The sequence below is a fragment of the Podarcis pityusensis genome (genome assembly GCF_964106645.2).
Source record: "Podarcis pityusensis genome assembly, chromosome: Z".
In the NCBI taxonomy this organism is placed as follows: Eukaryota; Metazoa; Chordata; class Lepidosauria; order Squamata; family Lacertidae; genus Podarcis; species Podarcis pityusensis.
In genome coordinates, this window is record NC_138044.1 from 35,365,079 (window position 1) to 35,509,257 (window position 144,179).

At 42.2% G+C, this 144,179-nt stretch overlaps 1 long non-coding RNA gene across 4 annotated transcripts; it reads left to right on the forward strand.

Annotated features, from left to right (window-relative positions):
- Nucleotides 1–9,343: 9,343 nt before the first annotated feature.
- On the forward strand, nucleotides 9,344–95,123 carry LOC308468371. 4 transcript variants are annotated; one of them, XR_013981606.1, is made up of 6 exons: nucleotides 9,344–9,557; nucleotides 10,545–10,893; nucleotides 58,536–58,652; nucleotides 61,491–61,631; nucleotides 73,847–74,007; nucleotides 94,625–95,123. It is a non-coding gene; the product is annotated as an uncharacterized lncRNA (long non-coding RNA). The 4 variants fall into 4 exon arrangements; XR_013981604.1 differs by having other exon boundaries at nucleotides 9,344–10,893; XR_013981605.1 differs by lacking the exon at nucleotides 73,847–74,007 and having other exon boundaries at nucleotides 9,344–10,893.
- Nucleotides 95,124–144,179: the final 49,056 nt, after the last annotated feature.

The window sequence follows — 144,179 nt, forward strand, 5'->3', positions numbered from 1 at the left end:
CACATCCGTTCGGCGCCGTTCCACCCTGCCACCAATGGCCAAGCAGAACGCATGGTGCGGACCACCAAGGACACCCTTCGCCGCATGACGCAAGGGGACTGGGAGTACCGCCTTGCCACATTCCTTCTAGCACAGCACAGCACCCCCAGCTCAACGACTGGCCGGAGCCCCGCTGAACTACTAATGGGTCGGCGCCTTGCAATCAGATTGGACCGCCTTCACCCCGATAGAGCTCAGGATGAGGTAGTGGTGGGGGAAGGCAGGAACCCCCGGACCTTCGAGGCCCAGGACCCAGTGTACGCAAAGAATTTTGGGGCAGGCCCAGCATGGGTACCCGCCACAATCACCAGGGTCACTGGCCCCGTGTCGTACGAGGTGCTAACGGATGGGGGGCAATGCTGGCGCCGCCACTGCGACCAGATACGGCGACGATTCCCGGGAGAAAACCAGGAGGAGGACAGGTCAGAGGAGTCCCAAGGGAACAGCGGGGCAGTGAGGCCCATAGAGCAGGAGGGGCCAGCAGGAGAGGCAGAATCAGTAAATACAGAGAGGACCCGTGAGGCCGAAAGGACACCGGAACCAGAACCACGACTGAGCGAGCCGGTTGCACCAGACCAAACAGCCGCATCACAGCCAGCATCCTTGGAACACGAGCCAGAACCCGGAGCCCGGACCAGGGAACACCCCAGGCCACAACGCACACGTAGGCCGCCGGCATACCTTGAGGACTATGAATGCGACCTCCCGGGCAGGACTGGAACTTAGAGGGGAGGGGTGTTATGTACTGAGTTGAATAGGATCCAAACTGTAGCAGTCTGATTGGTCCTAGAACAATAGGATCCAAAAGGCAGCAGTCTGATTGGTCCTAGAACAATAGGATTCAGAATGCAGCAGTCTGATTGGTCCTAGAACAATGCAGCAGTATGATTGGTTGGCAGGAACCACCCAATCCTGCTCCAGATAGAAGTGAATCCACAACCTGATTGGCTTACAGTAGAATTCCAGAATTAGCCAATCATGTGCAGCCCATTGTGTAAATAATGTATATAAAGCAGATACTGTGAGGGGACATTCATTCATTCCTCCTCACCACTATGAGCTGAATAAAGAGCATGAAATCACTTTGCGACTCTGAGTATATTTCACCTCGGTTTATCTTGGGAGGTGACTTCAATGCCCGGATTGGCCTTGTTTCCCCACAAAATACAATATTATCTGGTCTAAACTTGGAGGACGAACCTGAAATCTGTCAGAGGGCAGCAATGGACACCATCCCTAATCGCGCTGGGAAACAACTTTGTGAACTTATAATAAAGCATAACCTTTTGTTATGCAATGGGCACGGTCAAGGGGATCAAGAGGGTTATTTTACTTTTATCTCCCCCAGAGGATTTACTAGCACCATAGATTATATCCTAACATCTAATAATGTGCCAGTTAACTGAGATACCTTCAGGATAATTCCCAGAGCTGAAAGTGACCACTTTCCATTTGAGTTATCTCTGACATTATTCTTTTCTCCTGCCTTTCCTAAATTATTGGATAAAACAGAATATCTGATACTTGGAAATAGAAGGTTAAAATGGAATGCACAGGTCCAAGAAAAAATGATTCAGATCCTGGATTCCCATGAATTTGCTCTATTAAAGGGGGAAATGTTAGAAACAGGAAACGTAATTGGACTTTATGAGAACATAATCAACCGAATGCGCCCACTGATGACCACAGCTAGTGTGATAAAAAACAAAAAGTTTAAGAGACAGACTTGGTTTGATAAGGAATGTCAGAATAGCAAAAAATGCCTGGCTAGGGTACTTAGAAAATTGAAGTTAAAACAGGATAAGCACAATCTTGCCCTACAAGCTGAGGTAGCCCAGTTACGAAACAACTATAAATTATTACTTAAAAGCAAGAAACAAATATATTATGAACAACAGTGGAAAGAATTGGGAGATGCAGCACTTCAGAAGGACTCACGGAAATTTTGGCATCTGGTTGCCCAAGGCACCAATGGGCTGGGCTACTCATTAGAAGCATCTGTCCAAGGAAAGGATTGGGTGACATATTTTACAGAAATATATCGCCCCTGTCCTGACCTACCTCCACAAGTTTACTATACTCAGTTATCAGAACTGCCAGAATGGCCAGACGTCACACCCAATCAGATTAAGAGGCTAATCGCAAGCCAACTAGCTAATAAAGCTCCAGGAGAAGACATGATCCCAATGGAGATCTATAAGATAAGACCTGATTTCTGGTCACCCATTTTTGCAGAATTGTTTTCATACATTAACAGCTCAGGTCATATACCTGAAGGGTGGAAGTTGAGTGTAATTGCCCCAATATATAAAAAGGGCAATAAGAAAAACCCTGCCAATTATAGACCCATTAGTTTGTTAGATGTAGCCTCCAAACTATATGCCAGGCTCCTTCTTGGGAGACTAGAAGAATGGGCAGATACAAATAAGGTGATATCTGAAGTCCAGGCAGGTTTCCAAAGAGGGAAATCCACATTGGACCAGTGCTTTGTGCTGAACTTTCTGCTATGTAAATACATCCATAATTTGAAGCAAAAATTATATGTTGCTTTTATCGATCTAAAGTCAGCTTTTGATACGGTCCCAAGACACGCATTGTGGCAAAAATTGGAAAAGACAAATATAGACCTCCGTCTATTATTTCTCATCAAAACATTATATACTGACACATCAATACAAGTAAAGGTGGATCTGGCTGGCCATCTCACCACTAGAATTAAGACCACTACTGGAGTCAAACGGGGATGCATTTTGGCACCTTTCCTGTTCAATTTTTATATTAAAGACATGGTTAAAGAACTGGAGGGCCTACAGTTTGCCCCTGTCACAATTCTCGACCAAAAACTCTCAGTTTTAATGTATGCTGATGACCTAGTACTTGTATCTAGAACCCAGGTGGGCCTGAGACGGCTGCTTGCAAAATTAAGTTCATATTGCATGAGGAATGCTTTATCTATAAACTATGATAAGACGCAGGTCATTGTATTTGGGAAGCATTCTAAAAAGCATGTTTGGCACCTGGATGAACACATCATAAACCAAGTAAATATGTTCAAATATCTGGGATTGATTTATTCAGAAACGGCATCTTGGAATACACAGCTATCCAATATTAAATTGCAAGCCTTTAAATCAGCAAAAGCCATTCTGAAATTCGCTGCATGTAAAGGTGGAAATCTGGTCAACCCAGCTCTATCTGTGTATAAAGCAAAAACAATGGCCCAGATTTTATATGGTGCAGAGGTTTGGGGTACCTCAAAGGTCTCCGGTCTGGAACCCCCACAGAATTATTTTTTAAGAGTTCTTTTAGGTTTACCCAAAGACGTGCAATCTGCCATGGTCAGGTTGGAAACTCGCATGTTGAGCATAGAGAGCCAAATAGATAAAAGAATTCTCTGTTACTGGTTTAGAGTTCAACAGATGGACAACACTAGGCTACCAAAAAAATGCCTGATTGAGCTCTCAAATGGATTACCCTTTAAAAACTGGGTACATCATGCTGCCCAACTGATGGGCAAATATGACCTCTCAGTGACTGAGATTAAAGAACTCCCCTTATATTCACAGAAAAATATTTTTAAACGAACCATAAGGGCAGTGGCAACTAAAAACGATCTAAACTCTATGTGCACATCTACATGCGCCCCATTGTATTTTAAACTTAGAGAGGTCAATGAACACATATCTTATTTTAATGAATTGACTTTTGCACAGCTTCGAAAAGCTTTTACAGAGTTACGACTAAATACAATAAGCTGTGCTTATAGAGATGGGAGACATAGAGGCATACCAAAAAACGAACGTGTTTGAATTAGGGGATGTTCTGAAGTAGAGGACCTTATGCATTATATCTTGCACTGTCCGTTATATAATGATGCAAGAAAAAGATTTTTGGTACCTATAATGACAGGGTCCCCTGGCCAGAACCCCCTTGATATGATGTTATATCTCCTTGCAGACACAGATAAGTATGTGACCTGGCGGGTAGCACTTTTTGCAACTGCTGCTAGGAAAATTAGAGCAAATTATATAGCCAAGGTAGCCATTAACTGTAAAGGAGATGAATTTATTTGATCCTATCTATCTACCTCAGGCTATGCTCTATCTTTGTCACCAAACTCTGAGTATAAATTGCACACTGTATTAATTGATATTGTTTTTAACATTAGTGACCATGTGATGATTTTAGCTTATGAATTTTATCGTTTAATGTTTTTATTTGTACATTGGGGTACTTTTATAGCTTTGTTTAGAGTATGTAATGTTTTAATAATATAAATGTTTTAAGTCTTTTTTTACCAATTCAGTATATTTTCTTTTAATTGTCAAATAATTCTGTGTACATTGCGGCAGCCTTTGGCTATGTGCAATAAAACTGACTGAGACTGAGACTAGTAGTATGTCATGTTTTATGTCATGTTCTGGTTCAATGCCAGATCCTATGGGGAGTCAGGCTGGTCAGAAGTTGCAGGACCACATAAAGCTTCATGTGAGCAACTTGCTTTGACAAACGTTGAGGGCAGATGGGGGCATTTTAAACTTCTGTCTCCTGTTTTAGATTTTACCCCACTGCAGAGAACTTCAGAGCTTTAAAGGGCCAACCCTCGGATCTGAAGATGGTCACTTCTTCTCTGTTCTACAGCTTTCCTCCCTTTACTACTGGACCAGTGTGTTTGGAAGCATCTGGTTCCTCAGGGGAAGGTGCCCATGGCAGAATGGGCTCTGGATGTGGTGGTCCAAGATGTTCTTCAGTCTTGAGTGCAGTGATCTTTTGATATCCAGCAGGTCTCTCAGAGCGTTGAATTTGATCCAGCTTCTTAGCTGGTGCCGCTTCATCCTCTGACTTTGTCCTGATTGCTGCTGGATACAGGGATCATGACAGGGAAAGCTTTTCTCATGTTCTCTTTTTTGTTTTATTGCTAGGTTTCAAATTCCTGAAAACCCATATCATGGTCCTTCTCCAAGGCACCATGAACTTGTTGACACATAGACACACCTTTCATCACCTTTCTGCCTAGAACCCTGGTCTATTGATGTCTCCCTTGCTTGGCCTATTACCTACCATTGGTGGTGGGCCTCCCCCCTGGCGCAGGACAGTGCCCTCCAGATGTTTTTGACTTCAACTCCCATCAGCCCTAGCTAGCACAACCATGGTGATGGGGGCCAGTGGATGCTGTAGTCCAAAGCATCTGGAAGATACCAGCTTTGGGAAGGCTGCTTTGGAGGCAGAATCCATGTAGAGATCTGAATCACATTTCCAAGCTCTTTGGGCAGATCTTTTGATGCACATTCGAGAGCCAGAAAATGGTACATATTCCATGGTACACCCAACTCGCTCAATGTACATGCCATATATTTAACCTCCCTAAGCAATGGTGCTCCTTTGGAACACAGGTTTAATTTCTCAGTATGTATTAATAATGTGCTGCTTGTGCAAGGTATAGATTCAAAATAACTCTTTTAAAATGATTTTTTTTGGCAATGTGGCATTTCTGAGTCCTTTGCAATGTATGCCACTTGATCTTTTTAGTTACGTTGCAATTATGTAAAAGACAAAGGCAGGAGGCTTGCTGACAAATTTGTTTTAACCTTTTTTTGTGTTGGCACTTTGAACAATCTCTCTATGCCTGAATTTGCAGCAAAAGAAACGGAATAATTAATTGGTTCATGAAACCTATGCTGACGGACCTGAAGAAAAGTCTCTGAAAATGTATGAATCTAAGTCCATGTGACTTCAAAACTTCTGTTGTTGTTGTTAGGAATTTTGAAGGTCATGTTTGATAGCAAAGACACTTAAATAATACAGATGGAGTTCAGCTAGAATAGAAATCCTGCTAACCTTGGCTGAGGAAACTTAACGAAAACACTATCATTTAAGGAGCAATAAACATAGATTTTGTCTTTCTTACTTCGGGCCTTGTACATAGAAGCGAAAAATTCAGTCAAACATACAGAGAAAAACTTTCTCAGAACTACACATCCAATCAGACCACATGCTACATCAGTAAATATCATGCCATCTAGCCTGACTGCTAGGCAATACCTCTACACCCACCCCCGCTTGGTTACTGAGAACAGAAAGATTGGGTTTGCCAATCAGAAGGTAAGCAGTTCGAATCAGCATGATCGTGGTGAGCTCCCGTTGCTCTGTCCCAGCTTGTGCCAACTTAGCAGTTTGAAACACACCAGTGCAAATAGATAAATAGCTACCATGGCGACGGGAAAGTAAATGGCATTTCCATGCGCTCTGACACTCGTCACAGTGTCCCGTCACAGTGTGCCAGAAACAATTTAGTCATGCTGGCCACATGATCCGGAAAGCTGTCTGGGGACAAACACTAGCTCCTTCAAACTGAAAATCAAGATAAACACTGCACCCCATAGCCACTTTTGATTGGACTTAACTGTCCAGCCTGCATGCGTGTAGCCAAAGGCAGGCGGGGGGGGGGAGGGGCAACTGATCCTCCCAGATCAAGTAGAACAATAGAAATACTTAACTAACTGACCAATCATGTCGGTTCTGCCACCCCCCACAAAAGTTCTGACCCCATACAAAATCCTGACACCCTAAGAAAAATCCTGGCTCCACACATGGGTCCAGGGGTCCTTTACCTTTACTTATTACTGAGAACAGAAGTAACTTTTAAGTTATACACTGACTGATTTCTGCTACCACATCCAACAATATCCAGTTTTTGCTTAAAAACAACAATTTTTATTGGGTTTTGTAAACAAGAATCATAATGGTAATGAATGATACAATTAAATACACAGAGTATTCACATATCATTTGTATATTACAAAAATAGCACAATAAATTTGCAATAGTATCTAAGACATAGTGTCAGTGTATAAGTTCTTGCCTCATAAATTGGTTTAAACCAAAACATCAGGGGAGAAACAGAATAGAGCAGAAATAACTTCCGACATTGCATAGCCAAATACCCAAAATAGAGCCCTTGTCATTGTGCTTAGATTAAGTATGAATAATAGTAATTTTTCCTCTTATGTTACCAATGAAATAATATAAATTGTTGCTCTGTTGATGAACGTAGGGTGGGTGTTCCAAAGTGATTATAATACAGTGGTACCTTGGTTTGCAACCACTTTGGATTGGATTACAACCGTTTTGGATTACAACCACGTCAAACCCAGAAGTGCATGTCCCTTTTTTGGACTACAACCAATTTTTGGGGGGAGGCCCCATTGGCAAACCTGTTTTGGTTTACAACTGGACCACCAGAACAGATTATGGTTGTAAACCAAGGTGCCACTGTAATGTATGTTTAAATTTAAATTTAGATAAACCAAACTGAGCCTAATGCTGGTGGAGGAGATTATTCATTTTCCCGAGTACTAGCAAATATTATGAAATTAACCACACCAGGGTAAAGACCTCTTTCTTGACCTGTCCATGTGTCAACCATACTTTATTTGTTATTCTCAAAGAGGGCTGTTTCCTAGGCTGCTTTGTACTAATTGCCTATCGTGGTACCTTACTTTTCGAACGTAATCCATTCCAGAAGACAGACTGAGCTCTGAAACATTCGAAAACCAAAAACTCAATAGCCAACAGCTATTGAACTGAAATGTTTGTCAACGAAGATGTTCTAAAACTGAGGTACCACAGAGAATGCCCTCTCCTGGGCCGCCAAATCCTGTCTCTGTCTTCTGTCATTTTGGCACATATGGCAGCATGTTAGTTTCATGTTTCTTCCCCAGTTTACTCAAGAGCAACTTTATAACTGGTTCCTGCCTGGACATGTATAAAAGAAAGGGACTCATATACACTGGTAAAAAAAACACCAACACTTTATAACGTTGTGGCACCAGATGGTGCTGTGGAGTCCCATCTTTTGCCATTGGGATTTCCTTTATGAAATTTACAACACGTTTAACTGAATGACTTTTTTGATGTGTCTAGAGTCGTCCTTGGATCTTTTCCTATACTCTAGTAACTGAAGGGAAGTGATCCTCCTTCACATTCATCGGAACAACACATGCACACCCATCATTAAAAGACAGCAATGTCAAGTGATCACCATGCGATGACGAGGGATGGCTGTCATGTATGAATGCAACAGCACAGGTAGAACACCATGGAGAGAATGTTCATGTTGCATCACATAATTTCAGAAGTCATGCTTTTCAAAAGAGTCATGTTCCCACATCCAGCCACTGGTCACCATGTGCACAATCATCAGGCAAGAGAACAAGCAACAAATGTGTGAAGGAGCCCATGGTTTTCTTGATGTCAAGTTCAAATAGGGTATTCTATTTTAAGTCTTTCCTCACTCTCTCTGGTTTATACCTGTGAAGAACTATGGCCCTTTTTTTTGCTATAAATTTCAAATTTAATTGCCTTTTGCAGTAGTTATTTACGCCTCATATTTTATTCATTTTTCAAATGTCAGGTAGGACACCAGGGATGCCTGGAATCTTTCTCCAAAGTCCCAGGTGAGCCTAATTAACATTCCTGGCACAAATGCAATCCTAACTAATTTGTTATTGAGCTTAATCAAGCTATCACATCTAATTTCATCTTCCTGTAAAAACTCATTTCAGGTGAAATTATTCCTCTGTGCTTCAGAAAGGGCAACATTGGCATGAGCAGCATCAGTCTTGGCCCCCTTCTAATTTCTTGCTTCTGGACAAGACCCCAACTTTGCCCTCTTACTCCACCCTGTTTTTCTAATTGTTGCCTACTGAGCAATTACTCAGAACTGTGGAGGCACACACACATGCAATCCATATTAAGAACCAGTCACCTTTCTTCCCTTTTGGTATGTAATCATTTTTTTGATTATTGCATTTTTAAAGGTTGTGAGCTGTTTAGTGCCTCTGGAGAAAGGCAGTTCACCAACTGGTATGTTCAAACCGCCGTTTCACTAATATCCTGCTTGTTCTTACAATCAAAGGGAGTATGATTCTCATTTTAATCCTTGGGAAGGGAGGTTGGGCATTCTGTGTAGAGTTGCCAGCTCCCTTTTACTGGCCCTGCTCCCATGCTTTTAACAGTAGCACGATGCTACGTTTCTTTCTCCATTTCTTTTTGCCAGGAAAAGCTTCCCTTGATGAATTTCCTCACTTTGGCACAGGATGAAGGCAACTTGAATAGAAGTTGGCCACTCTTCACTACTTCTAATGCCTGTCATATCCATTGGATCTGATGGTTTGCATAACTTCTGAAACTTCTGACTCTGCTCCATTTTCTATGTATTAATTTAGAGTAGCTTTCCCCAACCAGGAGCCCTCCAGATGTCTTGGACTGCAGTTCCCATCAGCCCCAGCCTGTGGTGGCAAGGGTTGAGGAAAGATACAGTTCCAAAACGCCTTGGTACCTGGACATTTTGGCTCCTGAACTCTGAAAACCCAGAAGTGAGTGTTCTGGTTTGCGAATGTTCTTTGGAACCCAAACATCCGACGGGGCTTCTGCAGCCAATCAGAAACTATGCTTTGGTTTCCGGACATCTTGGAAGTCGAACGGACTTCCGGAATGGATTCTGTTCAACTTCCAAGGTACAACTGTATGTTTGTATGTTTGCCACCAATTGCCAAAAGGCACAATTGTTTTTTGAGAAAAAGTTGGACCTGAGTGTGCTCGAGGCCTATGTTCTTGGGAGTGGATCCAAGATGGACGCCAGACTAAAAGCTGCATAACCGAAATCAAAACCAGCTATGGCTCTTGTTACTGGTGTAGCCTAGATCATATCTGTCAACTTTTCCCTTGTCTTGCAAGGAATCCTATTCAGAATAAGGGAATTTCCCTTAAAAAAAGGGAAACCTTGACAGCTATGGCCTAGATACGTTATAGGAGTTGTAGCCCAAAACATCTAGAGGGCACCAGGTTGGGGAAAGCTACTCTAAATATTAGTAGTGGTAGAATTTATTAATTTTCTATACTGCCCTTCACCAAGAGACCATAGGGCAGTTTACAACATAAAACACAAAATATATAATATAATAATAGTACATGGGAAAAAGACAAATACTCCCCAAACACTTTAAAAGGCCTTAGAATGAATAGCAGCCAAAAATGAATATTTTCACCTGGCAACTAAAGATATTCAACGAAGGCACCTGGTGAGCCTCCCTGGAGAAAACATTCCTCAAATGGGGAGCAACCTCAGAAAAGGCCCATTCTTGTGTTGCCACCCTCTGGATCTCAAATCATTTCCAAAGCAAAAAAAGGGATTTCTTGCTAGTCATTGAAGGATCATGTAGCTATCATGTTGAGATCACAGCATTATGTAATCAGTCATATTTGGCTTGGTGCTAGCAGCATGAAGCCAAATTAAATAGAGGGCAAGCTTCTTGTTTGCACTCTGAACGGGAGAAACATTTCACTTCATTTCCCAGGTCCTCACAATTATTGCCAGAATGTGGAGTGCATTTTGCAGGAAGTGTTTTTGTTTTGTGAAATGTGACCTCTACTATATTTTGGGCTCATCTCTACAATAGGAGTGCCAGCAATACTGCATCAATGAACTATTATGTCTATTGTAGAGTCAGGGAGCTGTCCACTGAGATTTTCTGATGTGCAAGCCCTATGAAGTAAATGGGAACTGTGTACAAGAACAGGGAACAGCTTCCGTTAGTTTCAAATAGGTTTGTATTGGATAGCCTCCCAGTGGATTATGTCCTTGGTGTATTTCATTTTCATTATTCAGTAAAGTTTCTTGAATCTATTCCCGGTGTCAGGCAGCGGCTGTTTCCTGAGATGCCTCTTTCCTGAACTTAAAACATGCACCCTGTAAAGAAGTGAAAAGTTTCTAAATAATCGGACAGATGTGTGCAAAACAGCAGAGTATTCCTGAACAGGAAATTGGAATTTGCACTACAAATCCCAGGAAAGGTCAGTCTCCTGATGGAATTGTGATATGTGTTAATACGGGTTGGGGCGAGGGGGAAAAATGCTTGAGCATATCAAGGGACTGTAGAAGTGCAAAAATGTGCTGTCCATTTGCGTTCTGCTGGGGGGGGGACATATTTATTGTATTTATATATCACCTTTTCCTCAAGTGAGCTCAAGCTCATGTTACTCCTCACAAGGTTACCCAGTGAGCTTCATGCATAAGTTGAGATTCTAATCCTGACCTCCTAGGTCATATCTCAACACCAGGACTGGTCCAAGAAGTTTTGCCACAGTAGGCAAAATGCCCCAGTGCTACCCTCACCCCCTTGCAAATCTGGGTACCTCTGCCCCCCTCGCGACCCCACCATCATGTCATGACAAAGGTTCTTGAGAGCAGAAACAGGCAAGGCCTAGGCAGTGCGGCCTATGAGGCCTACACAAATCTTTCAAGCCAAACTGTTAGCAGTAAAATGCTGTGTCACTGTGACTCGTGACTCATCTTGGGTTCCCTATACAGTGGTACCTCGGGTTAAGTAGTTAATTCGTTCCGGAGGTAACCTGAAACTGTTCTGAACCTGTAGCACCACTTTAGCTAATGGGGCCTCCTGCTGCTGCCGCGCTGCTGGAGCACGATTTCTGTTCTCATCCTGAAGCAAAGTTCTTAAACTGAAGCACTGTTTCGGGGTTAGCAGAGTCTGTAACATGAAGCGTATGTAACCTGAAGTGTATGTAACCCGAGGTACCACTGTAAATGTAACCAGCCATCTCTGTGGGCCTCAGTGCAGTGTGTGTGTGTGTGTGTGTGTGTGTGTGTGTGCCTTAGCCAGTATGTTGTGTTGCTGCTGACAGAGCGGCTGCAGGACTCCAGTTAATCAGTAACTCAGATCTCTGCCTCTGTGAAGAGTCAGCTAGCTATTATGAGCACTCTGTATATGCTCTTTGACTATGGTGTTTCTGAGCAAGTTTATTGTCTTCAGTAAAGTTTCATTCTGTTTATGAAGAAGACTCTGCGTTGATTAATTTACTGCTGCGCGCCACATCATGTCCCACCATCACAATTGTACTCTCACCTGCAGCTGCGCCCATGCAGTGGCAGAGAGCAGGCGGGAGTGGGGCTGGTGCGTGTCCCGGGGTCGTGGTGCGCAACCCGCAGGGGCGTGGCGCACGTCCTGGGGGTGTGGACGGCTGCCTGTGGGGGCATGGCACCTAGCGCAGGCAGGGGGGGCAGCCACGATGGCACCCCACCGGGATCATGTTGCCGGGGGCGGTGCGCTCCCCCCCACTCCTCTTCCTCTGCCACTGCGCCCATGCTGCCACCATGCTGCATTAGCAGCAGCAAGGGCAATGTGGCTGTGTTGTTGGCATGGGTGATGCTCCAGTGTGGCTGGCAGCACAATGGCAGGGGTGGGATCTGCCACTTGAAGCAATGGGCTTCACTTTGCCTAATGGATGGGCTGCGCTTGCTCAACACTCAGTTATACCACACTGACTCTTAATGGCAGAATCTGTCAGCAATTGATGCTTCTAATTGTTTGGCATTTCATGATGTATGGAGAGAAAAGCACAGGCCATTCTGTTGGCATCTAAAGCATTTCTTTCCGTCCCCCTTGTACTAAAAGTATTGACAATGGAGCCTGAAGTAGTTATCTCTAGTGAACAGAGAGGCATTTCTTTTCATGTGGGTGCCCTTAATGGTTCATAAATGTCTGCATAATAATGCATCTGTTGACTTAACATTCATATTTATTTATTTTTACCATTCCTGTCTGTTACTTAAGTTGCTGTATGGTGCAAATTATTTGCTGCTCTGAAGAGAGAGGAGGAAAAATATTAGCTTATCTCTCGACTTTCCACCACAATATCTTTGCATATTTTTCACTATGAAGCCTTTGCTTTTGTGCCTTTCAGAAACGATAGATTGTTCCAGCATTAACTGAAAATAATATGCAAACTGTACATTTTCATTTTAAGAGTGGTACAATGTAAAATATGGTCATTCTAGGCAAGTTAAAATAACTGTTGATCATTCCCAAGTTTAACTGCTGATCAACAATGGCTGGTAGGGCTGGCACCTAGAGTTTTCCAGTTAAGTTTGTTGCTTTTCAGAATGATTTCTATTATAGAACTGAATAGAGCAAAAGTATTTTGCATTCCAAACCTTCCCATGCAGTCAATGAAACATGGAATCGATGGAAGAAGAGTGGTCAATATCCACTATTGGCAGTTCATTTGCACTGAAGGTGAGAGATTGCTAATCTTTTTAGAGGCTGGGGGCACATTTGGAATTTTGTGAGTGTCATGGGTGCTTGCCAAAAATGTGTGCTGTGGAGGGTGTGTGTGGCAAAACACAAAATGGCTGCCACATCGAAAAGAACAGAAAAAGAGACAGGGAAACAAAATGGTGTAGGCATGTCCCTGGGGGAAAGAGAAAGACGCCTACATCAGCCACTACTGCACAGAGACAAGCTATTTGCACCTCAAAATGGAAAGGTGGGTGGGTGTCTAATCCTTGAATACAAAGAAATGTGGGCATATTTAAGGGGCATGTTAAGTGTAGGGGTAGCCAAACTAGAGCAAACAGAAACTGAACAGGAAGCACAAACAGTTTCTTGTACATTGTGGATTTTGCGGAGATATTTATTAAGACCTTTCTCAGGTGCAACAGAAGGTACTGTTGGCCTGTTTGACTTTGGGATAGATCGCCTTGGAAGATGGTGGACTCTCCTTCTTTGGAGGTTGTTAAACATATGTTGGATAGCCATCTGTTAGGGATTCTTTAGCTGGGATTCCTTCATTGTAGAGGGTTGAACTAGATGACTTTTGGCATCCCTTCCAACTCTACAATTCTATGATTCTATGAAAAGCTCCAGGTTTGTTTGGTTTTTGTCTTTGGTGTTAGGGAAGGGGTAGTACCTCTGGTGGGGGACATGTTTCCTACCTTTGGTCTCCACTCTGCTCTTAGCTCACAGCTGGGGCTCCTAGAAGCTGTCACCATGTGACACTGGCAACACCCCAGGAAAGGGTTTTGATTGGCAGGCTAAACCAGGTGAGGGTAGCCAATGGGTCTCAAACCTTTGGTGAGTTAGGGACTTCCCCTACAAGTGAGCAGACAAGACCAATAGGGGGTCCAATGATTCAGAAGGCAGTTTGGAGCAAGTAAGGGGCAGATGAGGCTCATCAACCTAGGCAGGTAGCCAATCTAGGAAAAAGACAACTCTGATCCTAAACCTCCTCTTCCTTGAGGGACATCTTCAGGAGAAGAAAAGGCTAAACCCTGCACAGTCCAGAGGGGAGTCCCTAAGATGATTGGATGGCACCTTCTATGCCTCCTTCTGGCAACTCCTGCAGCCAAATGGTTTGCTCTGCTTTCCTTTGGACCACATCAGCGAGGCTGAGAGTGGGATCTTGGTCATCTGGGCAGCTCAGGACCTCCCTACACACTGCCCAGGCTTGCACTCCAGGGAAGTCATTTCAGTGCTGCTAATGCAGCGGTTTGTCTTCACCCCCAGAGGCACACTCCATTGTCTCCCGAGACAGACAGATTCCAACAACAACAGTATTCCTCCAGATGGCAATGATGCAGTGACATTGGGGAAGCATTGCAGAACAACTACTAAAGTGAAATGATGTATTGAGGGTCCGGCAAAAATCCTGTCATTGACATGTTGGCGAATCTGGAGGAGTCCATGTTTTTGCTGGCTTGCACTATCTGCTGCTATGGTTTTCAGTTGCTATGACTATTTCAAATTTGGTTAGACCTTCCCATAGCATTGACCTGGCTGTGATGATCAGATCACCTTCACTACAGAAGGTTAACACAGTGGTGCTCTTTTGACTGTACAGTAGTAGCAACAGAACGAAGCAGGAACCATTAAGAGTTGTATAGAAGGAAACTATCCTAGAGTGTTCTGAAAGCAAAAATAGAAGCCCAGGTTTGTCGTTTTGTTATGAGTTGCACAGTGTGCCTTGCTTTTCGATTGAGGTCAGCCGTGTGCATAGTTCTATAATCCTCTGGGGCAAAATGCTCCTTTGGGCTTTGAAAGAAGAGTTGCTATCTGGCCCAGCCGTATAAGGATTCCATCAGTTTTATTTTTGTGCCACACATTGCTGATGCTGTATTATATAACTTAGTTTTAATGATGCAGTAAAACTCTGGAACAGGAAATGAATGGGCAGGAAAGTGATAGCTATTTAATACAGTTCTAAAGGTTGTAGGCTGGGTGATAATGCTGAATTTAATTACATTCACTCTGTCATAAACTGTGATTGTTAGTCATAATATTATTGTACTCTGGTGTGTTTTAATCAGAACATTATTATTTTTTAAGTGCAGTGGACTGGATTTGCACTAAAGGCATAAGATTGTAAGAAGAGCCTTACTGGATCAGGCCAAAGACCTTATTACTCCAGCATCCAGTTTTTTCAGTGGCCAATCAGATGGCTACAGGAAGCCCACAAGCTGTATCATATCTTTTCTTTTCTTTTAAAATTTTGTTATGATTTTCAGTTATATACATTTCAATAGTTTTACAATCATTTAAAAATTTCGAAACTTGACTTCCTTCCCCCTCTTTCTGCGGTTCCTTTAATTTTTTTTATGTTTCCTGCATATTCCAGATTAACTTAATTTATTCATTTATTCATCTTGTTTTAATATATACTCTTATAAAACTGCAGGTTATGACAACAATCCTGCCAATGTTCTTATCTGTTTATTGTTTGTTTGTAAATATTCAGTAAACTATTTCCATTCTTTTATAAAAATTTGTTATCTTGATTTCTTATTTTTCTAGTAAGTTTTGCCATTTCTGCATATTCCATAATTTTTTGTATCCATTCTTCTTTTGTCAGGACTTCTTCTTTCCATTTTGGGGCAAATAAAATGCTTGCCATTGCAGTCGCATATATGAATAAATTTATATACAGTTTGGGTAGTTCTCTGCCCCAATAATTACCAAAAGGAAAGCTTCTGGCTTGTTTGTTTTTGTACAAATATTATTTTAAACATCTTTTTCAATTCATTATATATCATTTCCCAGTAAGCTTTAACCTTGCTACAAAACCACCACATATCATTAAAAGTACCTTCTTTCTCTTTGCATTTCCAACACTTGTTTGATTTTGATTTACACATTTTTGCCAATTTACTTTGTGTTAGATACCATCGATATAACATTTTCATATAGTTTTCTCTTAAACCATAGCATGCTGTGAATTTTATATCCATATTCTACAATCATCCCCATGCTTCCATATCTATATTTTAGATAATATCTATTGACCAATGTATCGTTGAGGATTTTACTTGCTTATCCTTTGTCTCCCATTCCAATAATACCCCAAGTTGTATCATTTTTAATGGATAGGTGTGTGAAATACAGTGGGAACAGGAAGGGATTACTTAGATGTAATGGAGTCAGAAGCAGGGATGGTTGAGAAACTCACGTCACTTTGCATTTAAAGGCAAACCTACCTAATTTATGTTTTCTAAAACATCTATAAAAATGCATGTATGAATGACAATAACATACAAAAATGCATTTTGTTTAGGGGAAAGTGCATCAGATTTTTATATTTTTATTTTTTGTGCATATTAGGAAGAATTGTATGCAAATAGGTATATGAGGAGAAATTCACACTAAAATGCTGATAAATTTCCAGAAGGATTTTAAAGAAAGAAATTAGTAAACTGATATGGAAATGTGAAGAACAGAAGTCTGTAAAAATGAGAAAATGGAGAGAAATCATAGCTGACAGATTTGCCCATCCCTAGTCACAACGAAGATGAGAGGCTTTAATAATTTGGGGTGTGGATGAATTGTTGCATGCTGTATTTACACACACAAAACACACACACGCCACAAAGTGAGCCTTGAATTAAGGTTGTAGCAATATCTGGTGCTTTATTTATTTTTAATTCCAAATGGCAAACAAGCAAATGTTTCCAAAGTTATTGCAGATCTGTGAAAATGAAAGAAACAGCTGTGATATCAGCCTTGGGAGCGTAAAACCTGAGATGTCTCTGTGTCAGTTGAGGATTGACTTATTGAAAATGTATATTGGTTTAGTAGCTTTCCAACTTCGAGGACAATCAAAAAGTCAGGTGAGGTGGGGGGGGGGAGTTAGGTTTCCTTTCTGGAACTAAAGTATGTGCGTGTATCTGTGATGGAAAGATACCTAGAACTTATTGTTGAAGTTGGAAAGATACACGAGTGCTCTTGATTTTCTTTTAAGCTCGCTAGAACTGCTTATGGCTGTGATTTATTTATTCACTGTGTTTTTTATCCTCCTATTCAGCAGCTATGTGGTGCAGAAAATTTTCCAGTGATTTATTTTTCCACAGGAAAAATGTTTCATAAATTCATTAGTAACAATGAATGGATGGCAAATTTGGCAGTTTCAAAGTTTTTAGCTGTGCTTAATAAACACAAGTAAAGTAAGCTTGATGAGTTTGATCACTCTCTGGGGTATCAGGAAATTTTCTGATGCAAACTGATTTCTTTTTTTTTTCCTGCTGCAAATTGCCCTATACAAATTGTCCTAATTTGCATCGGAGTCCCACCTGCCCTGAAACCCACATCACTGCTTTTCAGGCGATTTGAGAATTGTAATGAATGATTTATTCACATGGAACAGTGAGAATTTTATGGGTGAGTTGAGCTGCATCTACTAAAGCTGGCCATGAGCATCCTTAAGAGGTTGAATTTACGGAAGTGATTTTTCCATGTTGTTAGTAGCCCATTTTCATGCATTTACTCATCCTTGAAGAGGAAGTCTGGGGGTGGGTGGCAACATTCATATACAGCATTCCAAATTGGAACTGGAGAAGCTAGTGACTGTTTCAAGATAAGTGTAGCTGCTGTTTTGTTTGGCTTTGGAGCAGAAGCTATCAGGTGCTACACTACAAGGTCATCACAGGTCATCAAAGAATTATAAAGTTGGAAGGAAACACAAAGATCATCTAATCCAACCCCCTGCAATGCAGGAACATTTTGCAGACCTTCCAAGTGTCCCTATTTTCCAGGGACAGTCCTGGATTTGCAGAAGCCACCCCAGTTTCTGATTTGATTTCAGAATGTCACGATTCCCTATTTTTATCAGAGAAATGTTGGAGGGTATGCTTTTGTCCAAGGGACGTGGGTGGCGCTGTGGTTAAACCACAGAGCCTAGGACTTGCCGATCAGAAGCTTGGTGGTTCGAATCCCTGCAACGGGGTGAGCTCCTGTTGCTCAGTCCCTGCTCCTGCCAACCTAGCAGTTCGAAAGCACGTCAAAGTGCAAGTAGATAAATAGGTACCACTCCAGTGGGAAGGTAAACGGCATTTCCGTGCACTGCTGTGGTTCGCCAGAAGCGGCTTAGTCATGCTGGCCACATGACCCAGAAGCTGTACGCCGGCTCCATCGGCCAATAAAGTGAAATGAGCGCCGCAACCCCAGAGTCGGTGACGACTGGACCTAATGGTCAGGGGTCCCTTTACCTTTACTTTATGCTTTTGTCCAATGTGTGGTTTGAACCCACAGCCTTGATATTAAGAGTCTCAGGCTCTACCAACTGAATTATATGCATGAGATGTTGAGGTTACAACTGAAAAACTAGCATGATCCTAGAAACAACCCCCCTCCCCGTGCTCAGAGGCCACTGAGACTGTAGGAAGCCTGTGGAGGCAGAGCAAATGGCAGGTAGAGCCAACTATTTTTAGCTTTGTCCCCATCCTCTGCTGGGAAGTTGACTTCAACAGTTGGCAACACTGAGACTAAGGAGGAAGGAACTGACTAGCTGTGCCACCCACTGGCAGACTATAAAAAAAGATGGCAGGTAACTGGGGGCTGACTGAGGACAGACTGAAAATGGTGAGTCAGGGTCCCCTTTGCCCTAATGGACCACTCTTCTGCAAGGACCAAGCTGACTAAGGTGTTCCACCTTGCTCGAATTCATAGGATCAAATAATGCAATAACATTTCTCTGCATGTCACTCTAGTGATATGCCACCTTACTTCTGGTTTGTTTCTTTGGCCAATTTCAAGTGCTGGCTTTGAACTTTAAATGCTCCAAATTGTCTGTGGCCAGGATACCTTAAGGACCAGTATACCTTAACTATATACCAGGGATAGGAAACCTCCGGGCCCTGAGCCTAATTAGGTGAGCCAGGCCTCCCCATTCAGTCTGGCAGGCCATTTTGGCCAGGCCATGCCCACCTGTCAATCACCTGTTGATATGATATCACATGTGGGCTGTACGAAAAGAAACTTCAAAGGACAGCACAGGGTTCTTTAAAGCCCCTTTCAAAGAGCCCTGAATTGCACAATGAAGCCCAGGCAATCAGAGGTGCATTCGGACTTCCTAGTGCTGTGTCAACAGGTGGCTGACAGGTCAGTAGCCCTACTCACCTGATGAACTTGGCCCACAGTGGGTAGGAAAGATAAGAATATGGCTCACTGGTCAGACCCAGTAGCCCACCCTTGTTATATATGAACTTGCTTGGTCATAATGTGATGTGTCTTGACTGGCTGTGTAGATAGGGCCTTTTAAGTGCTGCCACATAGAATGGAACTGTTTCAGGGTGAATTTGGGGTAATAGATAATTTTGTGACCCTAATGCCCAACCCGGTGATGTTCAGCTTCTTGACTGTCACTTGTTTTGTTTTTATGAAGTTGCTGTTTCAACATGTTTATCATGTTGCTTTGCTTTATGATTGCTGAGCTGCCTTAGGAACCTAATGGGTGGCTTGCCATTACTAATATTTTAGATGCAGATTTCTATTAAATGTAAGCTGGCTCTCATTGACCTGACACATGAAACAGTGGGAATTTGTTTGGTCTTTTAACTTGATCTACTTTCCCCTATATTTTGCTTTCATTAAAATCTACTGTGATCCAGATAAAAGGATTGTGTTTTTTTTCCTGGTTTCTCTCTGTGTTTGTCTGCTGGGTCTATGCAAAGCCTAATTATCAGTTGCCATAATTTCCAGATTCGCTCAGAAGGAAAGCCTCTGCTTTGCGTCCCTCTATTTGTGTAGCTGGCTGCTGCTGTACCCAGAAATAAGGCAATAAATGCTTTTAGCTTCCATTGCTGCCAAGCAATATTCCGTTTGGAAATAATCCATTACTTAGCAAATACACTGCAAATATGAGGATGGCAAAGGTACAGCCATGAGATGAGACTACAATATTGGGGCTTTTGGATGTGGAGCTCTCTGGCCTTTGGATTCTATCTTTCATTTTTTAGGTACAAATGTGAATTTGATATAACTCTTTGTTGAAAGGATTCAGTTCCTTCCCCTGACAGTAATCCACCGCTTCACTCTTTGTTCAAGGCTATAATTTATCTGCTTAACAGCAGCAACCATCTGTTAGAAAAAAAGGACTAAAACCAAAGCTTAGGTAGGGACAGAAAAAGAAAACAAAATCTGCAGCAAAGCAGGATTTGTAAAAAGAATGGTAGCAGAAGATTGTACGAAAGGTCCGTTTGAGAGCAAATGATTTTATTTTGGGGAGGCAACTCACAAGCTCAGTATGAATGCTATAAGTTAGGGGTGAGGAACCTCAGAACCTCAGTACCAGTTTGGTACATATATTGCAGTGGCATGCAAAAATAAATAGCATGATAAAACTACTGGTTGAAAGAATAAAGAACACTGATGGTATAATACTCCTGACAGACAAAGCCTGACAGACAAAGTAACTGAACTTGGAGAAGCCAGAAGGAAGTAAAGCCTGATAAAACAATCTACCAACAGGTGTTTAATGAAGAATCAGCAAAAGAAGAATAGGCTGCTTCTCCCCACCACTCCCCAGTTCAGGTAACGTATTGCAAGGGCTGTTGCTTTATTCCCAATGCTAAGCATGTTTACCTGGGTAGAAGAACGTGTCCCTGAATTGTGATATTGCCTCTTGCTTCTTTGGATGAAGAGGCTGTGTGTGCATTCACAGAACCTTCTGACTTTTGTGTGGCTGAATTGAAACCTACTGTACAAAGGTCAGGGTTGCATCCATTGCTCCACCCCTTTGGCCACTGTCCCTGCCCACCACTAGAATTCAGCCTCCAGAATCTTGCTCATGAAGGAATGTGTCAATTGTGGGATTAAGGATCCCTATCCCTGTTATAGGTAAACTGAGCATCTCGGGAATACCTGGAGCAGATCCACACCATATGTTTAAAAGCACATCCAATGTGCCTTTAAAGCACATTAGTTCCCCCAAAGAATACCAAGCCCTGTTGTTTCTCCCTCACATAGATACAGTTCTCAGACTACATTTCTAAGGTTCTTTGGTGGACGTCATGTGCTTTGAATGTGCATTGGATGTGCTTTTAAATGTATGATGCAGCTCAGCCCAAGGAAGAAAGTAGAAGGACAACACATATTGGAGGCCTCTGAATGACAGTTGCTAGAAATCACAAGTGGGGAGAGTGCTGTAATGCTCAGGTTTTGCTCTTGAGCTTCCTGTAGGCTTCCCCTGTTGACCATAACCTTGTGCGGAAATCTGTTGACAGTTATTTTTGTCTGGAGTTAAGTGCACAGTGTAGAATTTGCAAAACATTTGGCATTCGTAAAGGCATAGCACGGCACAGTGCCATAGATGCCATTTATGACTCCACAGACCTGCTAGGGACCTGTGGGTGCAATCCAACCACTACTTGGCATGACATTTAGCCTGCATAATAGACTTCATTCAAAAGACACATTATACTAAACCAAAATTTAATATGTACTGCTGTATGCTGGACAAGCGCTGCCACTCCCCGCCCCCTCCCTTAATGGAGGTTCTGTGTCTGCCTGTCAGGCAGACAATCAGTAGATTAAGCTAGTGCCCTTCAGTGCACCACAATATAGAATTGCAAAATTCAGCCCTGCAAGTGGGAACTGAAGCTTTCTGTCCATGATTAAAATATCAGATGTGACAATGAAGGTGGGTAAAATAACTACTCTGAAGGCAGAGAAAATAAATGAACCTCCCTGGGATCTATGGATTAGGGCACTATACAAATTTTATAAAAAACAAAAACAATAATAAAATGTATTTCACTTTTCAAGCTTTAAAAGGGGCTAGAAAAATTCAGATAGGTTTTCCAATAAGTTGCTATATGAAACCTCTAGATTCAACAGCAGTATATCATTGAATACAAGATGCTGTGGAGCAACAGGAGAGGTCTGTTGGCTTCCCAGAGATACCAGGTTGTTTACTATGGAAAACAGAATGGCAGGCCAGATAGATCTTTGAACTGATTTAGCAGGGCTCTTCATCTTCTTGGGCATGCTATGCTTGCTAAGTAGATACAAATTAAAGATGAGCCAACATTTCTCAGAAGATATTTCACTGACAAAGTTTCAGGTTTTCTTTTTTCTCAACACCACCCAACCCAGAAAAAGAAGGCAATTTTCCAGAATATTTCAGAATAAAGAATTTTGAGCCACAGGTTACATTACCAGCATTTGCCATCCAGGTGCCCTCCAGAAGCTGTTACAATGCAACTTCAACATCTGTTGTCCAACATCTGTAGGGCACTAGGTTAGTGAAGGCTGACACATATGTAATGACCTTGTTCTGCAGAGAAGTTCCCAGTTTCTACTTTTGCAACTTTATTTAGTAGGATTTTGGGTAGCAAGACTGAAAAAGGTATTTCTGACAATTTGCAATTGTAATGCAGTAAACTCACAACTTACCCAGAAGTTGCGTATTTGGTTCAAAGGCAGATGGGATTGTTAATGTCATTTATCCCAGGACCTGGCCCCCTTTCCATCTCCCCCTTTTATTTTTATTTTTGTCATGTGCATAAAGCTGAATGTTCACAAGTTAAATGTGCATAAGTTATGGCCTTACTGTAATCACGTTTGGGAAATATGAGAGCATGGTTTGCCTCTTTAAGATGGGTTGGGGAGGATATGTGGCCCTATGTTGTGTTATACTTCAGTTTCAAAGAGCCAAGCCCAGTTCTTTTGGCAGCTGACTGATTGCAGCCAACTAGCATATGTTGGTCCAGGAGCGCCTCTTGATTAATGCCAATTGTCTGAATTATAGAGGAATCAATGACAAATCATGCCGGAGATGGAGGCTTGTCTGTGGCAGGGACACACTCCTAGGTTGCACTTGCTCTGCCTTTCAAGTTGGCAGGCTTGAGAGGCACAGTGGGATTCACTGAGCTCCCCTGACCACACTGGGTAACATTGCCAGGATTTTTGCCTCATGAATCCTGGCTTTTCCTTGCCTGAACCTCCTCACTGCCTGTGGAGGGCAGTGAGGAGTGACCACTACTGACTCCTGACGATGCTGGAAACCCGAGATGGCTTAGTCCTTAACCCACTCTATTTCGAGCATAGTTTGCAAGACCCCAGCTGGTCCCAAGAGACTGCAAAGAAGACTGAATCAAGAAAGTCAAAGAGCCTCCTAAATACATAAATAAAATCTCCAACATATTTTACAGGGACAATAACCATTTTGTCACAGGTGTGTGTGTGTGTGTGTGTATGTATGTGTGTTAGTCACCATGAAAAACAACAACAGTGTCTGTTGGGCTTGTAATAATTGCTTTTATTAGGGTATAAGTGAGAGCTGGACCATAAAGAAGGCTGATCGCTTTTGAATTGATGCTTTTGAATTATGGTGCTGGAGGAGACTCTTGAGAGTCCCATGGATTGCAAGAAGATCAAACCTAGCCATTCTGAAGGAAATCAGCCCTGAGTGCTCACTGGAAGGACAGATCCTGAAGCTGAGGCTCCAATACTTTGGCCACCTCATGAGAAAAGAAGACTCCCTGGAAAAGACCCTGATGCTGGGAAAGATTGAGGGCACAAGGAGAAGGGGACGACAGAGGATGTGCTGGTTGGACAGTGTTCTCGAAGCTACCAGCGGGAGGCAGTGCAAGACAGGAGTGCCTGGCGTGCTCTGGTCCATGGGGTCATGAAGAGTCGGACACGACTAAACGACTAAACAACAACAGGGTATAAGGTTGTGTAGGTCAAATCCCCCCCCCCACACTACATATACCATCTCTATCTCTATCCACCTCTATCTCTGAATGATTTTATTGAGGTTGAAATAATTACAACAGATCTTATAACAAAGAAAACAACCACAGTTTTGTCTCCATGTGTGGTGGGGTTATTATTGTTTTGTTGTGCCAGCCTGAGATTGTTTTGTACTTAAATTATTTGGTTCATGAGATTAATTACTTTATGATCTGTAATTGGATGACCAGGAAGTTGAGCCGACGACTCTATATCTACATTGTGTCTGATTCTTCACTCATGCATAGGTCATTCCACTCCCCACCCCACAAAATTGGAAAGTCTACACCCCCGGAATAAGGAAATTCTTTTGTCTGCATATGGCCATGGGGGGGGGGGGGAATAGTACAGAGAACCTACTTAATGAGAGATGCTTTTAAAAGAGCTGTTAAGTAGAATTTAAGTACTTTAAAAGAAACAAACACTCAGCAATTCTGTTGTGAAGAAAAGCCAATCAATTGGAAAGTTACAGGAAAGGATTTAGCAGGCACCTGAGATTGAAAATCGGTAGAGGCAAGCTGCTTTATGATCTAGCTTGAAAGCACTTTAGAAGTGTAGAAAATTTGTTCCTTCCTTAACCACAGGGTACAAAGTTTTTTGGCTACTTATAGCAGCTCTGAGAGGTTATTGTCTGAACTATTGACATGAATATATCAGACCTTCCAAATGTCCCTATTTTCCAGGGACAGACCTGGATTTACAGAAGCCATTCCAGTTTCTGGTTTGATCCCGGAATGTCCTGCTTTTCCTTAAAGGTAAAGGGACCCCTGACCATTAGGTCCAGTCGTGACTGACTGGGGTTGCGGCACTCATCTCGCTTTATTGGCCGAGGGAGCAGGCGTTTGTCCGCAGACAGCTTCCGGGTCATGTGGCCAGCATGACTAAGCTGCTTCTGGTGAACCAGAGGAGCCTGGAAACGCCGTTTACCTTCCCACCGGAGTGGTACCTATTTATCTACTTGCACTTTGATGTGCTTTCGAACTGCTAGGTTGGCAGGAGCAGGGACTGAGCAACAGGAGCTCAACCCGTCATGGGGATTTTAACCGCCAGCCTTATGATCGGCAAGTCCTAGGCTCTGTGGTTTAACCCACAGCACCACCCGCATCCCTTTTCCTTAGGATGTCCCTATTTTCATTGTAGAAATGTTGGAGGGTATGGTATATATGAGCAGTTATACTTTCTGTTGATTAAATGGGACCGAACTGCAACTAACTTGGTCAGCCCAGCCCAATATTTTTCTTCTATATTTATTTGGATTATTTATACCCTGCCTATTAATCAAAGTTCTTGAGGCTGCTTATAATATATTTTTAAATGAAATGAAATTAATTAAAACAAATTAAATTAAAACAACGGAGAGTTACTTGGAACTGTGATCTAGTTGATTGCAAGGGAATGCATCTCAGGATCCTCTTTCAGGATCCTTGCTTACTCTAACAAGTGAATGAGGTGATAACAAGGCTTTAGAGTGTGGCATTTTTCATTTACCCATAAAAATATTGTTAAAAACTTGTTAAAAACAAGTTGACATGAATTTTATATAAATGTAAGTAAAATCAACTGTTTTAAAACAAATATACCCTAAGAATTACATGCTAAAATTATATGGCTGGGTAGCCTTGCCTAAACGGAAGTTTTTAGCAGGTGTGGGAAACAGTACTGTGAAGCTGCCTGCCTAATATCAGTAGATGCTGAATTTGTGTGTTTGCTGCACTAGGTACATTTGGGAAGAATGGTAGGATAGACATTTTATTAATAACAACAAGCAAATGTTTTATCAGGCATTGGAAATAGTACAATGAAATCACCTGCTTAACATTGATAAGCAGGAAGTTCCAGAGGCTAGGTGGTGCCACTCTGAAGGAACAATTCCTTGCAAGCATGGAACAAAAATTATGTGGCACTTGTGAAAGTGCCAGTTCCACAGACTAAAGTGGTCAAGTGGAAACTGCCTGTCTAGACAGATCTATACAATCATACCTTGGAAGTTGAACAGAATCCGTTCTGGAAGTCCGTTCAACTTCCAAAATGTTCGGAAACCAAAGCGCAGCTCCTGCAGGCAATCAGAAGCCACAGAAGCCCCATCAGACATTTGGCTTCCAAAAATAGTTTGCAAACCAGAACAGTCACTTCTCGGTTTGCGATGTTCAGAAGCCAAAACGTTTGAGAACTAAGCTGTTTGAAAACCAAGGTAAGACTGTACAGTGGTACCTCTGGATGTGAACAGGATCCGTTCTGGAGCCTCATTCGTATCCTGAAGCGAAAGCAACCTGCGTCTGTACGGGTTGCGATTCACCACTTCTGCGTATGTGTGTGACGTCATTTTGAGCGTCTGCGCATGCACGAGTGGCGAAACCTGGAAGTAGCGTGCGGCTTTACTTCCTGGTCGCCGCGGAGCGTAACCTGAAAATACTCAACCTGAAGCACATTTAACCCGAGGTATGACTGTATGTAAACCGGGGGGTGGGCTGCAGTATGTTGTTCTTCACCTAAGCAAGCAAAATGTATTGGGCTGTCCTTGGACTCCATAGACTAATTTAGAAGGGAAAACATTATTTTTGGGGGAGGGGGAGGGGAGGGAAAATGCTGTTAAAGAATTGAGAGTTGGCAATTTTGTGGTGACCTAAAGGGACGCGGGTGGCGCTGTGGGTTAAACCACAGAGCCTAGGACTTGCTGATCAGAAGGTCAGTGGTTCGAATCCCTGCGATGGGGTGAGCTCCCGTTGCTCGGTCCCTGGTCCTGCCCACCTAGTAGTTTGAAAGCACGTCAAAGTGCAAGTAGATAAATAGGTACAGCTCCGGCAGGAAGGTAAACGGCATTTCCGTGACTGCTCTGGTTCGCCAGAAGCGGCTTAGTCATGCTGGCCACATGACCCGGAAGCTGTACACCGGCTCCCTCGGCCAGTAAAGCAAGATGAGCGCTGCAACGCCAGAGTCGGCCATGACTGGACCTAATGGTCAGGGGTCCCTTTACCTTTTTACTGCAAATCACACAGATATCTACTGGTAAATCCTCACCTACCATCTACCCCTCCAGTCTAAATTTACCCAACTGCATCACTGAATGCTGTATTTTGCAAAAGGGGAAATTCTATAAAGGGAATTGGCATTTGAGAAGTCTCTTGTCTCTCTCTGACATCCTTGATCCTTTAAGTTGATAAAGCTGCACTTTGATCAGGCTGGCTCAAAATCTTTTTGAAAGGATAAGATATCCAAAAGACTGCTAAGTCTTTTTTAATGATCTGTTAATTGTTTACATTCAGTCTGAACCTGTCCAACAACTTGTGGCATTCTCTCTCCCTCTCTCTCTCCCTCTCTCTTGCTTTTGCCAAGGCATTTTTGGCCCTCCTGCTCTGTTCACCCTCAGGCAGAACACCCCCCCCCCCATTGAAGTGCAGGTGTGCTTAGCAGGTATCATAAAACTATCATAAAAAGTGCAGATGCGCATAGCATGCCTGTCAGGTGACATGCTCCTCTAAGTTAAAAAGACACTGGCTGTGTATAAATTAAGAACCAATTTGCTAGCATGCCACCTTTCTGATTGCCCTGCCTGAGTAATTTTCTCTGCAGCCCCAGACTGAATATGCTATTTTACCAGAGCCGGCTATGACTCATTTCCCTGCATTAGTTTCCTCTCACAGATGGCATCATTTCATCTCCTGCACTGAGAGTGACAATTGACATTGTGGAACTGAGGCGGCAGAGAGTATATGATGAATATATAATCTGCATGATAAATTTTCTCTAGTTTTGTGTTTTAGGGAGCGGGGGACAGCGGGGGGATTAAAAACATAAATGTGCACATATGCGCATGCAAGCGGGCTCACACATATCCAGACAAAATGACTTGAAGCTGTTAATTTGATTCCAAAGGCACTTGGTGATACAAATTGTTGGTCTCTCACATGCCAAAAATAGGCTAAGGGGAGGGGAGAATGGCTGCAAAAGATGTGAGGATGATCCAGTTATTCTTGGTGCGTGAAAGTTGGTTATTTACAGCTATTGCCTTCTTCTTCCCTGTTTGCCCCACTGCACCTGACAGTTTCTCTAGAGGTTGTGTTTCCTCTTGGACCCTACAGAATGACATCGCTCTTTGAAATGGTGACAAAGCAAGCTGATTTTCTTGGCTGCTAAAATAATAGCCTTCCCAAGAGCTACTGTCAAAAGGCATAAAAATGTATCTGAATACATTTGGGCAAAATATCCCTCAATTGCAGGGAGCTGGACTAGAGGACCCTCTCTGTCCCTTACAATTCTACAATTCTATGCTTCTAAGACGATGTTGAGGGACATTCACAATTTTGGACTCTTGCGTTCCATCTCTTTGCTCTTAGATATGCATGTGTTGGCACCATCTCAAAAAGAATTTCTGGAAAGGGGTGTGTTTGCCAAAAATGGCTCCAGCCTCTTCTGAAATGGTTGGATGTGGTTATGACACGCCTCCTCCTCCTCAGCTGGAAGCAGCTTTCTCATTACAGTGTCTTCCTTGATTACCTAGGTTGAGCATTGCTTCTTTGTTTAAATGGATGGATGTACAAAACAACCATGTGTGAAGATGCTGGGTGTATTCACTTCTGGGCATCAATTCAAGAAAGACATTGACAAGCCAGAGGTGATTCAAAGCAAAGATTTAGAAGGCACTAAATCTATCCTTGTTGCTGTTTATATATATTTTTTCTTTTCTTTTCAGATTTACATCCTAATGCCCACTTAGCTCCAAAAGCCTGCTAGGCAACTCATAATATAGTACAGCTTATTAACGCAAGAGAGGTTGTTGTTATGGAAAAAGTCAGCATGGGGTAAGAGTAGTAGACTAGGATTGAATTGGAAACCCCATTCAGTTATGAAGCTCAGAGGAAGTGGGGAGACTAGGGAAATGGCATGGGAAGAAAGGCTCTAAACACCTCATCCTGCAGAATATAAGGGTGGGGTAAGATACACATTCCGCAGACTTGGAGCCACCACCCAAAAGGGTCAATGTTCTGCAGAGTGGGGATGCACTTTTAGCCTCATGTCCTGTAATAACAGCACACTGTGTATGGTTATCTGCAGAGAAATCTTAGTGCAGAAGCCCCAACACCTAGTTGTATGTAGAAGATCACATTTCAGAATATCTCTGCAGACAACACACAGTTTTTGCAGGAAGGAGTTGCAGTTTGTGTTATGTGTGTGCTGAAACACACAGGCAACATGGCTATTTCCTTGGTGTAAGCAGGGTGATGCTAACATCAGGCTAGCTAGGATGCAGACATCAGAGGAGCACAGTGCTGATCTTTGAGGGGCACAGTTTTATTCAGATTAGTTTTTGTTATATCTTATAAATTTCCAATAATATTTTACTTTTATATTTTGAAGGATTTTATCGTTTTTCAAGTAAATCATACATTAGAGTTGTTGTTTTTTAAATGTATGTATCAAATAGATAAATTGTAGAGCTGATTGGAGGTCAATGTAATATAGTGAAAATGCACTTACTTTTAAATCTTGCAGTCAAATCTTAATCTTATTTAGAAAATGCATTCATTTTCCTATGAGCTATGGCTGATTTTTTTTAAAAAAGACTATCTGGAGCTCGGTACTGGAAACGAAAGGCAGAAAAAGCTAAAGAGCAAGCAAAGCAAGAGGGGCTCTTCCTGCAGTGCCATTGAACACAGAAAGCCATTGAAGAACAGCACAACTATACTTTTGTTGAAACTAACATAGAAGGGAGCTGAATGTAGTGCTCCTACTACCAATGATGTAAACTCTAAGACAGAAGTTTCACAAATTGGAGATATTTCTAGAAAACACACAGAGAAAAAGGAGGATGTCAAGAAAAGTGAAAATATTGCAAAGTCTGCAAAGGAAGATTGTATTGTGCTTGATTTGAATTACAGGGACCCTGCTAACTGGCCCTGTAAGTGATAATTTTCAACAGTTTATGACACAACATGAACCACAGCAGATAGTATCACATGAAATGTGATATATTCAACCTCAAAATATGTGAGGGGTTTTTTTATAGATGCTAGTCAGATTGCAAAGGAGCAAACTTTGCGACAGTAGGTTTCTACTGTGCTATATTATACATAGCCATACATTCTGTTGAAGAGAGATTCCATCAGCTACAATAATAATAATAATAATAAATCTACTAAGATGTACTTAAGGCCTACATGAATTTGGAAAAAGCACTTGATGCACAATGGAAACAACTATATTGATTCTGAAGATCTCTACTGTGAACTTATAGCAATAGCTCGAAGACTTCCAAAGTCTATGCTGCTTCAAGGAGTACTTCTCTTCATACTACCACAAAAACTCCTGGATAATGTGCCTAATGTTTCTGTTGCTCTAAGGACCATCCTCAAATTTCCAGTGTCTGTGGCAAGCAGTGAATGCAGGTTCTTACAGCTCAAACTTATAAAAACTTACATATGCTGAACAATGTTGCAAAAGAGACTAATTGGCTGGGCCACTATATCCGTTGAACATGCCCAAGCACCAGCACTTGAGCCGAAAGAATTGGTGACAAATTTTGCAGCAGAAAAGGCATGCAAAGTGAGATTTTGATGTGCCTGAAACTGAAACTTTTAAGAGACTTAAATGTTAACATCAAAATCCACAAGATTATTCAAAATTATTTCTATGCTAAAACATTTTCTTTTGTATTTGAGAAAGGTAATCAAAGATGGTTGTATTACTTATTCTTGCAATTTAAAATAAATTTAGCAGTTTCAAGTTTTATGCATTTCATTTTTTCTACAAGACATATATTTTGAAAATTGAAGTTAACAGTGTGTGTGTGTGTGTGTGTGTGTATGCATGCGCCTTACCTAAGGTGCAAAATAGACTGGCACCGGCACTGGTGGAGGAAGAGGAGTGGGGGGGAGCGCACCGCCCCTGGCAGCACGATCCCGGTGGGGTACCATCGCGGCTGTGCATCACACCTCCAGGACGCGCGCCAGCCCTGCCCCTGCCTTCTCTCCGCCACTGGGCACCGGCACTGTAAGTATCCCATGGAAAGACCTTGTAATAGATTGTGATCTGGCTTTTGGAATCTGAACATGGGCCTCACTTAAATAGGAAGTTCCTATGGAAGAGGATGGGATGCGGGTGGTGCTGTGGGTTAAACCACAGAGCCTAGGGCTTGCTAATCAGAAGGCTGGCGGTTTGAATCCCCACAACGGGGTGAGCTCCCGTTGTTCAGTCCCAGCTCCTGCCAACCTAGCAGTTCAAAAGCATGCAGTGCAAGTAGATAAATAGGTACCGCTCCGGCGGGAAGGTAAACGGCATTTCCGTGCACTGCTCTGGTTCACCAGAAGTGGCTTAGTCATGCTGGCCACATGACCCGGAAGCTGTCTGCAGACAAACGCCGGCTCCCTCGGCCAGTACAGGGAGATGAGCGCCGCAACCCCAGAGTCGTCCGCGACTGGACGTAACTGTCAGGGGTCCCCTTTCCTTTACCTTTTTATGGAAGAGGACATTTTAAAGTTCTGGTGCCATTTGTGGAATTCTCTCTTTGAGGACGTTCACTCAATCTACTGTTATCTCTTCATTGCCAGGTGAAAACCTAATTGTAGGTTTCCCATACTTGCAAAATTTGCTAGAACAGGCATCAGAATCTCACTAATGGACACCTATTTTAGCCACTCTTTTTTGTCACCTTTATGTCCATGCCATTCTTCCTCTGGTTGATAGTGTGCACAGGTTGAGCCAGGCTGACAACTCATTCATGAATCCATCAGCTGCCAAGAAATGCAAAATGCAAGCCCAATGTGGAGTTAGTGGTGGGGTGAGACACCTGTGCCTAGGGGGCTAACCCTGAACAAAAGGAACATAGTAATAATAATAATAATAATAATAATAATAATAATAATAATAAATTTATTTATATCCCGCCCTCCCCAGCTGAAGCCGGGCTCAGGGCGGCTAACAACAATAAAACAGTACAAAAGTACAGCACAAACAACACTCTAAAATCATTCATTATAAAATTAATTAATTCAAGCCACTGGCAACCATTGGGCCAGAGCTCCGCGAAGATTGCCGAGGGAGGGAGTCAGGCTGTGCCCTGGCCAAAGGCCTGGTGGAACAGCTCTGTCTTGCAGGCCCTGCGGAAAGATGTCAAGTCCCGCAGGGCCCTGGTCTCTTGTGACAGAGTGTTCCACCAGATCGGAGCCACGGCCGAAAAAGCCCTGGCTCTAGTTGAGGCCAGCCTAACTTCTCTGTGGCCTGGGACCTTCAAGATGTTTTTATTTGAAGACCGTAAGTTTCTCTGTGGGGCATACCAGGAGAGGCGGTCCCGTAGGTACGAGAGTCCTAGGCTGTATAGGGCTTTAAAGGTTAAAACCAGCACCTTAAACCTGATCCTGTACTCCACCGGGAGCCAGTGCAGCTGGTATAGCACCGGGTGAATGTGATCTCGCAGCGAAGACCACCCCGTAAGGAGTCTCGCTGCAGCATTCTGCACCCGCTGGAGTTTCTGGGTCAGTCTCAAGGGCAGCCCCACGTAGAGCGAGTTACAATAATCCAGTCTGGCGGTGACCGTCGCGTGGATCACAGTGGCTAGGTCAGGGCGAGAGAGGTAAGGAGCCAACTGCTTAGCTTGGCGGAGATGGAAAAATGCCGCCTTTGTTGTAGCTGCAATCTGCGCCTCCATGGAAAGGGAGGTGTCGAAGATTACACCCAAACTCTTAACGGATGGTGCTGGCACTAATTGCACCCCCGCAAGAGATGGGATTTGCCCCCCCCAATCCCATATTGTCCCGTCCCAGCCACAGGACCTCTGTCTTCGAAGGATTTAGCTTCAACCAGCTCCCACGTAACCATCCAGCCACAGCTTCCAAACATCTGGTCAGTGTGTCTGGGGCCGAGTCAGGATGGCCATCCATCAACAGATAGAGTTGGTTGTCATCAGCATACTGATGGCAACCCAGCCCAAAACTCCAGACAAGCTGGGCAAGGGGGTGCATAAAGATGTTGAAAAGCATCGGGGAGAGTATCGCACCCTGAGGTACTCCACACACCAAGGAGTGGCGCGATAACAATTCCCCCCCAAGCGCCACCCTCTGTCCCCGACCAGAGAGAAACGAGCGCAGCCATTGAAGGACTGTGCCCTGGATCCCCACGTTGGCAAGGCGGTGGTCCAGAAGTTCGTGATCGACCATGTCGAAAGCTGCTGACAGATCTAGAAGAATCAGCAGCCCTGACCCGCCTCGATCCAGCTGTCTACGAAGATCATCTGTTAGGGCAACCAGAGCCGTCTTGGTCTCATGACCAGCGCGGAAGCCAGACTGGAATGGATCCAGAGCCGATGTTTCATCCAGAAACCCATCAAGCTGTTCAGCAACTGCTCTCTCAATCACCTTACCCAGGAACGGAAGATTCGAAACCGGGCGGTAATTGGATAGATCTAAAGGATCTAATGATGTTTTCTTTAAGAGCGGGCGCACCACTGCCTCCTTCAGTTCCCCTGGGAATGTCCCCGTGCCAAGGGACAAATTGATGATATCCCCCAGGAGGGCCCGCACCTCGTCTGGACACGCTCTAATCAGCCAAGACGGGCACAGGTCAAGAGGACAGGTGGTGGGCTTTCCAGCTCGGAGGAGTCTGTCCACATTGGCTGGGGATATCCGGTCGAAGTGGTCCAATACTGGACCCGAGGACAGTCGAGGGGCCTCCAGTTCCTTTATTGTATCCAAATTGGCAGGGAGGTCATGGCGGAGCAACAAGACCTTCTCCGCAAAAAAGCTCGCAAATGCCTCACAGCTGTGTGTCAAATTGTTATTTAAATTTGGCTGTCCCTCAAGGGACGTTAAAGACCTGATTATACTAAATAATTGCGCTGGGCGAGAGCTAGTGGATGCAATGGAGGCCAAGAAGTAAGACTTCTTAGCAGCCTTCACCGCCATCTTGTAGGTTTTCATAAAAGCCCTATAAGATGTTCTTGAGGCTCCGTCACGGGCACCCCGCCATACTCGCTCTAGCCGTCTGAGGTCCCGCTTCATTTTCCGGAGCTCCTCGGTAAACCAGGGAGCCCGGTTTCTATGGGGTCGCAGAGGGTGCTTAGGTGCGATCTCATCGATGGCTGCCAGGAGCTGGATATTCCAGCCCTCAACAAGCTCAGTCAATGAGTCGCCAGGGGGAGCAAGGTCCCACAAGGATTGGCGGAATCTATCAGGGTCCATCAGCCTCTGCGGGCGAGCCCAAATCGGCTCGCCACCTAAGCAGGGTGGGGGTGGAAAGTCAATCCTGGCTTTCAGAGCGTAGTGATCAGACCATGGCACCTTCATCGAAGGAGACATGATCACATCTATACCTACGCCAAAGATCAAATCCAGCGTGTGGCGTGCTTGATGTGTGGGGCCTGAAACAAACTGGGAGAGCCCTAGTGTCGCCATGGAAGACACCAGGTCCAGAGCCTGTGAGGAGGGAGTGGCATCAGCATGGATGTTGAAGTCCCCCAATACCAATAGGTTAGGGAACTCCAAGGCCCAGCCGGCCACCACCTCCAATAGGCCTGACAGGGTGGCTGCTGGTGCGCTAGGTGGCCGGTACACCAGCCAGACAGCCAAGCTCTCCTCGGAGCCCCACACTAGGCCAACACATTCAATGCCGGGGATCGATGGCGATGGTAGAGCCCTGAAAGGACAATCTTCCCGGATTAATAATGCCACCCCTCCCCCCCCGGCCCACAGTCCGCGACTGGTGGAGGACGGAGAAACCCGGGGGCGCCATCTCTCGTAAGGTAACTGTTTTTTTTTAAAAATGATATTTATTAAAGTTTCAAAAAAAAGATTACATTGATAAGAAAAAGAAAAATAGAGAAAAGAAAAATACATAAAAAAACCAACAACAATTAAAAACAATTCCATCTTTTCATCACTTATCTTTCATTTACTTGTTTCCCGGACCTCCTCATGCCTCCCTTTTTTGTATTCCGGTTCAATTTATTAGTTCAGCAATTCCTTTCCCTCCTTACTATATCCTAATCTTTGATCTTAATATATTATAGCATTAAGTTTTGACCTATTAAAAATCCAATTTTTCCATATTCTTTTACCATTACAGCTAGAAACCACTTAACTTCAATCCAACATCATTCTAACATTCATTAATTTTGCAATATTTCTGTAAATAGTCTTTAAATTTCTTCCAATCTTCTTCCACCGACTCTTCTCCCTGGTCTCGGATTCTGCCAGTCATTTCCGCCAATTCCATGTAGTCCATCATTTTCATCTGCCATTCTTCCAGTGTGGGTAGGTCTTATGTCTTCCAATGCTTTGCAATAAGTATTCTTGCTGCTGTTGTAGCATACATAAAGAAAGTTCTGTCCTTCTTTAACACCGATTGGCCGACTATGCCCAGGAGAAAGGCCTCTGGTTTCTTTAAGAAGGTATATTTAAATACCTTTTTTAATTCATTATAAATCATCTCCCAGAAAACCTTAATCCTTGGGCACGTCCACCAAAGGTGAAAGAATGTACCTTCAGTTTCTTTACATTTCCAACATTTGTTATCGGGCAAATGGTAGATTTTTGCAAGCTTGACTGGGGTTATGTACCACCTGTATATCATTTTCATATCTCGTAAGGTAACTGTTGCCCCTTCGCGCACCTTTTATCCTTTTTATGAACTACAGTAATACTCGCCCTAGTGGAGTTCTGGATTTACAAGTGCCTGGGAACAAATTTTATTTTGACTATCTGCTGCTTTGTTATTTACACTCTGGAACTGTCCTTCCCATGGGACAATATACAATTTGACCTTGACTCATAGACAGGTGTGGAATGAGTGGCCAACCGAAAACAAGATCTGCTAAAACGAAAGCAAGACAAGCCCAACTTGTGCAAACAACTTTGACTACTCAGTCACGTAGATCGTCTGTCCCAGCTGTTTTGGGAGTACAAGAAAAGGAAACTGCACAGTCTGCATCAGAGGATATGGCGGAAGGAGGATCGGATACCTTCTTAAAACAAATGCTAGAACAATTTGCAATATTGAACAAGAAGGTGGATGACCAATCGGCAAAAATAGACCAAGCCACATCCTCTATTACTAAATTGTCTGACCAAGTTGCACAACATACACAAGTTATTGGGAATCTCAAGGAAGCAACTGTGGAAAATCGGAGACTGGCTGAAGCAGCCAATGAAAAAGCAGAACAAGCAAATCAGAAAGTTGAGGCTATAAAAGGGGAGGTAAGGCCACTACACAAGCACATTAGTGACCAGCAGGCCTACCTGTCTATGGTGGAATTGAGAAACAGGGAAAATAATCTGAGATTAAGAGCTATCCCAGAGCTTGAACAGGAAGATTTAATTGGTTATTTGACAGCAGAATTCTCTAAGTTCTGGGGTATAGAAGAGGACAAAGATTTCAAGATTACAACTGCGTTTAGATTGGGAAGAGTCGTGAGGAGGGACAAGCCCAGAGACTGTTTGATTATTTTGAGATCCAAGCAGGAGAGAGATAAAATACTAGGCCTTCATTTTAAGAAATCACTTGATATCCAAGGCAAAAGAGCAGAATTTTATAGAGATATTCCTAAACAACTTTTGGATCTCAGAGCTACATATACAGACCTAGCAAGACTACTGAGAGGAAACGCGATTCCGTATAGGTGGGAGTTCCCCCAGGGTTTATCTTTTAATTTTAAAGGAAAGAAAGTTAAAATTAAAACAACAGAAGATAACCAGAAGTTCCTGCACGACCACGGAGAAGACCTTCAGAAGGGAGCAGCAGCCTCTTGGCCACCGCCACTGCCTGGAACAGCACCGATACCTACACCCTCGGGTTCAGAAGAAAAGGAAGACACCCCACTATAGGAACAACAGATTGATTCAGAATGTCTCTGCAGCTGTACAGTTGGAACATAAATGGCGGGAATTCCCCGGAAAAAAGACGAAGGATTTTCCATATTTTGAAAAAAGAACAATTGGATATTATTTGCTTGCAGGAAACGCACGTGACTAGACTCCACAGGAAAGTGCTAATCAACAAAAGACTAGGCCAAGAATTTATTTCATCAGATAGAGTTAAAAAAAGAGGCGTGGTAATCTACGCAAAGGAGAACTTGTCACCGAAATTTTTATTTAAAGATGAGCAAGGAAGAATTTTGGCAATTGAAATACAAACACAGGGAGAAAAAATTTTGATCTTAGGAATTTATGCACCAAATGAGGGGAAATCGGAATTTTACAAGAAGCTGCATGAGATAATGCTGGACTATCTGGACTATACCAACATCATAATGATGGGTGATATGAATGGGGTGGTTTCTACTCACATGGATAAGTCACAAAATCAAAATTTAACCAAAGACGGCAGACTACCTAAAACCTTTTTTGAACTAACTGACAACATGGACTTGATTGACATTTGGAGGACAAGGAACCCTTTAGGTAAAGAAGGAACATTCTTTTCTGAGGCCCACCTGTCATGGACAAGAATCGACCAAATATGGACAACTAGAGGACTGGCACCCAAGATCAGAAAAGTGGAAATCTGCCCAAAGACTTGCTCCGACCATAATGCTTTGAAAGTGGAATTGAGACTTACTCCAACCGGTTCTTTCAGATGGAAAATGAATGACACCCTATTAAGAGATCAGGAGATTGTGAAGAAGGCCCAAAAAACTTTAAAGGATTATTTTGAAATCAATTTGAACACTTCGGTGGAAAAGAGAACAATCTGGGACGCAAGTAAAGCAGTAATGAGAGGGTTTCTGATACAACAGAACACAATCAAGAAAAAACTTTGGAATGGAAAAAAGGACAGGATATTAGAAAAGATAAGAGAAGGAGAGAAAAAACTGAGACTAAAACCAAAATCAAAAGAGATTTTAAGAGAAATCAAATTCCACCAAGCTCAATATGCGAAATTGATAAATCAAGAAGTGGAATGGAAAATTAAACAAATGAAACAAAGATCATTTGAATCGGCGAATAAATGTGGAAAACTGCTAGCATGGCAGTTGAAAAAGAGACAAAAACTGAACTTTGTTACCAATCTAGAGGTGGAAGGGAGAAACATTCAGAAACCAGAAGAAATTAGAAAGTGTTTCCAGAAATATTTCAAAAAACTTTATACACAAGGGCCTCAGGAAGTGTCTGAGATAGATCAATTTTTAAAAGTTAATGGTCTACCAAAACTATCTCAGGAGAAGAGGACAATCTTGAATTATAGAATAACACAACAGGAAATTGAGGGTGCCATTCAGAATATGCAACTAGGCAAATCTCCAGGCCCAGATGGACTTACCTCCAAGTACTATAAGACACTAAAAGACTATTTGATACAACCACTAATGGAGGTTTGTAACCAGATTATGGAGGGGAGGAGGGCACCGGAAACGTGGAAAGAAGCCTTCATCACATTGATACCCAAACTGGAATCTGAAAAGACAGCTTAAGAACTACCGTCCCATCTCACTCCTAAATGTGGATTACAAAATTTTTGCTGATATTTTGGCAAGTAGACTTAAAAAAATACTTAATGAAGTAATTCACAAGGACCAGGCAGGCTTTCTCCCGGGGAGACATCTGTTTGATAATACCAGGAACATTATTGATATTTTGGAACTTTTACAAACTAATATCAATACAAAAGCTGTGTTAATTTTTATCGACGCGGAGAAGGCCTTTGATAACATTTCTTGGATGTTTATGAAGAGAAACTTGGAAGGGATGGGAGTGGGACGGGGGTTTGAAAATGGAATAGAAGCAATTTATTCTGAGCAAAAAGCTAAATTGATAGTGAACAATGTGGTGACAGATGAGTTCAAAATTGAAAAAGGGACACGACAAGGGTGCCCCCTATCCCCTCTTTTATTTATTTCAGTCCTGGAGGTGCTATTGAACATGATTAGGGAGGACCGGTCGATACAAGGAATACAGGTCGGAGCGAAACAATATAAACTGAAAGTCTTTGCAGATGATTTGGTTTTAACATTACAGGAGCCAGAATCTAGTACAAAAAGAGTATTAGAACTGATTTATGAGTTTGGTCGGGTGGCGGGATTTAAGTTGAATAAGCAAAAAACCAAGGTTTTGGGAAAAAACTTGACATCTTCAGAAATAGATGGGTTTCAGAAGGAGACAGAACTAAGTGTGGTAAAAAAAGTGAAATACCTAGGGGTTCACTTGTCTGCTAAAAATTTGAATTTATTTAAAGACAATTATGAAAAATGTTGGTCGGAAATCAAAAAAGATTTGGAAATTTGGTCAAGATTGAAACTTTCCTTGTTGGGTCGAATTGCAGCTATAAAAATGAATGTATTGCCGAAAATGTTATTTTTGTTTCAAACCCTACAGATTGTGGACAGAGTGGAATGTTTTGGAAAGTGGCAGAAGGATATATCCAAGTTTGTTTGGCAGGGCAAAAAGCCCCGGATAAAGTTTAAAATACTAACTGATTCGAAAGAAAGAGGGGGGTTTGCCCTGCCGGACCTGAGATTATATTATGAAGCTGCGGCCTTCTGCTGGATGAAAGATTGGTTACTTCTGGAGAACACTGATGTCCTAGATCTGGAAGGGTTTGATAATGCTTTTGGTTGGCATGCATATTTGTGGTACGACAAGGTAAAGGTTCATAAAATGTTCAAAAACCATATTGTTAGAAAATCAATATTTACGGTCTGGACAAAATACAAGGACTTATTAGAAGGTAAGACTCCGAGGTGGCTTTCACCAGCAGAGGCCAAGGCCCGGAAAAAACCTAATATGGAGGTTGGTTGGCCGAAATATGGGGAAATTATAGAAAAAGTAGGAGAAACTTGGAGGCTGCAGAGTTATGAAAAATTAAAGAACAAGGTGCAAAATTGGCTTCACTATGCTCAAATTCAAGAGGTTTTTAAGTTGGACAAAAAAACAGGTTTCCAGGTGGAAAAATCGAAACTAGAGACAGAATTGTTGGAACCAAAAACCAAGGTACTTTCGAGAATGTATAACTTGCTGCTTAAATGGAACACTCAGGATGAGACAGTCAAATCAGCAATGATAAAATGGGCTCAGGACATTGGGTACAACATTATGTTTGAGGACTGGGAAAGGTTATGGACCACTGGCGTGAAATTCACGGCATGTAATGCCTTGAAAGAGAATATTATGAAAATGATATATAGGTGGTACATGACCCCAGTCAAGTTGGCTAAGATATATCATTTGTCTGATAATAAATGTTGGAAATGTAAGGAGGCTGAAGGGACATTCTTTCACCTCTGGTGGACTTGCCCAAAAGTGAAGGCCTTCTGGGAAAGGATCTATAATGAGTTAAAAAAGGTGTTTAAGTACACCTTTCCCAAGAAACCAGAGGCCTTCCTACTGGGCATTGTCGGCCAGAAGGTGTTAAAGAAGGATAGAACCTTTTTTATGTATGCAACTACAGCAGCAAGAATTCTCATCGCAAAATACTGGAAGACTCAAGATTTACCCACACTGGAAGAGTGGCAGACGCAATTGATGGACTACATGGAATTGGCCGAAATGACTGCCAGGATCCGAGATTTGGGAGAAGAAGCAATGGAGGAGGATTGGGAAAAATTTAAAGATTATTTACAAAAATTTTATAAGTTATATGAATGTTAAGAATTCGCATGATTAGGGAAATTCAGCTCCAGCAATAAGATTAAGGTATGGAAAATTAAGCTATATTAATGAAAGGACTAATGTTTAAGAGTATTATATATGTTATTAGTGTAAATTGACAATAAGTATTTTAAACGTAAATTACAAGTATTTGAAAGAACAAAAGAATGCACGAAATAAGGTTATAATTTGCTGAAAATTTTTATTGTAAAGAACGCACGGTGAGGGAGACGTGGGGAAGTCCGGTTGGTTATGGAAAAATGCTTTGAAAAGATGATTTCTTTTTTTCTTTTCTTTTCTTTCTCTTCTGTTATTTCTTTGTATATCTGACTTTGTATTTCTATCTGGAAAAAATGTAATAAAAAATATTTAAAAAAAAAAAATACCTTTTTTAATTCATTATAAATCATCTCCCAGAAAACCTTAATCCTTGGGCACGTCCACCAAAGGTGAAAGAATGTACCTTCAGTTTCTTTACATTTCCAACATTTGTTATCGGGCAAATGGTAGATTTTTGCAAGCTTGACTGGGGTTATATACCACCTGTATATCATTTTCATATCTCGTAAGGTAACTGTTGCCCCTTCGCGCACCCAGGTCTCCGTCACACAAGCCAGGTTGACCCCCTGAGAGATAAAGAAACCTCACAGGGTGGCGGCTTTGTTGCCTATAGACCTGGCATTGCACAGCACCAGTGACGGAGGTGAGTAATCCTTGCTCACCCTACCCTCGTCCCTCGGGATGAGGCGCAGATTGGAAGGGGTACGAGCATATCCATATCTCGATCCCCTTTGCCTATAACATCTGCCCCCACCGCCATACCTCCCTCGCCCCTCCAAGGTAGCAGTCCCAAGCCTCATAGTAGCCTCCATTGATGCCAATTAATGTTATTCTTTCGCAACCTAAAACAATAAAACCTTAAAACAAAAAAAAAAACAAAAAACAAAAAACGAAAACAACCCAGAAAACAATAAAACAATGCAAATAAAAACTACAAAAATTACAAATTCATCAAAATCTAACAAATTCCCAAGCCCACCCAAACATCCATCCCACCCCCATATGTAAAAAATCTAAAGGGAAAGGGAGATTTTAAAACATGTTAAAAAGAACTCTGCACCCCTCCGGGTCCTCCTGGGCAGTAGCAGCATCAGTGGCAACAACCGTCCTTGTGAGGCCCCACCCTGGGCCAGATAGTAGGTGGCAGGAGCAGTCCTTGTGAGGTCTGTCAGGTGGTAAGTGGCAAGAAGGAGCAGGGTCCTCAGGCACTCACTCAGGGGAGTCCTCCTGGGCAGCAGAGCAGTCCTTTGGAGGCTTCAGGCCCCGCCCCAGGCCAGATGGTAAGTGGCAAGAGCAGGGCCCTCAGACACTCACACAGGGGAGTCCTCCTGGGCAGCAGAGCAGTCCTTTGGAGGCTTCAGGCCCCGCCCCAGGCCAGATGGTAAGTGGCAAGAGCAGGGCCCTCAGACACTCACACAGGGGAGTCATAATCATAATCCTCTCACTTGGTGTCTAATTATGGCCATATCCTATTGATGCCCTCCATTACTACAGCCAGTTGCAATTACTCTATCGGTTTTCTGCCACAATTTAGTTCCATTGTCAAGTCTGTAACATTGTGGAGTTAAGTAACGTTTTCCTTCCCTGTTGATGTCAGTTGCCAGGGTAGCTGCATGCATTAAACTTAAAGGTTACGCTTTCTCTGTGTAAGAGATTTCTCTGAAGTGTTGAACTTTAATCTTTCCAGCACCAAACGTATCGGTGAATGTGTTACCTTTCATTTTTCTCCCCTTGAAGTTTGTGCAGCAGAGGTTACATCGCTGAAAGCCTGCACGTTTAAAAATAAAAGAGGGATTTTTTTGTTTGTTTGTTTGTCTGAAAAGAAACTCTTTCAGCTGCCTTTAAACCCACCCACTCCACCCCTTGGCAGACCATGATCATTGCAAACCTGCTGTAGCCTTTTCCTCCAGCACGGATATCACCCCTGGGGCAAAGTTCACACCTTATTTTTAAGTGCACACCTATGACGATTTAAAGGCATAACTTTGCTTTATGACAAACAAGGTTGAATCCTTCAGATCTAGTGTTTTGTTTTGTTTTTTAAGGTCACATCCACATCATACATTTACCGTATTTTTTGCTCGATAAGACTCACTTTTTCCCTCCTAAAAAGTAAGGGGAAATGTGTGTGCGTCTTATGGAGCGAATGCAGGCTGCACAGCTATCCCAGAAGCCAGAACAGCAAGATGGATTGCTGCTTTCACTGCTCAGTGATCCCTCTTGCTGTTCTGGCTTCTGAGATTCAGAATATTTTTTCCCTTGTTTTCCTCCTCCAAAAACTAGGTGCGTCTTGGGTTCTGGTGCGTCTTATAAAGCGAAAAATATGGTAATTCTGGGAATTGTAGGCCTGGGCTCTTGAAGACATCCTTATTGTGCATTCATGATTATTCATGCTCATGGTGCTATTGGGGCAGACATATGTTTTCTGCTTTCAATATTGTTTGTGCCTGCAAAAGTATTGGGACAGTCACACTGCAGTCATAGTGCTTCATTTCCATCTAGTGAATATGCAGCGCAGCCGGCTAGTTTTGGGCAGGCTAAACATATGGCTCAGTTCCCAGTAGAAGGAAATACTTGCCCCCCCCCCCAGCATTCACCTCCTAAACTGATTGCCTCATTCTGACTAATGGTAGGGCTGGCCTGCCTGTGGCCCCCCAGGTGCTGTTGGATTCCAACTCACCACAGCCCTAGCCAGAATGGTACTGGTCAGGTGTCAATAGAGTAGTAGTCCAGCAATAGCTAAAGGGTCTCTAAAGGGCTTCCCATAAGACCATTACATTCACAGCCAACGCTGGTTACCTAATCCTCTTAATTGGAACTAGCATGATTAAACCTGGGATTGTCTGCAAGCAAAGCATATATTCCGCCATAGTTGTTATTATTTGTATTTGTTTTTCATTGATGAATTGCTTTCCATAAAGCAACCTGAAGAAATTTATAGCACAGTAAACGCCACCCCACCCCTCTGGAACAACTGCATATATAAAAACCGCTAAAACATTTGCATATACAGTGGTACCTCGGGTTAAGTACTTAATTCGTTCCGGAGGTCTGTAGTTAACCTGAAACTGTTCTAAACCCGAAGCACCACTTTAGCTAATGGGGCCTCCTGCTGCTGCCGCGCTGCCAGAGCACGATTTCCGTTCTCATCCTGAAGCAAAGTTCTTGACCTGAAGCACTGTTTCTGGGTTAGCAGAGTCTGTAACCTGAAGCGTATGTAACCTGAAGCGTATGTAACCCAAGGTACCACTGTATACTGTGGGTATCTAGGATTAAATATTGCAGTCGTACCTTGGAAGTCGAACTGAATCCATTCCGGAAGTCCATTTGACTTTGAAAACATTTGGAAACCAAGGCACAACTTCTGATTGGCTGCAGGAACCATCGGACGTTCGGGTTCCAAAGAATGTTCGCAAACTGGAACACTCACATCCAGGTTTGTGACTTTCGGGAACCAAAACATTCAACTCGCAAGGCGTTCGGGATCCAATGACTGTACTTGATTTTCCCCCCATCATCCAGGGGGGGGTATCCCTAGCTGTCAGCTGCCTCCTTTTAACTCTCAGTGTTGCCCATGTAGAACTCAGCAGGGAGATGGATTGGGATAAAACTTGTATTAGTTGACTTTGCCTGTCATTGACTGTGACTTCTGGTCTCCTTGCCTTCCTCTCTGCCAGGTGCAATGGGCACCAGCTATCACTGCAATGTGGTTTACACTGGCAGCAGCTCTCCAGGTTTCAGGCAGGATTCTAGCCCTCCCTTCCTCAAGTTGCTAGAGATTGAATCTAGAACCTTCTGCAAATTAAGCTATGGTCCTTCTCCTTTTTTCAAAAAGGGGAAAAAGGAAAAAGACTGCAAACGGCAGATGACATGTTCTAGTCCAAGTGAAGTCTTTCTTTTTTTTAAAAAAAAATCCCATTGGTTTTAACAGGAAAAGTTCAAAGCACCTGTTTAACACTTTCATTGACATCGGCAATTTGAATTGTCTAACTTTTGACAGCATCACATCCTCTTTGTCTTTAATTTAGCTTTTGGGTGACCTCTATAAGTTTTATGCATTAATTTGTTTGCAGTGTTTCCATAATGAAAAATAAAGCTAAGTTAAATAATACTTCCCCTACATTTTATGAGCTCCTTTTATATTCTGAAACAGAAGCTTAATGGTCTCTGACTGTAGCCATATAAACTAATGAGAGCCATTAGAAGCTACTAATCTTCCAACAAGAACTTGGAAATGTTGCTCAACACTGTCAGGGCTGTCAACTGAGCAAGCTGGACAGCCATCCGTGTCTCCTTGCTTGGGGATCAGGTGGGGATGGGGATGGGGAAAGCAGTCATCAGTTTGACCCTCTGCTCTGCCTATGAAACTGGTTCAAAACTGCAACTGGGGAAAAAAGAGGAATGATAGAGCTGGAAGGTAGCAGGAAGTGCCAGCACTAAAAGCAGGAGGCATTGTTTCTGTGGGCAGCAGCCCCATGTGGTGAGCCAGAGCCGTCTTTCACATAGGGCTTAGTGGTGTGTTGTGCCAGGGTGCCGGCCTCTCATGGGCTCTCCAGTGAGTGGGGGAGCTGCACTGCTTTGCCGGCGGCCTCCCCTTTACCTCCTGCATGCCTGCCAGCTGCGCCCCGTCAACCATATGGCTGGCGGGCATGCAGCTTGCTTCCCAAGCCTCTGCGGGAGGAGAGCGATCCCCGCAGAGGCTTGGGAAAAGGTCAACAACTCAGGAAAATGGGGGGGGGGGCGTGCAGGAGGAATCTTTGCACTGTGGCACCAGGTATGCTTAAGACAGCCCTGTGGTGAGCTATCCAGAATGGCAGCTTAGAGGATTTTGTGGCCACACACACACACACACACACACACACAGACCATTGGGTCTCCCTAGGCAGGAAGGACAATAAAGGGCTTCCTGTTTCGGTTGGGATTTTGCCTAACCACCTATGCTCTTGCTGGCTATGATGGGTTTCCCCATCAAACTCTAGGTTTGGTTCCTCTGTCCAGGCTCAACTCCCAGGAGTGGAACTTAAGCCTGGTGCCCATATAATACACGTGGTGTGGTAGCTACAGCAGGATTGTTCTTTCCAGCATCTCCAGGGGAATCAGCACTCACACTTTACACCGTGGGTGACCTTTGCAGGATCGTGCGTGGCGCTTCGGACCCCAGGGAACTTACCAGTTGTGCGGGCTGGTCTGCCTCTCAATGTTATTCTTTGTAGGTTCTTGACCAGCCTCAGCTAAGTCAAATTACACTGCTGGCAGGTGGAGCCAGTCGCACAAATAGGGGGTGGAGCCAGCAGCCAGGCAGTCCGCTCAGGAGCTTCACCCACCCAACCCTCCCTTAGTTTAATGTTTCTTGTTTCAGGTTAACCTTTTTTCTTTCTGTTTAGCAGGCGCTGCTACGGTCTTTGGACTGGTTGCTGTTGAAGAACCGGGAAGAAATTTTCCTGCATTGGCAGGTTTTGTCTTCCCTGTAGCAACTCGTCACAACTTTGGCGGTTTAAGGCCTTGGGCGGAATCCTTTAGTCTTTTCTTCCTTAAAATTGGGGGAGGGGGCGTGAAGTGGTGACTCCCCCCCCCCAAGTGGCAGTGATTCCAGGGTCCCCTCTTAAAGGGGTTGTAAATGGGTGTCACTGGCCATACACTGAAAGGTTGTCAGTGAACTACCCTGCGTGCGGGGATATGGGGTGGGCTGCCTGCTTACATGTGTGTCTTGCAGGGCACCCCCATACCCTATTTGCCCTGAGGAGCTCCAGTTCCCCCGGCTGGGGGGCTGAGAGGGATACACGCCCAGTGCCTAAACCAAGGTCTTCCTACATTTGAAAGTTTAATAAAGTTGTGGCCTAATTTTAATTCCATAGCCTGTTGTCACAAGTCATTATTCCTTTCTAGTGGTCCCTAGGGGCTGGGGCGGTCACTGCCTGGTCACACAAAGTAAGATTGTTCACAAACAGCCCGCATGGTAGTTCCGACTAGAATGGCCACTTACAAACAGCTGAAAGAAAAGAGGAAATGCATTGCCGAAAGAAAGAGGACAAAAGAGGATGTTCATTTGTGTAAAAAAATTATATATGCCCCCAAAACTCTATATCTCTTAACAACGCTGAGGGCTAGAGACTTAAACCATCTTTTACAGTGAGATCATAAGGAAGCTAAATTCCGTGCCAGCTACCAAATGAAACTTGGAACATATGTCTGAAGTTGAGATTACCTTCCTGGAAAGCTTCTTGGTTACAATCCCATCTGGATTACTGCAAATGTGCTCTATGTGGGGCTGCCTTTGAAAAGTACTTGGGAAATTCAGCTGGCTCAAAAAACTGCAGCCAGATTGTTAACTGGGGCTGGTTACAGGGAGCTCCACTGACACTGGTGTGTTTCTAGGCACAATTCAAAGTGCTGATTATGACCTATGAAACCCTACATTGCTTATGTCCACACTATCTGAAAGACTATATTCCCTCATATGAACCTGCTCCAGTTTTGAGACCTTCAAGGGAGACCCTTCTCTCAGTCCTGCCACCCTCACAGGCATGCTTAGAGGGGACGCAGGAAAAGCTCTCCTTGTTGGCTGCTCCTAGACTCTGAAATTCCCTCCCTGGGGAAGCTAGACTGGCTCCTTCCTTGTTGTCCTTCTGCCAACAGGGGAAGAAGCTTTGTTCTAACAGGCTTTTGGAAATTGACTGCTTTTAATGAAAGAGCTGGTGACATGATTTTATTGTAATTATTTGTATGTTTTAAAAAGAGTTTATACATGTATATTGTTTTAATTCTATTAATGTTCAGCTGTATTTTTAATGATTGCTTTTTCTATGTTTTTAGCAATTCTTGTTTTTATGTGTAAGCTGCCTTGAAAAAGGAAAAAGGCAGAGTATAAATAAATATATATTAATTTGTATTATTATCATTTCTTAACAACTCTGCAGTCAAGGCTACTGGAATCCATTCATTTCCACACTGGTTGCTCACTTTCCTGGCCTAAACTCTTATTCTATAAAATCAGAGTTGCATGTCCTTCTTGGCTATATGTGACTTTCACTGTTTTTCTTTCTTTCTTTGTTTTAATATCGCTTATCCAACTCTGTCCCCAGACCACATTAAAAGCTTAACTACCTGATACCTCTAAGTCAGAGTGACTGCCTCATGTGATGCTCCTGTAGATCAGCTGATTGCCTGGCTGAATTGCATAATTCACCAATATGTTAGCTAAACATATGAGATCATCACAACATACATTCCAAGAAATTAGCTAGCCTTGGTCAATAGACATGAAAAGTTGATCAATCTCTTTAGGGCTTCATTAAATTAATCTTGCAGGGGAACACATTAAAATTGCTGAATTTGATGTTATCTGTCCTTTAATAAGGGCAGCATTGGTTGGTAGGACTGTAATCAATAATTAAAAGATGTTATCTATTTGTTTGTAGTGTACAATAAACAGTTTCTGCGATTGAGTAGCAATCACCGCAAAGCTGAGGCATTTAATCAATCACAAAACTTGCTTCTTGTGAGTTTACTGCAAAGCAATATAGATTATAGATAGTGGGCCAGAGCTGCAGTAAAATTGCAGAGATGCTTTTCCAGGGGACATAATAGTAATCTACATAATATTTGCAAAGTATAACAATAAGGATAAGAAATACTTCATTGTAAAGGATGGTCATCACTATCTCATGAAAGATGTGAGAGAGCAAAACCTAATGGTGCAAAACACATTTGATGGGCTTTGGAGTTAAAGCTCCACAAAGATTAATATCATCTGATATGGACTGGTTACTTAAAATGAGTATTGTTTTTCAAATATGTAGAAGAGCACTAAAACGTCAATTCCATACCTTGTATTTATGTGTCTAAAGCATCTTCATGTTTTGTTTTATTTTATTTGCCCTTTCAGTTGTTGTGCTTTCCATCTCTTTCAGATATAAAATAAGCCTGTCTTTCAGGGAACCTTGCCCACAGATCTTTCCATCAGTAATTAGAAGGATTTCAAGTCACCATGTCTGCGCACAACTGGTGACTCTGGATTATTGACGTAACCAAGGTCTTAACTGCACTACACACTTAAAGCAGTATCACACCACTTTAAATGATCTTGGCTTCTCCCAAAGAATCCTGGGAGATTAGATTATTAATAATTTATTATTTGTACCCTGCCCATCTGGCTGGGTCTCCCCAACCACTCTGGGTGGCTTCCAACAAAAATTAAAAATATATTAAAATATCACACATTAAAAACTTCCGTAAACAGGGCTGCCTTCAGATGTCTTTTAAAAATAGGATAGCTGCTTATTTCCTTGACATCTGAAGGGATTCCTTGACATTCCACAGGGCGGGTGCCGCTACCGAGAAGGCCCTCGGCCTAGTTCCCTGTAGCTTTGCTTCTTGCAGTGAGGGAACCACCAGAAGTCCCTTGACTCTGGACCTCAGTGTCCAGCACCTCCGTAATGGTGCTGAGAGTTGTTAGGAGACCACTGTTGCCCTCACAGGGCTAGAGTTCCCCGGGAAAAGTGACTTGCTGTTAAACCATTCAAGGTTTCAGCTGATAATTAAGCACCAACAGTCCCCATGTAGGCTGACACTATGAAGTGCAAGATCCCATTTCTGCCTCTATTTGCTTTAATCTGCAGCTTTCCTTTTATTTTGGCATTGGAGTAAACAATAATTAGTGTGTGTCAATGTGTATGTGTATGTAAATAGATGGGAATGTGTGGAGAGAAGGAGGAGATGTCTGTGGATGGATGGGGATGTGTGCGTATGAAGGGATTTGTGTGGTTAGATGGGGTGGATGTCTGTGTTGGGATGAGTGGATGGTGTCTACAGATGGATGCATGGATGGATGCGATTGTATATGTGTATGGACTGGAGGATGTGTGTGCATGTGTAGTTGGTTTGGGAGATGTGTGTACTGGGATGAGGGCATGGTGTGTTGTGGATGAGGAGATGGTGGCATGTCTGTGTGTATGGATTAGTGGTGTGTGTGTGTGTGTGTGTGTGTGTGCGTGTGTGTGTAGACTAGGGGGATTGTCTCTGGGTGTGCATTTGTGATGTGTGTGCATGCATATGCTATGTGCTTATGGATGGGGAATGTGTGAGTTGTGGTGAGGGATTGGTATGTGTATATGGACAGGGGTGGTTTTGTGTGTGTGCATAAATTGGGGATATGTGTTTATGTATATAGATAGGGAAGCTGTGTGTGTCTATGTATGAGATGGATGGGGGTCGCGGCTTATGGTTTCCTGATGGGTGTGTGCTTGAGTGTGCATGGACTGGGCTTGGATGTGAATCCCAAGTTTCCTCAAATGCATATACTTACCATTTATGCCAGAAACATACAAAAACCAAAACCAAAAACAGTTTCAATATTTTACGTGATAAATGCTTTTGCCTGTATAACAAAAGAGTGCAGACAAATCTAACATGTCAACCTACCTACTAAACCAGCTAACAAGATTTACAGATGGAAATCTGAAGGACAACCCTTTAAAAGTAAGGTCCTTAAAACTCTATTAAGATCAAATTTATTCTAGTTTCCTTTTTTGAAGGCCTGGAAAATATACTAACTTGTCACAGCTCTCCATCTCTAACCTGCCAAAGACTGCTTCCTGCATTTATTCACTGTTTATGAAGAAAACCTGCAATAAAAAGTATGACTATTGTGGCTTTCCTTGCGTGAAGAAACACAGTCAAATTTAACCTTCATACTCACCAAATCTCTTTACATAAAGTACTAATGTTTTAAATGCCAGACCACTAAGCATAGCTGTGAATATCTATAGAGAGAATATAAATCCAAAATCTAAATATAATACATAACTAAACTAACAATGAAGTTAACTAGCTAATGGATTTAAATATCTAACAGGTCTATAGCCCAGTATGCCCCCCAGCTGTACCTTTAGCTCATTTAGAAATAGGATTGTGTGATATCTGTTGTTCCTTCCATATTTGCTCTGAGTATATACATCAGACTAAACTCCACCTGTGAACACAATTAGTAATGAGCTACATATAAATTTAACTAATTCAAAATATATAACCAAAGTAAATGAATGAAGCAGGTAATTATTTCAAAATTAACCATCTCCTTAGCAAACACATCCAAGCAACAACTGCTTGGTGACATCAGCTCCAGATCAGAACATCGTTTTGCAAGCACTGTTGTGACCGTACACAGTTAACACAAGTATTTATTTTAAATGCATGTGCTGCTTTTCTGCTACAAGAGCAGAGAAGGCCTCTTACACTTAAAAAAAAAATAAAAAATCCAACCAGTAGACAGGAATTTTGCCTGGTTTGCTGATATTAGATGCAAAGCAAGGGATGCTGGAGGCTGGGCATTATTTGTGTGTGTCTTGGGGGTGATGGAGGAAGTACCTGACCAGCAAACAGGATATGAACTGCAGCAAGCATCATAGGGGCATTCCCAGAAAGGAGAGATGTTAAGGAAAGTACAAAAGGTCAAGTGAGCAGGTGGGCAGATTGTGTGTTAGTGGGACTGAGAATCCAGATTTCCCTAAATGCTTTTTTGTATCATCTATGCAGACACTTTATAATTAATAACTCCCTAAGGTATTTAGTTGTACAACTATTGGTATGCCTTCTGGGAAGAGCACACAGAGAAGAAACACCATGGTGCATCTGTAACAACGAAACTGGGTGGCTTCATCTGCCTCAGCTGCAACAAAACATGCCTCTTCTGTATAGGTCTCTACAGCCACAGCAGGTGCCGTAACTCTCCAGTGGCTTCACTTCATGCCCCCCCCCCCGATGTGGCACTCTTGCATTGTATCTCATGCTGGACAGATGCCAACAAGCAGGTATAAAGGAAGTAAACATTAACCCTGTCTGTAAATACAGTGCCTAGATAAATGCTATCTGCAACCCAGTTGCAAGCTAGTTGTTATAAATGAAAAGCAACAGCTGGGGTGATGTCAGTTGGAACTCAGAGCACTGATGTCTGGCTGAAAGCATCACTCAAAGGCATGGCTTAGTTTTAAAGTTATAGCTCGTTTACCCCTCTGCAGCAGCCTGTGAGGCAGCTTACAAGCTTCAATGAACAACAACAACAACACAGAGCCAGAGACATTGTCTAATTTTTGCTGGCTTGCTGTAAGATGAAGGTTTACTCCAATGCCAAAGCAAAGGAAGCTTGGGATATGGGTGCCTAGGGCTTGCCGATCAGAAGGTCGGCGGTTCGAATCCCCATGACGGGGTGAACTCCTGTTGCTTGGTCCCTGCTTCTGTCAACCTAGCAGTTCGAAAGCACATCAAAGTGCAAGTAGATAAATAGGTACCACTCTGGCGGGAAGGTAAACAGCATTTCCGTGTTCTGCTCTGGTTCACCAGAAATGGCTTAGTCATGCTGGCCACATGACCTGGAAGCTGTTTGCGGACAAACGCCGGCTCTCTCGGCCTATAGAGCAAGATGAGCGCGCAACCCCAGAGTCGTCCGCGACTGGACCTAATGGTCAGGGATACCTTTACTTTTACTTTACCCAAGAAATGAATGAGAAGAGCAAGAGGCAGTGGCACTTCATAGTGTCAGCCCTCCATGGTAATCACAGTGGCATCAGGATCAACCCAAAACGGGAGTAGCTGACTATACTTAAGCAGGAATGACATTAACTAAAGTGTTTACTTTTCTTGCTGTTCTGCCCACAAGATGGTGCTCCACTGTTGGGCTTCTTGCCATCTGTGCTACCAGTTGCAATGGGCATCAGCCAGCCCTGACTGTTTGCTTCAGGGAAAAGATACTGCTTTGCAAGCTGGCATTTTCTGCCTGGATGTTTTTCTGTCTCCAGTGAATACACACACTCACTCTCTCATCACATGGCAAGACTGAAAAAAGGTGAACCTTGTGTCTTTCTACTTAGAGAAGCAGAGGTGGTGGTACTAATTTCTTGTAACAATATGGAATCCACCTACATTTGAGTAAAATAGCAAGTGTCTGAGAGTAACAAATAATGTATCACTTCCCTTGTTTCTTTGGAAAAGCCTATGTGCTCATTGACCTTTGACAACTGCTAAAAATCTTACCACAGTAAGGCTAATGCAGAGCCCTTCTTATTTCCTTTTATACATTCAAATTGGAGCTGTTTCATTAAATGACCATTTGTTCTCTCTCTCGCTTAAATGAATTTACATTACTTGGGGATTGCAAAGACAGCCTTTAACAATGAGTGCTGAAACTCATTTGATTTAAGTAGGCATGGATTTTATGTTGAAAGTTTGATGGGCTTTTGGTTTTGCAGGATGACTTCATTAAATAGATCGTAACTATATATTTTAAATGCACTTCTTTACTAGTCTCCTTCTCTTACGTTGTACGGACATAAGGCATGATGGGCTATTTTCACTGGATGCCCTAAGTTCACTAGAAAATAATTTGAGCAGTGTGATGGGTCTTGATGTGTTGTTCCCTCATTCAAGCCTTTATATGTGTCTAAATACACAAATACACACAACATTTTACTAATAGAGTCTAATTAATACTGCAGTCCTAACTGCTTACCTGGGAGTAAGCCCTACTGAGTTCAATAGGATCTGCTTCTGAGTAGACATGATTTGGCTTGGTTTGGGTTGTGCTGTTACTTATCTTTAAAAGAAAGTGAGATTGTTATTATTCCAATTGAATTTGTGTGTGTGGGGGGGGTTATTGTTTATAATGGCAGAGATACATTTATGCTGGGATGATATATTGAGGTCTATAATAAATGTCAATATCAATTGCTATATTTCAGTGGATGCTGGTCCATTAGGGCAAGCAGGGTGGTAACCGACCAGCCTCAGTATGCCCTTAGCCAGCCATCACTTGTCTGTCTTTTTATTTACTACCAGTCTGGTGAGGGTGGTAATAGGGCACAAGCTGTCAGCTTTCTCTGTCTTAGTCTCAATGTTGCCGTTATAGAACTTAGCAGCAAGTAGGCTGAGGTCAAAACTTGGACCCACATGTGTGGGTGAACAACAAAAGAAGTGGCTGTGTGCCTGGATTCAAAACATGGGCTTTGAATACAGAGAGCCCCAGTAGCAGAGTATTAAACTCACAAAAGTTGAGCAGTAGTATAGCACTAGGAATATAGGTTGTTAGACCTCTTTATCTCCCTTAGCTGCATTTAGCCCTTTTGCAAAGAACAGAACACACACTGCTAAGTAAGTTAAAAATGCTTTACTTACAGATATGTAGGTCTGATACATGTGTTGTTCCATGCAGCTGTAAGGAGAAACACAGGCAGGACACTCTTGGGTAGAAAGTACAGAATATAGTTCCAAACACATGCTGTAAGCTTGGGAGCAAGTTTAAACATGTCATTCTTGTTACATGATGCCGAGGGAGAGATGAAGAGGAAAGGTTTCAATTCTTCTCCAGTTGAAAGGGAGCATAACCTGAGTCTATCTAGAATTACAACTCTGTAGTCTTTAACCCCTTCGTGCACTAACTAGCAGTCATGCATAGTTATGTTTTACTGTCATCTCCCACAAAAACTAGTTGGCTCTGCCTGTCATTGGCTCTGCATCAACTCCTGTTGGGCTATCAGCCTTCTGGCCTACTAGTCTCAGTGGCCACCAGCCACTCCTGAACATAGATTGCCAGATCATTACTCATTCCATTCCTCTCTCCATAGCACACCTTTCTCCCTCAACCTTTCAGTTTTAGAAGAAGCTAATATATTCATTTGATCCATTGGTTTGAAGAAGAGAAGCTGATCCATAGGGAGCCCAGAAGGGAAAGTGGCTGCAAAAAATCACTGCAGAGTAAGCAATGCTTTATTTCCAACCAGTGCATGCCCAATAGGTTCCTGCTAAAATAATGTGACTCGTTGTGTCACAAATGTTCCAGGTTATTCTTTCCTCCTGCTTTTGTTGTACTACAGTGCAAGAATGCCCCTCCAGCTGGTAATAATGAGATAATACTGAGAAAGCACCACAGAACAGTTAATAAAGTGAAATGATATCTGGATGGTCTAGTATGAATCCACCACTAATGTACCATTATTGTGTCAATGGCATGTTGCAGAAAACACCCACAAAAAAACAAAGAGCAAAGTAAACAAGTACCAGTGCTGAGGGACCCATACACTGAAGGTGAATGAATAAGGTCCTAGGAGCTCTTTGTTAAGCCCTATACTGTACTATGAAAACATTCACACTCACTGTATTTACAGCCAGGATAAGCCAGTTTGTTCAACTAGCAGCAACAGTTGCAGTAAAATGATCAACAGTATTGGAATAGTTTGCAATCGGAAATAACTTCCTCCTCCAGGGTGGAACTGTTATAACAACATAGGTGTTACTTTTAGAAAAATGTTTTGGCTAGCCAGCCTGGATTTCAACTGCTGTCAATCAGTGGCTTAAACAGTCTGGATGGCAAAACTTAATTGAAATATTTTCTCTTGTGTCTCATACCAAGTGTCTGGATATGAGACTTGCCAAGGTCTTTAAAAAGAAGAGGTAGACAGATGGTACTCATGCCTTGATGGACAACGGCAGAAAGCCAAGTTTTCAGCTTCCAAAATAGCAAGGTATTTCTTGAAAAGCTGTTATATTCCATTTCTTGATATTCTTTTTTGCATGAACTTTCAGTTTTTAAGTACACACACACACACACACACACACACACACAAATGTACACACCAGCATGGAGTACTGGCACCTTCTTCTACTATTTACAGAAGCATGGAGTAGACCACCAGTGGTCTGTGAGGTTCATTTAGGTGGCCAGTAGCTTGTCTATGTTAAATATTCATATTGATTGGAATTGCATTTTTATCGCTTCTTTTATTTCTTATATTGAATTGCAATTCAAATTCTAGGAAATGCAAATTGGAATAGAATAAAAGGCAATGTGAGGATAAAAGAAGTAAAAGGAACACAATTAAAAATCATATAGCACCTAGCACATTACAATTGCTACCTCAGCCAGAAAAATCAAGTAGTTTGCCAAGACCCTCAGCAGTGGTCTGTAGTATATGCAATATAAGACACAATAGAAACAATACTAAATCATTGAAATGATTGGCTGAGTTTATACAATTAAATAGTTGCATAAGCCTGTCTATATAAAAAGATATTCAAGACACTCCTGAAAATCAAAAGCCTGCTGAATCTCTGCTGGAAGTGCATTCCACAGCAGAGGTCCAGTGACACCAAATGCCTGAGGAGGTACTATGTGGTTGAGTATTGTGGCTGAGTAGCTGATTTGAACCCTCCACTCCAAGTCTGGTTGGCTAAACACACACACACACACACACACACACACACACACAGAGAGAGAGAGAGAGAGAGAGAGAGAGAGAGAGACTCTCAAGACTGGCTGTCAGACTGGTCTCACACATTGCAAATCTTATTGAAAGATAACATTTGGAGAAGAACGGGAAGCATTTTCCATCTGTACCACTGATGGTCAAAAATACCCACTCTGCTCTCATTTCATGGAACTTTATGCTAGACACGGCACAACACATCTCAGAAAGTTGTAGGCTTCCTGGGCCGCCAAGGGGAGGAGTGCAAGAAATAAAATTTCACAACTTCTGCAAGAGTTCTAAAACAGACAAATAATAATTAAAGCGGGAATTATGGCATTGCTCTGCCTGCCCACCCCCTGCCAAACACTCAATCCCAAATGATTGCTTGTTATACTTTAAATAAATAAATAAACCAAGACAAACCAACCAACTACTGGGACTTAAGTATTCATGTTAGTAGCAAATAAAATAGCACAAAAATCTTGGCAGAATTACCCTTTGACAACAGAGAAATTTTCCATCCCAGCTGGTCATTAGGCCTTTCCAACTGTCAGTGTCTCCTGCAATCTGCTTTAATAGCTGCATATAATTAGCTTTGTACAGATCACAGGCTTTGGGGGGTAATATTCAATCCAAATATCAAAATCCAAAGAAAGATAACTCAAAGGGACATATGTTTGAGGCAGCCTCCTCAGTGCTGTCTTTACTCCTAAAGACTGTAGCTGTGTTGATTTATGCATATTAGCTTTGAATCCTGATATGGAAATCTATCAATTACTTTCCTTACAGGAGTTCTGGAAACAAATATAGGATGCTGATATAAAAAAGCAACATGTCATCTGGATACATAGATATCTTTGGGGGATATAATCCAATAATGATTTCAGAGGTGAACCTGATTTCATTAATCTCAAGGTAGAGTTTTTTGGGGGGGATTGGGGAGTGCGGCAGACTTGTAGAAGAGAGCAGTTCTGTTTGGGATTCCCAAATTGGGATTAAAAAGTTTCAGTGTTTTCATCTGAACCTAATGGGTATTCACAGACCAATTATAATTGCTTCACCATGTTGAACTTGGGTGTCCATTGCAATAGCTAGAAGAGGCATTAGCTAGAAGACACAGCCAAAATGGTGCCCCTTCCCACCACCCTTGACCATTGGCCAGGCTGTTGGGACTAGTGTGAGCCCAATAACATCTGAGGGGCACTACATTTGCTGTCCGTGAACTGCATTGTAAATATTTTCTTGAAATAAATACAAACTTTGTCTGATGGGATTGGGTCTTTTCAGAAACACAGAGGTTGTGGAATGCATTATTTCGGGAATGCTGTCATTGTGCAAAGTAGATGAAAAGTAGAAGGGACTCAGGAGTCCACTGCATATTCCTCTGGCATTTCAGAGACCAAGCACGTGGTTCTAACCATGTCTACTCAGAGGTAAGTTCCATCTAATTCAAAGGGCTTACTCCCAGGTAAGTGGGGTTATGATTGCAGCCTAAAATAGGGACATGCTTGTAACATTTCAGTTCTCATACTAGGAATCCAAGCCCAAGAACTCCCTGCCGCCACCACAATAGGTTCTAGTCTGCCTTCAGTAGACTGCTTTTAATCACCAGTATTCAACCAATTTGAGTCAGCAGGGGTGTAGTGTGTGTGTGTGTGTGTGTGTGTGTGTGTTGGGGGGAACAGTGGGGAAGTGCAGTTCATAATTTTTTTCAGAGCAGGAGTGATAACAGCCATCTGAAGGAGCACTAGGGCAATTTATGGATATTACTTGCTTTGGCAAGTGAATGAAGTGATATGAAGCTTTTATGTTTGCTTATGACAGATTTGCATAGAAGAAGCCAGTGAATGGGGGGGGGGGATCAAGTAGAGGCCATATACTTCTTTCCTTTGATTGGGTTCCTACTTCACACTAATGAAGCTGAAAGGTTGTAATTTTTCTATATGAAGATATTTTGCTAAAGCTCACTATTGCTTACAAGTTTAAGAGAGCTTATGACCATGTAGCTATTTGGAGAACCGCAGTCATGTTCAACCTAGTCAAGTGGGGCATAGCTATGGGTTTTCCTCCGGTGCTGTCATGATGTACACCTGCACTTCAACATTACCACTGCACCATTGAGAGCCAGGAAAGTGTTCATTCTTTAGGTTCAAGCAGAAAACAAAGGGTTATATCCAGCTGTATTCTACTCCGAATAGACCCATTGAAATAAATGGACCTAAATTAATCAAGTCGTCAACTTCAATAGGATTACTGTGGGAAATAACCTATAATAGTGTGAGAATTGCATTGGTTGCCTATATGCTACTGGGCTTAATTCAGTGTACCTATGTTAGCTTACAAAGCCCTAAATAACATGTGACCCAAATACCTATAGGTGTGTCTCTCCCTATATCAGCCTGTTCAGGTCTGATTCTTGAGGCGTTCCCTGGTCTGATTCTTAACTCATTCATTGATGATGTGAGAGAGGACATCCTCTGTAGTAACACTTTGATTATGGAATTTCCTCCCCTCAGAGGTGCATACAACACCTTTGCTACTAGGGTTTGATGCTATTTGAATATACATCTTGTTACCTGGGCTTTTGGGGGGGGGGCAGAAAACGTCTGGTGGTGAAAGATGTAAGGTGCCTTAGTCCTGCACCTAGAGGCTCTGGTTGAAGATCCTTGATGCTTTTGAAATTCATAGATTTATCTGTACTACTTTCCAAAGCATCCTGGAAACTTCAATTGTTTTCAGCTAGATTTTATTTGTCTTTTCCCCTTCCTTCTCTCCAGATGATGCCAACTTTGCCTGATCAACCTTGGCTTGTCCAATTGGCATCCTCACAGAGGCAAATATTGTTTGAAGAGGCATGCATATTGACTATGAGACATTTAGAAGGCTGCACTACAGTGAATAGATTTCTGAAAAATGATGTGTGTCGTTGTATTTTTCTAAATAAGGTACCCCCTAAGTGGTGCAATTTTTAAAGTCTGCAGGATCGCATTGGTGATTCAGGCAATCCTAAAGCACCACAGCTTTTATTTCTATAATAAAAGGATAAAATTAAGGGGGGAATTATTTGCCTTCATCATGTTAATCTGTCTAAAACCTTCAAATGAATTAATCACAAAGTATTCTGCCAGCAAGGCTGGTTCTGCAATATTGTTTTGCGCTTTGTAAAAGTCTTAACATTTTAATCTGCAACTATAGATATAAAAATAAATGTAATTGTACCATAAAAATCCACATCATAAAAATGTTAGCGATATTAAAAAGTGATGGATAATTAAAAGTAAAAAAGTTGGGTGAAATGGAGTTCCAGAAAGTGCTAGAATTTCAGTATAAGAGTAGCTTAATCCTTGGGTCTTCTTGGAAGCTTCTCTCTCTCTCTCTCTCTCTCTCTCTCTCTCTCTCTCTCTCTCTCCCTCTCTCTCTCTCTCCCTTTCTCTCTCTCTCTCTCTGTGTGTCTATATCTATCTGTACCTATCTATCGATCTATCTATCTATATCTATCATCTATCATCTATCATCTATCTATCATCTCTATCTATCATCTATCTATCTATCTATCTATCTATCTATCTATCTATCATCTATCATCTATCTATCATCTATCTCTCATCTATCATCTAAGTGTATACTTCTTTATAAACATACCTTTATGGCTAATTTGTGAGCACCTTTGGGACTATATCTTTGAAACATACCAATAATACTAGTTAAGGATCTAAAGAAAGTGGGTATTCTAAAGAAAGGATCTAACGGATCTAAAGAAAGTGGGTATATCATATAGTAAAAAGGTAAAGGTGTGGGAATGTTCTGGGGCGCAGGAGAGGATATATTGACTAATTATATCCTTATCCAACTTGTGCTAACAAGTTCCCAAAATAGACATTCCCCTTTAAGTTCGCAACGGTAACGTGTGCACAGGTTCGCTAGAAGCTCTATAATAATTACTCTGGTAATTTCCCCTTTGTTCCCTCTTAAAATACAAGACATGACACAGTCTTTATAAAAGTGTAAAAGTGTTTACTCACGTTCTGTTCACAATATGATCCCGGAAGGCAGACAGCTTAAAAAGGTTACATACATTTAGAATCTATCTTGTAGCAAGATAGTCCTTATCTCCTCTCTTGGCTGGGAGCCAAGAGAGCATCCTTAGATGTTTCCTCATCGAAGGAAAATGGCAGAGAGAGAGAGATGGCTGCCTGCCCTGTGCTTTTGTCATTACCTGCACAGGTGAGGCCACACCCACCTCTGGTCACATGTGGAGGAAGTCCGTCCCCAGGAAGTTTACCTGCTTGCTGGACAGACATCCCTCCCCATGTTCTAACATGTGCACTCTAATAATGTTGTCATTGACTGCTCCTGTGTTTACATCCCACAAAAGGAACCCCTGACCATTAGGTCCAGTCGTGACCGACTCTGGGGTTGCAGCACTCAGCATGCTTTATTGGCCAAGGGAGCCGGCGTACATGTGGCCAACATGACTAAGCTGTTTCTGGCGAACTAGAGCAGCGCACGGAAATGCCGTTTACCTTCCTGCCAGAGCGGTACCTATTTATCTACTTGCACTTTGACGTGCTTTCAAACTGCTAGGTTTGCAGGTGGGGTATATCATATATCTCATTCCAAAAAACTGGAAGCATTGTATATCCTCAGAATATATGGTGAAAATCTGCCCACAATGAACTAAACTTTTATCAGTCTGTACTAACAGGGCTGGCTCTATCATTAGGCCGAGTGAGACAGCAGCCTCAGGCAACAGATGCCAGGGGGTTGGAGGGGGGGCAGTGACAGCAGTCTTTCCAGCCCTGCCCCTGCCTGCTCTTCGCCCCGGTGCCAGAGCATGAAGATCCGTCACTGGGCTGAAGTAAAATTCAACTGCCAGCCATGTCTAGACATTCCACGCAGTTGATCCCTGTGCTCTGCAGGTGAGGGAGACCTGCAGAAACCATGGACACAGTTATACAGCTGCTAATAAAACGTTTTAAGTGTGTTTTTAGTGTAGTATACAATGTGGCACTAGACTGAGATGGTGAGCCTATATGGAAAATTCAATGTATTTTTAAAAATGCTTTTAAAAATATATATTTCAGAACGGTTTTTATATGTGTGTAGATTCCACCCATCTTATCAGGAACCCCATTTCACATGGTACAGGAATGGTGACACCTACCCTTTGGATTCCCCCTCCCATTATATATTAGGCAGGTGCCACTTCTGTTGTCTTTTTTACTTCTACTGAAGGCCTTCCTCCTCCAACAAACCTTTCAAGTAGATATATTTCCCAGTCTGCAGCTGTATTATAATTGTTTTTAGATGTTTTCATTACTTTATTGTTTGTGTGTTCACTGCCCTGGGTGCCTTTGGGTGGAAGGGCAGGAAATCAATCAAGCAATCAAGCAATCAAGCAATCAAGCAAGCAAGCAAGCAAGCAAGCAAGCAAGCAAGCAAGCAAACAAGCAAGCAAATGTATGTGTGTATGGAAGGGGGGCACCATATTGTCCTTTGGTCTAGGTTGATCCTACTGGCTAAAGTTGCTTTGAAGTGAAGGGCACAATCCATCCCATGAGTTTCACTGCTGTACTAAATAATATTGACGGTCATGTGCTATGGCCAATTATGTGAGCGTTCCCCACCCCCCAGTTGTTGCTATAAAAATGAATATAAATGGCAAGCCAATGTTCCAGATAGCTTCATAATCAAAGCAAACTTCACCTTCTTTTCTTGTGCTTGCTTTTCAGCTGAAGGTTCAGGTTAAACACCCAACCTGGCAATGAAAGTTAATGGCCAGCGATTTTTCAGATACATTACTGCGAGGCGTACTCAGTATCTGTATGGATAGAAGCAGAGAGAAAAGGCAGGAGAGGGAACAAATGTAAATGGTGAGCTCATTTTCTCCTGCAGGTGTATTGATTTCTTACATCTCCTCTGATAGATAGTATGACTAAGCAGAAAACTACTTTCAGAAGCATCTTTTCAACAGGAAATGGGAGGGTGGCAGGAGTGGAGAGGAATGATGAATGCTGCTTCGTTAGAGGAAGCCAAAACGCAATCCTTCTTCATGAGGGATTTATCATTTCCCACCTTGTTCTGCAGTCATCTTAATAAACATTTGATAAATGCCCATTTAGTGGTAACAGAAACATCATGCTCAGAATCCCAGTTCATGGGTCATCTTTCAAAACAGCATCTCTTTCCAGGCCTGCTTAATGCGTTTAGGTTTCAAAACAAGCTCTGGGAGAAAACTGTGTGTGTGTGTGTGTGTGTGTGTGTGTGTGTGTGCATCTGTGTCTGTAGGTTGGTAGTAGTGTCATTTTATCATGAGTGACAGAGTATTTGTGGCAAAATGGAGCATGATATGTTAATAAGTGTATATCTATGTCAGTGCCAGACTGCTTATGTGAAAACTGCAGTGGAAGAATTGGTCTCAGTGGAAATGCATGTTGTTAAAAGTAATGTGTATTCTGGATAAATGTAAAACTATCCTCAAAAGGGGCTTCTGTGGTATTAAATGAGGACATTAGCGAACACTGGGCGGTCAAAGGGATGATAGGAAAGATGTCTCTACAAATATTTCTAACAATTGATTTAATGTACCGGTCTTGATTTGCTAGCTTATGGAGGCTTAGAGGAGAAAGAGAGAGAGAGAGATACCTATTACTGGGCCTTTTTCTTAATGCATTCCTCCTATTGCACCAACATCCTCCTAAAAGCCACGAGGGAAAATAATAAGATAGCTTCCTTTCCCTTCATTTCAACACAACACGATCAGGAACTCTCTGCAGGGATAAATCTTGAATTATTATTGTTTTTTAAAGTCTTTATGGAATATACAGATGGTGCAAAACAATGAATAATTCCATTGCACGTAACATTATAAATTAGGTTGCAAACCATTTTGAGAGCTGAAGAGTTGTCTAGCTGACTTAAGGAGCCACATTCTCCCTTTTCCTTTGAATAGCTGAACCTGATGGCATATTGAATTCTATATTTGGAATGTCATATCAAATACTACCTTCCTTCCTTCCTTCCTTCCCTCCTCCCTTCCTTCCTTTTAAAAAAAAACATAACTATGAAAAAACATGTCTAACAGCCCAATCCTATACATGCCTACTCAGACAAAAGTCCTATTGACTTCAGTTAACTTACTCCTAGGCCAGTGGGCATAGAATTGCAACTGGAAGTCCCATAGGGCTTCATTCAATATTGCTTTGGAACCTTGCCCTGTTTACTATTTCAATATTATTTAAATCACCCCCCCCCCCAATCAATACATTGATTTCTGCTCGGATTAAGAGCATTACATGTTTGTCTTCTCTCTTTTTATCTTTGTATAAACTAGTCACTTGTGACATTATAGCTGTATTTCAAAGTTTATGAAGCCATTTGATAGCATTGTGAGCTTTATTTAGCTTTTGCTGTCTGGCAGAATCAATTTTGGCCATCTTAAAGCATCAGTGTCATAATACAGCAAGGGAGATTCTTGATGGACCAAGGGCAGCACAAAAACAACAACCGGAACACAGATTTGCACGGTTCTCAGTGTTTGAGCTACTTCTTTATCTATGGGGATTTGAGTGGCTTTTAAAAAGTTAAACAACGATATTCTAATATGCCATCCTGCTTGACTTGATAATCATCCTGGTATTAAAACTCATGAGGAAGTTAAAAGAACTTTCCTCTTTGAGTCTTGTAGCCCATTCCTAAGCATGCTTTCTTGAGAATACAGCTATGAATAGGCAGGACATCTATCACGTGATTGTCTCTTTTCCACTTTACATTTGAGGGGTGAGGGAAGGACTGATCCAGATTGAAACCATGGAGTATGAGTAGCTTTTTAAAAAACCCTTCCTCTATGCAATTATTCCCAATTAAATATCCCCCCGAAGTTTCCATTTACCTTCACTCATGAAAGTGCTATTTGTTGAAATGACATATTTGTGTATGTTTAGGGCAGAAACAGTGTGGTGGAATGCTGTCTCTGTCTCCATGAGCCTGATTCATATCTCTTTCCCCTTGTCTATGGCTGCTTTTTCTTTTAAAGGCCTAAGATGATAGATGATAGATAGATGGATAGATGATAGATAGATAGATAGATAGATAGATAGATAGATGATAGATAGATAGAGATAGAGATATATCCAATGCTAGTCATACTCCGAAGAGATTCCCTTAAATTAAATTAACATAAATGTAAGCCCATCCAATTCATTGGGTTGTATCCAGCTAAGTTTTTAATAAAGTTGACCAACTGATATAAATGAACCTAAGTTAGTTGTGTCTATTAACTGGAGAGCCAGTGTGGTGTAGTGGTTAAGAGCGGTAGTCTCGTAATCTGGGGAACCGGGTTTGCGTCTCTGCTCCTCCACATGCAGCTGCTGGGTGACCTTGGGCCAGTCACACTTCTTTGAAGTCTCTCAGCCCCACTCACCTCACAGAGTGTTTGTTGTGGGGGAGGAAGGGAAAGGAGAATGTTAGCCGCTTTGAGACTCCTTAAAGGCAGTGAAAGGCGGGATATCAAATCCAAACTCTTCTTCTTCTTCAATGGGTGGACTCTGAGTGGGACTAGCATTGGATGCAACCCAGCATGTCTACTCTGAGTAGGACTTAATGTGATTTAACCCATTTTCAAAACACATTGTCCATTCTGAGCCTAAATTCCACAAAAATCAACATTTTATTATTATTCATTTTTACTTTGCACATGTATTAATACAGCCAGAAGCTATGGGAACATGTTTCCAATTTTAATGGAGTTAGGAATAGAAAGTATGGGCTTAGAAAAAAGTTGTGCTCATCTTTCCTCCTACCCAAAACATGTAGTCAGAGCAACTTGTACATACGAGATTTTTATTCAGTCAAATGGTACAGCCTCAGCAGCAGAGTGCTCAGGAGTCATGATTCAGGAATTCAGGAGCAGGGCAGGGAGCTCAGAACTGAACAGAAGCAACAAAGATATCCTAACAATTTTTCTCTTTCCTTCCTACAAAGCTTTAAAAAATGAAATGTGGCATGCCTACTCATGAGACTCTCCCAGTTTGCAGGAATGCTGAGCTTGCATGCTTTGCTGGGTTGAGTGGGTCTGTTATCTGCAGAGGTAGCACCTACTGTTCGGTCATGGCCACCTCCTATTTAACCTCTCCCATCAGCTGATCAAAGCCTTCCCCAGCCTCCACTGACTTCCTTCTCCAGAAAAGGGTTGGAGGGGAGACCCGGCATCCCTGTTTCCCCTTCCAAACCAGCTGAAGTTAGGACAGAAAGGGGAGACTCCCATCTCCAACTCAGGTTCCTGCAGTTCAGTCCCCCTCTGGTTCTTCCTCCTTCTCCATCTGGGCCTGCCAATCCAAGTCCAATTCCAACAGCACTGCAAGGCTTATCACAGTGCTATTCTTGCTGAGGAGTTTGCGTCTGGCTAGAAACATTTGGACTTGGAGCATTGTATCTAGCATTTAGTAGCACTTATTCAAGGGCAAAAGTGTTTACAACCCATTTTTCCCTAGCTTATAGTTATGTGCTCCCAAATTCCTCAAGTGGGGAAAATTGAGCACACTGCTTTATGGAAGTGAATTGTGGACAACTTACACCCACCATGAATGATGCCTCAATGCCTTCCATATGCTCTGTGTCAGGAGGCTTTTGGGCAACACATAGCAGGACAAAGTTTCAAAAAAAGATGTGCTCTTCCAAGCCCACATTCTCAGCATGCTTGCACTTCTGCCTCTGCAATGTCTATGCTGGCTGGTCATGTACACAGAATGGAAGACGGCAGGATCCCCACGAGCTGGCTTGAGGCACCAGGCCTGTTTGCACTACAAAGATCTCTGCAAATGTGACGTGAAGGCTGGCAACATTAACCCCTGCCATGTGGGAATCCCTTGCAGATGACTGCAGTGCCTGGGGACATACAGTCAGTATCCACAGCTGTGACCGGAGGAGGAATGCCCTCTGGAAGGAGCGCAGAGAGAAAAAAATGCCATGGTGCATCTGTAACAGCGAAAACAGATGCCTAACTGCCTCTGCTGCAACAAAGCCTATCTCTCTATAGCCACAGCATGCTCTGCAACTCTCCAATGGTGTGACTTTACCCCAATGGCACACTCTCCCATTTTCTCTCGAGACAGATGGATGCCAACAACATGTGAGAATGGCAAGTTACCACATCAGAGAAAATGCTAGTTATTAAAATGCTCTCTGATGTGGTGGTACATAGAATGATAATGAAAAATTCTGAGTATCAAAGGGAAAGTCATGTTACCTGACCTTATGATTCTGCTTCCATTACCTGTCCTTCTACTTCTATACTGAATTTCATACATGGCTGCCTAATATAGCCTCATTACCTGTAATCACAGGCTACAAAGCAGACTTGGTATTGTTTGAAGGAATCTGAATGTAGCAGATTTTCTTGTTTGCTGACTTACTTTGACTCTCTGTCTCCATTTCCTTTCAACTATTTTTGGCAGTTGGCACCTGAAGATAATTGTTAGGTATGCATATGATAGTCTTGGTTAGCAATGGGATTCATCACAAGCTCACAAGGAAATGCCAGTCTTTGATCACCCCATTTGGAAAAGTGACAGATTGACATGCAGATTTTTTTTTTGGACCGAAATAGATTCATAGCAGTTAACCCCCTCAATATGGCGAGGGATATCATGTGGTTTCTTAAGATTAGGACTTATTCCACAGCTTGTACATTTTCAGGGGGGGTGGTGGTTCCTCAGCCGCGCATCTTCATATAGCTGCTGTAAAGCAGTGTTGCCATATCATTGGCCCCGGTGAGGCCATTTTAGGCAAACCATGCCCACCTGTCAATCACCTGACATTCTAGGACATCAGGAGGCAGAGATCTGTTATCTCAAATCTCAGTGCTAAAATAAGAGACAGTTCTCTTTGATCTTAGTGCTAAGCAGCACAGCACTGAGATCAGAGATAAACTTAGGGTCAGGTTATGGTTCCATGGTCCAAGTAGTTAGGAGGATGAAATTCTTAACAAAGCAAGAAAGATCACATGCAGTAAGAGTCTATGCGACAGCACTAGGACTGAAAAAGATAAGCAGGTTATGCCCTTCTCAACTCAGGAAGGATGTGTGGCCTGCTTGTAGATAGGATAAAAGCAAGTTGTTTGTTTTTAAGCATAAATAAGGAAAGTAGATGCAAGAAGAATAACAGAGTATGTTTTCCCTTAAGGATTTGAGTGTAGGGAGCTATCCAGAATGCTGTGGTGCTGAAATCAGACTGCATCTTGCCAACTTGTTTGCAGACCACATTGCATAAAACCAGTAGTTGTGTGGTGGAGAACAGTACTTAACTTTTGTGGGGAATGGAGAAGAAAGCATTCTAAAGCTAATGCTGAGAATGAAGAGTACAATTCTGTGTACATTAACTCAGAAGTAAATCTCACTGTGGGCCTTAAAGGTAAAGGGACCCCTGACCGTTAGGTCCAGTCTTGGCCGACTCTGGGGTCGCGGCACTCATCTCGCTTTATTGGCCGAGGGAGCTGGCGTCCAGCTTCCGGGTCATGTGGCCAGCATGACTAAGCCGCTTCTGGCAAACCATAGCAGCGCACGGAAATGCCGTTTACCTTCCCGCTGGAATGGTACCTATTTATCTACTTGCACTTTGACGTGCTTTCGAACTGCTAGGTTGGCAGGAGCAGGGACCGAGCAACGGGAGCTCATGGGGATTTGAACCGCCAACCTTCTGATCGGCACTCCCTAGTAAATATGTTTAGGACTGTGACCTGAATTAATATAGCCTTATACACAATATTATGATTTAATTCAGTCCTCAGCATTAGCCATATAAACTTCAATATCTTGTTGTCAGCAGTGTATAAAATAATAATATATACTCCAATCAAGTTTATCCATTCCACTCATAAATCATAGAGAACTTGGTTGTGTAATGGAAATGTAAGATTGAATTGTAATCTTGATCTTCAATCAGGAAGCATGCTTTAATATTGATTGCAAGAGAGTTATCAAGTTAGGGAAATGATTTGTGGAGGAGCAGCACAAGGAGAACACTGTGCTCTCCCTCATTGGTTACTTACATATATCTCCCTTCTAAAGAGCGGAATTGTACATATTTTACTCAAAATGCTTGAAAGAATAAAAAAAAAGATTCTCAGTGGTAACAGGAACATATTTTATTACTATATGCTATAAAGTTGGGGTTTCAGCTGAGAATGGGCTTAACTGAGTTGTTCCTGGATCTGATAATATCATCTGCTGTTGCCACATCACATAAGATATCTAGGGAATTGTGGACTGGTGTTTTTTTTGTTTTTTGTTAGTTTCACCTTGAAATTTTTGGGCAGCTACAAGATACTGGAGGCAAAAGTTATTTCTACAGCAAGCGAATTGACATGGATTTTTTTTTTTTTTGCAGGCCACTAAAATATCAATATTGCAGAGCATATCTCAGTGTGAGAATGTCTTTCACTTGATTATTCTTGGGGCAAAAATCACGGAACCTATTTGCCCCCTCTGCCACCACTGCTGACAGAACTAAAGGGAGGAAAATAGAGGGTTAATTATTCTCCTTTGCAATTCTTCCCTGCCTGTTAGGTTGTTACTCTTAATACAGGTCCCCTCCCACAGTCTTAAGCCAGAAACTTGGTTTCTATATACATTTCTCTGTATTAGTGCTGAATCTGCCCCATTCCTGCCACATGGTTCATTATTATGCCTTTCTAGAGAGGCCATGGAACTGTTTGGTGGGTTTACAGACAGGACCAGATTTAGGTCTGATGAGGTGAGGCCCTAAGCTACTGAACGTAATGGGGCCCTTTATATGTCCAGCTGTCCTTTGTCAACAACAAATTGTTGCAGTTTTTTGTGTGTTGAATATATGCTATATGGTAATTTATGGACCTAATAGGTTTCTAAAGCCATTTGCACGTAACAAAATATGTGATATTTTAGGGAGCAGGCTAGTAGGCCAGGCACATTACTTACATCATAGGAGCCTACACAACACAAAACACTGTTGCTGTATGTACGCTTTGTTAATGGTTTCAGAACTCACAGAGTTAAAGAGTTCTGGTGACGTCTCTTTCCTGAGGCGTGGTTAGAAACACTTAAGGGAGTGGTTTGACTCTAAGTGTTTCAGTCTGACTCTGGGACGCTATGCGAGAGGGAGAATGTGTCAGTTCTCGCCAGGTCTGAATTTATGGTGTTATTCTTCATGATTAAAGCCAAGAGAAGATAAGGACTGCCTTGTGTCTGCTCTGATTTATTACCCCACTGTCTGCAATCCGCTTCTCACCGCTGTGTTACGCTCGGCTACCGGCAAGAGAAAGAGGCCTGAGGAGGACTTTTGCAGGAGGCACGGATAGCTTGCAAGCAGAGTTACGCAAGGGAAGTGTGCCAGGCTCCATGTTCAGCCTCTGTTTACACTCTTGTCCGGCGTAAATTCTCAGAGGTTATGGATGCTCGCTAACGCTTTGAAGCATTGCAGGAACGTCCCACGTGTGGGGGAAGCCAGCAGGAAAGTTGCTGGGGCCAGCTGGAGCTCTGGAGCTGTGTCTTTGAAGCTGGAAGGAGCTCGCTGGGGAGAAGCGATCTGCCGGAGCCGGGAGGCGGAGGAAGCTACTGCCGGGAGACGTGAGTAAGCTTAGCCCCCGGGGGAGGAGATGGCAGACGATCGTGAATCATTCTCAGTTCCCTTCGAGAAATTAAATGGACAAAATTGGGCCGAATGGAGCCGGAAGCTAAAGGCCTGGCTGGTAGCCAAGGGGTTGTGGGAGGCGACCCAGGGGCCCCCTCTTCCACCGCCTGCAGCAGGAGCAGCGGCAGCGGACATAGCGGCTGCTCACGCGTCGCAGAGGAAAAACCAGAAAGCCCTGGGAGCTATAGTGCTCAGTTTGGAGGGCTCCCAACTTCCTCTGGTTGAAGGGCTTGAGACTGCTCAGGAGGCCTACCAAGCCCTTGAGAGGGTGCACCACAGAACCACGGCTGGTGCAAAGATCCACACCACCAGACGCTTGTTTGAGATGAAGCTGCGTCCCGGTGGGAACATCAGACAGCATGTTACTGAGATGCTATCTGTTTTCAATGAGTTGCGCCTGTTGCAGGTCAACTTTTCAGAAGAGCTGAAGGTTTATATTTTGCTCAGCTCTCTGGACAAAAGCTATGACAATTTGTGTCTGTCCATGGAATCGATGAGTCCACAGGATTTGACGCTATCGTACGTGACAGGGCGTCTTTCGGACGAACAGGAGAGGCGTGTCCGAGAAGGCAGGTCTGGCGCAGGCAGCTCCACCGGTTGCAGAGGTGGGGGGGGCAAGCCAGATGAGAGCTGTGTTCAGGCTTTTTCCACTCGTCGATGTTATGTCTGTGGATCGAACAGCCACCTAAAACGGGCTTGTCCGCAGAGGAGCAGAGAGGCCGGGCAGGATGTCTCCAAGGTCGTTTCCCATGGGAACCAGTCTCGGAGAGGAGGCCAGCGTGGGAACGCGAAGGAAGGACGTGACTCAGAGAAGGGAGACTGTTATCATCTCGCGGCTTCTCTGGCAACTTTGAACAACAATGCCAGCAGGGACACAGCTGTGAAGTGGGTGTTGGATTCAGGAGTGAGTCATCACCTGATAACGCCATCTGCTGGGGAGCTGCGGAATTGCAGAGCTGTTTTGGCTGGAATGACTGTTACATTAGCTGACGGGACAAAACGAAATGTATCTAAAGTCGCAAATGTATATGTTTCTGTTTTGCAGGCGGAGCTGGAGTGCTTCATTGTACCAGGGATGAAGTGTTGCCTGTTATCGATTTCTGCTCTGGCGAAGCAGGGATACAAAATTTGTTTTGAAAATGATACCTGTTCCATTTTCAGAGGGGGGAGGCAACTTGTCAACGTGGAGAGCAAGGACAATCTCTTTGTTCTGGAAACACCTCTGGAGGGTGGGGGGAATGCAGGAAAAGCACAGGCGCAGTGTGCTAGTGTTCCCAGCCATGATTCATGTGTTCATGTATGGCACAAGAGAATGTCTCATGCTTGTCTGGAGGATGTTAAAAGGTTGCCAGGCTGCACCAAAGGATGTAAAATCACGCCATGTGAGGGATCCCTAGTGTGCAGGGCATGCAGCAAGGTTCAAAGGTGCAGGTTTCCCGGGGTAAAGAGGGTAACCACAAAACCTTTTGAGTTGATTCACACAGACCTTACAGGGCCAATGAAGTGTGAGAGTCTGGGTGGGGCCAGGTATCTGCTAATGATAGCGGATGATTTTACTCAGAATTTATGGTCTTTTTCTCTCAGGTCGCAGAGAGAGGCGGCGCAACTCATCCAGGATTGGGTTGCGGAGGTAGAACTAAGGTTCTCCACCAAGGTGCAAGAGTTCAGGAGCGACCGTGGGTCACAGTTCACTGGGTCTGCTCTGAAGGAGTTCTTCAAGGAAAAGGGAATTCGTCACCAGGTGACGGGTGCAAAGTCTCCTCAAGAGAGAGGCGTGGCAGAGCACAGGAGTGAAGCACTGGCTGAAGTTGTCAGGGTTTTACTGTGTGACTCTGGGCTGCCTCAGAGCTTTTGGAGTGAGGCTTGGAAGTTTGCCAGCTATATTTTTAACAGGTCCTACAATCACGATGTAGGTGACACACCGTTTTTTCTGTTGCACAAGAGGAAGCCACAGGTGCATTTCTTCCGTTCGTTTGGTTCCAAGGCTTCAGTGCCAATACCAACAGCGCAACGGAAGGAGGGTGGTCCTAGGTACCAGGACATGATCTTCTGTGGGTATGATCCTGCAACAAATGGGTGGAAGTTTGCATACCCAGAGGGTGATCAGACCACGCTGCTGGTCAGCAAGCATGCTGAGTTCTTTGAGCAGGGTGGTTGGTCACAACCTAGGTATGGTTCTGATTTTCTCTCAGAATGCTTGTCCGATTCTGGGGGGGAGGAAAAGGAGGAAGAAAGGGAGGAAGGAGAGGCAGAGGCGGAGCCTGTTGCTGAAGACCAGGTTGCTGATGATGGTCAAGCACAGGGGTGGGTTTCTCCCCAGGTTAAGAGAGAACCCAAGAGTGAGCCTTCATCTCCTGTTTGCCAAGTGCAGGAGGCCCGAAGACGCAGCAAGTCAGAGGGGGAGTCCTCTGTGCTGGGAGACACACTTGCTGACCCCAGTGGGTCAGGAGGAGCGCCCAAGGTTGTGCTCCGGCGGTCAACTCGGACCACAAAGGGGATTCCACCTGAGAGGTTTCAGGTCACCAGTGCGTGGGTTGGTTTCGCACAGTGTGATTCTGGGAGTGTGGAAGGGATTCAACAATTGCCTGGGATAGATGCCAGTGGGAGGCAAAAGGCAATGGGAGGTGAGTTGAACTCAAAGAGGTCTGTAAATAGGGGTTCACAGTTTCCCTCAGGATTCGTGACGAGAGGGGGTGTTAATGGTTTCAGAACTCACAGAGTTAAAGAGTTCTGGTGACGTCTCTTTCCTGAGGCGTGGTTAGAAACACTTAAGGGAGTGGTTTGACTCTAAGTGTTTCAGTCTGACTCTGGGACGCTATGTGAGAGGGAGAATGTGTCAGTTCTCGCCAGGTCTGAATTTATGGTGTTATTCTTCATGATTAAAGCCAAGAGAAGATAAGGACTGCCTTGTGTCTGCTCTGATTTATTACCCCACTGTCTGCAATCTGCTTCTCACCGCTGTGTTACGCTCGGCTACTGGCAAGAGAAAGAGGCCTGAGGAGGACTTTTGCAGGAGGCACGGATAGCTTGCAAGCAGAGTTACGCAAGGGAAGTGTGCCAGGCTCCATGTTCAGCCTCTGTTTACACTCTTGTCCGGCGTAAATCCGCAGACGCTTTATTTTATTTATTCTTTATCTTATATTTTGGAAATGTACATCCAGGTTTTTTCCTTTAATTTTTTTGGGAGCCCGCAAGGGAGTGGGGCCCTAAGCTATAGCTTGTTTAGCTTATACATAAATCCGGCACTGTTTACAGAGCAGTCTCAGATAGCTATCTTGCAGGGAGCCCGGTAAGATAAGGTGCTGCTTCTGCACTGGGTGGGTTCTGTTTTTTTCTTTTGAACTCATGGCTTCCTTGAGCAGTTTATGCTTCTTGTGTCCCATATGTACCAAGGCTACCTATATAGTCCCTCTCTTCTTCCGAGGTTTTGTTTAATTCAGGACTGGTACTACCAGGAAGATGGTGGGACACAACAGAAATATACCAGCATCTGGAGGCAACTGACATTGGCCTGGGAACCACACTGTAACCACACAATCAGCTCTCTTCAGACATTGGCAATGATGTTGCTGTGTAATGTGGCATTACTGGTAATATATGAATCAGACTTGAGATGCTGAGCCATTTTCTTAATAAATGAAATAAAAATAATAAATAAAATTTCCTAATAATAAAATGGACTGTAAAATAAATAAATATATTAGCTATAACTTGTTTATTTTAGGATTTAAATGAGTAAAACAAGCTACAAAAAACCCTCCCCTCTAAAACGTGATTACAGACAAGTGGGTGCCTTTTTACCTGTGTGAAATAATTGGATGTAATTGGTTCTTTTAACACATTTTCTTTTAACATTTTTAATCTTACTTAATTTTTCATTCTCCTCATGTGCAATAAAATTTCATTTTTCAAACACCTTAAAAGAGAGAGAAAATGTCTACCTTCTATTTTTTCTTCCCTAATTATGTTTTCTTCTTCTGAAATGGGGCCAACATGGAAGAAAAAACCCTATATGCCTATTTTCAGCCAAATACCCAGGATCCATGATTATTATTAATTCAGAATAATCTAAGACCCCCTGGTTCTGTTTTTTACTTTACTCTTTCACCTCCCTTTTGTGAGTTTAACAGGTACTGTGTAATAGAGAGCTAAGCTAATCTATTTTGTTTGTTTGTACAGTGGTACCTCAGGTTACATACGCTTCAGGTTACATACGCTTCAGGTTACAGACTCCGCTAACGCAGAAATAGTGCTTCAGGTTAAGAACTTTGCTTCAGGATGAGAACAGAAATTGTGCTCCGGCAGCGCGGCAGCAGCAGGAGGCCCCATTAGCTAAAGTGGTGCTTCAGGTTAAGAACAGTTTCAGGTTAAGAACGGACCTCCAGAACGAATTAAGTACTTAACCCGAGGTACCACTGTACAGGTTTTTAGTTTTTTAATGGAATAAATAAATGATGGGGAACCTGTGGCCCTTCAGATATTGTTCGACTCTGAACTCCCATCAGTCACAGTCTGGCCAATAGTCAGGGATAATGAGAGTTGTATTCTCGCAACAGTTCAAAGGTTCCTTACTCCAGGAATAAAGTGCCAGTTTTTGAATCATTTTTCATTGTCTTATTTGAAGATTAGCTGTGTCTTATTTGAAGATGCACTATATTCTGTGGGGCTTTCTCCCTATTAGGTTACATGTAGATCAAGCTGCACCCTTATGAGGAACGGCTAAGGGAGCTGGGCATGTTTAGCCTGGAGAAGAGGAGGTTAAGGGGTGATATGATAGCCATGTTCAAATGTATAAAAGGATGTCACATAGAGGAGGGAGAAAGGTTGTTTTCTGCTGCTCCAGAGAAGCGGACACAGAGCAATGGATCCAAACTACAAGAAAGAAGATTCCACCTAAACATTAGGAAGAACTTCCTGACAGTAAGAGCTGTTCGACAGTGGAATTTGCTGCCAAGGAGTGTGGTGGAGTCTCCTTCTTTGGAGGTCTTTAAGCAGAGGCTTGACAACCATATGTCAGGAGTGCTCTGATGGTGTTTCCTGCTTGGCAGGGGGTTGGACTTGATGGCCCTTGTGGTCTCTTCCAACTCTATGATTCTGTGATTTTAAGATAGAGTGTGCATTTGTCCAGGGAGAGCAAGTTGAACTGTGAATAGGTTCCTATCCAAAAGGTAACATTGAGGATATGGAGGGAGTCCTTGATACTGAAGGTTTCCCCAGGTATAGTTATGGCAGGGGTGGGGAACTGGATCTGGCTAGTGGATCAGACCCTGCAGGCCATGTTTTTGATTCCGTAGATTCTAATACTGATTGATTCCAAAAAGTAGGACCCCCCCCCCCTGTTTCCAGGGAAAAGGGAAAGATATAACATAGTTGAATAGTATCTGATTTGCATGCAGAAGATCCTAGGTTCAATCCCTGACATCTCCAAGTAGTGCTAGGTGAGCATTCTTCCTGAAACCTGGAAAGTGGTTGTCAGTCTGTGTAAAATACACTGAGCTTGATGGACCACGGGTATGACTGGTGGACAACTGTAATTTTCTATGCCCCTAAATTTACCAGCAGTGGATTTGATAGCAACTTCTCCACCTCTCCTTTTTCACAACTTTCCCCACATTCTTTTCCATTTGCATCTGGGTGCACTTCAGAACTTACATCTTGTAGTATTTGCTGGAATTGGTGTTTAGGAGTTCCAGATTAGACATGTAATAAGGTAAGATGAAGTATACATGATGGAAATCTCTTACTGTAGGATGAATTAATTTATCCTGGCTTTCCTATTACTTTGGGGATGGGAAACCTGTGGCCATCCAGATGTTGTTAGAATTTGCCTCCCATCAATCCCAGAGAACATAACCAATGGCAAGAGATAATGGGAGTTGTAGTCCAAAGATGTCTGGAGGGCCACAGGTCCCCCACCCCTGTATTGATATGCCAGAACAGAACCAGAGTTTTAGAGCATGATATCAGGAGTGAAAAGTATGCTGAAGAGATTAAAGAACAATGTAAAGAATTCTAAGCAGCTTGAGTATTTAAAAAGCTCCTTGCATGTGGAATTTAGCAAATTATGCTGCTGAGGATTGAGAAAGATTTAAATGGGAATTAGAGCTGTTTATGATAACAAGCCAAGCAAATGATAAGCCAGATGTACAGAAAATAACAATATTGCCAAGCGGTGCTGGGGAAGAAATCATCTATATTTTGTTTTTAAGAAATAAATCAGTTATGTAGTGAAGCTTGCAGCACTTGAAGGAAGATGTAATGAAACCGTAATAGAAGGGAGGGTGGGAAAAGGGGGCAAAGAATGTATCACATTCCTAGGGACAATCAAGCATAAGATTATCCATCTTTGTTCTTTTAGGCAAGTGTGCTGCAGAAAAGCACATGAAATATTTGTACCCAGGCAATCTAAATCACAAGACGAAAAACTGAAAGCTGCACTTTGATCTATTCTGTCCTGTTGCTGTCTGGTCTGGTCTTATCCTGCTGAGGACAGCCTAGGGCAATGCAAGTTGGGTGCTACAAAAGCAAGGAGAGCTCCTAGTAAGCAACATGCTGTACCCCCTTATGGGAGAAATGGTGTCTCTTAAAGAGCCAGCTCTCTGGTCTGAATATTGTATTGTTCCTGTGCTCTATGACTTCTTACCTGGTGTGCTCTCTGCACCACTGAAGTGATAAGGTAGCATATAAGGCACTTGATTCATTGGGCCAAGAAGAAGATGCTCAAGAGGCTCCTGGCTCCATATCTATAGGCCTTGGGGTATGAGATATCATTATCACTAGCGTCTCATCAATTTATTACGGTCAGCATACCAGAAATACAGTCATACCTCTTGTTACGTTTGCTTCAGGTTAAATCTTTTCAGGTTGTGTCCCATGGCGACCTGGAAGTAACGGAATGGGTTACTTCTGGGTTTCGCCGCTTGCGCATGCACAGATGCTCAAAATGATGTCACGCGCATGCACAGAAGCAGCGAGTCGCGACCTGCAGACACACAGACGTAGGTTGCATTCTGCTCAGGTTGTGAATGGGGTTCTGGAACGGATCCCATTCACAACCAGAGGTACCACTATACTATGATATGTGGTTCAGCAGACTCCCGCCTACCAGGTTGAGTGGCCCTCTGATTGGCAGCCTTAGGGTGAGACCCAGGAGCTCATTCCTTAGCTGGCAACACTGTAGCCTTGGATTCAATGCTGGAGTCATTGCTGGAGTCATAACAGATCCATGTGAAATGAGAAAATGCCCATGTTCCCTCCTAGATTCTGGACCATGCAACTGTCATCCCACTTCCCAGCTTCTGATGCAAGCTTCAGATTTCTTCATTCAGTTATGGTGATTCAGCTAGCTCTCCTACAAGATCTAGATTCCATTCAGGATACAGAATCTCGGTTTCACCTGCCCAGCTAGTTGTGCAAATGTAAGAGAGGGAGGCAGCCAGCCAACTGCTTTGCTCTGAGAGAGGGGACCAGGTAGAAGGTGGAAGACTATAGCTTTTCTTCTCTTATGAAGGATACACACCTGAGGTAGTGGCATGCTCAAAGCTAATCTGAATGAATAGCATATTCTACTGTTATTCACTGGCAGGGAAAATAATCTTTTTTAAGAACACTAAGCCCCTTCCCCAACCCCCAGATACCATATTCAACAAGTCTTTTGGCTTCTGAGATGAAGCATTGAACCCACCACCTACCTGTATGCCTTTATTTTAAACTTTATTTAAAGCAAACTGAAATATGGTGCTCTTGGGTAACTGAATTATGTGCCCAAGGTCACATTTTATGCAGTTTCTTACCTGCCACAGATTCAAGTTATAAACACAGTCCTGAAAAATCTACCTCCTATTTTTGAAACTAACTTTTTACTCCACCCCTCTTCCATTTTCTTCCATCTTCATGGCAACCCCATGAAGTAGGTTAATCTGAGAGATGGTGACCTCCCCAAGGTCATCCAGTGAGCTTCATGGCTGAGTGGGGCCCACCTTCTGGAGCTAGTCCAGAGAGCTATCTTATCTATGATACTGACTAAGCTTGGAACTGTCCAAGCAGTTCAGCAATGGAACCAGTTACTGTGTGTGTTCACTCTCCCACAACAGAGGTTTTCAAGTAGAGGCTGGACAGCCATCTGTTGTGGGATGCTGTAGCTCTGAATTACTGGCATCAAGCAGATGGGCTTCTGGACCCTTGCCAACCCTATTTTTCTATGACTCTGCATGTAGAAACATTATGGCTCTTCGCAGAATATGGCTGTGACAACATACGGGAGTTGATGGCAATCTCGGCAGAAGTTTTATTGACATGTGCACTCCCCCAAGTCTATAGGAATTGCTAGTGTTTTCTAGTGAGAAAATGTTGGATGTCGGGTGGAGAAACTCAGCTTGAATTCCCAGCTCAGCTGGTACAACGTGGCTTCTTGACTGGACAGCTCCTTTCCTGCTACAGGAAAACTTCCCAAGGAGCTGCCCCTTACAGTGCTGGACAGCTCCCGAACCCGACTTGTTAATAAAGAGGAACTTGAGCCACACCACTCAGGGTTGGCAGAAACAGGATACTTGTCCAAAGGCCCCTGGAATCTGAGTGCTAGCTTTGCTTATAAAAAACGAGGGGGAGAGAGATTTATGGAGCTTGCAGGCAGCTGGATATCAGCTTGTGTGTCAGCTGGACACATTTTTATCACTCCAGTGTCTATACAGTTGATGGCTGTAGTCAGATAACAATGGAAAAGTAATAGCCTGGCAGGCAGGCAGGCAGCCTAAGCAAGTTATGTCTATCTAATGGGGACAGATTGTCCTTGGTGAAAGAATTTCTAAACCATTGGATCCAAAACAATGACTTTCATTAGTGGAGAAAGCCAGCCAGATCTGTCACAAAGCAGTTTGTGTGTGTGTGTGTGTGTGTGTGCGTGCGCGCATGCATGCATGCAAGACCACACACACACATCAGCATTTTCTCAAGTGCAGAGCAACCAGAATTGGAAGATGGCTTGTTGACTCAGCATATTAATTTACCACAGCCCGTTGCCAAAAGACTGGAAATCTGAAGGCAGATGATTTTCAACTTTAGGAGAGGAAAGAAAAATTCCACTGCCAGTTGTAGGCTTTAAAGGGCTGTATCTAATTTATCACCCTCTAAAAGCTGCAATAACTCCTCAAGGAGGTAGTTAAGGTGGGTGGAGGGAAATCCTTACAGCAATTCAAAAATAAAACAAGACGCCCAGAGAGAAGAGCCTCTTTACTTGCAGGATCCAGAAGAGTTTCAGCAGACCTGTCCAGGAATGCTTTAGGCATAAGCATTATTCTTGTAGGACAAAGGGTCAAGCTTACTACAGGTCATGACCTTTGGAGGATTTCAGGCAGGGATCCAGAATCCTTGCCATGCTCTGGCCAAAAATGGGAGCTACAAGGTATCAAGTTTGGCCTCTCCACAAAAAATCTCTTGAGCATCAATTGGCCAGAGCAGATTATGTGACAAGGCACAGACCTATATTCAAGCCATTGGTCCACCTATGGTCTGTTCTGGCTTGCAGCAACAATCCAGGGGGGAATTTTCTAGCTCCTCTACCAGAGATCTTTTAAACTATATGTACTCGCTAGTGAATCTGGCTTCCTATACAGTCAAAGTACATACTCAGCTGCTGAACTACAGCCCACCCACCTTTAAAAGCTTCTTGACAAGAAGTAACCTCTGTCCTAAATGATCAAGAAGGGAAGTTAGCTTGTTCCTTACACATTTGTCTGCCTCACTCATTGAGAGTCATGCCCACAGACTGAACGGTGGGTTGTATCTCAAAGCAGGGGGTGACCTATTCTTAACCTTTGATTCTTTTAAGGAAAAAAAAAAAACAATTTCTGAAGTTAATATATTTTTAAAAAAGCTTTTATGGTTAAGGTAGGTCTCCATTTCTGAGAACTGCAAAATTCTGGTTAAGCCACAGTTGCTGAATGATCACAAGAACAAAAGAAAAGTCTGCTGGACCAGGCCAGGCTGGATCTAATCCATCATCCTATTCACTCTGTTGCCAACCAAATGCCCACTGGAATTCTGAAAGCAGGACCTCGGTGTAATAGCTCTTTCCCCACTTGGTATCCCCAGCAAGGGTTATTCAGAGGCATACTTCCTCCAACCATAAAACATAGTCATTGTCGCTAGTAGGCATAGTTAACCTGTGGCAGTTGTTCTTGGCCCCCTTTTCAGTGGTGGCCCTATACCTCTATAATACCCTCCCTTGGAATATCCATATACAGTGGTACCTCGGGTTAAGTACTTAATTCGTTCCGGAGGTCCGTACTTAACCTGATACTGTTCTTAACCTGAAGCACCACTTTAGCTAATGGGGCGTCCTGCTGCTGCTGTGCCACCGGAGCACAATTTCTGTTCTCATCCTGAAGCAAAGTTCTTAACCTGAAGCACTATTTCTGGGTTAGCAGAGTCTGTAACCTGAAGCGTATGTAACCTGAAGCGTATGTAACCCGAGGTACCACTGTCCCTTAGAAGATTGGAAAAAAGACTTTTTTATTCTGGTTTACATTTGGGTAGCTTTATGGTTATTGTTGTTTCCTCTTAAGAACTTACCGGTAAATTTTATCTAGTTACTGTTTTCATGTTGTTAATTGCTTCGACTGTTATTTCAAATCTTGGCATTTTAATGTTGTATTTTATTAATTATTTGTAACCCACTTTGGGAAGGTGTATAACCTAAAAGGTATGTTAGAAATACATTGTGTTAGTGGTGGCGGCAGTGATAAATCATCCCAATCATAATCAAAAGCTGATAATGCAATCTACACTGCATGAAACATTTGCTTTGCTATGCTTACCAGATGCCTTGCAGAGGCTTGTGCAAAACTCTCAATGAGCTTGATAAACTCTTCCCTGGATATTCTGTTTCCTTAAGTCTCAACTTGGTGCCCTACAGATGTTTTGGGTTGTGATAGCCATCATCACTGGGCATTGGCTATTCTGACTGAGGCTGATGGGAGTTGGAATCATAGAATAATAAAGTTGGAAGGGTCAGCTAGTCCAACTCCCTGAAATGCAGGAATCTCTTAACACACAGTCCCCCTTACAATTTGAAACCATACCGGACCCTGCTTAGCTTTGCAAATATGCTAGTAGTTTTATTGCTGCAATTAACCCTAATCCTTGCTGTTGTCCAAAATGACTGCAGGGTTGAGGAAGGCTGCTTTAAACTATCCAATATTCCCCTAGGAGTTGCTCCTCTCCACTTCAAGCCTATGTGGCTCTTCTGGCTGACCCATGACTAGTGTTGCTGGAATACAACTCCCATCATTTATTTTATTTGAATAATTTATATGCCACTTTTCATTCAGAGAATAGTAAGGCAGTCTAGCCAGCTATGCCGAATGCCACATGAACAAGTCTGCCCACACGTAGCAGAATCCAGGAGTAACATGAATTTTTTTAACTTCCTGAATTGCTGCTGAAATTGTTGCTTTAGCTCCACATGGTATTTTTTTCAAGAGGACTGCATAGGAATTTGCAACATTTATAAATTGAATGACTGAGGCGCCTTGATTGAAATGTATGTTCCGTATAAAGAGTATTCCTTTTTAGCTTTCTGTGTTACACTGAAAACAGTTCATGAATGAAGGAATGGAGACCAAAATACATGCTTGGTGGCACTTGAGAAAGAATCTTGCAAGACTCCTGGGAGGCACATTGGTCGAAATGAATTGCAATGGCAGAATAGTCAATGTAATGTGGGAGTTGAAAGTGGGTTTGAGGATGTTAAACATTGGTACCTGATTTCCATGCAATGAGAATGCATCACTGTATGTTTTACTTGGGGAGAAAATAATCCATACTAAAGGAAACTGCTTCTTAAAGCCCTAATGCTGCTTTGATTTGCCAGATGAGGAATGCATATCATAATAAGCCTGCATCTACTATTTTTATATCATTACATTATTGAGCCACACTTACTATGGTTATCACATCTGAATTTTTAGAATTGTTTCACATAGATGTGTACCATTGAGTGTTTCAATTTATTTTTTCTCTGACTCCACCTATATTAGAATGGGAGATTCATAGGTCATGATTTAGTGCACCCGGAGGCCCACATGTTCCCATCCCTGTCTATCCTATTGCAATCATATGGACATAAACAGGCCAAAACACAAGGGAAGCTCTTCATGAAGGAACAGTGACCAGCACTGCATAGAATCATATTCTCCATCTTAAGCAGAAGAATCCAGTTCCTGTTCATCACCCCTCTCAACCCTATTTTAAAACCCTATTTTAAAGGTAAAGGACCCCTGACAGTTAAGTCCAGTCACAAACGACTCTGGGGTTGCAGCGCTCATCTCACTTTTCTGGCCGAGGGAGCCGACGTTTGTCCACATACAGTTTTTCTGGGTCATGTGGCCAGCATGACTAAGCCGCATCTGGTGAAACCAGAGTAGCGCATGGAAATGCCGTTTACCTTCCCACCGTAGCGGTACCTATTTATCTACTTGCACTTTGATGTGCTTTTGAATTGCTAGGTTGGCAGGAGCAGGGACCAAGCAACGGGCGCTCACCCCATTGCGGGGATTTGAACTGCCGACCTTCTGATCGGCAAGCCCTAGGCTCAGTGGTTTAGACCACAGCACCACCCGTGTCCCCCTTCTGTGTGAGGCAAGGGTTCAGCTCTATCTTTGAGAGAGGACTTTGCCCAAGTGCATTTTTTTCCTTTTCTCACTCTTTCTGTTTTCATTTAGATTACTTTGTTTCTTATTGTATTGTATTATGAAAAAGCCTTAATAAAATTTCATGAAAAAGAAAAGGTGTGGAGAAGCTTTTTCTGCTTGAGAATCACAGTCACTTCTGGGCCGCCTATGGGGGGGAGCAGGGCCAGGCCGGACACACATGCCTGTGGTAAATAAGGCCGTAGCAAGAAAATATGAATCTTGATGTGTGTAGCTCAGACTCTTAATATCAGGGTCATGGGTGTGAGCCCCATGTTGGGCAAAATATTCCTGCATTGCAGGGGGCTGGACTATAAATGGCCCTCGTGGTCCCTTCCAACTCTATAATGCTATGATTCTTCCTTTGTATAGAAGTCTAGCTTGCACACAAACTCACATACTCTGTTCTGCCTTACAGCCAGGCAAGCAAGAAAAGCATGACCATAGTTAGTGAACATATTCAAGCCAGGCAAAAACACTCAAGGAGCATGCAAGGCAGAGCCAGTGAGGTGTGCAGCTTGAGAGGAGGGGTGATTTGAGGAGAGTCCTGAGGACCAGATACTGGAGGAGCTGCATTTTGCACCTGGGCCTGATGTTTTTCATCCTTCTGTTAAGTCCTAGTTCCCAGAGGGCTGCTGGTGCAGGGGGCACTCTTCTTGATATACTTCTTCATGGTAGAAATAAATTGTTCAGTGTGTGCATAATGTCTATGTCAGTGGAGTGTTTTAACAGCCATCTTTATATCATACCTTGAATAAGCTGCACTTCTTATTGTGTGAATAAGTGATAAAAGGGAGTAGTAAAAAAGAAGGAACCTAGGCTGCCATGATATTATACACATTTATCTCCTGCTGTAAATTAGATGCCGTTCAGTACTGCAATTAATAGGTAAAAGAACACATAGAAAGAAGGAAAAAACACATTAAGGGATTATGACCTAGGCGCATGCGCGCATGCGCGCACACACACACACACACACACACACAATGCACACACTCTCTCACACACATAAATCTGGCTTCTTTTCTTAGACCTCTTAAATATGCAGGCTTTGTAATTCAGTTGAAGCAGTTTAATGTCTAATATTTAATGTAACACTTTGAGCCACTTAATTTCATATTCCAAAGCTTTAATGGGCATAATACTAGATAGATGATTGTACTATTAGTCTAATCTTTGACAGTATCCATATGGTGCTCTGGAAATGATGTACGTGTTTGGCTTTTCAAGCAGGTTTTTGAATTCAAAATAATGATAACCACTGAAGGTGTTTCTGTCGTAAAAGTAAGTTACGCTGTGATCTTCAACTCTGTATTGCCTTATACATGCCCTTTTATTTTATCATTATTTTCACAGAGATAGGGAACAATGAATCTTTTCAAGATCTAAACAATGAATCTTTACCAATCATTTGGCAGTCTATTATGAACTAGGGTAATAGCAATGATATCTGAGCTTCTGAAGTAAAGCATCCCTAATTCCTTTGTTATTGACTCCCTCAAATTTTGTATTTTGGGTCTGGCAATGGTGGTTCATATTGACTGAAAAATATTCAGGATAGATGGTTGCTTTAACTATATGTCTAAAGACCTTCACAGCAGATCACCATTGGAAACAAGTTTAAAAAGGGAGAAGGAACCTGTGGCCCAGCAAATGTTGCAAGACTCTAACTTATATCAGTTGCAGCCAGCATGGCCAAATAGTCAGAAGTTATAGGAACCAGACTTGAACAACAACTGAAGAGATGGTACCATCATTGAAACAGCTCTACTGCAGGCCGAACAGCCAAGAGGTACTGGAGTATTCACAATCAATAAAGGAAATGTTTTCTTGTTTGCTTGCTTGTTTTATCAAGGTGTTTTTTGTTTTTTTGTAAATAAGCAACTATCAATCTAAATAGGGACGCGGGTGGCACTGTGGGTTAAACCACAGAGCCTAGGACTTGCCGATCAGAAGGTCGGCGGTTCAAATCCCCATGATGGGGTGAGCTCCCATTGCTCAGTCCCAGCTCCTGCCCACATAACAGTTCAAAAGCACGTCAAAGTTCAAGTAGATAAATAGGTACCTCTCCGGCGGGAAGGTAAACGGCGTTTCCGTGTACTGCTCTGGTTTGCCAGAAGTGGCTTGGTCATGCTGGCCACATGACCCGGAAGCTGTATGCTGGCTCCCTCGGCCAATAAAGCGAGATGAGACTGGACCTAATGGTCAGGGGTCCTTTACCTTTACCAATTTAAATCTATATCTGCATCACCTATGTTGTGTCTTGAAGCTGCATTCATTTTAACCCACTGGAAATTTGGATGCCAATTGGTGGCTTAATCATTTGGCATGTCACTGCTTTCCTCAGTGCAACCTTGAGATGTTACAAATGGGGAAGGCCAGAGCTTAGTGGTAGAATACCTGCTTATTATACAGAAGGTCACAGGTCCAATTTCTGACACCTCCAGATAGGGATGGGAATGTCAGCTGCCTGAATTTTTGGAGAGCTGTTGGAGTAATTCTGATTTTACTTATGCTTATGGATTTAAATATGTTATAAGTCTCTTGGATACATTTTTGTATAGCAAGCCGCTGTAATCTCAAATAATGATAACAATAATTACAGCTGAAAGTGTTACGATTAGGATACAGTTGTATTTTTCTTTAAGTTCTCTTTGGAATGTTGCTTGAATATTTTCAATCTGGAGTCAAAAGAGTTGTGGCTTGTTTGGCTGCTGACAATCATGAAGGGTGAATCAAAACCACCTTGAAAAATATGCTGTCTCAATAGATCATACAGACAAACTCTAATTCTCACAAATTTTGGCAGATGTAGACACTGGTGCATCGGAGTGCAGTCATTCTGCCACAAATACTTTCAAGGAAAACTTGTCAAAATTGCTGCCAATTTCTTCTGCAGCTAATGCAAGAGATGTGATTGTCTTCAGAACAGAATCATCACATTCAGCAGTAAATAAGCATCATTCTTTGGTCACACAACTCTCAGTGAAGAACATTATTATTAAATTTAATTAAAGCATGTAAAAACCATCGGAATTAACAGTACTTTTCTTGTTTGCAAACCAAGTTCAATTATTTTATTTTCCTGGACAAATACCTCAGTTTGAACTGGTGTTGCGCAAATTGTGAAATTAATCAAATTGAAAGTTCATGGCGAATATTAATGTCAGCTGCAATTAATATGTTGGAATGAAACTCATTTCCTTTTGCCTTGAAGCAGATGGAAGCTGGGCCAGAAAGCAAGAGTCCAAATATTTACTAACTTCAGCTACAAGTTTAGAAAGGAAAAGGTTACAGCAATATAATTTGACAGTTTGAAAATGTATTCCCCCCCCCCCTTCATTTGCTTACTCTTTCTGTCATGAACCTGTTTGTCAGTTAAGGTTATTGTCAGAGTATCTTTTCAAGTCTTCTCTACCTCCAGAGTATATGAGTATATGATTACTTTTCCCCCCCTGTGGTGGCATGCCCACTGGCGGGGGAAGAGGAGTGCAGGGGGAGAGCACCGCCCCTGGCAGCACGATCCCGGTGGGGTGCCATCGTGGCTGCCCCCCCTGCCTGCACTGGGCACCATGCCCCCAGGACACACACCATGCCCCTATGGGCAGTGCGCCACACCCCCAGGATGCGCGCCAGCCCTGGCCCTGCCTGCTCTCCGCCTCCCAATGCCAGAGCATGAAGCTCTGCCACTGGGCATGCCAGCTTTGGGATTCCTTCATTAGGGTCCCTCCAGACTGTTTTTTTGGGGGGGGGGGGCGGAGGGACGGACAATGTAGGTGTATGATGCAACATGCCACTCATGCAATAATAGTGCATTAATGGTGGATTTATACTGGATTGTCCACACATCATTTCACTTTCTTAGTTGTTCTACGATGGTTCCCCTATGTTACCATATTATCGCCCTGTGGAGGGGCACTCTGGTACTATAGCACAACAAAAGTGGAACAAAAAAGTGGTTTGTAGTTTAAAAAGTTACAGGATTTTAGCAAGAAATTATAAGACATGCATCTGATGCAAATGAAGCAAGAGCTTCATTTTTTCACAAGAGCAAAGTATGATCGCCTATACAGTCATACCTCGGGATGAATATGCTTCAGGTTAGGCAAATTCGGGTTGAGCTCCGTGGTGACTCGGAAGTAACAGAGTGCGTTACTTCCGGGTTTCGCACACACGCATGCGCAGACCGTCAAAATGGTGTCACGCACATGCGCAGAAGTGCCAAAACGCAACCTGCAAACGCGCAGACGCACCGTCGCGTCTTGCATTCCATTTGGGACGCAAACGGGGCTCTGGAACGGATCCTGCTCGCATCCCAAGGTACCACTGTAAATTCAATGATAACATCCTGAGCACAAATAATTATGATTGTTCAACAGAAAGGACACCTGGAGGGGACCTTTGGGCTGCTACTGCTGTGGCTCCTTTCCTCTTTATCATCTGCTCCTCTTAGAGGAGGGGAGGGGAGCCAGTGCCCCCCCCACGATGGTACTGAACTACAACTCTCATCAATCCATGCCAGGGATGATGTGACTTGTAGCCCAGCCACATCTGGAGGACCAATTCTGTCTTAGAATCTTAGGCTTCTTCAACTTTTGCTCGTTTTAGACCACTTGCCCATTTTCAGTCTTTTATCTTTTGCTTCCACTTTTTTTATTGCCGAAAACAAAACAAAAAATGCAAGCTCTGTTGGCCAGTGTGCTTTTGATTTTCCCTGGAAATTTTACCTATATTTTGTTCAAATCCCTTTTTTGACACAGCAAAGTTCTTGTATTGTATTGTTCTGTCCCTTTTCTGAATAGGTGGGTTGTGGGCCTGCTGAATCTCTGTACAGACTGCTGAAAACCTGCTTCCTTCCATCTCCCATCATCTCCTCCATGGCCCCTTTCTCTGCTATGCACACACACAGAGAGAGAGCTTTATTGCAGTTCATAGACCCAAAATACACAGTACAACAGTAGTACATATCTACAGTTATTAAAGTGTAAGATTGGCCTTGCTAGCCATATCTCCTAGCAATAATTGTAGCCACTTACATATAATGTATGTGTGTGTGTTTGTACAGTGGTACCTCGGGTTACATACACTTCAGGTTACATACACTTCAGGTTACAGACTCCGCTAACCCAGAAATAGTACCTTGGGTTAAGAACTTTGCTTCAGGATGAGAACAGAAATCGTGCAGTGGTGGCGTGGCAGCATTAACTAATTGTGCGGTGGTGGCGAGGCCCCATTAACTAAAGTGGTGCTTCAGGTTAAGAACAGTTTCAGGTTAAGAACGGACCTCCGGAACGAATTAAGTACGTAACCAGAGGTACTCATTCATGGCACCCACATACAAAACATTAACTTGTTCATAAATAATATAGTTTGGGATGAGCAGTGTGGTAGCCATGCTTTCTGATGATACCAGATTGTCCAGTGAGTTAAAACAAAATGATCTCCAAGAGGATTGCTCCAAACTGGATGAATGGGCAGTAAAATGGAACCCGCAGTTCAATGTAAGCAAAGTAAGAAGGTACAGATTGCACCATTCTACTCCATTCAATGGATAGATCCCATTTCCTTTCACCTGGACCTGGCTGTATGCAGTTTCCATGGCACTGTGGCTTTCCACTTCCCTTTAATTCCTTTCTGAAAATCAGTCACATAGATTACAACGTGCAAGAGAGAGAACGTCGCTAAAATTGCTGAGGCCCCAAATCATGCAGAGCTGATGTTCAGAAAATATGCACATTCACGCAGCACTGTCATTTGTTAGCAGGGATGCTTAAAATATGATGTAAGGGGAAGCCAGGCTGCCGAACTCCCTCAAAACGTGCCTAGGAATTACAGCAGTCTTATGCAAGCAAAGGAAAACTTTAAACCAATTACAAATCTTGCTTGGAAGAAGGGCCTCTTAAAAATAAGAACTGTTTAAATGTCAGGTATTAATAAAAAAACCTGTCAATTTTAAATCCTATTTAACTTTCATGTGCTGGTTCCTTGTTGTCATAGCTGCTCATTAGGAATTTGAAACAAATGGGGGGGGGGAGAGAAAGCTCTGTGGAATAAAAGCTACTGAATAAGAGAACGAAGCAGTGCATACAAAATATAGTAGAAAGTAGCACAGCAAGGTATGAAATCATTAAAATGCTCTTCACAAATTTGTTTTCTTAATTATGATTTTAAACTATGAATGCGTTTACATAAGCAATGTGGGTTTTCACCCAACCAACAGCCTCTTTCCTTTGTAAATTTTACAGCTCTATTAATTACTCTTTAGAAAAAGCATTGTTCTGAGTTTTATATATAGAAAGAAACAGTGGTAGGGCTTATTATTTTTTTATATTCTTTGCAATTTTATACCACCATTCTTCCAAGGAACTCAGGGTGCCATTTATAGTTGCTCTGTCACAACAACCATGCAGAGTAAGTTCAGAACCTAGCTCTAAAACTGATTTCTTTTTAGGACATGACCCTTGTTTCCAACCACCTCATCCTGGTTCTACACCTCTGTTAACTGCAACAGGAACATAAGTAAAGCCTTGGTGGATCATTCCAAAGGGACATTTAGTTCAGCATCCTGTTCAGACTTCCTGTATTCAGGTTCTTTGATCTCCTGCGCTTATTCCACCTTCCCTGTGTTCCCTCTGGCTCTGTTATCACAAAACTGCTGGCTAGAAGCTTGTTACCAATATTAATGAATGATGGACATTCATTTATATGAGAGTGTGGCACTAGAAACTGGCTCTTTTATGTACGGGGAGGTCATTAATTCAACATTCTAGGGTCCCTCCAAATGTTCTTTTTATTGTCCATTCATGATGATGTGCTGATATAATGGCATGGCCCCTGCTATTAATACTGTTTGCAGCTGCATAGGTTTTGGGGCGAACATACTGCTTTGTTTCCAATTAGTTCATTTCCCATATCTTCCTGCTGAAATTCTGTAACTCTTCATGTCACAAATGTTCCAGTTCAGTCATTAATCTTGATCCTTCCTTTGTTGCTCTATAGTGCTAGATTGCCTCTGTAGATGGAAATAATGTGGTAACATTGGGGAACCATTGCAGAACAACTTGTAAAGTGGAATGATGTTTGGACAGTCCAGTATAAATGCATCACTAATGTAGTATTATTGCATCAATATGTTGAAGAATACACCGCACACTCAGCTAGTGAGACTTCCTACTCACTAATTTAAGTTTGAAAACCAAAAACCTTGGAATTTCTTTAAGATAATAAGAGGTGAATTCTAGGTTGGCTTATGTGTGTCTTTTTGTTTGTTTTCAAAGTTTCCAATCCTGCTGTCACCATGTAAGGCTCCATTTTGTCCTAAAACAAATCCTCTCTCATACATAATAACCCCCAGTTGTGTTAACTTTCCTTCCTTAAAGTAGCCAAAAGACAACACCTGTCTCTCACAGCAATTGACCGTGAAAAATGTAGGGCATTTCTCTTATATGTTTTCCTCTGCTTCCTTGTGGAATTAATTATATCCACCACTCTTGTGTGCGTTGCAGATCTTTCAGCAGATTTAATCTGCTCCACAATCTTTTCTGTTGCTCACTTATTCTTTTTACTTCTTCCTTTGAAAAGATTGCTGAATTTATAATCTTTAGCAAAATTAGGTAATTTTTGGCTAATTAAATAATCTATGGCCTTTTAAACTGTATGTGTGTGTGTGTATTTCTGTTTGTTTCTATATTGTGAATTTTTGTGTTTTTATATTGTAAACCACCCTGTGATCCTTGGATGAAAGGTGGTATAGAAATTCAAAGAATGAACAAATGAATGAATGAATTTTCAAGGAGCGTCTCCACCCCCATTGTTCTGCCCGGACGCTGAGGTCCAGCGCTGAGGGCCTTCTGGCGGTTCCCTCATTGCGAGAAGCAAAGCTACAGGGAACCAGGCAGAGGGCCTTCTCGGTAGTGGCACCCGCCCTGTGGAACGCCCTCCCATCAGATGTCAAAGCGATAAATAACTACCTGACATTTAAAAGACATCTTAAGGCAGCCCTGTTCAGGGAAGTTTTTAATCTGTGATATTTTACTGTATTTTTGGTTTCTATGGAAGCCGCCCAGAGTGGCTGGGGAAACCCAGCCAGATGGGCGGGGTACAAATAATAAATTATTATTATTATTATTATTATTATTATTATTATTATTCAAGGGATAGTGGCAAGCAGGCTAGAGTTTGTTTCCACTCATTTAGGGTTTTGTGTGTTTTTAAAAATCTGAATGGCAATTGCCCAGTTTTGACTTCAAATTCCAATGGCTGCAGAGGCTACAAGTATCTGGAACACAAAGAAATGGACTCGGTGTTTTGAGCCCAAACATAGAGCAGCTAAGCACTGCAAATCTGGCACAACCTTATGGATCCTCTAGGGTAGATGAGAGAATCAACCAGCAATATGGTTAGAAAGGGGGCAGACTGGTTGTATGTAGAGAAGGGCAGCTTTGTGATTTCCTAGAGGGAACTGAGACCTAGGAGTTGTATAGAAAATAGCCTTCCCACCTGAGGGAACACTCAACATGAGGCAAGGTCTTAAGTTAGAAATCTGCACTGTAATTCTTCTTAAATAATGCTTGCACTGACCATGCACACTTACTTGGGAGTAAGTCCTCTTGAAATCCCTGGGAAATAATTCTTAGTAAACATGGAATAGGTTTGCATGTATGAAAAAATAATAATTCCAAGGAGGACATTACGAAGGCAGCTTCACACAACATGGTATTTGGCCTTGGGAGCCTGAATAGGTCAAAAGTCACTCACCTGCAGGCAATCATGATTCACAATCACATCTCTCTCTCTCTCTCTCTCTCTCTCTCTCTCTCTCTGTGTGTGTGTGTGTGTATGAATCATAGAATTGTATAGTTGGAAGGGACCCTGGGGATCATCTGGTCCAACCATCTGCAATGCAGTAATCTTGCCCATAGCTGTCCCTGGGCTCAAACCACCAACTTTCTGGTTAACAGCCAGGCACACTAACCCATTGCACAACAACATGTGTGTGTGTGTGTGTGTGTACACACACACATTTATACACACACTTGTAGCATACTCAAGCCTATTCTGGCTTCCCATTACATGTATACGTAGCGCAACATGAGCTATAGAAATGTAATAAATAAACGTGCCAATGTTTGTGTATGAAACAAGTAGTGTAATTACAAGCTCCTGCATTTGCATGACACCCCCCCCCCTTGCCCAAATAAACTTTCAAACTTGCCTTTAATAGTTTATACATTGCTTCAGGCACTTTTCATGTTGTTGCTGTAGTGGAAGAGGCAACTTATAACACATTTTACAAATAATGATAAACATCAGCTCGCTGAGCCTGCGAAGCTTTGAATTAATTCTGCTTTTTGTCCCCTACTGCAAATGACTTTAAAAATTCATTTGCTAAGTGTTACATAGCTGACCACAGGCAGCTGGACTGAACAATCACGCCAGATTTCTCTCTGCATCAGAGGCAAGCGCTGAATATGCTATTAGCAGCACATTGAGCCTCTGTAGCTCGGTATTGGACACAGATGAAAAACCCTTCCAAATGGCTTTCCCTTTGAATACAGCACTTCCCTGTGGATCTTACCTAATACAAATTCCTGGATGATTTCAGCTGTGAGATACAGTATTGGATTATTTTGCTGGGCATGTCTGTTTTATTGTTGTCGATAAAGGCTCCAGCATGGAGGAATAGCACTGTTCATGTCTCCTGCGTTGCCCACAGCATGAACTTGATTGTGCACTCCATTACTGAGAAAGTCAGGGGAAATGAAAGATCTAACTTGTGAAGCAAAAGCAACCCCCCCCCCCACACACAAAAAAGCAGAAGAGGTGTGTGTGTGTGTGTGTGTGTGTGTGTGTATAGTGTCAGCATACAGGTATTCCAGAAATCATTGTGCTCTCAGAATAGAATGGAAGAAAAGGCATTTGTTTTCATTGCATTCCTGCAATACTTTTGCTGAGAGCTAGAGCTGACAGGGGCAACATGTTCTGGCCACCGCCCCAGCCACCACCATTTCTTATTTCCTCTACACTTGTGCCTTTCCACCGTGGACAACTGCACTCTCACAACCAGAGAGATACCTAAAGCAAGCTCTCCCTCCCCAGCTATGGGCAGGGGGTGAGAAGAGAGGGAGAGAGAGTTGTGCCAACCAATACTCCCTCCTTCCACATGACAAAAGCAGCAGCAACAACAACAACAGCAACAATTTCTATTCTGCTCTTCATCCAAGGATACAGGGCAGTTTACAATTTACAATTTAAAAGCACAAACATACATAACGTCAGTGGCATGCGGTCAGTACACTGGGGTCCACTAGGCCTCTAAATGTTCGCCTGACACCTCCTTCCCAAAGCCCAGGAAGCTTCCTTCTGGCTTTGGGAAGGAGGCAGGGGGCTGCAGCATCCTGTCAGAGGTCTGGCTTCTCCTTCCCAAAGCCCGTGAAGTTTCTGCCTGGCTTAAGGAAGGAGGTATAATTCTCATGCATGCAACGTCATCATCCCCACCCTACAATCCCCCTTGCAAGCTGGTCCTCTGCCCCAGACTGTTCCCCTGTTCACCGCACACCACTGCATAACATGGTAACAAACCAAAACAATACCCCTCAACAGTTTAAAAGGCCTTAGATTGTTTAATAAGCCAAAGGCCTGGGAGAAGAAGAAGGTTTTTGTCTGTGCCTAAAGATGTTTAACGAAGGCGCCAGGTGAGGCTCCCTAGGGAGAGCAGTCCACAAATGGGGAGCCACTGTTCTCGTATTGCCACCCTCTGGACCTCTCATGGAGGGGGCACACAATGAAGGGAATCAGATGATGATCACAGTCTGGGTTGTATCATGTGGGGAGAAGCAGCCCTTGAGGTATTGAGGTCCTGAGCCATATAAGGCTTTATAGATCAAAACCAGCACTTTGAATTGGGCCTGGCAACTAATTGGCAGCCAGTGGAGTCAGGCCAGTAGTGGCATAATATGCTCAAATATGTGTTCTTGCACAATAAGCCTGCTCCACATGCCCATGAAAAGAAATAAGATTTTTTGCAATAAGGAAAGTTACAGGGAAATGCACTAGAAAGTGGTGGAAAACAATTGCTTGATGCAACATTGTGTAACCTCCCAGGTAACAAATCAGAAACAGTGGTAACTGAGCTTCCCACAACAATAAACAGCTCATCTAGAAACAAGCTAGAAAAAGATGATTTTTTTGGATATGGAAAGGCAGCTTGTATATTCCAAAATAACGTTTATTGAAATTCTACCCTCCAAAGAGAACTCCACTATATTTTAGGGTTGGGGACACAGCCATGTTTGTCTTGGTGAAAATTATTCTCCCAGGGAACCCAAGGCAATTCCCTTGATTAAGGTTCTTGGATCCCATGCAGAATTAATCAGTGTGAAATTACAGGAAAGTCTGCTCTCTGCCCTGTACTGGCAGCAGGAACACTGCACAAAAATAGACCTGATTCGTGACTTCTGCCTCTCTGCAGCTCCGAATGGATTAGCAAATTAAAGTGCCAGGAGGGAATTCTATCGGCTAGTGAGAATTTCAATGTGTTAAAGGCAACCTGAGCTAATGGTTTGAAATGTATGAAATGGTTCTTTGAGATACTTGCTTTCAATATGCAACCTAACCATCTGGGCAGTGCTGGGCGCGGTCAGAGCCAAAACTGGACAGAGCAACAAATGTAAATTTACCATTGGCAGGTAGGCTAGATTCTATACATGCTCACCCAGCCCTGTCTGTCACCATCCTGAAAAGCAAGAGGCATTATCAGAGTTCAATGACATGTGAAGCAGGGACATTGAGGGGTGTGGCCTGAGCAAATGTTTGATAGCCAGATGTAGAGGCCTGGAAGATCACGTTCAGCCTCTGCGTCCAAGGTTTCCCATGCTTGCTCTAGAGATCTTTAATTGTTTTTTGAGGGTGTGATTGCACTCCTTCTTGTTCATACTAGTGATGGAATGTGTCTGGAATGAGGCGTCTTACATCACACCTCTCCCATTGTATTTTCCTTCCCCTAGTAAAATTCACATTTACTGGTGTGCACCTGAGTTATTGACAGATATTTGCATTTAGAGTGGAACCTCGCAGAGGCAGAGCTAGCTGCTCCGGCACCCAGAGCGATGCACATGCTGTGCACCCGGGGGTAGGGTGATCTGCCAATAGGGGTGGGGCAGCAATGTCATCCCCCCTCACGGATGACACCTGGGGTGGGCCGCACCCCCCTCCTCCGACAGTGGAACCTTGGTTTTTGAGCATCTCGGAAGCTGAACGTTTCAGTTTTCGAATGCCAAAAACCTGGAAGTGAATGCTTCTGTTTTCGAAGTTGAATGGCTTCCGAAGCATGTTTCTCCATTTTCTCAATAGAATTTGCTGACTGCCCATTGTGCCCCAGTTGTTGAACGTTTCAGAAGTCAAATGGTCTTCTGGAATGGATTACATTCAACAACCGAGGTACCACTTTATTTTAAAAAGGGTCATATCCAACTAAGTTGTACTCAGAGTTTTATTCTGAAAATCTGTCCCACCAGGTCCTCCGGAAGATCAGATGAAAGAAAGAAGCATTCACCATACTGAACTGTGAAGGATTTGTTCTACTCAGATTCTACCTGGAGTTGCTGATTGATGAGTAGGCAATGGGACACAGTTGTGACAACTGCTGCAGTGGGACCTCAGTATCTCCCTGGAAAAAGGCACCTACTGGAAGTTGCAGAAAATGTTACCTATCACCACAGTGACTCAAACACTAGATCACTAAATGTAGATGATTGTTGCATGCTACCCCAAGTAGTGTGAGATTTCAGAGGTTCCAGGTGCTTACCCAGGAATCAGTTTCCTTGGCATGAGGGACACTGTTTTATGTTATATGGTTTATTTACACACATATGCAACCTGAGCCTACAGTGGAAGACTCATAATATTAATGGCCCAAGAAGGTCTTGCTTCTTCCATAGCCACAGCCTTGTATTCCAGTGGAAATCAGGCCTGACTCTCTCTCTCTCATCTGCCCAGCCTGCAGCCTGCTTCTAGCTTCTATTTTTTTTTAAAAAAATAATATTTATTACTTTTCCAAAAAATCCAAACACCAAAAGAAAAGAAGAAAAAAACACATACAATACAATACATTAAACTAACAAAACAATACAACAACAATAAAATAAATCAAACAATTTCATTATCCCATCTTTCATTCACTTATTTCCGCGACCTCCTCACACCTCCCTTTTTGTATTCCACTTCTGTTAATTATTTCAGCAATTCCTTTCCATCTATCTCTGTTTTCTATCCTATAATTATCTTATCTCATTCTAACCTTATTTTTTCCTTTAATACTCTATTAATCTATTTATACTTAATTCCTTACAACATTTCTACTAAAGCCATGTAACTTCATTCCAACATTTTTCTAACATTCATTAATTTTACAATATTTCTGTAAGTAATCTTTAAATTTTTTCCAATCTTCTTCCACCGACTCTTCTCCCTGGTCTCGGATTCTGCCAGTCATTTCCGCCAATTCCATATACAGTGGTGCCCTGCAAGACGAATGCCTCGCAAGACGAAAAACTCACTGGACGAAAGGGTTTTGCGTTTTTTGAGCTGCTTCGCAAGACGAATTTCCCTATGGGCTTGCTTCGCAAGACGAAAAACGAAAACGTCTTGCAAGTTTGTTTCCTTTTTCTTAACACCGTTAATACAGTTGCGACTTGACTTTGAGGAGCAACTCATAGAACGCGGTGTGGTAGCCTTTTTTGAGGTTTTTAAAGACTTTGGTGATTTTTGAAGCTTTTCCAGAACTTCTTTTGCAGCCATTTGGTAAGTTAAACTTTTAAAACTTTTTTGGGGGGTTTTGGATTTTGGGTTGGGGTGTTTGGAATTCAAGGACTTGGTGTTGGGGAGGGGTTTGCAAGAATCTGGAAGCTTGTGTGTGTTTTTTCTGCATTTTTATGATTTTCTGTGACCATTGGGCCACTCTGCTGTTTTTTTTAAAAAATTCTGGATTTGAATTTCTGTGTGGTGGGTGGCTGGGGGAACAGTTAAGGAGGGGGTTCTTCAGCAAGAAGCAAAGAGTGGAAGAGGAACCTTCTTCGAGTTGTCCCCCAGAGTCTTAGAAAATGTACTGTACACTTTGTTGATTTTTAAATAATAATAATAATAATAATAATAATTTATTATTTATACCCCGCCCATCTGGCTGGGCTTCCCCGGCCACTCTGGGCGGCTTCCAAAAGAATATTAAAATACTATAATACATCAAACATTAAAAGCTTCCCGAAACAGGGCTGCCTTCAGATGTCTTCTAAAAGCCTGGTAGTTGTTGTTCTCTTTGACATCTGGTGGGAGGGTGTTCCACAGGGAAGGCGCCACTACCGAGAAGGCCCTCTGCCTGGTTCCCTGTAACTTGGCTTCTCGCAGTGAGGGAACCGCCAGAAGGCCCTCAGTGCTGGACCTCAGTGTCCGGGTAGAACGATGGGGGAGGAGACGCCCCCAGAAATGTTTTTCTGTCATGTTTAGAAACTTAATTTATTGTTCCTTCAATTTTTGAAATGCTCTTTACAGTATGTGTGACTTTAAAGAGCACTTAATAAACTCTTGTTGTACCAAATTTGGCTTTGTTTGGACTTTTTTTGACCATAGGAACGCATTAATTGAAATTCAATGCATTCCTATGGGATTTCGTGCTTCGCAAGACGAAAAATTCGCTAGACGAAAAATTCGCTAGACGAAAAAACTCACGGAACGAATTAATTTCGTCTTGCGAGGCACCACTGTAGTCCATCAACTTCATCTGCCATTCTTCCCATGGTGGGTAAATCTTGTGTCTTCCAATACTTCGCTATAAGTATTCTTGCTGCTGTTGTAGCATACATAAAAAAAGTTCTATCCTTCTTTGGAACCAATTGGCCGACCATGCCCAGGAGAAAGGCCTCTGGTTTCTTCAGAAAGGTATATTTAAATACCTTTTTCATTTCATTATAAATCATCTCCCAGAATGTCTTAATCCTTGGGCATGTCCACCAAAGGTGAAAGAATGTGCCATCAGTCTCGTTACATTTCCAACATTTATTATCGGGCAAATGGTAAATTTTTGCAAGCTTGACTGGTGTCATGTACCACCTATAAATCATTTTCATTAAGTTTTCTCTTAAAACATTACATGCCGTAAATTTCATACCTGTGGTCCATAACTGTTCCCAGTCAGCCATCATTGTGTTATGTCCAACATCTTGTGCCCATTTAATCATTGCTGATTTCACTGTTTCATCCTGAGTATTCCATTTCAACAGCAAGTTATACATTTTTGACAAATTCTTAATTTTGGAGTCTAACAATTCTGTTTCCAATTTTGATTTTTCCACCTGGAAACCAGCTTTTTTGTCCAAATTGTATGCCTCCATTATTTGATAATAATGGAGCCAATCTCGCACTTTATTCTTCAATTTTTCAAAGCTCTGCAATTTTATTCTGTCTCCATCTTGATCCAGAATCTCCCAATATATTCGGCCTCCATATTGAGTTTTTTCTGTGCCTTCGCTTCCATTGAAGACAGCCATCTTGGGGTTTTCTTTTCTAACAAATCTTTATATCGTATCCAAACATTAAACAGTGCTTTTCTAACAATATGATTTTTGAACGCTTGATGTGCTTTTACCTTGTCGTACCACAAATATGCATGCCAACCAAATACGTTATTGAAACCTTCTAAATCCAACACGTCAGTGTTTTCAAGAAGCAGCCATTCTCTCAGCCAGCAAAAAGCTGCTGATTCATAATAAAGTTTAAGGTCTGGCAGGGCAAATCCACCTCTTTTTTTAGCATCAGTTGATATCTTAAATTTTATTCGAGGCTTCTTGCCCTGCCAAACAAATCTAGAAATATCTTTCTGCCACTTCTTGAAACAATCCATCTTATCCAAAATTTGTAATGTTTGGAACAGAAACAACATCCTTGGCAGCACATTCATTTTTATCACAGCTATTCGGCCTAACAATGATAACTTCAAATTTGACCGTATTTCTAAATCCTTTTTCACTTCTATCCAACATTTTTCATAATTATCCTTGAACAAATTCACATTTTTGGCAGTCATGTTAACCCCTAAATATTTCACTTTCTTAACCAGTGTTAATCCTGTCTCTTCCTGAAACTTCTCTCTCTCATTCGCAGTTAAATTTTTCTCTAAAACTTTAGTTTTCGTCTTATTCAACTTAAAACCTGCTACTTGTCCAAATTCTTGAATCAATTCCAATACTCTTTTTGTGCTGGCTCCTGGCTCCTGAAAGGTCAATACTAAATCATCAGCAAATGCTTTCAGTTTATACTGTTTAACTCCCACTTGTATACCTTTAACCTCTTGGTCCTTTCTTATCATGTTTAACAAAACCTCAAGGACCGATATAAAGAGCAGTGGAGAAATTGGGCAACCTTGTCGTGTCCCTTTCTCAATCTTAAACTCTTCTGTCACTACATTGTTCACAATTAATTTTGCCTTTTGTTCTGAATAAATTGCACCTATACTATTTTCAAAACCTTGACCTACCCCCATCCCCTGTAGATTCTTCTTCATAAAGCTCCAAGAGATGTTGTCAAAGGCTTTCTCCGCGTCCACAAATATCAAAACAGCCTTAGTATTGATATTCATTTGGAGTTTTTCTAGAATATTAATTATATTCCTCATATTGTCAGACAAATGTCTGCCCGGGAGAAAGCCCACTTGATCTTTATGAATTTCTTCTACTAACACCTTTTTTAGTCTTTTAGCCAAAATATCTGCAAAAATTTTATAATCCACATTTAACAGCGATATGGGGCGGTAATTCTTGAGTTGCGTCTTTTCAGTCTCTGTTTTCGGTATAAGTGTAATATAAGCTTCCTTCCACGACACTGGTGCCTTTCTCCCTTCCAATATTTCATTACAGACTTCCTTCAATGGTTGTATTAACCATTCTTTCAAAGATCTGTAATATCTTGAAGTCAAACCATCTGGTCCTGGAGATTTACCTAATTACATGTTCTGAATAGCCCCTTCCACCTCCTGGTCCATTATTTTGTAATTCAACATTAATTGTTTTTCCTGAGAGATTTTGTGTAGTCCATTTATTTTCAAAAATTTCCAAATTCGTAATAGTATTAAGTTTTTGTCTTTTCTTCATTTGCCAGGCCAATAATTTCCCACATTTATTTGCCAATTCAAATGTCTTTTGCCTCATCTGTTTAATCTTCCATTCTATTTTCTGATTCATCAGCTTCGCATATCGTACTTGATATAACTTTATCTCTTTCAGAATCTCCTGTGACTTTGGTTTTGCTCTCAGTTTCTTCTCTCCTTCCTCTATCTTTCCCAAGATTTTATCCTTTTTTTCATTCTGAGTTCTCTTCTTAATTGCATTCTGTTGTATTAGGAATCCTCTCATAACCGCTTTGCTTGCATCCCAAATTACTCTTTTTTCCACTGTAGTATTCATGTTTATCTCAAAGTAATCTCTTAGAGTTTTTTGGGCCTTCTTGGTCACCTCTTCATTCCTAAACAAAGTGTCATTCATCCTCCATCTAAAGGAGGCAAATTGGCATCAGTTTCATTTCCATCTACACCGCATTATGGTCAGAACAAGTTTTGGGGCAAATCTCCGCTTTGCTGATCTTCAGAGCCAATCCCCTGGTTACCCAGATTTGGTCAATTCTTGTCCATGTCATTTTCGCCTCAGAGAGGAAAGTTCCCTCTCTTCCCAGAGGGTTCTTCATTCTCCATATATCAACTAAGTCCATATTTTCAGTCATGTCAAAAAAAGTTTTTGATAGTCTACCATCTTTAGTGACTACCTGTCACTGTGCCTTATCCATATTTGTAGACACCACTCCATTCATATCTCCCATCAAAATCATATTATAGTCCATATAATCCATCAGAGTCTCATGTAGCTTCTTAAAAAATTCCGATTTTCCTTTGTTTGGTGCATAAATACCTAGAATCAAGAATGTCTCTCCTTGTGATTGAATTTCAATTGCTACAAATCTTCCTTGATCATCTTTAAATAAGAATTTCGGTGATAGGCTCTCCTTTGCATAAAGGACCACTCCTCTTTTTTTAACTTTGTCTGATGAAATAAATTCTTGGCCCAATTTTTTATTACTCAATATCTTCCTGTGTAGCCTTATCACATGTGTTTCTTGTAAACAAATTAAGTTCAAATGTTCTTTTTTCAATAAATGAAAGACTCTCCGCCTTTTTTCTGGGGAGTTCAGTCCATTCACATTCCAGCTCAAGACCTGCAACGCCATCATGTGATTACGCTGATGTTCCTCCAACTGCACCCAATGCTTGCTCTTCTTCTGTTGGTGGTAATTGTAGCACGTTCACTGGGGAGTCCAGTCCAAAAGACAATGTTGATATGTCCAATGTTCCCCTGTTTGGTGATGCTCTTGGCTCTTTTCCAGGTCCCTTCTGCAGATCTTCATCGTACTTGTACAAAAATTTCACTTTATCCTCTACTGATCTTATTTTTATTTTCCTACCTTTGAAGCTGAAAGATAGGCCTTGGGGGAATTCCCACCTAAAGATAATTTTATTCTTTCTCAGCAGGGCAACAATATCTCCGTAGTCAGGCCTAAGATCCAAAAGATATTTTGGGACGTCTTTAAAAATTACCACTCTTGACTGTTGTACTTCTAGATTCTTCTGGTAATGCCAACCCAAGATTTTATCTCTCTCTTCTTTAGTTCGAAGAGTAATCAGGCAGTCTCTTATTATATTCTTCTCTTTTTCCCCTCCTCTTCCAAGTCTAAAGGCCCTCACAATTCTAAACTCTTCTTGTCCCGAGTCCAGGTCCCAAAAATCAACAAATTCCTGTGTAAGAAAGTCTATCAAACTTTCCTTCTCAAATTCAGGTAGGCCTCTGAACCTCAAATTTGTCTGTTTTTCTTTAAGTTCTATCATAGCAAGCGTCAGCTTATGTTCATCAAGTTGCCTCTGAAGGGCTGGGACTCTCTCTTTCTCCAATTGTGTTACTTTACATTCAGCAGCTGCAGCCTTTTCCCTGGCTTCCTCTGCAGTCTGCCGTATCTGAGTGGATTCCTGTATCAATTTCTGAATCGTTTCTGTATTGGTATTCACCTTTAGTCCCAAATTGTTTATGCTTTCCGTATTTAAATCAATTTTATTATTTCCAGTGTCCACTTTCTTATTAAGCTGTTCCAATGCATTATTTATCTTACTTAACGCAACGGCTAATACCTCTTCTGATAGCATTCCTTTTGATTTTGGTTGTGCTAATATAGACACAGCAGCAGCCAGAGGAAGGGGATCTGGTATTGAACTTCTCCTAGGTTGCTGCCTAATCTTCCCAGACCTTAGTGTTTTTTCAGCAGTTGGCAAATCTATTTTTTCCTTTCCATTTGCCATAACACTTGAACAATTCAAGGTCAGTCCCAGAGTCACACAGCTTCTTATCTTACAACTGGAAATTCCCCTAGCTCCACACTTGTAGAACTCTTGTAGAACAACCAGTTTCAAAAACTTCCACTAGGGGGAAACAGTTTCAATTTATGTTACTTGTTTTGATAAATAATGTCCTCTTTTAAACACAATTCAAGCATCCAAAGTTAGTTTGTTTTCTGTTACTATTTGTTCCTTTTTAGAAACAGCCAGAAACTGTAGAAGCAATGTAGAAACAATATATTTGTCTTACTTAGCTAGCTGTCAGTGAACGTTCTATACGCTGTCAATGGACATTCCAAAGACGTCAATCCAGCAAGCAGCCCGTTCCCAGAGTCAGAGCGGCAGTATTCTGACTCTCTTCACTCTCTCCTGCAGGTCTACTCAGTCCACAGCTTCCCCCCTCTTCTCCTGCCCCCGAGGGGGGATTAAATGTTATTTACCGTTGAAATTTCAGTCTTTTGCAAAGGGCTTTCCAAGGCTTCAGCTTACAGCCTTTTTGCTTCAGTCTATTTACAAAAAGGGAAGGCAGACTTCCTGTTTTGATCCTCCCCGCTTCGATACCAAATTATACGTTTAAAAATCTAAGTCTCCCGTTCCAGCTCTACTCACGGGTAATTACTTTAGATTCAAATTGTCCACAGGAAAAAGTCAGCGCTCTTCAGCAACAGCTATGTGGCTTCACTCCATGAAAAAAGCAGACGACTCGAAGCACCGCGCCACTCACCCCACGTCGCTCCGGAACCCCGAAATCGGGTTTCCCTGCGAGTAGGGGAGGCGCAAAAGGTGCCCGCCGAATCCCACGTTCACAGGCTTCTCCCGCCTGTGATTTTTTTCGGGTCTCCGCCTTCGCCATAGTGGCCAGACCCTATTTCCCACGGGGCAAATCCCTCCCGGTCAGAGGGATTCCGCCATTGCCGATGGCGCTAACCCGGAAGTCCCTAGCTTCTAACACTCTCACACAACTCTGGATTTTGTTCTTCTAACTAACAGCCAGGTGAGGGAGAGGGGTCCAGCCTTTTGTCCTCTGGCACAGAGTAGCTTCCAGTTTTTTTACCTTAATGACCCATACTTATGCCATTATCAAGAAGCTGGCCTGGCTAGTCTAGCAATTGAATCCTTGTTGGGTTCAGGAATTGGAAGGGACTCAGGCACACAGCCCTCCCACAACAACTCACAACAGTATTGTGGAAAAATCAGATAACATCTACATCAGGACAGTTACACACCATGAATACAGATAATTCAGAAATGTCAGATTCTTTTGTGGTAGGAGGAAAAATAGGATTGCATGGGAAATAAACTAGAAGAACAACACAACAATGACAATGTCACATTGCCCTCAGTAAAAAAATAATATAAATATAAATTATAAACCCAAAATGAATAGGACAATGTTACGAAAGTAGATCTGGAGAAGCTCCCAGTCAGCTTATTCTCAGGAGGAGGAGTATGCTTTTTTAGGTACTTGGGATACAAGTACCTAAAAAACAACAACACATGTTCCCCAATATCAACCATATTGGGCTTCTATGATCAGCAGGGGAGGCAATGTTTGTGGTGACACCACTGGGAGTTGCCTGGTTGGTGGTAACTCACAACAGAGGCTTCTTGCTGGTGGTTCCTTGTTTGTGGAACATTATCCCTTGGCCAGTGCATCATTTGCACTCATTATTAACTATTAGGAGAATTTCTATTTGATGGCTGACCACTCAGAAATTATTAGCTTTGAGAGCAGGTGATTGCTTTTTGCAGTTTTCAAACTTTTTTTTTTAAAGTTCTAATCATATTGTTTTAATATGGGCATATTTGCCACCTTGGGCTCCTTTCGAAGAAGGCCGAGTGAGCCAATGTGAACTGAAGGAGGGAGCCAACTGAACCCAATGTGGAGAAACGGACTCCTATTTTCAGGACATCTAAAGCCCAACAGTCAAGTACAGAAGTGAGGCTTTTAGAGTTCAGGCTCTGAGTGTGTGGCAATCACTAAATCTGGAGAAGCAATAGACTTTAACTGGCTGAAGTGGTGTGCAAACAGTGGCCAGCAATTCTTCTTTCCCTTCTGAAGTCGTGGATTGATGTTTAATATAATGCTTTAATCGGGATGTCAGAGAACAGTTAATGTATTAAATACGACACAGCTGTGTCAAGAAAAGCATGTGTCCCAACGAATGCAAAATAATGTACAACAGCCACCTATTTTAATGCTGCTGGCACAAACTAAACAGGACAAATGTCCCAGAGAACAATCCCTTTGTGGCTTTAAAGAAGAAGAAGGGATAAAATAACCCCCTAAGTACCTGTTATACTGAAGGAATTGCTGAAAGAAGAGACTTTTCTTTTCTTGCTTGCAGGACTCCTCAGAACTGGTAGTGGCACGTCTGGGACCACTTGTATGGTGCATCAACAGACAATGCAAGGTTTCCATCTCTCCCTTTAAGCTTGTATTTGCTCTGATATAAAAGGCTGTAAAGATCTGATAGTTAAGGAAAAAATATAAAAAGTCAGCTTCTTTCAAGAAGAGCTTGTCTTTGTCCTTTACCTGGTTGTCGTTTTTTTAAAAAAATGTTTTATAAATTACTGCATAGAGTACAACAGGTAGTTTTCTGTTGCACCAACCCAAGTGCATATAATCCTACACAATGAATTGTTTGAACTCAATACGTACTGGCCAGAATTGACTAGAAAGCAAGTGATGCAGTTTAGATTTGGAATGCGGGAAACTGGAGCAGAAAGTTTCCTAGTTCAGTTTCCTAGGTTGAGGATAACCACAGACTACATTTGAACATCTCAGCTCAGCCATATTTAGTTTTCAAAACCCTAGATAAAAGGTAAAGGGACCCCTGACCATTAGGTCCAGTCGTGGCCAACTCTGGGTTGCAGCGCTCATCTCGCTTTATTGGCTGAGGGAGCCGGCGTACAGCTTCTGGGTTATATGGCCAGCAGGACTAAGCTGCTTCTGGTGAACCAGAGCAGCACACGGAAAAGCCATTTACCTTCCCGCCGGAGTGGTACCTATTTATCTACTTGCACTTTGACGTGCTTTCGAACTGCTAGGTTGGCAGGAGCAGGGACCGAGCAACGGGAGCTCACCCCATCATGGGGATTCGAACCGCCAACCTTCTGATCAGCAAGTCCTAGGCTCTGTGGTTTAACCCACAGAGCCACCTGCATCCACAAAAGCACTCCTTTTCCTTTCCTAATGGAACCCCTCCTCTTTCTAGGGCAGATACAACTTTGTGGGGAGGGACTTTCACAGCTTAAGACTTGCTGCAGAAAAAAACCCCCTTTTCCAGACTTCCACCCCTGAACTCCCAAAGATTACGGAACTACCAAGAGAATTCCCTCTGCCAACCTTAACTCTTGAGCAGTTGGTTGGAATGTGTGAATCCTACCTTGATGGAGGATAGAGAGTGATGTGTGTTTGACCACACCCACTTCTGGCATATTACCTACTGGCATGTGGTCCCTGGAAAATTGTCCAAGGGGGAATGCAGCCCTCAAACGGAAAAAGGTTCCTCACTTCTGGTCCATTATATGTTGTTACCCAAGCACATTTCCCTGCTCTTCAGTGGACCCTTACCATGACCCACCCCTCACTCTTCAGTAGGCTATTTACTCAAGAAGTCTCTCTCAGGGTCAAGGGAATGGATTGATTGGTAGAGTGGAGTTTCCTATCTTTCAGGCCTGCTGCTGCTTCCTCCTGCAGCTCTCCTTTCCACACATACCTTTGCCTTTTACTCCCTCCCACTTTTACAGACCTGACCTCATTCCTGCATCTGGAGGCTTTGGCAAGGTGGCACTTGATTCCACAGTAGGTACAATAAACAGCCTTCGTCAACCTAGTGCCCTCCATATGGTCTGGTCTGCAACTCCCATCAACCCCAATTCCTACTCTACCAGATAATGCCAGGCTTTGAAACTTGGATCTTTTGCATGAAAAGCATGTGACCTACCACGAAGCCCTTCTCCTTCATTAGGAAGAACTTATGAGTCATTTCCTAGTTTTATGGTTTCAGTTGTCATTTCCTAGATTTTTGTTCTATTTTGCAGTTGTAACTGTGTTTCACTGCTGCCAGGTAAATGACTTAGGTCCCAAATAGCTGAAGAACTACTTCCAGGCTTTTATCAAAAGACAGTCTTTAGAATTTAAAACTACCAATGAAAACAAATATTTAAAATGTGTGTGTGTGTGTGTGTCTCAGTTATTTTAAAGCTATTATATTTACTAAACTAACACGTTAAAATTATTGCATGCTCAGATTACATGCCTGGGTAGGCTTGCTGAGTTTAATTATGGAGGTCACTTGAAAAGTAGGACATAAACATATTAAAAAAATAAATTATAGTAAGTTTTAAAAGGCTGTACCTGAGATACTAAAGAGTGTGGGGGGAAAGAAGAATTTTGCAATTTAGTAAATCACACAATTCAGTTCTCTTGGGTGTTTGCTTTAAAAAACAAACAAAAAAAAAACACTTATTAAGTATCCAGCATATAGAAATGTGTAACAGATTTCTAGTTTTGCTTGAGCTGTCTGAAGTGCCCTGGTGATCAGAAATAAGTAATTGCAATAATAACCTGACCAAACTCTGGGGGTTGTTTTCTGAGGCACATCAGTGCCTTTGAGCTTTTCAAAGATCCTCAGGCTTGCAAGCAATAATCCAAATTATTATGCTGCATGTTCTGAAGTGTGTATAACATTGACTACCTTATTTTTTTTAGAAAAAGATGTCTCTTTTTCTGTTGTTTATGTGTGTGCTCCAATAGATTTGTTGGAAATGTTAATAAAACTATTTTAGCATAATGAGGAGGATTATCCTATTTTAGGATAATGTGCAGACATGCAACACTGTGTGTATATATCTATATATAAACATGGGAAACAATCTGAAATGGTTTAAAAAACCTTGCGGCCTTTTGAAATTATGAGGTTATTCTCACTGTTCTGTCTGCTTTCCATGGTAGAACTCTTCCACTAGTGGTTCAAAATCTCTGCAAAAATTGCATATGTAAACTCCTAATTAAAGCTATTTGGGGATTAAGTTTCCATCAATATGAAAGACCACGCACACACACACACAGAAAAAAACTGCAGAAGAAAGATGAAGTAGAAAAGATATCCTAGGTGGGTATCACACCAAAAACTTTGGGAAGTAGTTGAAAGATGTCAGTTATACTGAGATAATGTCCTCCAATGAGGCCGGGTAAGCAGCCACTTTGAGGTGGTGCCCCTGCGGGTGTCCCACCCACTCTACTGCCTCTGCCACTGGTGGAGAAGCAGCATTGGCATTGGTGCTGATTTCTGGTGGGATCTCGCAAGAATGGATCAATTGACTATCCAAAAAAATTAAAGTCAGTCTTGGCTAACAGTCTACACCTCAGAGCTAAAGGGTTGGCAAGCTTTAGACTAGAAGAGATGCTAAGTATATACTAAGTATAGTGGAGTGCCACCAGTTCCCAAATCATAACCATTTATTGATGATGCTCTGTTGTTGGCTGCCCTCCGATTATCCTTATGATATGGTGCAATATGTTTGGGCAGTGCCTGGACTGTGGGCTGCAAACCTACAGAGTGCACATTTTTCTTCAAGCCTGATCAGATGTTCCACATGTTCCACATTACAGAGGATAATTCTTTGCTTGAAGAATTCTGGTTCAAGAACAGCTATCCAGAACATAGAAAGATGCCTTGTACTGAGCCAGACCAAATGGTCCATTTGGCTCACTCAGTACACTGACTGGCAGCAGCTTGCTGGGGTTTCCAGTAGAGGCCTTTCCCAGTACTACCTGGAGATGCTGGGGATTGAATCTAGGACCTTCTGCATGGAAAGCAGGATGCTCTGCCACTGAGCTATGACTTTCCCTTGTAAGAAGGAAGAGCAGAGGCACTGATGTTGTCTATCCATAGTTAGCACCTGGACTGCAGCCCACACAGGTCACCTAGTCATGTTCCCCTCCCCCCATTACAGTGCTATGTATTATATTTTTTATTTACAATATAGTAATTATTTCAAAAAAATCATCTATACATGCAAATTGGTACGTGCAAATCTTTTGCAAACCTGTTCTCTTTTGTCTTCTTTGGGTGATGCTTTCCATCTATTTTGAAGATGCTTAAGTACAGCAGGAAGAAAGTACTGTTCTATTGATCAGACAAAGTCTTAAGGCCAATATCTAAGTATTTATACTGTACTAGGACGCGGGTGGCGCTGTGGGTTAAACCACAGAGCCTAGGACTTGCCAATCAGAAGGTCGGCAGTTTGAATCCCCGCGACGGGGTGAGCTCCCGTTGCTCGGTCCCTGCTCCTGCCCACCTAGCAGTTCGAAAGCACATCAAAGTGCAAGTAGATAAATAGGTACCACTCTGGCGGGAAGGTAAACAGCATTTCCGTGCGCTGCTCTGGTTTGCCAGAAGCGGCTTAGTCATGCTGGCCACATGACCCAGAAATTACGCCAGCTCCCTCAGCCAATAAAGTGAGATGAGCGCCGCAACCCCACAGTCGGTCACGAGTGGACCTAACGGTCAGGGGTCCCTTTACCTTTAGGAAAGCCAAACTCAAAGTTTACGTATATTGTTTGCCAATAACACACTGGTGTTGCACACATTCTCTCACTGTCCCACCTACCACAGAAGGCAAGGATGCAGCCTTTTGTTGGATTTCCTGGTTCAAACCCCAGGGCTTGTGAGGTTAGTTTAGAGCCGCTGCCAGTCAGAGTAGGATAGACCAATAGTCAGTATAAGCCAGCTTCCCATGTCTCTCTGATTGTATACTTTTGGAGAATCTGGCCCTCTTCTACTGTGTCATTAGTAAGTATGTATTATTGTAAACTTTTCACTTGCAAATTGTGTCATGTTAATTTGCAAGGACTTAAGTTTAACTGTGTGCTCATATTTCTTTATCTGAACTCTAACAGAAATTAATTGGACACCATAAATTCCTTAGAACCAGAACAGAATGTTACACTGTATTTCTTGAACTGCGCTACTTCAGTTCACTGTGATTGGGAAACGTTTACTCTTCAGATTTCAGACTGTAGCATGTTGGACACTATACATTCCCATGTGTACTTGGCACATATGGTAACTCACCATGCATCAGAAAAGAACACATTGAAGCCTCTCGATCCATTATGCTTGGATGTCATACCAGATGACAGGCTGTTGCCCTAGTATGCAGAAGAATTGCATCTTCAAACTGCATGCTTCCTTCTGTGATCTTTATATTCCTGGATGAAAAAAGAACCTGTAGCTACATGGAAGACGGCTGTTGGGTATTGATAAATGCAAATTGAGAGAGGGAGGTCAATATGACAGGCAAGAGCTAGAACTACTTATATTGGTCTTGTCATGGAAGACCTGGAAATCTTATCTAGATTCTCTCTAGCATCAACTGGTCAAATAATAGTGGTATGAGAACATTGTGCACATTGATAGGTTTTATAGTGCCATGTTTTGGGACAGTGTTCTACAGAATAATTTTCCATTCTTTCTACTGTTGTATATAGATGGCTTGAGAAGAATTCAGTTTATGATTTTACGCTAGAAAAAAATGGCTAGAAATAAAAGCATTTTCTGATTATTGTCTATTAAAGAAACTCTTCTAAAAATACCCATGCATGGGACATTCAAACTGTACAGATATATATAGGACTTTCCAAGTTGGAATTCATGGACTAATTCATGGAGGAGAAGGCGCTCAATGGCTACTAGCCATGATGGCAGCGTAATGGTGATCACCAGTTGCTGGAAAGTGCAAGAGGGGAGAGGGCTCTCCTGCTCAGATCCTGCTTGCAGGATTTGCTTTGGGGCATTTTGTTGGCTGCTGTGAGAATGGGATGCTGGACTAGTTGGGCTACTGCCCTGATCTGGAAGGCTGTTCTTATGCTCTTAATAGGCAAATTTGTCCTATTTTTTGTTCTTCAGAATATGGCAACTCTACATAACAAGAAAACTATGCAGTAAGCTGAAAATGCACCTGATTGCAAAGAGGTGGGCCAAAAAGCTGTATTAGAATTCAGGATATGCATCCAATGTAGTACTAAGTAAGTGTCCTGCTAGCACAATAATTTCCGCCTATGTTATGGGACTTTCTTCCTCTTCTACCTCCCATGCACACCCCACACCCTTCCCAAATTTGCTCTGGAGGGCTGTGAGAACCCCCAGAACAGTTTTAGAGGTTGCATAGGGAGAGGAGAGGGGAGACAGTCCCATTGCACAAGTGGAAATTCTTGCATAGATGGGACATTTACTTAGCACTGCATTGTATGCAAGTCTATAACCATATGTGATAAGTATTTCATCATCATGCAGGGCACAAACACAGTTGCCTGAAAATGTAGGATTTGACTGTGACAGGCAAGGGAGACAAATGTGTGTAAGGGGGAGAGAAGATTCAAATTCACACAGTTTGGATTGTGTACTGCTGCCCTTGCCTTTGCATACATTATAAAATGTGCTGCCCTTATGTAACTTTTCTCATAGCAATCTGGATGGTGTCGATTTTCTCAGAGCATTGAAAAAACATTTAAGTATACCCAATACTATAAAATACTTTGCTAACTACAGAGAATGAAACTACAGTTTGCTGCTATCCATTTAATGGACATATCCTTTGCTCCATGAAGCCTCTTTTCACCCTCCACTCTGTAGGGTTTTGTTCCTTCCAGAATCCATGATCCTTTGAGCCTCTGTTTCATTTTTATCCAGGGACTTGGTTATTAGTGGACAAAGTGACAAGTATGAATTGTCCAATTAAGCTTTATGTCTTGAGAACGAAGGGCATATTTGCAAAGATGTTTTATGCATACGTGCCATGCCATCAAAATCAGTGGCATTGTCAATCGTAATTAGCAATGATAATTAGCCCCACATTGGTGCCATTTGTAAGAACGGCTGTTGTCTTCCTGCCCATTCTGTACCAATGAATATCTTTCAAAAATGTAGCACTGTACTAAAGGACAGAGCTTATAGTCCAATGCAAACTTACCATTGAACTTGATTGGAATGTCTTCTGAGTACATATGTATAGTACCAACGTTAGCCTGTTGAAATCTGCATAATTCCATGTTGCTCTTGATGACATTTGCATCCAGGTCTCTAACACCAATGAATAAATGGCACAACTGTTTAAAGTACTGTTGACTGGGGTGACAGCCTGTCATTTGGTATGCCATCCAAGCTGAATAGACCTGTTCTGATCCATCTGCAGCAGATACCCACGAGGCAAGGTGAAACCATGGATTGTTCCAAGTGAGTAACATACTGCAACAGAGACTGGATGTGGGCTGAAGCTTTAAGTGTCCATCCATTTGGTCCCCATCTCCTAAGCTTCACTCCCCTACCTGAAGTGGCGCCTGCCCTGTGGAACGCCCTGCCATCAGATGTCAAAGAAATAAACAATTATCTGATGTTTAGAAGACATCTGAAGACAGCCCTGTTTAGGGAAGTTTTTAATGACTGATGTTTTAATGTATTTTTAATCTTTTGTTGGAAGCCGCCCAGAGTGGCTGGGGAAACCCAGCCAGATGGGCGGGGTATAAATAAATGATGATGATAATGATGATGATGAAGAGTGTGAATGTGTAAAACCAGGATGGGGCCTGTGGCTTTCCATATGCTATTGGACTGCAACTCCCATCAGCCCCCAACCAGCATGGCCAATGGGAAATGATCATGGGTGCAGTAGTCTGGGTGTGGATGGAGAACCACAGGTTCCCCACCCCTGACTTAAAAGACTAAATTCATAGTCTGTGAGCAAGTGCTTTGCCTCCTTTTGGTGGTGCCAGGTGCAGTGGCACAGAAGCTATTTGACTCCACACACTAACTAGGCTTCGGAAGGCATACAAAATGGTCCTGACTTGGATTCCACATTCTTCTGACTGCAAGTTAGAGGTTCTGTAGCAGGAACCCAATCCAGCTCTTCAGCTGACACTGTTGCATCTCTGAACTCAGCTCACTTACCTCCTGCTCATTCTGAGACTGGAGCCAAAACAGGACCTAGGGAGTCAGAATGTATTCTCTTGATGATGCACATGGGGGAGCTATATGCCACAGGTCCCCATGGGAACAAAGTATTCACAGTGTGCTTTTGTATGAACTTGGGAAAGTCGTTGGAATTCCTAGAAATCTAACTCAGTTAACTTATTTGTGAAGAATGTTCCTCAGCCCTGCCCTAATGAATGCTGGTTGGCTTGCTAGACATAGGAGTTCCCTGTTAGTGCTATATCCTTAGGCCTAGTTCAGATGCTTCCCAGGCTTGCAACTACATCTGAAAGTGACTGTGTGTTAATCTCTGCTGGGTGGAGTTCGGGCTTCTACAGAGAACTGCAATGTCTATGAATGACCCTACAAGCAAATGGAGGGCAATCCTGATAACAGCCAGTGATCTTAATAAACAAACCCCATAAAACAGAAAAGCAAAGCAAACAAAAGTAGTACTTGGGCATCATTTGTTGACTTTATGGCAATTAGATCATTATTAACGAACATGTATCCCAATTACCAGAGCTGAAAATATGCTTGTCTTAATAATTTACCAAACTCCTTTCACTCTGTCACATTTACATATGTGCTACTGCAGTTTAATTAAGGGATGAACGGGAATATGTTCTTTAGTGTTTCTTTCTTTCTTGCTAGCTGCATAGTGATACCAAGAGGGCTGGGGGTGGGTGGGGAAACCTGGACACAGGTCCAGCCCTACTCTGAGGCATGGTGAGGCACCTGTTTCAGGCAGCTGACAATTGGTGTCACAAAACAACAGCAAATGACTAGTTATTCAATTTATTATTCTTGTATTAATAATACTTCTACAGAGGGGTATTTGTGGATTTTCTGCCCTGGGTGTCGGTCTTGGGTCCCATGCACCATAACTGGAGGAGGGCAGCTTTTGTTCTTTTCCCTCAGGCACATAAGAAGTTGCCTTACAACAAGAAGTTGCACATAAGAAGTTGCCTCACAGGGTAGGACCCAAACCAATGGCTTCAGGTTACAAGGAAGGATATTCTGGCTAAACATCAGGAAGAACTTTCTGATGGTGAGAGCTGTTTGACAGTGGAACAGACTCAACCAGAAGGTGGTGGACTCTCCTTCAACTGAGGTTTTTAAGCAGAGGTTGGATGGCCATCTGTCACGGATGTTGCCATTGAGATTCCTGCATTACAGTGGGTTAGAGTAGAATCTCTTCCAATTCTATGATTCTACAGTTTGTATCATGCTTCAAATTGTAGTCCAAAATAGAGAACCCATTCTCTAGAAAACTGATGGGAGAATTAGTCTGGTTTTTTTTATATCTTTCATTTCCTCAAGTGTTCACCTATAACTCAGTTTTGTCCCTTTTTGGAATAAATTTGCAAGAAATCAGCAGTGAGAGGGGTGGGTGGAATGGCAGAGCAGGGGCAGAGACACCCTCCAAAAATGGTTCTATTATTTCCCAGGATGGGGATTGGTTGGCATGGGGCAGAGATGAGATCAGGGGAGCTCCAGATTTGTGGCAGTGGCTATGCAGATGTGTAGGCAGCTGTAGGTCTGCTGCCAACCTGTAATTCCCCCAACTTTGTTGCTGCCTTGCCTCAACTCATAGGCAGGCAGGTGCTGCTACCTGTTGCACAGCAACTGTTGTGCTGGATTTCCCCGCTGTGCAATATTAAAACTCAGCAGTCTGCTTGTGCAAGAGCATTTGCACCAGACAACACTGCATAAACCCCTAACTTCCATTTAATTTGATGGAAGCGTTCTGATAGATGGATAGATGATGTGTAACTGGAGAAGCTGTTGCTGGACACTTTTGTGTAATGCAGCTCACTTCTCTTGCCTTAGGTATGTTCATTATTACAAAGAACTGTTATCTTGGACAAACTTCCTGATAAGCGCAAGACTCTATTGGTGGCTGTATGGGGAGCTTCCTGATATTGAAGAACAGCGAAGCAAAATGGTCATTGATATACATGCTTAGCTTTTGCTTGGGCGTGGACTGCTGCGGGTTTAGTACTGGGCTGTAGAATGAAACAAAACTGATAACAGATGTCACACTGCCACCTTCTGGCTGCAGAATTAAGTATATCCTGGTTTAAGGGTAAGAACCTGCAAATCAGCTGTGCTGCAGCGACACAGCTTGCAAAGATAGATGGCTGAAATGAAACTGTTCAGTAAGGGTAGAGCCTTGTTCGACAGATTCCACTCCCCCCTTAACTTCCATATCATAGTGATGCTTGAAAAGACTGTATTATGTTATGTTCTAATTATGTTTTCCTGAGGAATGAATTACGTATGCATTGTGCAGATAGTATGAAGGCTACCATGGTTACCAATGTGAACCTGGCAACATCTTTTATACACTTCCAATTAATCTGAGGTAATATTGGAGAGAGGAGGAGGTTGAGAATAGAATGCTAATGCCTCAGATGGAAGCTGGCTTTTAAATTACAGCATTTGGTTTCAGGCCTCTTCAGGGCTTCTTGAGGACAGGGCAGGTTGAACACTTTAAATTAGGAAAGAAACAGAGATCAGCATGGCCTTGTAAACTGGCCCAGCCTCCGGCACAATATGGAGATTGGTAGGTTTCAGTCATAGAGGAGAGACAGTGGTTCCTGAAATGTGGCCCATGAGCTCAAAGCCAGGAGATCGACAGAAAGCTTGCAAAGTAACAGCAAAGTAACTTGGTCTTGCACTTGATTTATTTTAACTGACTTTGACAGTTGAGGCCATTTTCACCACAGACTAACAAAGCTGTTCATAAATAGGGTCCATTTTTTAATATATAATACAGAGCTATTATTTTTCCTTAGAAATTTACTAGTTAAAGGGAAGGCTACAGCTATTAAAATATGAATTATCCCACTGAACCTTGGTTCTTGAACTTAATCCATTCTGGAAATCCGGTGGACTCCCAAAACTGTTCAGAAACCAAGGCGCAGCTTCTGATTGGGTGCGGGAGCTTCCTGCACTCACATGGAAGCCATGTCAGACGTTTGGCTTCCGAAAAACATTCAAAAACTGAAACACTTACTTCCAGGTTTTCAGCGTTCGGGAGCTGATTTGTTCGTCAACTAAGCCATTCAAGAACCAAGGTACCACTGTACTCACTTCTACTACTGCAGTGGTACCTCAGGTTACAAACTTAATTTGTTCTGGAGGTCCATTCTTAACCCGAAACTGTTCTTAACCTGAGGCGCGCTTTCGCTAATGGGGCCTCCCACTGCCAGTGCACGATTTCCGTTCTCATCCTGGGGCAAAGTTCTCAACCCGAGGTACTACTTCCGGGTTAGTGGCGTTTGTAACCCGAAGTGTTTGTAACCTGAAGCGTTTGTAACCTGAGGTACCACTGTACTAGCAATAATGTAGACTGATAACTGCTGGAGTAGAATAATAGACTGGAAAATAGGAAGTTGTCTTATATCAAATAAGAATACTCCCAAGCAACGGGAGCTCACCCCGTTGCGGGGATTCGAACCGCCAACCTTCTGATTGGCAAGTCCTAGGCTCTGTGGTTTAACCCACAGCGCCACCTGAGTCCCCACATCCTATAGTAGATCCGTTGAAAACAATAATCACAACTAATTTTAGTTCATGGAGTTCAGTGGGTCTGCTCTGGCTAGCACATCGCTGGACACAACTCTTAGACTTTAAAAATGTGCTCATGTTTTCTAGACTGGTGAACCATTTCTAACAGAATATCTACATTTTTACATGGCCAGCAGTTGAGCCAACCAGATAAGCTGCTGCTAATTAACAGTGCTGTACTGTAATTCACAACAATGGTTGTATTCCTCTTCCATTCCCCCTTTTTATGCAAATGTCACATTAACAAATTAGATCTACTTTAATTGCTTATTAATTTATTGTTGCTGTCTGTTAAAAATGTATTTGCTATTGATGACAGTAGGAAATATATATACCACTAATTAAAAGAAGGATTTTCTCATTTTTAGTTTGGAATATGAGGAAGCCCATGAAGTAATTGTACTGGTGCTAGACTGAAATCAGTCCTCCATTATTATTATTTTAATGTTTTCTTTCCTTTTGAAAGAGGCTTCTAGTTTTCTCCTTCATTCTGTGGGTACTTTAGAATTACTCTGGGTGTGGGGTTTTGAACTTACCTTAACTTTTGTGAGGTGGCCAGGGGTGATGTGAGTATTTTTCTTTCCAAGAAATATTTGTCCAGCAGTCTGTAGCCTCCATAGCTGCTGATGTTTCCTGATCTGAAAAAGCCCCATGGGAAAAAATATGTCTCACTATGTCTTCCACTAGGCTTTAAATCCCAGGAACTTGGGGCAGTTGAAGAGAGCAGACTCAATTCATGATAATTTTGGCAAAATTTTCCACCCTGTTTTATAATTTTACAATGCAATAAATTGATGGAGAAAGGCTAAAAAAAAAAAAATGTGCATGACACTAAATTGTACAGTATTTTAACAGGGATTTAAGAATTAGTGGAGACCAGTAGAGAAAGCTGGCCCTGGTTTTTGAGCTGGAGGACTGACTCACTGGGTACTCTTGAACTGGATTGTATTAAGTGTCATCTATTTTATTTTAATGTGGTGCTATGGGGCCTGCACCTGCTAAAATGTTCATTAACTTTCTAATGCAACACTCTTCCCACTATTTATCCAACAGGCACCGATCATGTCCTACTTTCATGTGGAACTTGAAGCTCCCCTTGTTGCTGGATCCAGGATAATTCTGGATAGCTCCCATATAATTCTGGATAGCTCCCAAGCAGCTGGTAAAAGGTCTAAGGTGAGTATGGGGAACTTCTGGCCCTTCAGATGTCCCCAAACTACAGTTCCTATCAGCCCCAGCAAGCATGACCAGAGATGAGGGGAGTTGTAGTTCAGCCACATGTGGGGAGAGCAAAGGCTCCCCACAGCTGGGCTTTGGATACCATGGTCCAAAGAAAACTGCTCCTGCAATCCTCCATTGGATGCACCACTAAATGTCAGCTGGGACATCAGCAATGCTCAAACTGGAATAGTTGGGCTCATTTACAAAACAAGACACAAGTTCTCTGAAAATAAGACATACAATGTAATTCAAGCAAATTCATTACTGTTGTCTGGCCCCACACTCACATTTTTCACATTTCCATTTCTGTTCCATGCACTTGCCTCTTTCTTTCTCAGCATATCATTGGGGCATCCATGCCCAACTCTGTGCAATGTGTTTGGGGCTTACAAAATGCAGTGCACAGAGCTTTGCAAGCCTTGGCAATCAGCTGAACATTTCAGCTTCCATGCACAGTGCTTTTGCAAAAATAGGTCACCCAACATTGTTTTGATATTGGATAGTTGACTGGTGAGCAGCCTCATCTACCTGGTGTGGGATGGGGTGGGGATAAGGATCTGATCCTCTGGCCAGATCCATAGCTGTCAACTTTTCCCTTTTCTTGCAAGGAATCCTATTTGGAATAAGGGAATTGCCCTTAAAAAAAGGGAAACATTGACGGCTATGGCCAAATCTAGTCTTCCACCTATACCCTAGGTTATGGTTTGTCTGCCTATAATTCAGAGAATTACACACTCTCTGAGGTATCACTTATTGCAATAGAGATGCCATCTGCTCCAAGGCCATTAAAAAGAAGACAAAGCTTCTGGATCTATAGACTGGAAACTCTGATACCACATGGCTTTGACCTAAGGTTAACACCTAACATCACCCAGTTACAGCAGCTGTGACATTTCTGAATATTACATCCTCGGTAGTCTATAATGATAACCTTGGCTACTGCTTTCATTCACATCAGAGTAGCTGAAGCAGACAGAAGATGAAATATTTTGCTATGAGAAATTAATCTCTTTTTTTGTTAGTCAGTGTAATGTGTGTCTTGATTCAGAAAATCAGTTTTCCCTGATGGATGTAATAATCAAGATTAGGTACCAAATGAAACTTAATAAAGTTCCTGATGGGAAAAACTTTTCAACAGTGGAAATAAGTAAAAACAACATTTTTTTCTTCTAGACTGCTCTGGAAGGTGGTGGATTCTCCTTAGATATTTTTTAACAGGAACATAGGGAGCTGCCTTATACTTGATTCCTCTAGCACAGTATTTTCTGTGTTGATTGGCAGCGGTTCTCCAGGATTTCATACAGTGACTTTCTCCAGCCCTACCCTTGAGACACCAGGGATTGAATCTTGGACCTTCTGCATGCAAGACAGATGCTCTACCACCAAGCTATGGTCTTTCCCCAACAAAGACTGGATGATCACCTAGCAGGGATGCTAGAGTAGTGGTTTCCCTGGATCATGAAGGATTAGATGACCTCTCAGGTCCCTACCAACTATGATTCTAACTGAAATGGGCCAATGACTGATGGGATCCATATTCAACACTGGTTCAGCTAAGTTAAAGAGGGTGTTACAGATTCTCTCAAGTGCAATTGTGCATTCCCAGATTTATATTGTTACAGTCTTTTAGCTTTAGGTGTCTAGGTATCCTTTGACTTCCATCATTTGGTGACTCAGGAAAAAATGCAACTGATGATTGTGTGAATATACTTTGTAAGTGGGGTGGAAGGAGGGGAGAATGTAAACCATATGCCAACCTTTTCCTTACCTCTTAATTTCCATGGTCTTTCTTTTTACAAGATCATCCTAAATGAAAAAGTACCTTTTCATCTAATGAAGTTTCAAAATGTTGTACCTGACTAGGTAGAAAAACAATTGTTTATATTTACAGATAGATGGATGACTCTCTTTTTTCTTCTCTTCAGGCTCAAAATGGTTAATTATAGAAGCAATATATCACAAATATTTGACACATCAGGCAAGGTGGAAAATGTGTTTGTTCAGAGCAGCTGGTTCTGTGGATGGATGAAGAACCAGATGGAGGAGTTCTGAGTGAATGAGCATTACTGAGGTTATGCAGAGAGCTGGCACAAGTTTGCCTCCATTACAGGAAGGCTGCAATGGAACTGTAGGCCATTAACGGTTAAAAAAGCAAAACAAAAAACAACCCTGGATGTTGAAAGGCTGAAGATAATTGAGTAGGAATATGGGGGAGGGGAATAAAAGCAATCCAATTAATAAAGAAGGACTATTCTTTATTAAAGTAATGTTTAAATTAAACCTGGAAAGCAGGTCATTAGAATTGGAGGGGTGGGGGTGGGAGAGAAACAAAATCGAATGACATGTTGTTTTGCATTCATTAGACACAGCACAGAGTTTTATGCTTTGCTTTGAATGACAGAGTTGCCACAATGCAATCGGGTACTGGATTCACAAATGAAGCTGCAAGAGGGTTAATGGCAGCAGGTGAAACTTGGCAAGACTTGCTTTGTTCGCAAGCTTTTTTGGAGTCATCTGGCTGTACACTGCTGGAAACAAGGTGGATGCCTATCTGGATCTTTGATCTGATCCAGCAGGCTCCTATTCATATTCTGCTTCATTCAAAAGCACTGTCTCCATTAGTGAATGTTTGCTGTTTAGTTGTTTCTGCATGGAAGCTGGAATGGAAGCCTGAGAATGTTTTGACTTCCATGTTTTTAAAATGGGTCTTTGATATCTCTCTTCCACCGATGCCTTGGCCAAGAGTTGGAATGAGTTGCAGGGCAAATTTATATATTTAATTTTATTTATGACTCACCTCCCATGAAACATCCCAGTATGATTGTCAATACAAATATTCAATACAGATGCAGACTAGGAAATACATATTCACTTGAAAGACTTATTGAAAAAGTAAGGTGTTCAGAAGGTGCTGAAAAGGCAAGAGAGAAACATCCTATTTTATATGTAATGGAAGGGAGGTCCAAGGGGCTGCACTACACTTAGGGCCCAATTCCTATATTTTAAGGAATAAGATGCTATCTGCAGGAGACCCTCTCCAGGAAAGGATAGTGCATATGACCATTTCCTTTGGCATAAACTCATCACTGGCATGAACTATAGGGGATTCTGGCAATCATGACTCAGTAAAATTTAGGACCAGCCCATTTTTCAGGATTGTGATCTCAACCCATGACAGCATATTCACAATATTCATTATACACCATTAAGTGCCAGGTAAAAACGCTCTTCTTCAACCAGGCCTTTGGCTGATTAACATTTTATACCCTTTTTGAGTGTGTCTGCGGGAAGGGGTGGGAGGTTTGTGGGTTTGTGTTTTTATATGGTATTTTATGTTGATGTGAACTGCCTGAAATCTACAGATGATGTGTGGTATGCAAATTTAATAAAGAAGAAGAAGATTGGGCCATGACGCCAACATATTCTGAAAAATCCATTCATTGTGTTAAAAAACTGGTGCTAAACTTACACATAGTTTCCACTTGGTACATAACTATTTCTGGAAGGGACTAGCCAGGTGTCTCTAGGAGTGGTATTTAGAGGTATGTTACACCTGTACATTTAAAAAGAATTCTGAGAATGAAGAATAAATATAGAAGCCACTTTCACGGGAGAATAAGTGGTTCGATAAAACAAGAGGACAGTTTTTGGCACAGCACAATATCCAAACATTATAGAACTATATAAACACTTCTAGGAGTGGCAGCAACAGGTTTTACAGTTTGTGGGTTGGGTCACCTGAGGTCAGTGGCAATACTGAAGAACATGACGATGAAATGAGCATCAACTTGTGTCTTTTTCACTTTCCTCTTTTGATTATTGAAAGCCATTGATTGAAGACGCCATTGCTTGTTTGTGCGGCTGTGAATGGAAGCAAAACTCTCTTTGTGACAAAGAAGAAGGAATCAGACGGCCTTTTATGTTTTCCATTCTTTACCAATACTTTGAAAGAAGACTCTGTTTTGGCTAGTTCTGTAATTGTAATAAACCAACAAAGTACTGTGTTAACTCCTGGGGTGTGAGGACCTCATTAACTTCATTCTAATTGCCCAGCACTGCTTCATAACCATCACACAAATGGAGAAGAACTGAGTCCAGCCAGCTGGACCTCATGTTTGAAGCCATGTTCTTCATTTATTCATGTGTCTCTTATGTCTTTCCATCCCCCAAAACAGCTAGAAGTAGACCTGGCAACAAAGCAAAGTATTCAAGGGAAATCTGTACACATGAACAATTGCAGCTGGGGGAGGGGTGTGTGGTAGGCAATAAAATGGCTAAGACCATTGGGTTTAATTATAAATGCACTTCTGAGCTGTGTTCTAACTCTCCTGGTTAAATATATTAAACTAACTCTTCTACTGCTTTGCATAGTACATTAAACAACTTAATCATAGTCTCCCCTCTTGCATCAATAAACTTATCATTTGCATTCTTTTTGCAGCAATGTTTTCTTCTCTCGTACTGTTTTACTTCCTGTTAGGAATACAGATCTGAAACTATTTCCATTTTCGTCAAGCTTGATTAGTTGAAAGTGAAGCCCAAACTTTTTTTTTTAAGTGCCACCAAACTTTTTAAATGAGTGCCTCAAACAGGGTCTCAACAGCAACAAAAATGTGCTAGGGTAGCAAAAGACTTTCCTTCTTTCTCGCTTCACTGCCAGCAAGCGCTGGAAAGGAAAATTACAAACGTTTTCAGGTTTGTTGTATTGCAGACACATAAAATGGTTGTGTTAGAATTTAGATAAATGGTTGGATGTCAAAGAAAGCTTGGATTTGATCATGAAAATCAGGAGCACTGCACTGCCTTAGAAGGGTGAGGGCTGGGATTGTGTCTCTTGTTCACACCCATGATCTCTGTGCACAGGAAGCTGAAAGTCTAGCCAGAGCTGACAGGCAGTGGTGGACCTTGGGACCTCAGATTTCAGCAGTGCCCTGTGCAACACTAAAATCCAGCCCATTCTCTCACCTTCCATGCAACAACATAGGTGTGGGACCCCCTACGGCACTCCTGAGGCTCTGCACCAAATCAGTCACGTTCCCCTAAGTCTGCCTTAGCTGACAGGTATATAACCTGTACACACACAGGCTCTGTATGTGTTGATGGAGAGCTTTGATCATCCCTCACTAAGCCCTATTGACCTATCTTAATCATGCCCATTAATTGTAATGGGTATACTCTAAGTAGGACTAATATTGGATAAAACTCATTGCCTTTTCCAATAAGACTGCATGTTTGGTTTGGTTTGAGGTGGTGCTGTGTCTAACTTCTTCAATAATTTTTTATTCAAGAGGTATTTCTTAAAAACAACAAGGCATAATTTGTTTGAGGAAATGCAATTACAGTGGTACCTTGGTTCTCAAATGCCTTGGTACTCAGACAACTTGGAATCCGAACACTGCAAACCTGGAAGTAAGTGTTCCAGTTTGCGATCTTTTTTCAGAAGCCAGATGTGCTCCATTTTGAGTGTTACGCTTCTGATTTGAGTGCTACACTTCCGTTTTAAGTGTTATGCTGAGGTCTGTCTGTTTTGCTATTTATTTTGTGTTTTTGTTTTTGTGGCTCTTCTTTTTGTTTTTGTGACTGTGTGGAACCCGGTTCAGTTACTAATAATTGATTGTGTGACTGCAGTACATTGTTTATTGCTTTCATTTTATGGATCCATGGTCTCATTAGATAGTAAAATTCATGTTAAATTGCTGTTTTAGGGTTGTTGTTTTTTTAAAAGTCTGGTATGGATTAATCCATTTTGCATTACTTTCTATGGGAAAGCGCACCTTGGTTTTGGAATGCTTTGGTTTTGGAACGGATTTCCGGAACGGATTAAGTTTGAGAACCAAGGTACCACTGTAGCTAAAAACTGGGACACAATCTTCTCTGTTCATTTTTAATGGTGAAGTCTTTCCCTTGAAAGTAAGCAAGCTGCCTTGAGCTATGAGAAAGTTAGGTAAGAAACAAAGGATGGATGCTTCTTGCTGGCATAATTATAACTTCATAAAAAAGTGGTCATATGAAACTCCTTTACTGAAGTTAGATCATTGAACCAACCAATCCTACATTGTCTACTTTGACTGGCAGGGACTCTCCAATGTTTCCAGTAGAGGTCTTTGCGTAGAGGCCACCCCTCAAATAACTTTCCAGTAGAGGCCACCCCTCAAATAACTTCACACATAACACGTAATTTTAGTTTTGGTTTTTGGGCACTATTTTGGCCACAACTTTATTAAAATACAAAATCAGAGTGGTTGTTTAGACATAGGTTATGACTATCTGTCCCCCCACCTGGGACAGAACTGACATCCCGAGGTCCGATCGGTAGCCAGTAGAAGGGAAAGTCAAACTTGGGGGTCATTTGAGCTAAGCGTCGGACCCACGCCGCTCACCCTAGCAGCTCCCCGAAAGCTTGCCGGCCCTGGTCCCATGACAGGGATTCCCATGACAGGGATTGGGCGGCCCTGGTCCCATGACAGGGATTGGACGAAATCGTGGCAAGCCCCAGGATTCCTTTAACGGAATTTCCTTCAGTGCAATAGGAGGGGCAGGCACAGCCTATCCTGACCCCTCCACCACCAGCATATTATAACCAATGCCTAACCGCAACCTTACAAGTTGTGACGAATTGCTGAGTAGTAGGCAAAAACCAAATGGCACAGCCAATCACCAAATGGCAAAATTCCTACTAGGCCCCTGCTCCAAAGCAGACGACCCCATGACAGGCAAAGCAAGTGTCGGAGCCAGCCGTTACAAATGGCACAGTTTAGCATAAAATAAAGACACAGAGAGCCAGCAATATTTTCAGGATGGTATGAGCAGCTCCTTTCGAACTTCTCTTCTCTCCCGTAACTTTTATTATCCTTTGTCTCTCTCCAGCCGCATGGCCGTTTGCCAATGTCTCACGCTACCTCATCCGGTCAAGGCTTTTATTACACCCATCACCATATAGGGTCATCACTGCCCAGAGGAAACACAACTCCATTTAAGGTCAATACATTCCAATACATTGTAAAGCTCAGAGTGCTGGTCAGCCGAGGTCAGGGGGCACCCTGCAATATTACAAGCCTTTGCCGTGGCTTTATGACTCCCACAAGCAAGGTCAACAGGAAAAGAGTGTGGGCGGGCGGGTGATCCAATGCACTCTGCAAAGAGAAAGAGAAATCAGAGTGCACCAATATTTAAAGACTATGGTCCCACCCACCCAATTTGCAACATACAATTTGCCCCAGCAACCCGGTTACCCAATCAAATGCCAGGCAACAACTCTTAACCTGCCTGGCAACAAGAGGCCTGGCCCGGCGGCCCACACCGCAACATGTGCTCTCATTTATTGGAGAACACACTTTCCCCAAACCTGCTATATCTGATCCTAAAAAACAAAACAAAACCCTGGAGATGTTAGGGATCAAACATGGGACCTATGTTCTACCTTTGGACTATCCACCATAATCATTGGTGTAGGAGCAAAGCCAAAGCTCAGAAGGCAAAGCATTTGGGCCTTGGGCTTTGGTTCCACTGAGCTTTGGGCTTTACTCCTACACCAATGATTATGGTGGATAGTCCAAAGGTAGAACATACATTTCTTATCTGAAAGTTTCCAGGTTCAGCAAGGTCTTAGCATCTGTAATCTTGGGCAGCAAGGATAGGTGTCTCAGAGAGCTGCCACCAATCAGCACAGACAGTGCTGAGCTGGTTAGGCAAATGCTCTGCCTGTCTCAGAATAAGCAGCTTCATATGTAGTGATATGATGGTGGGCACCACCTTAGATAGTCTTAAAGGGACTCACAAAGAATAAGCCTATCAATGGGTGCTGCCTCCAGGATCAATGGGTGTCATGCCTCCAGGATCAGAGTCAGCATGCCTCTGAATACCAGTCTCTGGGGAACAACATCCAATCATGTCCAGTTTGTGTACTTCCTATAGGCCCCTGGTTGGACACTGCAGGAAGCAGGATGTTGAACTAGATAGGACTTTGATTGCACAGGGCTCTTTTGACTTTGGAAGCAAGACCATGCTTTTAACAAAGGCTTACCTTTCCCATTTCAGCTGTTAATTGTAGCCAGAAATCAAATTATTTTTACTTACATTTTACTTTAGTCTTTTGTGACCAGGGCAGGGTTTGCTGTTGTGAGTAGAGACATGCAGAATGACCAGGCTCATTACGGTATGCTAAAGCATGTCTAAAATCATGCTTTCAAATCATTTTAGATATCATTTTCAATCCAACTAAGTTCTACCAATGTGAGGACACAGCCTTTAGTATGTGTCACTAGATGGACGGGGAACCATGTGTAAAAATAACAGCTATGCAGGCAGGTCCTATCCATCATCTAGTAGCTGGAGCACAGGCCTGCTGAAAAACATAGAGGCCTGTTGTGGAAGAGGAGTATGTTGTTGTTGTTGTTTGCATGAAACCCTGCTTCTTCTGTGCAAGTTTTGGAGGATCAGTGAATCAAGTCTATGTCTAAGAATTATGGAAATCTGCTACCAGTTCTATGGGATATATTATGATGGGATGCAAAGAGACTCTTGTCCCTGCATAATGCTGAACTGAAATGCTGCCCACCCAAAATTTAACACTATATCCAGTTGGTGTGGGCTTTGTGTGTTGAGGTCCTCAAGGCACCCCAAATAACTCACACATCACATAGAATTTTTGTTTAAGGTTTTTGGCATAATTTTGGCCACAACTTTATTAAAATACAAAAAAAGTGAGTGGTTGCTTAGGCATTGGTTGCGACTATCTGCTCCCGGTGGGGACAGACTGACATTTCGCACACCTGCGAAAGTCAGAAAAGGGGAATACATTTTGGGGATAGCGACGGAGCAGGGAACCTGCCCTTAGCCCTCCCCAAATGCAACCAGGGGCTCTTGCATGGCCCTAGCCCCTAGACAGGGTTCGGACAAAAGCAATGGTGAGCCCCTGTATTCCTTTAACAGAATACCCTTGCAGCAGCAGCATTAGCGGGACAGGCATAGCCAATCCATGCCCCTCGACCAACCAAACCAAAAACCAATGCCTAACCGCAACCTTACAAGTTGTGACGATTTGCTACGCAGTAGGCAAAAACCAAATGGCACCAGCCAATCAGCCAAATTGACAAAATTCCTACTGGGCCCCTGCCCCAAAAGCAGATGACCCCATGACAGGCATAGCAAGGTCAACACGAACAACCTTAAATATAGGGAGGGGGAGACGGGCAATCCGATGCACGGAGCGAAAAGAGGAAGCTCTACGCTTCGTGCAAGGAGTTTTAACATTTCTGGCTGTCAATCACAAAATGACAACATTAACTTCTTCCCAACAACAAGGGAAGCCCAATCACAACAGTGGCCAATGATCAGTTAGCCCACCCCACAACTTTGGAGTGTCCTGTCGGCCCCCACTGCAACAAGTACTCTCCATGAAGGAGAACGTGCTTTGTGGCAAGTTGGCTGGGATGCATGAACAGGGACAAAGTGTTGGACCCATATGTGGATGAATATGCCATTTCTTCAGTGCTTCTTAGCCTCTTCCTACCTAGAGTAGTTTGAAAGCATGCAGTGCAAGTAGATAAATAGGTACCGCTCCGGTGGGAAGGTAAACGGCGTTTCGGTGCGCTGCTCTGGTTTGCCAGAAGTGGCTTACTCATGCTGGCCACATGACCCAGAATCTGTACGCTGGCTCCCTCGGCCAGTAAAGCGAGATGAGTGCTGCAACCCCAGAGTCATCCGCGACTGGACCTAACGGTCAAGGGTCCCTTTACCTTTACCTTTACCTAGAGTAGTAATCAAGGTAGACAGTACTTCCTGTTCCTCAACAATTGCCAGGGAGCTACAAGTAATGCAGTTGCATCACTCTCAAACTATATGCACAAGTGGCTGTGATTGCATATCAGTGGTTTGTAACTTTCCCCAGGTTCAAGTTGAAAAAGTGGTTCAGGTCTACTCCTGTATTGTGTGTGTGTGTGTATCACAGTTGGAAGCAATAATGCTTCTCGTGCTAGGGCCTGCTTTAGGATGTCCTACGCAAATCTGGTTGGCTATTGTAAGAACAGGATAATTGGTTGATGGGTCATTGGCCTGATCCAGCAGACTCTTATGTTCTTTTGTACGGCAGAGAGAAAAGCTTTCTATAAAACAAGGGCAATAGAGGAAAATGCCCTTTTTTGGATCACTGCCCTATGATATTAGCTAAAATCTCACTCTTGGCTCTCTCTATCTACTGATTACAAGAGTTTCTACTTTGGACTCATTCTCCACCTCATAATGTCACATTGACTTGGCAACATCATTAAGTAAAGAAGTAGAAAACCACACATGCCTAAATGATGGTTTTGAAGACATTTCTGAGATCTTTTGGATAATGTAAGCAGATGCAGTAATTTGGATAATGGAACCAGAAGGGAAAGTGGGCTGTCATTGGTATAATTCTCAGTTTTGTAATAGAAAATGGCAGGAGCACTGGTAATAATAATGTGAATGAAAATGGTGGGGGTTTAAGATTGCATTTATAGTTTCTTTCTCTTCTGGTGCATAAGAATACTTTGAAGGGGAAGCCACATACAGAGTGCCAGCTGAATGGAATTCATGTATCTTATATGCTGAAGAAACAGACAGAGAGTGAAGTGTGTGTGTGTGTGTGTGTGTGTGTGTGTGTGTAGAAGAAAGCTTTAATCAGTTTGATATATTAATGGCCCAAACACATCAAACTTAGAAAGCCCCAAATTTTAGATCTGCTAAACTCTCCATTTGAGTTTGATTTATGAAAATCCTTGTGTCACAATAATCATGCTGGAACTACTTGCTGCTATTATTATTACTCAAAGGCAGGTACATTTTTTAATACAATGGTTTAAAAAATAAAATAAAATCCTGCCTCATTATTTGCATAAATATTTGTGCTTTTGTCCTCATTAGGGTTTATAGAAGTTTGTGGGGATGATTCTTCAAAAACACAATGAAGTAAGGAAAAAGAGTAAAGAGGGACCATTACCCTACACCAGCCTTTCCCTTCAAGTTGGAGCCACAGTTGAATTGTGTAGAAATCACCCTTTCCCTAAGAAGATCCATGGAATAAATTTTCACATGTCATTGCAGTTCTGCCCTCCAAGGAAAGTGGTGTGCAAACTTTATACCCTCAGGGAACTCTAACCATCAGCTCAACTGCTTAGGAATCTTCCACTTTCCCCCACTCACCTCTCTGTCTGGAATTCCAGAATGTCACAGATGACCATGTTCTAAGCTGCACTGTATATTTGCACACCGAGGCTATTCTCACAACCTGAAAATGAGTGCTGCAAAACAATCTGTGCTCTCCTGCAGTTGTCAATTACAAGGAAGTTTCTACAGTGGTGGACAGGTTATATTGTCAGAGACAGGGAACCTGCCAAACAGCCATTTGGTGTTTATAAAGCCTTAGATGCCTTCAAGTTCTTGCTGTGGCAGTATCTCCTCAGTGTGTTCAATGAGGGAAGAAATGCCAGCCATGTCTGAGATGCTGTAAGCTCTGTGATTGTCCCTATACCCACTGAAACTCTATGGGGGCATGGCAAGTACCTGCTGTAGCCATACCCGCTGTGCCTATGACTGCACCTACTGTTACAACCCTAGCATGCCAACTGCTGCTATTCCCCTGAAGTACATCCTGGACCATTGGAAAACAAGATAATGAACCACAAACAAACAAACAAACAAACAAACAAACGGCAGGCAACCTATCTAAATGTATAGAAAAGATGAGTGCAGTGACTTCGATTGACTTCCCATTACAGTTTTCTTGCTGAGGAACTTCTGATAAGCTTCTAAAGAACCTCAAGGTTACCTGGGAGACTCTTTGCATGAAAACTGCTATATTAATCTAAAAGTATTGAAATTAAACCTCTCTGTGGACTACTGGCTTTCAGCAAGCATATTGACTTCTGTTTAAAAGGCACCCTTTTCTGTAGAAGAAATTGGGAAAAAGTGTGTCCAAGAGGAATGGAAAATAGATTTCCCTCACCTGATTAGGGGTACACTTTTGTTGCCTTTCAGCTTCCATTTTGCCAGCCGAAGGTCAGAGAAATGAAATCAATTATTGTCTTCCAAATTCCAATACTGTATTGAAAAGCTCAATTTAGCTGCAGCTGCCTTATTAGTAACCATCCTTGTGCACCAGTGGTATGTCTTCTGAACTATTCAGAGGGGAGAAGCGCTGCATTGAAGAGAAAGCCACTCTAATTGTGGAGGCCCTTTCCAAGAGGATGTGTACATAAGAAGTAATTAAATGTAATGGACATTGCAACCTCTAAACAATAATAATGGTATTAGTTAAAATCAATGGGTTGCTACTTGTACATTTGTTTACCTGTTGTTGAAGACAAGAGTCTAGTTGGGAAAAGGGAAATAAAAGGTATTTTCTGTTTCAGCTAATGATGAAAAACTGCAAGAATGGTCTTTTGTCTGTTCTGTGCTTGTACAATTCTCAAAACAAATGTTAGGGATGCAGCGTTCTAGAGACTGTGATGGAAGTGGGGCCATAGCTCACTGGCAAAGCACATGCTTTGCATGCAGAAGGTTGCAGATACAATTCCTGTTATCTGGTGAAAAAAGAACCAGAAGTAGATGAAGAGATTTTGGGAAAGCAGCTTCCGGTATGAGTACATAATTCTGGGATATGGAATTTTTTTTCTCCCCTGTTTAAGGCCTATCTTATGTGTGTCTGCCTGCCATGGAATCTCAGCAAGTAGTAAACTATTATGATGTTCTAAGCGGCACCCTGTACATCTGCAGCCAGGTCATTGCTCTTCACAATGTGAAAACACACCAAGCAAAACACCCACTTCTGCTCTGCAGCTGTGGACTGAAAGGAAAGATTAACACTGGCAGCCTTTCCAGAGACTAAATTAAAGCCTGCAGAGCTTGTCTTGCCTGCTTTTATTAGGCCTTAGATGGCTCCAAGTTCTTGCTGTGGCGACATATCCCCATGTTGTTCAATGAGAGAAGAAATGCTAGCCAATGAATAGAGTTTTAGATTTAGATGTCAAAAACCTAGGTTGCCACTCTTGTTCAGCTCAGCTCATTTGGGAAACAATGGACAATAAATCTACATATCAAGGCTGCAATTCTAACTCCATTAACTTGGGAGTAAGCCCTATTGAATTCAATGCAACTAACTTCTGAGTAGGTATACATAGGATTGAGCTGTAGGCTATTTGCAATGGTCCCATTGAACCCAACAGAGAAAATTAATCATGACTTGGTCTCCATTGGCATGAATGGCACTTAAATTGAACAGTCTGAATCTGGATCCAACCCACTGAAATACATTCTGTTTCTGGTTCTTTAGCATCTGTTCATCAATAGTTTTGTTTAGTTTTTTTTGTTCTTTTGCTGTTGCTTGCATTGTACTTTCCCCCTTGTCTTCTAAATCATTTGGTATTACTTCAAAATCTTTTCAGGTTGTGGGCTGTGTTTCTGGGAACTTTTTTCCGTATCTTTCTCCTATACATATATGGTGTTTCCTTTGCTTCTCTTTTTTCTTCCCTCATTCTCTCCTATTTTTCTTGTATTTCTTTCCTTTCTGTGTCTACATTATGTATGAATAAGGTGTTCCTATGACATCTGTTACCAGAGGTTCCCATTATCCATCTTCTCACTGAACTCTTACAGAATCTTCTTCCTTCAGTAACTTCCTTCCTTAAGTAATTTTGCACTTCTGTCATAATATGTTTTCTGTTCATGTTTTCTGAGTTTATTATTTTCTTCTCATCTCCCTTTTGGATGCTAGCTGAAAGTAGTTTATTTGTGGTTGGAAGACTTGATTTCTTTCTCTTGTTCATTAACAGCTGGGCTGGAAATGTGCCTTGCACTATTGGTGTGTAGTCCATAATCCTGTGTATATGTCTTAATTAGCATAATTTGCTTTTTTCATCTTGTTGCTCATTATGTGTACTTTAGTTCAACTGTGGATAGTATGTGGTCATGGTGTGGTTTTAAAACAGCAGTGTTAGGTGAAAGCTGAAAATTCAGCAGATATAAGTTGTGGCCTGTTACCAGTTAGAATTCCATTACATAGTCCATGTCTTACTAGAATTTACTAAAGGGACTATCCTGGCACAGTGGTACCTCTGATTACGAACTTAATTTGTTCCAGAGGTCCATTCTTAACCTGAAACCATTCTTAATCTGAGGTACCACTTTAGCTAATGGGGCCTCCCGCTGCAGCTGCGCCGCCAGCGCACAATTTCTGTTCTCATCCTGAGGTAAAGTTCTTAACCGAGGTGCTAATTCCGGGTCAGTGGAGTCTGTAACCTGAAGTGTTTGTAACTCAAGGTGTTTGTAACCTGAGGTACCACTGTATCTGTTATGTCTGAATACTGACTGTAATAGGCCACAATGAGCAAATAATTGTTTCCAATCACATGTGAGCAGTTTCAGTTTGTTACTATGGCCTGGCAGGCATCATTGGTTATTTTTTTTCTTTCCCTTTTCATTTTCCTTTTCATTCAAAAATGTGGAACACTTAGATAACCGTCTGTCCTACCCCGGACAATATAGGATGTACCGTGCTTGTCTCTGTGCCAAAATAGCCTATAACACGATTGGTCTTAATGATTTTAGGCTGATGATTTGATATTACCAAAGTCCATTTTCTGTTGCTGATTCTGCTTTGACAAGCCACCCTGGATAAGCAGTAATGTATGTGATTCTCATTTAAAATAACAGTAACCTTTGTATATCATTTTGTGCAAAGTCAACCAGCCAAAATATGATTATAAAAACAGGCAAAATAATAATTCATGGTAGCTAACTTTCTTTCTACTCTTTCTCTTGTATTGTGAATGCATATGCTTGAACATAAATTTAAATGAAAGAAATGAAAACAAAACAAAACAAAACTGCACTCCATAGCTTCTTAATGCTCCAATGCAGTTCTCAGCATATGTATTTTGATAGATGACTCTCCTTGCCCTCTGTGCTTTTAGTTATTGGGGCTTTTTTGTCTTTCTCATGCTGGCTTTAAGTGCTGCTTACTGATTGTATGCTATTGTGTGGTTTTATGCTGGTTTTTATTAATTCTTCTGCTCAAGATGCTTTTATATATTGATCATACTGTTGATGGTCTTTCTTTCTTTCTTTCTTTCTTTCTTTCTTTCTTTCTTTCTTTCTTTCTTTCTCTGATTTTAAATTGTGAACCATCCAGAGGACACAGCTGATTGTGCAGCATAGAAATACCTAAATAAATAGATCAATTTCAATGCAATATTTCATACATATTTTCGCTGCCTTCTCCACTGATTAATGGGGGCATAGAACAGAACAGACTTATGGGCAAGGATATGTGAATGTAAGAGACGGATCAAAAATAGACTGCTCTACCCTTCACTATTTAAAACAGTAGAATGGGAAACCTGTGGTCCTCCAGATGTTGCCAGACTCCTAATCCCATCAGCTGCAGACAGCATTGCCTTTGGTCAGGGATGATGAGAATTGCAGTTCAGTGACAACTGGAGGGCCACAGGTTTTTCAGCATGGCTTTAAAACTTTTCATTAACTGCAGATTGTTTCTTTTTTTGGGGGGGGGGTATATTGCACACTGTACTGTCGTCAACCCCAACGTTAAAGGAACTTATTTTGACTACTGGAATTAAAAGCCCCCATAATATCTAAGCACTAGTAAATCTCATTGCATGGGGCATGGGGATGGACAGACTTCAGACACTGCAGTTTCTGCCAGTTGCACCACTGGAATCCAATTCTTTTTAGCTGACAACTTTTGATACCTTTTGTATGACTGCTCTCCTATGCCCCCCGATTTCTATTTATCTTGACATGTCACAAAGAAGAAGCTGTGGATTTTGTTATATAGCCTTTTCTCTGCTTGGTGAACATGTGCAAAAAGAGTGAATGGTGCTGTTTTTCAAGGAGAATTCTTATTGTTCAGAAATATATATATATATATATATATATGCCATGTTTCTTATTCTTGTTCTTGCTTTGTACAATTTGTTGTGTCTTCCACTGCCTTCCCCTCATTTTCCACACACAATCTAACTTATCTGAGGAGCTAACTAGCACATCTCAGGCTCACACATACCTATGGGCTAGTTCTTGGATTACCGGTATGGCAGCATTGCTTCAAACAGGGGAACCATGGGAGATGGACAGATAAGGTGGCTTCTTCTAATGGCAGTTGAAACAAGCTAGGGTAAATAGGATGTGTGCACAAATGTAACTATGCAATTAGCAAGGCAAGAATTGGCCCATTGGCATCCGTGGGATGTGCTGTGCCATCCTACATATCACTCAGAAACTAAGCCTGATAGTAGGAAGTGAACTAGTATAGTGTAGCATCCAAGAGGTCCCTGGACTGAATCTCACCTCTCACTTAGCGCCCTAAGGCCAGTCATATACAGTCATTCTGAGTCCCCTCATCTTCAGTGTCTGGAATAATAACACTGACTTTACAGCAGTGATTTCCAAACTGCCCCTGCCACCAGACTTCTTGGAAATTGCTGAGGATCTTGGCAGATCACTTAATGACTTTTCTGCCTGCTGTAGCAATTGTTAATAATAGAATCACAGAACTGTAGAGTTGGAAGGGATATTGAGGGTCATTTAGCCCATCCCATTGCAGTGCAGGAATCTCAACTAAAGCCACCCAATCCCTGCTTTAAAAACCTCCAATGAGGGAAAGTCCACTACCTCCCAAGGGAGACTGTCCCATGGTCTAACAGTTCTTCCTGATGTTTACTTTTCTTGTAATTTTAAGCCATTGATTTGAGTCCTTCCCTCTAGAGTAAGAAAACCATGGCCCTTAAAATATTTGGAAATGGCTATCATATCTCCTCTCAGTCTCCTCTTTTCCAGGCTAAACATACCATAACTTCCTCATAAGGCTTGGTTCCAGACCCTTGATCATCTTGGTTGACCTCCTCTGCACATCAATATCCTTCTTAAATTGTGGTGCCCAGAATTGGACATAGTATTCCAGGTGTGGTCTGATCAAGGCAGAGTAGAGTGGTACTATTATTTCCCTTCGTCTGGATACTATACTTCTATTGATGAAGCCTAGAATAGCATTCTCTGTCTGTCAGTTACATAAAAATAATTATTCAAAACGTTCACAAAACAACACCCAACTATTCTTCTTTCTATAAACCAGTTTTTTTTCCAATCTTCAAACCCAAGTATCATGTGTTCATCTTCCTTTTTAAATAAAAAGACCAAAAGGGGTTCCCAATTAATAATATAGATAAATGTCAGCAATAGTTTTTCTCTAATTAAACATATCAACTTTTTCTTCAACAGTTTCAGCAACCATTACTCCATGTTAAATAATGGTAAATCTTTCCTTCTCTGCACATATAGGAGTCTCTCCACTGCAAACATATATTGAAACAATAATCCATATCCATTGGTCTACACTCAGTTTTATATGTTCAGTTTCTACTTCCTGTTGTATTTTGCATGTTTTTCCAGCCTTATGTCTTCCATTTCCATTTCTTCTATTCTTTTTTGGAAAAGAATGCCAAGGATTAAATAGCTTTATCCCCTGGCATCACTCCAAGTCCTAGGTAGAACTCGTTCTCTCTCAATGTCAGATTATCCAGCTATATCTCTATCACTCCATTTAGAACTTCATTTTTGTTTTCCAAAATCTCAGCCTCATCAGTTATTCCTTTGAATTTTGCAAAAATTGTTCCATCTCTCAGTCTTGCCAATTCTTTGTCATCTAGAGCCTCTATGTCATTTCTGATGCCATTTTCCATTCCAATCATCTTTGGTTTAGTTGCCATTCCTCATTTCATTGAGTGTTCCTTCTAATTTTGTCAATTTTTAATCTATTTTTTCTCTAAAGCCTCTGTTCTTCCATTAAGAGACTTGGTTTGTTCTGTCATCATCTACTTAAAAATATCCACAACAAGCAAGGATGACATTCTGTATATTGAGGCTTTTCCTACTTCACTTGAAAAAATAATAATTATTAGGACTTTTGTCTTTAAACAGCTTCCATCACATCTTTCACGTCTTGCAGCTATCATGTTTTGATAACAGCACAAGACAATAAAATTCCATTTCTAGGAATACTGTGTCAATGGGCAAAGTAGCATTCAATTTCTTAGACACACTTTTGTCGAAGAATAAAAAACAATTCCCTAAAAGGTTCTCAGAGATTCCCCTTGTCCATTTAAAACATCAACATTTTATGTCATAAATCCAGCTTTTTTTGTTGCTTTTGTGATCACATAAGCAGCAACTTTCTTTCCGTCTCCTTTTTTTATTATGGAAAGCAGTTAACTGGCCACGTGCTGGTTTTTGCTGACAGATGCAGAAACTCTTTTATGTTGCAAATTATCCCCTTCGAAAGATAATTAAGAAAGGGAGGTGTTTGTGATCCCAGTGTCCATAACAGGACTGCTGCGTGGTTTGGGCAAGATGGTGGTCCTTGGCTTCCAGTTGCTCAATCCACAGGGCAGTCTCCCTATCCCGTGAGAAACAACTTTTCAAACAAGAGGAGAGTAATTCCTTCATTCAAAATTAATTTTGGAAGTGAAAGCTGACAGCCAAACTTGTGTCTGGCCAGGCATGCCAGTTCCAAGGGGATGAGGCTTCCCACTCCCCACAATGTCTGCTGGGCAGAGGAGGCCTGGCAGGAAGTCACCCTGGGCCATGTAGCATTGGGAGGGCAAATGTCACATTGGGAGGAGGCCTGGTTAGCCACTCCTGATGTGACAGTCATCACACATGTCACGTGCATGATATGTGTTACATCCACACACACACTCACAATGTCAGGTGCAACATGATGCCTTTGTGTCTCGCTATCATCCAATGCCATGGTGCTATTTAAACAACCTTCAGTTCCCCCTAGAAATTGCTCCTACCATTCTTTACTATGGGCCACTTGGATGAAGATCACAGTTTGGGAACCCATGCTGCACAGGATTGTTGTAAGGAGGGCAATTAGATAATGCATGTGTGTCACCCAAAGCACTGTACAAAGTATTGGTGATTAAGTTCCCACTGTGTTGATTAGGGCTCAATGCTAGCTATGTGCACATAGGACTATAGTCCTATCTAGATAGTGAATCATTACAGATTTTCAAAGATGCTCAGAATTTGGTACAAGCCCTACTCCTATTCCCACCCTCCACAGTATTTAAGCTTCCTTCTTTTTCCCAGATTCCAAACCATTGAATTTGGTTTGCTAATTGCCTCGGGTTAAAGATTCCTTCCCAGGCTGGTGTATGCATATGATCCTTTGTTTAACGTCATTCTTTTCAAAGCAGGAGCTACAGCTTGTCTTAATCCTTATAATTAACTTGTCAGTAACTTAATAAACATCTTGCATCATCTCAGTGGGAGTTTAAAGTCATCAAGATGAAAAAAAAATTAATCCCATAGAGCCCTGTATTATAGATGCAAAGTATAACCTTGTGTGCTGTTAACAGTCTGGCAACATTTTCCATGAAAAAGGGAAATAGCAGGTTCAGGAAAGGGACACACAGGCAGCAAGATAAATGACTAGTTCATACTAATGTCCTGGAACATGCAGGAAGCTTCACTGACCTTGTGGCCAGACAACACTCATGCAAAAGAAATTAGTGAACAACCTCAGAAGTCATAAACCAATATAAATTTTCAAAGTGCTGTTGTATAAAATTAATGTATAAAATTGCAACCATCCAAACAGAAGTTAAGTCATCCTCATGCTACACAGCTGAAGAAAGGGTTAAAAAGATTTGGTAGAAAGGCTAATGCATCACCAAATCAGGCTTCTGACAGGATCTAGTGAAGTAGCATTCATGCTTTGCAAGCTGGTTTCCATTTATTAATTATGTCAAGGGTGGTCAACCTGGTGTCAATTCCTTTCAGCCCCAGTCATCATAGCCAATGGTTGGAGATGATGAGACTTGAAGTTCACTAACATCTGGAGGACGTGGGTGGCACTGTGGTCTAAACCACTGAGCCTCTTGGGCTTGCTAATCAGAAGGTCGGCAGTTTGAATCCCCGTGACAGGGTGAGCTCCCGTTGCTCGGTCCCAGCTCCTTCCAACCTAGCAGTTCGAAAGCATGCCAAAAAGTGCAAGTAGATGAATAGGTACCGCTCCGGCGGGAAGGTAAATGGTGTTTCCGTGTGCTGCTCTGGTTTCAGTGTTCTGTTGTGCCAGAAGCTGCTTAGTCATGCTAGCCACATGACCCAGAAAAACTGTCTGTGGACAAACACCGGCTCCCTTGGCCTGTAAAGCGAGATGAGCACCGCAACCCCAGAGTCGTCTGCTACTGGACTTAATTGTCAGGGGTTCTTTACCTTTACCTTTTTTAGCATCTGGAAGGCACTTCATTGGCTACCACTGGACTATGCTAATAAAGCTCCTCCACCCCACACCTACACATGCTTCACTTTGAAGGGCTGCTTTTACATATGCACTATGATGGTCACAATTGTATTGCTGATATAGGCCTTCCCTTATTGCGTGGATGTAAAAACTATCGCCCTACGAGTGTTTTTGTAGTACATAACATCCTGACATCATGGGCCCCCAATTCCTTTCATAAGGAAAAAGGGACTTAGCAATACTTTCTGGAGTTCATTCATTGTGAGTTGTTTGCTTTTTATTCATTTATCAAAACCAATAAAAATATTTCCTAAACACAAATCACATCCTGCCATCTTTGTTTAGCCTTGTACACATGGTCAGCAATGTGCAGAAAAGTTTAAGGAGATCCAATCTGCACACAAACACACACACACATCCAGCAAGCTACTCCCGGGTGAATAACATCTGCTGTACTATTAGTAATGAAACCAGGTCCATGCAGAGCTTGTTTGAGGTGTGGGGCAAAAGTCTTGTTAGACTAAAGTTATAAACTCAGACTAAAAAGCAGCCAGGCCCTGGCATGTTCCCCCACCCCAGCTGGCTTAGCCATCTGAAGCTCAGGACAAATGTACCTGGCTGTCCTCCCTATGCACATACCTGGATGGAACCATGCCAACCAAAAACAACTTTACAGTGTCAGCAGCTCCTACCCCATTGCCCTTGGAACAAGGCTTCAGGCCCTGACACCTGTGGCCACTGCTCCACACAGTTGCCTAGCAAATAGATCTCACTGGATATAGTAGCAGCACTGAATGTGGAGAAGAGGTGTGACCCCAGCTAGTTGAGTTCTGCAGCAGCCCTCAGTGTGTGCATAGAGGAGAGAGATGAGGTGGAATCTTGCAAGGGGCCACAAAATCCTGGAGGCCAAACGTCGAGTCCCAGAAGTTGTACAGATTTCTCTGTGTTCATAAATACTAAAACAACATACAAAGGAGGGCAGGGCTCCTGTACATTGAATCTGCCAAAGTCTCCTCTTCTGTACCTTATTACCTTACCCCTTTACATAAGGCTGTCTTATATCAGGTCCAAACATTCCAGAGTTTCAATCTTGATGATCAATAGGTTCCTAACCTTTTAACTGGAGATGCCAGGAAATGAACCAGGGACTTTTTGCATGCAAAGCATGTGCCTTCACACTGAACTATGGCCCTGCCCTTCCTTCCCTTGGTCATCCTAAAACACAAAGGTTTGTATCATGATCACTATTCCCCCCACATCAAACAAAACTTTGAAGAGGGGGGGGGGAAATCAGGTAATGGAAAACATATTTAATAAACTTCCACATTGCCTCTTTGAGTTCTCACCATTTAATTTCTGGCTATTCCTGGGTCATCTCAAAATCAACCTGTGTAGGTTTTTCAAAAAGAAAATCTAGAAAAAAACAATTTGCATCTAAATACAACAGAATGGCTAGCAGGGTTGTAAAACAGAATGATCAATCTGCTGGACAGAATGAGATTTTTATCATAAATACTTACTAAAGAAGGAATATCTGACAACAGATCAGTTCAATTAATATAGCAAAAGCAGCAATGTCTGTCTACCTTTGCATTTTGTGTTAATATCCCCCTTTCCTTGCCTCTATATTCCTCTCTAGAGGCCAATCCGTAAGTAAAGCTACACTGTGTCTGCAGAGTAATCTGGATCTGGCTGGCAGCCTATGAAGGAAATCCGGCATACTGAATATTTATACTGAAGATTATTTAATGCTGTATTGATCTGAAGCTTCTATTATAACCTGGGAAATGTAGATGTTATAGCCCGTGGCTCTTGCTACCATGCATGGCCATTGCAACCACACATGGTTGTTTTGCCTAGAGTTTCCATATACTGAAAAGCAAAAAAAAGAGGACAGCCCAAGCCGCTGCCAACCCAAGCTGGGAAAAGAGGCGCGTGGGTGTGGGCATGCAGGGCCACTGTGCCCATGCTCCTCTTTCCACAGCTCGGGCTGGCAGTAGCACTGATGACAGAAATTGGGAGGCAGAGCATTATAACATAAAAAAAGCCTGCTGGATTAAGCCCAATGGTCTCTCTAGCCCAGCACCCTTTTCTCACAATGGCCAACCAGATGCTTGTGGGAAAACCAGCAAGCAGGATTCAAGTACAGGTGAACTCTCCTCTCCTCTGGTTTCTAGCAGCTGGGATGCACCTGGATCATCCATCTTTGCCCTTGGATTGTGAAAAGATTTTCATGCTTGGGTGGCATGGTGAGTAGGAACCAGGCAGAGGGCCTTCTCGGTAGCGGCACCCACCCTGTGGAACGCCCTCCCATCAGATGTCAAAGAGATAAACAACTACCTGACATTTAGAAAACATCTGAAGTTTTTAATCTGTAACATTTTGATGTATTTTTAATCTTTGTTGGAAGCTGCCCAGAGTGGCTGGGGAAACCCAGCCAGATGGGCGGGGTACAAATAATAAATTATTATTATTATTATTATTATTATTATTATTATATAAATAATCACCTCATTGTCAGAACTGTAACTTGGTCACCTAATTGTCATAAGTCACACAAGATAGACACAGGATAAAATAGGGAGGGAACAGCCACAATGACTCAAGAATTGGGGTTGGGATGTGTATAATGGGGATGGAAACAGCACTGAATTTATTTTATTTTATTTTATTTTATTTTATTTTATTTATTTTATTTTATTTTATTTTATTTTATTTTATTTTATTTTATTTTATTTTATTTTATTTATTTTATTTTATTTTATTTTATTTTATTTTATTTTATTTTATTTTATTTTATTTTATTTTATGGAAGCTGCCTTGGGTATCATCCTGGATTAAAGAATCACAGTGCACTGGGGTTTTTTGCTCAAAATTTGAAGATGTGTAAATATGCACATATTTTAAGTTAGCTTAGGATGCACATTTGTTAGGTACAATCCTGGGGGTGATTATGCAGATCTACCAAGCAGCTCAAGATGGTATACTTAGGGCCACTGTTTCTCAGCACTTACATGCTTGTTCTTGTTTTTAGATAGGCCTGCTAGGTTGAATGCCAACAACTCAAGTCATTCTAGCTTGACTTGACAGGCTCCATTTTAAAGATCTACAAGATGATAAGTGTCTGAAAACTCTATACCAGATGCAAATGAAAAGAAGATCCACAGATCAATGTCCATTTAAAACTCCCGTTTTTGAAAACCTTTCTATTTCTGTGCAACCTAAACACTCAGTAGCTCATCATCTGGTGTTGCCTCTGTCATCAAATGTTGATTGACCAACACCTTGTACATGTTTGATTTCTTGAACATGCACTGACATTTATGCATGCACATAGAATCAACTGATTAGGGCAAATGGGTGGGATTATGCAAGGTGATGCCTTTCTCAGTTCAATTGATTGAATTGTATTTGTTTCATATCCTGGTTGTTCACCTCTTTCCCAAGACAACTTGCAGATCTGATGCCAACGATTCTTTCCTTATGTAAAATGTAATGGCATAGGCTCATATGGAGGATGAATGGGATAAACTGTAAAGCACTTTCCCAAACGAAAGTGCTATATAAATGATAAACAATGATGTCTGGCAGAGACAGGCTGTCTGCATGGTTTATAGATAGCTCAGGCTTTTGATCTGTCACTGCAGAACATGATTAAAATTGCTGATGTGTTGGGAAATGGTTCTACTTTTCCTTAGCTTGGTGATCCAGAATCATAAAAAGCTGCTCATTAGGGAAGCATAGATTATGTAGGGAAATTCTATGCCTGTTTTGAAGGATGGAACATTTTTAGGTATTCATCACCTTTCCTTGTATAGCTGAAGTGTAGTGGGGCGTAACTCTCCATGGTCTGATTGAGATGTGCATTTTGCAGTGATAATGGTCAATCTCTCCTGAAACTGGAGGTGATGTCTGAAATACTGATTAGTTTCTGTAATTGGATGCCTGGCAATTTTGTTTCATTTGTCTTAAGGGAAAATACATTTCGTCTGTCCACCATTGCAGTTTACTCATACAGCAACTTTGGGAAGTAAGGCACATTTACTTTTTAAAAATAGCACCCCAGCTTATAGACAGTGAACATGCTAGTTCTACCCAGAGTAAATCCACTGAAATTTACAAACATGATAAATTTAGGCCTGTTATTTTCAATGGGTCTACTCAGAGTAGATCCACTGAAATTAACAAATATGATCAACTTAGTCCCATTACTTTCAGCGAGTCTGCTCTGAGTAAACCTTAATTGGATACAGCCCATAGTATTTAAGGACTTGATGAGATCCAGATCAGGTGCTGTGGGGCATATAATAACACAACTGTAGGAGAGAACAGGCCTCCTACTGTATATTTCTGGTACCATACTGCAATTATGGAGAAGCTTACACATCAAATCCATGTCATCAAGGGACAAGAGAAACAGAATGCCTGCTTTTCAGAATGAAGCGGTTTTATATTTTATTCTAATAAGGCTGACAGTACAAGGACACCTCCAATATGCAGGAATTTGGAAAGATAATTAATGATTCAAGTGTCTGGAGAATTACCATCAGTTAATGTTATTTATGATGCCTTATGTCTGTCTATTTGACAATATGATAATGATGATTGTCTTCTCCATAGCAAGAAAGGATATTGGGTGATATAAAACTAAGTCATACTCATACTCTTTAGTATGACTAACGTTCCATGTTGCTCATTATGTTGATATTGTAGTTGTCACTGGGCTTTTTCTCTGGCTTGGAGTTTTATTTGCTTTTTGGTGTTTCAATTTAATACCTGTAAGTAACTGCAGTTCTCAAAATAAATATGGGATTTGGATCCACCACTCTGAAACTGATCAGATCTCCCCTGCACTACTCAGACAACTGAGAAACGAGAGTGGTGAAAAGGGGGCTGGACTGCATGGGGAGGGAAGCTAGAAGCAAACAGGGAGGAGAGCAATGATTGGACATTTCTGGGCAAAAGAGAGAAGTAAACATATGTTTATTGGAGACTTTGCATACTAACCGGAGAACCTGCGTATTTCCTGGAGAATGTACAAAATTCAATCAACATTTGCACATTCTACCAGGCTGGTTGGAGAGTATGCATAATAGCTGGAGAATGTATAAAATTCAGTTGATATATGCACATTCCCAAAAGCCTATTCCTCTTCATGGATGGATTATGTGCACATTCTCCATGAGGCCTGGTGAATGTGCACAACTCATATAAATTCCTTCACATTGGGTTCAGATTGTCAAAACAGTGTTGCCTTGTCCTGAAGCCTCACAATTTAAATTCTACAATTGGGTAAGCAGCTTAGAATGTTATTAGTCATAGCACTGAGAGTGGCTGTCTGATGCCCGATGGCAAGGCAGCTTTGATTGACTTCTCATAGCACAAGGATGTCCTGAAAAGTGTGGGATCAGGTTTCCTTTAGTGTTAAGTGAATTGAATGCTTGTATAAGGTACCATCTGGCAACACTGAAAATTGAAGTGCCCTATTTTATCTGCAGGAAAAGGTGCAGGCTGAAAACTAGGTATATAAATTCATGTTCCCTTGCAGTGTGCATGCAATGTGCCTGAGGCCTAAAGCTGTCCAGATTGTAATGTACGACATGGCCTGAAATAGGCACTTGCGTGACGACATGGCATTCTGCTGTGAATTCTTGACATCCACTGTTTTTCTGAAAGACAGCAGCATGCTAGTATATAACAGACAAGAACTCTAAAGGATGCTGGGTTTTCTCAGGAGCTGATGGGGCTTATGGTATATAATTACCATAAGAAGAGTCTGCTGGATCAGGCCAATGACCCATCTAGTCTAGCAACCTGTTCTCACATGGGCTAACCAGATGCTTATGGGAAACCTGAGAACAGGACCTGAACACACCAGCACTCTCCCAACTTTGATTCATGCAGATGTATGCTACCCCTGACAGTGGAGGTAGACCACTCTATAGCCATCATATGTTGTGCTTAGCCCTGACTTGGTACCAGACACAAAGTCCTCCCAGGATGAACCAGATGTCCCACAGGTCAAGGGTCTTTTAAGAGAATCAAAAGAATTGTGATAGATGCATCATTACTTGTTGCGCAGATTCACATAAACAATATTAGCCCCATTGTTGTCTCTGGTTAAGAGGTCTTGAAGGTTCCTGAAGTCATCTAAATCCTGTGAAGCCTGTATCTCTCATATTGCTTTCAGCACTTTGGGACCCTTAGTGTTTGACCAAACTTAAAAATCTCTTGATTTTCTTTCTCCAATTAAGGCTCCAATTATGAAATGCAACCATCAATTTCTTCAAGCTTCTTTCTTTTTAGGCCAAGGAGCCAAAGAGAATTCCACCTGTCGTAGGCTCAGAATACATTCTACTCTCAGTTTCTCCATATGAAACCAGATGCACGCTGTGCAACCTAAGAGATTAGTTTGAAAGGCATACTTGTAACCCCCACCCCAATCCAATCCTGGTGCTTGGTGTTACTTTATGAGATTGTGCTGTGTTTTCATTATCTTATCATTCTGGGCAGCAGCACAATATTATGAACTTGTAATGCAACCCTAGAACTCATCAAAATGTGATAAATAGCAATTTCAGAATCCAGATAATAAATGCATGATCCCAGTTCCCAGAAGTGAGCAGGAACAAAGTGAACACTGAGTATCAGTGAAGTTTGTAAATCAGCAGGAACATGCTGTGATATCTGGGTTGTGTATATTAGAAGGAATTGGAGTTCTTGTGATTTTATTGAGAATCTTAAAACATTCACATCTTGTAATGGGAGTGGGTGGGAATCTAAACAGCACATTAAATCACTCACCAAAGATATTTAAAATTAAGACCCAGCTCTATGATTGAGGTTTATCCTTCCCCTGGTGAATATTTATCACAAACGACAGTGACATCTTTGATTTTTATATAAGCTCTCTACTCCATGGATCTGTACTACCTTCCCTGTGATACAGTTTATTTCCTGCATCTCTGAATGTTACGGGGCTATATTTCTCAATGGCACCAAAATTGTACTAGAGTGCTCTTATTAATGGCGGTGCAAACACCTTTTCCTTCAGTCACCTCTCAAGCAGCATTGCAGATGCAGTGCTGTGGCTTGATAAGATGCCCTGGTAGAGGCATCATTTTCAACAATGTGCAGAGCCCTACTGATAAACACCCAAGATGCATAATTGCCTGTGATAGTAACACTTTATAGTAGTGTTAAGGGTTTAATTTAATGGTGCTTGAAGAGTCAAATGAGTGTTCTGTTGATGCCTTGAGTAGTAGAAAAGGAATAATCATCACTTTATGGAACCTTTACAAAACTCCATTGGGAAATGGCTTGCCATTGTTCTGGGCATACCAAGGTAAAATTGAAGAGGAGATCAGGGGAATCTTCTATTATCCTTTTATTGGATTTATTTCCACCACCCCCATCCCATAACATGCATCTTCAGAAAGGTAGAAGTTCAATGGTCTTGAAATCTCAGCTTACAATACACAAAACAGATGCAAACATAATTGGTGAGCTTTAGAGACTTCATAAACTCCAGTAATAAAGGGCAACAGGATGAAAAATTAGAAAAGGTCACCTTTCAAATGAGG